This window comes from Podarcis melisellensis, assembly GCF_964234715.1.
Source record: "Podarcis melisellensis genome assembly, chromosome: Z".
Classification (NCBI taxonomy): Eukaryota; Metazoa; Chordata; class Lepidosauria; order Squamata; family Lacertidae; genus Podarcis; species Podarcis melisellensis.
The window spans coordinates 4,789,870-4,911,765 of NC_138547.1; the positions used below are offsets into that span (position 1 = coordinate 4,789,870).

General features: G+C 46.1%; 2 protein-coding genes and 1 long non-coding RNA gene across 3 annotated transcripts in view; 2 read left to right on the top strand and 1 right to left on the bottom strand.

Moving 5' to 3' along the window:
• Positions 1 to 17,192, top strand: part of COL27A1 (collagen type XXVII alpha 1 chain) — a 248,382-nt gene extending 231,190 nt beyond the window's left edge. Inside the window, exons 51-61 of the mRNA XM_081897734.1 lie at positions 575 to 637; positions 3,380 to 3,433; positions 4,890 to 4,964; positions 6,534 to 6,689; positions 6,798 to 6,833; positions 8,480 to 8,506; positions 9,409 to 9,474; positions 10,813 to 10,981; positions 11,435 to 11,544; positions 13,985 to 14,191; positions 16,505 to 17,192. Coding sequence (XP_081753860.1) covers positions 575 to 637; positions 3,380 to 3,433; positions 4,890 to 4,964; positions 6,534 to 6,689; positions 6,798 to 6,833; positions 8,480 to 8,506; positions 9,409 to 9,474; positions 10,813 to 10,981; positions 11,435 to 11,544; positions 13,985 to 14,191; positions 16,505 to 16,651 — 1,110 coding nt within the window. The 3' untranslated portion in view covers positions 16,652 to 17,192. The remainder of the gene's footprint in view (positions 1 to 574; positions 638 to 3,379; positions 3,434 to 4,889; positions 4,965 to 6,533; positions 6,690 to 6,797; positions 6,834 to 8,479; positions 8,507 to 9,408; positions 9,475 to 10,812; positions 10,982 to 11,434; positions 11,545 to 13,984; positions 14,192 to 16,504) is intronic.
• A 748-nt stretch (positions 17,193 to 17,940) lies between these two features.
• LOC309361591 lies at positions 17,941 to 20,740 on the bottom strand. The gene is made up of 2 exons (XR_014164541.1): positions 20,392 to 20,740; positions 17,941 to 18,235 (listed from the first exon to the last, which is right to left on the bottom strand). It is a non-coding gene; the product is annotated as an uncharacterized lncRNA (long non-coding RNA).
• Positions 20,741 to 32,385: 11,645 nt separating this feature from the next.
• Positions 32,386 to 115,330, top strand: MEGF9 (multiple EGF like domains 9). The gene is made up of 6 exons (XM_081896439.1): positions 32,386 to 33,563; positions 91,796 to 92,000; positions 105,388 to 105,527; positions 109,615 to 109,758; positions 111,575 to 111,847; positions 114,653 to 115,330. The coding sequence occupies exons 1-6, from the start codon at positions 32,804 to 32,806 to the stop codon at positions 115,102 to 115,104; spliced, it is 1,974 nt and encodes a 657-aa protein (XP_081752565.1). The 5' UTR covers positions 32,386 to 32,803; the 3' UTR covers positions 115,105 to 115,330.
• Positions 115,331 to 121,896: the final 6,566 nt, after the last annotated feature.

Here is a 121,896-nt window from a genome sequence, read left to right on the forward strand (position 1 = left end):
CCCTCACTTTTGCTCCTTTAAAAGCCCAGGGCAGCTAACTCTAAAAATGCAGCATTGAAAGCAAAAAGAGCAATAGTACAAAGTTCTCCTTCAATAATCAGCATTTTATATTATACAGATGGGTGTGCGCGTCTTTTGAGCTCCAAAGGTTGGCTGGAGCGAATAGGTCTTAAAGTAGAATAAACATAGCATGGGAGATGTATGCAGGAAGGAAGTTTCATAGCTGGGGTGTCACTACAGAGAAGGCCCTGTCTCCTGTGATGAAGAACGCTTCCCAAAGCCATATTCCCCAAGGGCACCACAGGTCAGGGTGTCTCCTGCAGACCATAACACTTGGTGATGCTTCAAGTGGTAGGGCACTAACCTGTTTTGAGCTTTATGCACGTACTGTGAGAAGAAGATGTTGAACTGGATGAACAATTGACCAGCAGGCTCTTCTTATGTACTTGAAATATGCAGATTTTATGCAAATCCATTTCTTCTTTTATATTATTGGGGGGGGTTGTTTTCAAACAACATATATGTGCCCACCCAAGTTCCTTCTGGAATCCACACCCATCTTTTATACCTACAGGGACCTCCTGGAGATACCGGGTTCAAAGGAATCCAGGGCCCCAAGGGTCCTCAGGGCTTCATGGTAAGTTGCAGAAATCTTATTCCCTTCATCAACCATTGCATCCTCATCTCTTCCTTAGGGGTATCTTCTAAGCAGCAGACAGCAACAGCTGGAATAGTAATTAAGCTGGATTAACTGGCATGTTGCAGAAGCTACAGCATGGAAGCTGTCCAAGTGAGGAGCTCCCTTCTGTAGCTGCTTTCTCTGTGAAGCTGTGTGTGTGCGTGCATATGTCTTCCTCTTTGCACATCCTGCTAATGCCATGCAGTTTAGAACAAACAAATGTTCTGTGATGACAAAGAAGGCAGCTCCCCCTGATGGGAGGAGACAAGAGCACCACCTGCCACCACTGGAAGTTCAGTGGAGATTTAAGTCTGAGTTGGCCAGATTTGTCCCACCATGGGATAAAGGCACCAACCCTATTCCAGGTACTTCCATCCAAGCAGGGGCTGCAGATGGAGGAACTAAGGACCCAGTTTTTACCCACAACTTGTTATACACAAGGCACTTTTGGCTATGAAGGCAAGTTTGTGATCACGTTTGTGGGTGGGACATCCTAGAACCCACCCACAGAGGCTGTGGTGAAGCAGCAGTTGACATCCTTCTCCAAGAGGACAATGGCGGGTAGGGGAAATGCTTTGAGTTGGATCTGTGCCGTGCCATGGATGTCAGTGGATCAAAGCACGACTTAGGGGGATCCAAACTAATTGACAGTGCAGTCCCATACATGCTACTCAGTAATAAGCCTCACTAAGTTCCATGGGGTTTACTTCCAGGTAGGGGCTGCACCTGGGGACGCGGTTGGCGCTGTGGGTTAAACCACAGAGCCTAGGACTTGCCGATCAGAAGCTTGGCGGTTTGAATCCCTGCGACGGGGTGAGCTCCCGTTGCTCGGTCCCTGCTCCTGCCAACCTAGCAGTACGAAAGCACATCAAAGTGCAAGTAGATAAATACGTACCGCTTTGGTGGGAAGGTAAACGGCGTTTCCGTGTGCTGCTCTGGTTCACCAGAAGTGGCTTAGTCATGCTGGCCACATGACCCGGAAGCTGTACGCCAGCTCCCTCGGCCAGTAAAGTGAGATGAGCGCGCAACCCCAGAGTCGGTCACAACTGGACCTAATGGTCAGGGGTCCCCTTTCCCTTTACCTAGGGGCTGTACCTACTTAACTGCAGTGGTTTGAGCCTGATCCTTTCCACTCCCTGCCATTTCCTGAGCTGTTTGACTGTCTCCCTTGGGAGTTGGCAGACTCTCCTTGGAGGTTTTTAAGCAGAAGCTGGATGGCTGTCTGTCATGTATGATCCAGTTGAGATTCCTGCATTGCAGGAAGTTGGACTAGATGACCTTCAGTGTGCCTCCCAGCTCTGCAGTTCTATGGTGCTATGATTCTATGGCTGTATTCTCCTATTCCGTAGAGGCTGGCCAATAGGGCACATGGGGAATTGCCCCACCAACCTCAGCTTGCCCTCAGGCAGCTTCCACCTGCCTGCCTTCATATTCCTATTCAGTCCAGAGAGTGGCACTGCCTGTCAGGTTCCTCCTCCTTAGTCTCTGTGTTGTCCTACTTGTAGAACTCAGCAGGAAGGACAATAGGGACAAAGCTAGAATGAGTTGGCTCCACCTGTCATTGGCTCTGGTTCTGCCTGCCATTGTCCTCCCTGCTCCCCACCCCCCTTACAGGTCCTAACGGACCCCAGGCACCTCTGCCTCCCCCCCCCCCACAGCATGACTGTACCAGATAATGTGGACCTGCACATTTTTATATCTGCAACCTTTTCTCTTTGGTCTGTGGCCAAGTTGCTCTGCCACCACTATCCATAACTAAACTGGGCACTCTACAAAACAGGGCAGTCCAGCCTGTCTCTGGTATATCGCTCCTTCTACTTGGCCTTGTCTTAACCTATCTATTAACATCACCATCGTCATCATCACCATCATCATTATTAAATTTCTATACCGCCTTTCATCCAAGGACCACAGAGCCATTTACAATATAAGAATACAAAAAGACATGGCATAGTATCAAACCAAACAATACCCCTCCCCCCCCCACCAAGTTTTAAAGGCCTTACATAGATTGTTTAATAGACAAAGGCCTGGTAGCAGAGGGATGTTACATAAATCTTTAAGTGCCAGGTGAGAATTCCTGGAGAGCCACTGCAGAGAAGGCCCTGTTCTCATGTTGCCACCCTCTGGACCTCTTCTGGAGGAGGCACACAAAGAAGGGCCTCGGAAGATGACCTCAGGGTCCGAGTAGGTTCATGTGGAAGGAGGCGGTTCTTGAGGTATTGCAGTCCTGAGCCATTTAAGGCTTTATAAGTCAAAACCAGCACTAAACTATTTGGCTTTATAGGTCAAAATCAGCACTTTGAGCAGGGCCCAGAAACTAATTGGCAGCCAGTGCAGTCAGGCCAGAATTTGTGTTATATGTTTAGACCATTCTGCCCTGGTGTGTGGCTTGGCTGCCAAATTCTACACCAACTGAAGTTTCTGAACTTTCTTCAGAGGCAGCCCCTTGTATAATGTTTTGCAGTAATCTAAACTAGAGGTGACTAGAGCACAGATGACAGAAGTCAGGCTATCCCTGTCCACGCAGGGGTGCAGCTGAGCCTCCAGCTGAACCTGATGGCATCACTCTTTAAAATGGAGGTGGGTTATGGTGTGAATGGGAAGCACAGAAAGGGAAAGAAAGGTCTGTTAGGACTGTTAGGACTTAGGAAGTACTGGTAGTTTAATAAATTTACCAACCTTTCTTGTTTTCTGTAGGGGAAAGAAGGCGTTATTGGCCCACTTGGGATAAGGGGTCCAACAGGAAGCCCTGTAAGTGTCTGTCTCCTGACTCATTCTGACTTGGATTGTAAATACGGGAATAAGTGTGGGGGTTCTCTACATCAGTCGCTCCCAACTTTCAGGGAATATGCATTGCTGGGTTCAGTTTTGGTGGCACAACACTACCTTGGTTCCCTTCCTGATTCCCATTGGGTAGCTTAACTCTGGAAATGTTGAGCTCCAAGGGACTCCATGAGACCCAGGTTTTAACACTGAGGGCTGGTCCATTAGGGTGAGTGAGACTGCCCTCCACCAATCCCCCTCACCACTTGTCCTTCTACTTGCAATCTGTCCAGGGGCAGCATTATCAGTCTTCTCCTTGTCCTCCTTAGCCTCAGTGTTGCCCTTGTACATCTCAGCAAGGAGGAGGGTGGGGCCAAAAGTAGAATGAGTTGATTCTGCCTCACATTGGCTCCAGCTCCACCTGCTCTTGGTCACCCTGCCTTCTGCCCTACTGGACCCATTGGCCACCAGTCACCACTGGATTTAAAGCCCTTTTGCTGCATGTCCAACTTCCTGGTCTGCTTATCCTCTGCTTTGCATGGGCCTGCTCCTCCTCCAGATCCAACCCCCTGGGGACTCTGTGCCTTCTCCACTTTCAGGGTGGCTTCCCTGAGAACCTTAAACTGATAGCACATTTGCAAAGCTAAGCAGGGTACAGTATGGATTCAAATTGGATGGGGGACCGCGTATTGAGATTTCTGCATTGCAGGGGGTTGGACTAGATGATCCTTGGGATCCCTTCTTATTCTACGATTCCAAGTGCCACCATTGCCAACACTTTCAACTGGCCGTGAGTTCCTGTCACTCAGGACCAAAGCAGATGTGGATACAGGAGATCCATGATTTAGATCTCCCTCACTATGGTTTTTTGGATTGGGATTGTGATGTTGGGGGAGCGATGGGAATCAACCTTCCATGCAATTCTGCCATCCCTCAGAGCTGTTATTTGCAGTACCTTGCAGGTGTAATACAGGGGGGAAGATTTGCAACCCCTGACACTGTAAGCTTTTGCTACTCAGATGAAATGTGGAGTGTGCCCACATGGCGCAAAATTTGTCTTTGACCCGCATGCTCTGATTTATTTATTTTTAAGCACCAGAATTCAGAACTGCAAATTTAAATGTATGCTCCTTTGCCTGTAGTAAACAATGTGCAGATTCTCCCTCTGTGCATAAAACCCACATGTAGAAAATGTCTTAAGGAGCAGAGAAAGCACTAATTTTCCCTATGCATGGAGCTTGACAAGTGGCACATTCATGTGTGAATCAGCCACAAAGCAGAGGCAAAGCAGCTGAATAGTCAAGCCACACTTGGCAGTCAGGCAACAGTTTACTGGGGAGTATAGCAGCGCAATAAATAAAATAAATAATATATCTGAACAAATGGATGTTTTGGATTTCAGTATGACATGCACATCTATGTGTTTTCCTCCATGTCCATATAGGGCCCAAAAGGAGACAAAGGCAGTCATGGTGAAATGGTGAGTCCTTTGCTCTATTATGGATACGTTCAGAACCAGGTAATTATAAACATTTGATGTGGCAGCTTCCAAGGTGGGGGACAAATGGTGCACCTCTCCCCTCCTACCTGCTGGTCCTCCACAGCAGATTTCTGCCTCCTCCATAAGCTTTTGGCTATAAAAAAATAAGCCAGAAGGGAAATCATGGCTGTGTCATGATAAATCTGTGAGGAGGAGCCTGAAGCTTTAACTACCTTATTTTGTTACCCTTGGCTTGTTTGTTGTTGTTGTTGTTTTCTTGTTACAAAGTTGTCCAGACATAAATCATAAAACATGACCTGACTAACAAAAAAAAGGGGGGATTATTAGGAAGTAAAATACTAAACATATCATTCTACAGTGCACAATAATGAGGCTATTATAGTAAACCAGTAAAATGAATTCTTGAATAAATCAACTTGGGAAACACAGATGAGTAGGAGTGAGCTAATGAATAGTGCCTGCTTATCCACATATGACAATGTTTGCTGCAGGTATTTCTCGTCCATGTGTTGTTTCATTTGTTTCATTAAATAAAATCACACCATACAGTGTAAAAAATATTTTGTTTTTTCTCCTCCATTGCCACCTTCAGTTTTTGCAACAGCTTTTCCATTATGTCTCTTTGCCAGACTATATTATACTAGTGATCAATATTTATTAATTGCAAGATTCTCTTAAGTTCTGGCTATTACCCTTCTAACTGCAGTTGATAAATATGTTATCAATTCCTTACTTCTTAATTGGTCCACATCTGAAGTATGTAAATGAAGTAAAGCTAAATGCTGGGGTTGCTGGGATTGTCTGAGATATGGAGATAAAACTTCATTCCAAAATTGTTCTGTTTGTGGACATTCCCACTACATATGTTGCTATGTACCAAAATTTGGTATCCTTTGTAACATAACTATGAATTCTTCAGTTGTCTGGACAGGCAAACTGGGATTTGTTTAACCTAACTATGGTTTGTCTGAAACAAGCCAGCTTCAACTGGATTGTGAAACTGTCTTATCGCAATGTAAAGATTAACTGCAGTTTAGGCAGTTTAGCACTAAACTATGGTTAAACTAAAACGGAAGCCACACTTAACAATGTGCTAATAGCTACTTCCTTTTGGTTCTTTCATATGAAAAGTTTGCAGTTTGGTGGCCATAAAGAAACTTAACAACATCCCTAATGAATACTGAAATAAACTGCAGAGGGTGAGGTAAAATTTCAGAGACTGAGGGGTGATAAAGGAGAGTTGCTTGCAGGCAGACTCAGTCAGTCTCTGTTAGTACACCTTAATGAGCTCCCAGAGATCGGAGGAGTTAGTATGACCAAATGGCTGGTGTCACTTTAAGCAAACTTAAAGCGCAAAGCCATTAAACCCCAAGTGACTTCACATTTGTGTCTACTTGCTAGAACATCAGATGCCCATCCAATTTTCAAAGTCTAGTAACTCGTTTTCCATAGAGAGGTATGGATACTGTGTGTAGTGCTAAATGTCAAAAAAATGGGGTGTGTTGACATTTACCAGCAATTCTTAAGATATCTGAAGGCCAGCAAAAACAAAACGCAAAACAGAAAAATACTAACAGTAAATCTTAACGTCAGACAGGTACTTTGGTGCATGATCAGATTTCAAACATACAACATCTTCTCACATTCGCAGTACATCTCAACCACCACCAAGCATCTTCCATGAATGACCCATATTCACACCCTCTTCCTTTTTTTGTGTTTCAGGGATTGCAGGGTGCTAAGGTGAGTATGGCAGAGCAATTCTAGCAAGATTGCTGCTTCCATCAAAACTATGCAAGCCTCTTTGAAGTAGAACAAGCAAACATGACATGTATCTACATTACTTCCTAGGGTTCCCAAGGACCTCAAGGACCCCCTGGACCTCCGGTATGTGTTTAGAAAATTGTCTATACTTCATTTTGTATTCCCCTATCACTGTGACCTTCTACTCACTAAGAAGGTCAAACTGTATCTGGGCTGTAAAGACTGCAGGCATGCAGGTTCACGTGATTGAAAGCTCCTCCATAACAAAGAGAAATCCCTCCACATTAAAAGAAAAGAAAAAATCTGGCATATCACGGACCCCGATTCTAGTCTTGCCTTCTCCCTGACATGCGTAGGGAATTTGCATTTGAGTAGTGGAGCATTCAGTCACCAACCTGCACCCGCACTTTCTTGGAACCCAAATACTGTACCTAAAGCCTATTTACCTCTCCCTATACTGCCAGTACCTTAAGAACTTCAGAAGACTCTGTTCTCAATATTCCATCACTAGGAGAAGAAGATCATCATCACCATCATTATTACTAGTATTAGTATTGTTTTATTTATACCCAGCCCATCTGGCTAAGTTTCCCTAGCCACTCTGGGTGGCTTTCAGCACAAAGAAATACAGTGGTACCTCAGGTTACATACACTTCAGGTTACATATCCTTCAGGTTACAGACTCCACTAACCCAGAAATAGTACCTCGCGTTAAGAACTTTGCTTCCGGATGAGAACAGAAATTGTGCCACGGCGGCGCAGCAGCAGCAGCGGGAGGCCCCATTAGCTAAAGTGGTGCTTCAGGTTAAGAACAGTTTCAGGTTAAGAATGGACCTCCAGAACGAATTAAATTCTTAACCCGAGATACCACTGTAGTAAAATGTTGGAGGAGCTCAGTGTTTGGGCTAAACAATGAGGGTGAAGACGCTCCTTCAGGTATACTGGGCCGAGGCTGTTTAGGACTTTAAAGGTCAGTACCGACACTTTGAATTGTGTTCGGAAGCATACTGGGAGCCAGTGAAGATCCTTTACATATGCTGTGGTGTAACTCTGTGGTGGTACCTCATCTGTAGAATGCCCTCCTCTCACAGGCATGGCTGGCACCAAGGCTATTTTGGAACCGGGCTAAAACTTATTGACCCAGTAATTTAAAGTTTTTGTTGAGTTAATTGTTGTTGCATTTACTATGTTGCTTTAAGATGCCTGAGCGATCCCACCCACCATTGAACCCAATGAGTTTTGACTATAGGCAATTTTGGCTTTAGGTGCAATCCCCGGAAAGCAACCTCCTCATAAATCGTGTGCTTACTGTATAACCTGTGGGGAAAATGGATGCATAAGGAGTTATATACTTGAAGCTAGAGAAAGAGCAAAGAGGACTGACATTTGGGGGCAGGGGGAATAGATGTCTCCCTTCTTGCATATACTTCTCCTGCCACAAAATGACATTAAAAATTCAAAATTATATGAAACCACAAATAAGGGGTGTAAACAACAGGTATGTTATTGGGTGGTTGGGTGGCTGTGGGTGTAGAAGAAAATTGGGTTGATTTGCAAAGCATACCTGAACTTCAAATCTGCAAATTCTTACTGTAGAAATTGGGGGTATTTTGGAAGTGGGTGTGTGCATATTGAATTGACCACAGAGAAAACAAAGAAGTAGGTCAACCAGTCCCCATTTTCAGTGCATTAAATTATTTACTAAAAATGGTAATTAAGGGCAATGTCTTGGTGCAAATGACACATCATTTTGTCTCTTGACTTTGCAGGGTCCCCCAGTAATGCTGGCTACATTGGTAAGTTCTGAAATTTCATTCTGCTTGTGATTTTGTGTGTTTTGGGGCACCACTGAAAGAAATTGTATCGGCTCTTGGAAAACTATACATATGACTAGGTCACCAGATTTTTATTTTGTTTTAAAGTGTGTCCTGTGTTGCAGGCACCACCATCCCTTAGAGCAGAGATTAGAGATATTTTTCAGCCAAAGGGCCACATTACCTTCTAGGTAAACCACTTGAGGGCCACATGCCAGTAGTAGGTGAGGCCAGAGGCAAAAATGGACAGAACAATGGATGTAAATTTTACCTTTGTACAGTAGGTCTTAAATTCAGTTCACAACATTTCCACAGCGATTTGTAAAAAGAAAATACTTAAAAATCTTCAGGAAAACTTGTCCGAATCTTAGTGCAAATTTATCCAATAAAGGCATTTTTGCAAGCTGTTTCCCCCTAACACAATGCATTTTTGCGTATTTTGATGAATATATTTGCTTTCATGTGTTGTAAACATTGTTTGAGGAACTGCATCAAAACATTTAGAGAAGTGTCAGTCTTGAAGGACAACGTTTTTTCGGTTTGTGTACCGGGTCAGAAAATGCAGACTGGGCAGCTACTTAATAAAACGCAAATAAAATCAAATTATCTCCCATCCCTAGCACCAGCTCGGTGTGTGAATGTGTGGGTTGTTATCAAGAGCGCAGCATGCTGGAAAGGCAGGTTTGAACTGTGCCTCCCCAGCTTTAATCTCTGAAATCCAACAGGCACAGCAATTGGCACTGAAAAACAGCAAGGGTTGCATGAATGGCCTGTACAGTTAGACCCTTAATCCCAATTCTGAGGCACCTCAGGAGGCAGAGCTAATTCCTGGTCCATCTTTCGCCTTCATCTCTACCATGTCTTCTTCCTGTGTTTCTCCCCAGCAGCAAGATGGGTTTGGTGCAGCTTTCCAAACAGTGATGAGTTCCAGCACTGTGTTCAAGTCTGAGGTATGTCATAGGCTGAGGGTCCACACTAAGTAGAACTTAGTTGGATGCAATCTTTACTTGTTTGTTTGTTTGTTTGTTTTAGAAAATATATAAACAGCTTGTAAAAAAATAAATAGATATCCTAGTGATGCACCAGTCCAACTATACGTAAAGTAACATAATCTCATTAAGATATAGTACAAACTTGCAGGTAGGTTATTCAACAACAATTCTCCTGACCTTATAGAAAATATGGGCTCTCCTGTTAACTGCTATAACTGAAAAACTCTGCCAGTCTGGGGGGTCATGTGAGCGGTTGTTGGCAAAGGCTGATGTAGCCAAAACAGCTCTTTTGGAACTGTTAAAACAGTCTACCTGCTTCTTGGCAGACCTGCCTCCTGAACCCTCATACATTGCAGCTCCTCTGGTATTAGGAGTTTAAAAGGACCAGGGTTCCTCCACTTCTTCCCTGTGTTCATCACACAGTTGACTGTTTTCATCCCAGATAATGTTTGTAGCATAACATAATTCCTTACATTCAATTTTTTCCTCACAAAAGGCCATTTTCTTTGTACAGCCCTTCAAACACCTCCCTGTAATAATCTCTTTCTAGGCTAAACCTTCTAGCAGCAACCCATCACTTGCTTAGGGGTCTTCCAGACTCGGTGGGGGCTTTTGTGGGTGTGTTCTGCAACATGTAATTTGCCCTGCTGGGTCTTCAACTGGTGGAACAGGATCTGCTAGTGGGTCAAGGTGGGTTGCAACAGGAGCACAACCACCATGCAAAAAGATTAAGAGATGGGCCCCCAAATGCATGTTTGGCTTAAAATTGGATCCTGGATCTGAAAAGGTTGAGGGTACCTAATTTACATAATAACAGAGCTTTAGTGGTAGATTTATACTGCTCTATCCACAAATCATTCCACTTCATTAGTTCTTCTGTGATGCTTCCCAAACATTGTTGCACTGTTGCCACGTGGAGAGGCACTCTTGCCCTAAAGCAGCCTTTCTCAACCTGTGGGTTCCCAGATGTTATTGAACTGCAACTCCCATCACCCCTAGCTAGCAAGGCCAGAGCTCAGGGATTCTGCGTGTTGTAGTCCAACAACATCTGGGGACCCACAGGTTGAGAACCGCTGCCCTAAAGCAGCCACCAAACCCGGGAATATCAGTGGAATGAAAAGCCACAGGATTTCAGCAGGAAGCTATGGGACACGCTCAGATTAGAAACAAAGCAAATAATCTGTCCTGGAGTCTTTGCAAAAGCATCATGAATCCAGTCATCATGAATGCACATCAAAGATGCCTGGAGAGGCCCTTACTTTCCCTTGCATTCCTCTTCCCCACCCTCCTCTCCAGAGCTATCAACATTCAGACCTTCCAGTGATGGACCAGGGAGGGGAGATCTTTAAGACTCTGCACTACCTCAGCACCCTCATCCAGAGCATCAAGAGACCCCTTGGAACCAAGGAGAACCCTGCGCGCATCTGTAGAGATCTCATGAACTGTGAACAGAAGATGCAGGATGGTAGGTGTTAATCCACATGGCCAGCATCCACCACAGTGCATCATGGTGTGTGTGGGTGTGTGGGTGTGTGTGTGGGTGTGTGTGTGTGAGAGAGAGAGAGAGAGAGAGAGAGAGAGAGAGAGAGAGAGAGCACCTGTGCTTTGCATTTTGCATTGAAGGTTTTGTGAATGAAGACCCCATTCCACCCTCCTTCTTACATCAGGAAGCAAAGGTGTCGCAGGTAAATGGCTTTCACCTGCTGCATCTCTGGATGGCAGGCCCTTTCATTTGTACTGTTTCCAATGCCTGCTTTTAAAACAAAACAAAGTATTTAGGCATGCAATTACCCATAGGTGTAATTTTATTACATACCTTTGTTTTTTAAAATCTGTTTTTATTGCTAGGTTTTTTGGATTAAGTGGTGCATAGGTCTTCCTAAAAAATAAATAATGCTAAGTCCCTTCTCTCCTTCAGGAACGTACTGGATCGACCCAAATCTGGGCTGTTCTTCAGATAGTATTCAAGTCACCTGTAACTTCACCCAAGGGGGACAGACTTGTCTCAGCCCCATCACTGCCTCAAAGGTATGCTTGAGGCATCTGTGGACCAAAAATAGGTCTGGATACACTGGTGGATTGCTGTGCGGTTTGCAGCAAATTCATGGGCTCTCTCTGGCTCTTAATTGTGTAGCAACAGGCAATATGCTTTTTTAGGTTAGACTTTATTGCTGTTTTATCTCTAATATTTTATAATATTTCGTGTAAGTAGTTTAGAGACATGTTTGATTAAGCAGTATGTAAGTATGTAAGTATTTTTGAAAAGAAATAAATAGGTAATGGTAGATACTAAACTCATAACTATTAGTACTACTATTACTATTGTTATTACTATATTATTACGTTGTTGTTGGATTATTAGTCATTTTTGTCACAAAAGTGTCCCAAAGCAACATAAGAACCAAGCTTAAAAGCCAGAATAAATTAATATGCATTGCAGGGTGGGGCACTCTTTAGATGGCAACGTGAATTACTTAAAAAGATTACAAGCTAGCCCTGCTGTGTTTGGGGACCTTTCTACCTATTGTGATGAGCAGAGTCCCTGGACATCTGCCCCCAAGTCCAACCATGATGGCATCACTAAAAAAAGGTAAAGGTAAAGGACCCCTGACAGTTAAGTCCAGTCGCGGACGACTCTGGGGTTGCAGCGCTCCTCTAGCTTTACAGGCCAAGGGAGCCAGCATTTGTTCGCAGACAGTTTTTCCGGGTCATGTGGCCAGCATGACTAAGCCACTTCTGGCAAAACCAGAGCAGCGCACGGAAACACCGTTTACCTTCCCGCCGGAGCGGTACCTATTTATCTACTTTCACTTTTTGGCATACTTTCAAACTGCTAGGTGGGCAGGAGCTGGGACGGAGCAACAGGAGCTCACCCCATTGCAGGGATTTGAACCGCCGACCTTCTGATCGGCAAGCCCAAGAGGCTCAGTGGTTTAGACCACAGCGCCACAAGGCGTGGAGTTGCATATGAAAGAGGTGCAAGCTCAGAAAGAGATGCAGGTACCAGAATTGAAAAGAAATTGCTGGACTGCACATGTGTTAGGATGCACCCTGCCCCTTGTTTTGAAACATATGAGCAACGGCTGCTGTTTCACACCTGGCTCAGGTTGGTAAACATTGGAGTTCTAATGAAAAACATAGGTAGATCCTGCAGTGGCTGAGGTCCTGTGCCATTACATGCATAGACCAAGTACCCCACCAGAAATGCAATACCAGTAGCTAATCCACCAGATATTTAAAGAGGGTGTTGTGGCAGGGCTATTGCATGTACAACCACGCCAGGTTTATATATCAATTACTTTCAGAATGTTATATCTGCTTTTCAAGGCGGATAACGACATCTGTGTTGACTCAGTCAGGATTCCCAAGCACATATGCACAGATTGCTTGTATGTGTCGTGTGATCACAGCTTATTCATTTGTGCTTTATGCCAGCTGCATGGCCAACTTCTCCCACGAGGCTTGGTGAGGCAGTCATCTCGGGCAGCAGGCTGGAGATAGCTGGAAGGGGTTACAGATCTAGGGGGCCCAGGAGCACACTGCTCACTGCCTCCTGCACTTGCTGCCTGCCACTGCCTCCACCATGATTGCAGTCATGGTATTTTTGTCTATCACATGACAGTATAGGTTTTGACTCCACAGAGTGAGAAGTGACGGAGACAGGATGTTTGTGTTACTGTGTTCCGTGAAGTGGGACTATTGTCGTTTGTTCTTTTTCTCTTTGCTATCTGATGCTTGAGAGAGAGGGAGCCATGCTGCAGTGCTTCGTGTGTGTTTATATGTAAATAAAGTAGATTAGCCAAAATGCTGAGTTGCTGAGGTCTGTTACGCAACTGTGCAAATTCTGCGGATCCCTAAGTGTGCCGGTGTCTGTTGGCATCGGTCGCTGTGATGTTCAGGCTGAAGAAAGCTTTTGAAGCTCCCGAACGAACGACCAGGAGGGAGAGAACATGCCAGTCGGGCATGTGTCTCTACCAGGGTCCTACTTGAGTGTAGGACGAGCTCCTGCCACCGCCCACCTGCCACTGCCTTCTCCTTTCCTGCTACCTTTTCCCCAGGCTGCCTCTGCTCATCTCAGGCAGTGGAGGAGGAGGAGGAGGAGGAGGAGGAGGAGGAGGAGGAGGAGGAAGCATCATTTTCTGTTTTGCTTCAAGTGGCAAAACATCTTGGGCTGGCCCTACTCAGCCGTCACCTACCAGGTGACCACCAGATGTTCTGGACTAGAATTCCTCTCAGCTGCAGCCAACACAGTTGGGAGTTGTTGTCCAGAACACCTTAGAAGGCAGCCAGCAAGCAGAGGCTGGTTTTATGTGTGTGCTTGAGGTTGCTGAGAATTCCAGCTCCTTCTTTGTTTCCTGGGGGATCAGGGCACCCATCATGCTGTCAGAGGTCTTGGACATGTTGGATGAATGAAACCAAGCTGGAGTCACCGTCTTCACCGCAACCTCCCATTCTCCCCTTGTTCCAGCTTGACTTTGACATCGGAAGAGTGCAGCTGAATTTCCTGCACCTCCTGAGCACCGAAGTAATTCAGAACATCACCATCCACTGCCTGAACACCTCCGTGTGGCAGGAAGGGCCATCAAGGAAAGCGGTGCATTTCAAGGCCTGGAATGGACAGATCTTTGAAGCTGGAGGGCAGTTCACACCGGATGTAGTGGTGAACGACTGCAAGGTATGCAAACCTTCCAAATTGCCAGCGAAGCACCACAGGAGGGCTAGAAAGGGGATCTGTAGCCAGAGGTGGGGAGTTGTTGATTTTGTCTCAACACTTTCCCCAGGAAAAACCACTTTTTACTGCTAAATTGGAACAACACGAGAATGGGCCTTTTCTGCAGTGGCTCCCCATTTGTCGAATGCTTTCCCCAGGGAGGTTCGGCTGGCACCTTCATTATTCAACTTTAAGTGCTAGGCAAAAACCTCTTCAACCTAGCCTTTGGCTGATTAACATCCTATACCCTTTTAAATGAGTTGGGGGGGGAGTATTGGTTTGTGCTTTTGTTTTTATTGTGCATTTTGTGTTTTCAATCTTATATTTTTATGCTGCAAACTGCCCTGAGATCTTCAGATGAAAAGTGGTATACAAATGTAATAAATAAAATAAACAAAATTCAGTTGGATTTTCTGTGGATTGACATTTGTTCTGAATCAGCAGTAATCAGTGGATTTTTCCAGGGAAAGCTGCAGGACAAAGTCAAAAGCAGCTAGAAATCACAGGAGAAATGGAAGTGTGTGGGGGCCCGCCTTTAACACTTTTTTGCTGCTTATTTTTAGGGGACCTTTCCTATTTTGCAGCTTTACAGTCTGGTACTACTTTGTCAGCCAGAGGGCTGGGTAGTTCTGCAAAGCAGCAGCGCCACCTGCTGCCATTTTGCATGAACTGAATGCTTCTCAAATGCGAATCTAAAGTAGGCTTGGGGGAACCTGTGACCCATCAGAGGTTAATTGGAATCCAACTGACTCCCAGAATCCCTAGGGCTTATGGGAGTTGTTGTCCAAGAGTATCTGAAGGGTCATAGGTGCTGCAAAGGCTAAAGTGGCCTTAGGCACATGGCTTAGAACTCTCACCCCACGTTATTTTTCATTAAAATATCTGGGTGGTGGGGATTCCAATCCTGATCAGATCAGTGGCATCAGGATTTGGGGAAAGAGTGTTCAACCCTTTCTTCCTGTGCTGTTTTCACTGTTTGCATAATTTCATTGAAGTACTTATTAGCCTTTGGTAATCCTCACAGAACTCTAGCCCAATGGTTGCCATTAATTTGATTTGAACTGATTTTATAATGAATTGATTTTAGAATGCTGTATTTTATTGTTGTTAGCCACTCTGAGCCCGGCTTCGGCTGGGGAGGGCGAGATATAAATATATTATTATTATTATTATTGCCTTGGTAGAGGAGGAATACAGTTCACTGTAGCAACATTCTCCTCCTTGAGACGCTAATAGCATTGTTATTGAAGGAAGGGTGATTTGGGTGGCACAGGAGAGGAGGGTTAAACCTGCCTTTCCCCAGTGCTGACACTGATCACAGTACCATGTCAAGAGAGAACCAATGTGATATAGTGGTTGCAGAGTTTTGTAAGGACAAGGGAGGATGCAGTTGAAATCCCTGCTCAGCCATAAAGCTTATTGGGCCAGCCACACACTCAGCCCAAACCTATTTCACAGGATTGTTGGGGGAGATAAAATGCAGGGAGGGTGGGTGAGCACAACCATGTACAGCTGTGACCTCCTTGGCAAAATATTGGCATAAAAATGTAGAGATTAGTGTTAGTGTTGTTTGGGTTGCATCCAGTGTTAGTCCTACTCGTTGAAAGTGATGGACATGATTTACATCGGTTCATTAATGTCAGTGGGTCTGAGTAGAACATAGTTAAAAAGGTAAAGGGACCCCTGACCATTAGGTCCAGTTGTGGCCGACTCTGGGGTTGCGGCGTTCATCTTGCTTTATTGGCTGAGGGAGCCTGGGTACAGCTTCCGGGTCATGTGGCCAGCATGACTAAGCTGCTTCTGGAGAACCAGAGCAGCACACGGAAATACCATTTACCTTCCCGCCGGAGTGGTACCTATTTATCTACTTGCACTTTGATGTGCTTTCGAACTGCTAGGTTGGCAGGAGCAGGGACCGAGCAGCGGGAGCTCACCCCGATTCAAACCTCTGACCTTCTGATTGGCAGGTCCTGGGCTCTGAGATTTCACCCACAGCGCCACCCGCGTCCCTTAGAACATAGTTGGATACACCCTATTATTACTATCCATTTTGGCCTTGGAGAAAGCCACCAAGACTGCTAATAATCAATAATCTGTTCATTTGTATGCTACTTTTCTGGCTTGCGTGGGAAGGAAGACACTTTTCACATGTACTGATGATGTGCTATTGCTTGGAAAGGAAATGCAAGGGACTGTTGCACCAAAGAGACCTGGCATTTTTGTGAAAAGTTATCCTTTCTCTCTCTCTTCCCTCCCTGCCTCCTTCTTTGCATTTAGATTCAAGATGGACACTGGCACAGGACACTCTTCACCTTCCGGACACAAGACCTGCAACAGCTGCCAATTACCAACATCTACAACCTCCCGCCATCCGAGCCAGGGAAGCAGCACCTCCTCGAGGTTGGCCCCATGTGCTTCCTCTAAAAGGCAGCCTCTGTGGCACTTCAAGCTCATTCATTTTGGAGATGCTGTCTCTTTGAGCAGGGCCTCTTGGCCGCCCCTGTACCTCTCTACCAGCCTTGAGAGCTAGGCCTTTAGCGTTTGGACTCTGCCAAGTCATAAGGAACCCTTGGCCCGTCAGACCGCTGCTCTCCAGGATGGGGAGAGGAGGAGAGTGCTGTGGCTTCAGCAAAGACACAACTTAATTAGTGGAGCTTCAGGCGGTGAAGCAGGAGGCCAGTTGACCTAAGCAGTTCCACGCCCAAAGATTCCCCACCTCCCTCGCCACACCTTCAGCCAAAGAAACTGTATGCAATATCTCACAGAGAAACCCAGATCATCCCGACGAGCCACCATACTACCCAACGTGGCTGTCCAGAGACGTGATGCTAGCAGGCAGGGCTTTTTGAAAGGAGACAGGAAGGAGTCTGGGGGAGACAGCTTTGCAAACTTGTATTTGTCTGCTTGTTGTTCCGGAACAGGAAGCATTCTTACGTGCAATATTAGAGAGAGAGAGAGAGAAAGAAAGAAGAAGAAAATGATATATCTAGATATATATTTTATTTAAGGCAAAAATAAAAATAAAAGCAAGATCCTTCTTCCCTTTGGGAAAGAAAACAGCCCTTTTTAAGTGACTTGAGAAGGGAAGGCAGGAAGGAGAAGAGATTGGTGCTAAACAGGAAAAAGAGAAAGAGAGAGGGATGGGTTTGTTAAATTTGATTCTACCTCTCACTGTGAAATACCTGGTGCTCTTTAATTTTTTAAAAAAGAAGTGTGTTTTATATATATGACTAAAACTATTTAAGGTTCTAAGAGGTGCTACTACAGTGTCTCCTCACAGGCCCCTCCAGACCCTCAGCATTGGAGCATTCCCTTGGGAATGGGGAGCAGGGGCAACACAGGGCAGGGAAGAGGGGGGTCTTTGTGACCATCAGCACAACAATGGCAAATAATCTTTTTTAACTTAAAGGTGCATTAAATATTCTACAGGGGTTTTGTATGTTCTTTGAAATCCAGGATTCGTTAACCAGTCATTTGTCATGGATGTGTTTTAAAATGAAAGTGTAACTTTAGAGGGTGGTTTTTCAGAGCAAGAACTGAGCTCATGAAAAACACATTTCTCTGCTTATAGATATATGTATGAGTGTGTGCCTGTGCGTGTGTGCATACATGAGTGTGTGTGTGTGTGTGTGTGTGTGTGTGTGTTCCTGTACAACTCTTACTCACCAAAGCATTAGGCTGCAAGATAGCCAAGATGAGAGTGAGAGGAAAAATGAGAGTGAAACAGTTTGACTTTATTTCTGTGCTGAATCTGGGTCTGTTGTCCGTTCCAGTCCTTCTGTCTATGGTGAGTCCTAGATTTGAACACCTAAGTCTCTTGTTTAAACAGCGGGAATACAGGAACCTCTTGTTTAGGTCCAAAGACCGTTGTCAGGGGTACTTCATCGCTTCTCCACCGGCTCAGTCTTGGATGGGTTTTGTTTTGGGGTGTGTTTCTTTTTGTTGTATTTGTTGTTGTCGTTGTTGTTGTCATTGTTGTTGTTGTTCTGTTTTGTAGAAACCTAGACTCTATATGTAAATTTGGAGTTTAAAAAAGAAGAGGAGGATTAATATTATGGTAATCGTTTTATTCTATATAAGGAATGTAATATTAATGTAGTTGGGGCCGTACTGTAATGAACATTTTGGTGCCTGTTTTTTTATTTTTATTTTCCATGTTTCGTAAAATATATGTGAGTCTTAATCAGTTTGTATTCTCTTTTTTTGTGGGGAGTGGGCAAAACACAACAGGATTCCTTCCCCCTACCACCTCCTTCCTCAAATACCTCCATCCAGTGGCATAGTGTGGGGGGTGCAGGGGGGGGCCGGCCGCACCGGGCACAACATCGGGGGGGGGGGCGCTCGCACTTGCAGCTCTCTGCTCCTACCTGGTTCACTCGGGTTAGGGGGCGCAAATTACTTGCCTTGCCCCGGGTGCTGACAACCCACGCTACGCCACTGCCTCCACTGGGTGGGGCCAGAAGCAAATTTTACCTTTGTACCAGGGTTACCATAATCAGGACACAAAGCTGTTGACCTTTTTTTTTTTTTTTTGCCCAAACCTGTTGAGCAAATGAAGTTTTTAGCTATTTTAAATGAAACTCGCCAAAAACAAATTTCAGCTTTCAGCTATTTCCACCCGGACACTGTTTCCAACTGCCATATTCTGGCTATGTCTGGGAAATTCTGGGCATATGGCAATCTTATTTGTACAGTAGGTTAGTTTCCTCACACAGCCAGACCCTCTCAGTATCTTCCATCCAGGAAGCAGGAGGCATTATTCAGTTACTTTATTTCTTTGTTAAATTAATACATGACGTAAAAACAAACAAAACAATAACCCCACAGTTTAAAAGGCCATATATTGTTTAATCAGTCAAATGCCTGGTTATAAAGGGAAATTTTTGCCTGGCATCTGAAGGTATGTAATGAAGGCGCCAGGCGAACTTCACTGGGGAGAGCATTTCACAGACACAGAACCATTGCAGAAAAGGCCCCTTCTTGTGTTGCCACCCTCTGAACCTCTCATGGAGGAGGCACATGAAGAAGGGCTTCAAAGGATGATCTCAGGGTCTGGATAGGTTCCTACAGAGAGAGGCGGTCCTTGAGGTAATTGTGACCCTGAGCCATTTAATTCTTTATAGGTCAATACCAGCACTTTGAATTGGGCCTGGGAACTAAGTGGCAGTGAGTGCAGTTGGGCCAGGATTGGCATTATACACCCAAAACATCTTGTCCTGGTGGACAACTTGTCTGCTGAAGTTTCTGAACCATCTTCATATGCAGCCCTACATACAACACATTGCAGTCATCTAGCCTAGAGGTTACCAGAGCATACGCAACAAGAGTTAGGCTATCCCTGTCCAGATGGGGGCGTAGCTGAGCCACCAGCCAAAGCTGATGGGAGGCACTCTGCACCCTGAGGCCACCTGACAGCGAAGGATCTAGGATTACCCATTCCTTCAGAGAGAGAGTAACCCCATCAAGAGCAGGCGCTCTCCCAGCCATCCGGTCTAGGGAACCACACACCAACAGTGCCTCAAGTCTTATCTGAATTGTGTGTCAGTCTGTTGACTTTCATCCATTCCATTACCAATAAGGCACGTCGGTTAGTGGGGACTGAGGGATCTTCAGCCCCCCAGTTTTCAAGGAGGGGGCCACCCCCACAAAAAAATCCTGTGGTCCCGCTCCACCTCCTCCCTGCCAATGCTACGTGGGGAGAAGAAACCAAGAGCCCAGATTTGTGCTCCCCATTCCCCACCTGGCATGCAAACACCGGCATTGTGGCAGCAAGGGTGGGACGCCTCTGTGTCACAGTCTGGCGCATGAGCGTTCTCACACTTGGTGGGGGCATGTGGTGTGCCCTGATACCAAGGCAAGATAATGTTTCAGCATATTCAGTGTCTCACCTACAGATATAAAGGAGAAGTAGAGCTGTGTATCATTGCATATTATTGACAACGTACTCCAAAACATGGAGAGTCCCGGGACACCTTCCAGGTGGGCAAGGCCAGTGAGGCTGGGGAGAGTTTTCAGGGCCAGATGGAAATGCCTTTATTTGTACCCCCCACTGAGCCTGAGGCTTCCCCTCTGCTTTTTATCTCAAACCATCTCTCAACCCCAAATGGGCCTTCTTCCTGAAATGATCATAGACTCTTCTCCATCCCAGTTCCCTTTTGTCATACTCATCCTTATCCAACACTCATTTCCTCCCTGTTAGGGGACTTGTACACCTTCACAAGATCAACACTTCCTCTCTCTTTTGAATAAACATTTAAAGCTGGGGCAGCTTTTTGTGTGGTTCTTTTCCTTATAATGAGAAGGTGAGAGAAAGGAACCTAAGGAGCGAATGCATGGGTCCTTCATCATCAGCCTGGCCAGCTCAGAACTGGTTTAATTCCAGCTCTCAACCCTGGAAATGTGGAGCACAGTACCATAGGTGGAGACTACACAGATCTGTTGAATGCTTTTCTTTGCCACTGAGCAGCATAATTAATCCATTTTTTTGTGGATTAACCATATTTTATGGCTTAACCATCCATTAAACCAGGACTGGGGAAGCTGTGGCCTTCCTGATGTCCTTGGACTCCAGCTTCCATCACACCAGCCCAAGTTGCCAGTGAACAGGGATGGTGAGAATTGAAGTTCATCAGCATCAGGAGGACCACATGTTCCCCAGCCTAAGGTTTCCAGATTTTTTTCCAATGAATCTGGGGGACACTTTTCAATTTCAATGGATTTTATATGGGGACTGATTTGTAAATCCGGGAACTGTCCCTGGGAAACGGGGATGTCTGGTACCCTCACCCTAGCCCTACATTAACCCAATGTGTACAAAACACAAACACAAAGTCACTGCCTCAATAGAACCAGTTACTAAACATGACAAGAGCTAACAACTCTAAGCAATGCACAACATCTGGGTTTTGCCACCTGCATGGTAATAGATTTATTAGACCTCTCAAGAAAGGTATTCAAAAGGGTCTCTGAAGGATCAGCATGAAGCCACTTCAGAAAGGGATTGATGACATATTCTGCAACCCAGAGTGCTGTGTGGAGCCAGAAGCAAAGTCGGGCAGAGCAACGGGTGCAAATGCTACCTTTAAGCTGTAAGCTACCGTATTTTTCGCTCCATAAGACGCACCTGACCATAAGATGCAGCTAGTTTTTAGAGGAGGAAAGGGTGAAAGCCCCATTTTGGGGTTCAGCTCACAGTTGTGCAGCTTCTTTTGCAAATGGGAAAAGCCCCTTTTTTTGAGGATCAGCTCAAAGTTGTTGAGCTTACTTTGCAAAGGAGAAAAAAAATCCTGTTTTTATGGGGTTCAACTCACAGTGCTGCAGCTTCTGGGCTGCATCAATCAGAGTACAGCATCTAGATCAAGGGAAGTAATAGTGCCACTGTATTCTGCTCTGGTCAGACCTCACCTGGAGTACTGTGTCCAGTTCTGGGCACCAGAGTTCAAGAAGGACACTGACAAACTGGAACATGTCCAGAGGAGGGCAACCAAAATGGTCAAAGGCCTGGAAACGATGCCTTATGAGGAACGGCTAAGGGAGCTGGGCATGTTTAGCCTGGAGAAGAGGAGGTTAAGGGGTGATATGATAGCCATGTTCAAATATATAAAAGGATGTCACATAGAGGAGGGAGAAAGGTTGTTTTCTTGTGCTCCAGAGAAGCGGACACGGAGCAATGGATCCAAACTACAAGAAAGAAGATTCCCCCTAAACATTAGGAAGAACTTCCTGACAGTAAGAGCTGTTTGACAGTGGAATTTGCTGCCAAGGAGTGTGGTGGAGTCTCCTTCTTTGGAGGTCTTTAAGCAGAGGCTTGACAACCATATGTCAGGAGTGCTCTGATGGGGTTTCCTGCTTGGCAGGGGGTTGGACTCGATGGCCCTTGTGGTCTCTTCCAACTCTATGATTCTATGATTCTTTAGGAAAGGAAAGGGAGCCGTTTCTACAGTTTCCAAACAGATAATCTAATCAGCCAGTCACATGTCACTGGGGAAACAAACAGCCTCTGTCTGCAGAACATTCAACAATGGAGGCCTGGTCAAGGGGCCGGGGCCAGAAAGGGAGCCAGCGATCGACCACACATTCACTCCATAAGGCGCACAGACATTCCCCTTCTTTTTAGGAGGAAAAAAGTACGTCTTATGGAGCGAAAAATACGGTAGCTTCCACATACAACCATCTCTGCCCATCATCCAGGCAGGCAAGAGGCATGATCAGTGCTCAGGGACACATTCCAGCACAGGTGCTTGGGCCCACACAATAATATAATACAAAGCCCATGAAAAATGGCGGCAGGCGGCAGTGGCGCTGCTTCCGAGAGAGCGAAGCAGTTCAGCTCAGCCCTCCTCGGCCAGCCTGTATGAGCCCCTCCCCGCAGAAAAGGGTGCCTCGCTGGCTGCGGATAGGAGGCGCTGCCGCCACCGGCCACCACAACACGGATGTGTGACGTCACACACCTGCACCAGGGAATTTACTGGGGGGTTAATGCTATTGTATTTGTTATATTTCTTTGTCTTTAATAAAAACAAAACAAAAAAATCTGGTGGAGAATTTCTCCCAACAGATTCAATTTTGGATGCAATTTTGCCAATAATAATAATAATAATAATAATAATAATAATAATAATAATAATACCCTGCCCTCCCCGGGCTTAGGGCAGCTAAGACCAATAAAATCACAGTAAAAAAACATAATAGGGGGGAAAGAAAAAGAAAAAAAATCAATTTAAAATGCAGGTTAAAATGCAATAAAATATACACAATCTTGAAATAACTTCTCACTAATTTTGTATGTTATTTTCACTAATATGTTGGTTTTTATGTGGTTTTTCTTTCCTTTAATGCAATTTAATTCAACTCAAAAGTATAATAATCCTTAGATATATAGAAAGGACCTCTCCTTCCAAATTATAGTATTACCGGGCTCACTTTACATTCCTCTGCATTCACAACAATTTATATCTGAACCAGCCATTAACCCAGACATTTAAAATTCCGGAGTGGTGAAATAACAACTCCATCTTCACTACCTGTACTTCAAGGATTTCTAGATCATGTAACATCTGCAGAAGCAGCCCCTCCAGGAAAGCACAAGGAGCCTGACCACCCACCAGGGGGCAGCATATCGCTAGAAAATCCAGCCATGTATTTCAGGACACTTTGTCTCACCAAATCTCTTAGTAACCTTCTAGAGCAGTGTTTCCCAACCTTTTTTGGGCAAAGGCACACTTGTTTCATGAAAAAAATCTCGAGGCACACCACCATTACAGCCCCGTGACGTCAGCGCGCAGCGTCACGCCGGGAGGGACGCACGAAAGTGTAAGTTTCAATTTTTTCCCCTCCCCCTTGCCTTCCTTCTGTGCCAACCGCCAAAAAGCCAAGAAAAAAGCCAAGACTTTAGGGCAGCAGGTCAACACGGAAGAAGCTCCTACCTAAGGACAGGTGCGACGGCCGTGTCCTCTTCTGCCACACTTGGCAGCCCTGCCTCACGGTCGTGACTCCCACCCTGATTTCTCCCCGCAGGTCGAGCGGCACAGGCAGCCCAATGTGTCCAGCCCAGACACAAGCCCCGCTTCCCCACTCTAGATCCTGAATGCGACCAAGTGCTCTGGACTCCCGAGCAGGGTGGGAAAGAGGACTCGCATCTGGTAGCCTCCGGGCTCCTTGCCTGCTCGAGGGATGGCATTGCAGGCAAGCTGCCGGCCGTCGCCATCGCCGCCCCCTCATGCGAGTGGACCTGCCCGGAGTGGTGGGCCGGGGGAGGCTCGCTCTCTGTGGGGATGTGGCCCGCACGCGCGGCCCCGCTTCCTCCTGCCCAGGACTGAGCTCCTTACCCGCGATCTCGGTCTCGCGCACGCGGATCCCACTTATTCCGAAGCTCGCGCCACTAGCCGGGGCTCTCACACCATGCCAGGGCGAGGCGGCGCGGCCCACTGACGTCATCGCGGTTCGCCGCCGCCCTCGACTTCCCTGTTCCCTCCCCTCCCTCGGGTCGCCGTGGTTACCAAGGACTGCAAGCTGCTCGGGCGAGCGTGGGGCATTAAGTGGGAGAAGGAAAATTAAAATTAAAACTCGCCTGAAGGCCGCCTCTCCGGATATCTTTCGAATTTTTTGATTTTTCCCGCGGCACACCAGGCAACGTCTCGCGGCACACTAGTGTGCCGCGGAACACCGGTTGGGAAACACTGTTCTAGAGGTCCATAAAAAAATATGGATGGTGTCGGGAAAGCAGGCAGAGAAGCTGAACATGGGGGACATATACAGAGCTTATTGAATTTAAAAGTGATGCTATAAGACTCAAAAAGAGAGAAGAAGCGGCAGGACTAGTCATAGATTGGTTCCAATATCTGCAAGTAAATGAGATTTTTGAGATTTATGGAAAGTGGATCGGAATTTGAAAAAAATATATATTAGGAAATAGCAAACAATTAACATCAAATATATAAAAAACCCTATTAGAATGGGAAGCGAAAGATGAATTAGTGGAGGCTGCAATGATACACGGGGCGTCAGATATTGGACATAATACTGAATTTTCAGCTTGGGAAAAGTTGTGGAATAGTACAATATCTATTTCAGCTTGTTATACAATCAAAGAGAATCTTCAAAAAATGATATACAGATGGTATCTGATGCAGGGTAAATTGGTTAAAATGTTCAAGAGAGGTTCCAATCTGTGCTGGAAATGTTCAGAGACGGAAGGCTCCTTAATACATATGTGGTGTCACTGTATGTATGCCAAAAAAAAGTTGGGAGATGGTATATGAATAATTTAAAAAAATGTTCAAGCACACATTTCCAAAAAAACCAGAAGACTTCTTGCAAGCGATAGTAGGGGAGGAAATTCCAAACGAAGTAAAAAACTTATTCCTATATGCAACAGTGGCTGCAAGAACAGTCTATGCAAAGAACTGGAAAGAAAAGATTACTCCAACAAAGGAACAGTGGTTGCACAAATTAATAGAATTTGTGGAACTAATGAGTATGATGGCAAAAATAAGAAACCGGGATGAAAATACTGTGACAAAAAAGTGGGTGGGATTCCTTTCGATAATATTTAAAAAGAGATGGTATTAAGGCAAACTTTCAAGTGGGAATAAGCTTGTGATCAGCAGGGGGGGGATAAAATAAATAAATGAGGTGGAATAATAAATAAAATGTGGAAAAATAAAGGAGATGTAGTTAATCAAAGAAAATGTCTTAGGAGGTCAGTGAGGGATAGGTTGGGAAGTCTAAGCAGTATTAAGATAAGATGAAGAATGTGTGTACAGCAAACTATAAACTGAAAAATGCATTAAAAAGTTTATTTTTAAAAATGGATGGTTTGGGGAAATCAGGAAGAGAGATGTTTTTGTCCTTCTCCCATATAATACCAGAACCAAGCTGAACACCAGGAGACTTCAGGAAAGAGAAATCACTTTCCTCAGTTCATAGTTGCTTCCAACTCTGCTTAATGAACATTCATCCTGACTTCAAAGACACTGATAACATATAGACAGGGAACTGTGGGAATTGTTTATTTGTAAAGAGTCTCCTAGTGATTCTCACACCCTTAGCAAACTATAGTTCCCAACCAGTTTTCTACCCAATCAGACTCTGCACAGAAACCTTTGGCTGAGCTTCACTCTTGACATCACTTCTTCTAGCCAATCAGTACTGTGCACGAAGATCTTTTTGATGAGCTTGACTCCAGGAGAAAAACAGAGATTTGTTTGAACAGCAAATTATAAATACACTTCCAAAGCAGTCCCCTCACTCGAATAATCCTGTTTGTGCAGTCTTAATTATATCCTCCTGACCCAGAGAAATCACTCTAAAGTATTTCACTGGACTCTCAAGTGATAGTCAAAAGTGGAGCTGGGAAGACTCAACTCTTCCTCATTTCCGCTTTATTTGGGTTTTTCTTCTCTTTGTGGTGACTAGTAACTGGTTACCACAGAACTCTATATTTAGGTCTTGCTGGCCTCAGCTTCTACAAAACTGTAAAGAGACATAGTGTATCATACTTGATTCTTTCATTCAAACATATTTTGGAACATTTAGAGATTGCAGCAGCAGCAGCAGCGGAAACTTTCTGCTCTGGTACAGAAGGGCGATCCTGTACTTCGCCTTTGCAGGAAACTACCTTGGTATTATGCCCAGAGATTTGCACAGTGATGTTGCAAACATGAAACAGCATGAACAGTCTGCTGGAAACGCAGGTTAGATAATGGTCCAAATGGACACTGTTGGCAGAGTCAGACAGCAATAAGGTGACCTTATGTAGACTACATGGGCAGAGTAGACAGTTCTTTGACAGCATGGATGTGGGTTAGAAGTGTCATTCAGAACACCACTTGACTGCTCTTTTGTCCCACATTGTTGCACATGTATTTATTTACATCAGGGGTGGAGAACTTTCTTGACCCAAGAGCCACATTCCACCCTGGACAACCTTCTAGAGGCTGCATTCCAGAGGTGGGGGGGGCAGAGGGAAAAGCATTCAGAGCAACAAACATATCCTCCCCCTTTGTACACCTCCTACTCTCACACACACCACTCACTGTCTTCCAGACAGGTGAGCAAGAGAGGTGATCAGAGTTCAAGGTCATATCCCAGCCTGCTCTTCGGCAAGATCCTTGGGGCGGGTACCTTGGCAGCTGACCACGCCTCGCAGTTTATCCGGAAGGCTTGCCCTCGCAAGTTGTGGAGGGCACACCTCTCTCCCTTGAAACAGGTCCAGGTTTTGCATATTTAAGCAGCAGGAAAATCACCCAGGCACACCCTGGAATCCTGACCATGGTCCACGTGCCCTGGGGCTGTTTTCCTCAACAGTGACAAAGGCCAACAAAGCTGTGGGTGTCTGTCTGGATGTTTGCTGCTGACCTCATACTTTGCCATACTTTGACTTAAGAACTCCCACGTGAGATTTCTGAGCTACAGTTTATCAGCAAGTTTGAGTCTATTCCATTTGGCCTCAGTCCAGATTATGGGTTTCTTGCCACACTACCAGTGTTAAATTAGTGTGACACAGTTCAAGTGGTAAATATCGCCTCTGATGACTTCTGTTGCGAAAGGATCCAAAAAGCAATATTAGGACCAAGCTGATCAAGGCAACAGAATGGCCAAATGTCTGAGTTCCGACTAGATGTTTATGTGTGCAGTGGGAGAAGAGTAAATATGCCATCATTGGGGGGGGGGGGGAATGCTGTATGTCTACACAGAAGTAAATCTTGTTACATTCAGTGGGACTTATTCCTAGATAGGAATTTGCAAGGTGGAGAAGCAGAGCAGTTACACAGGAACATAGAAACACAGGGAGCTATTCAAATGAGTCTTACTCAGAACAGAGCTATTGAAAACAATGGATATAACTCAGCCATGTTCATTAATTTCAATGGGACTCCACTGAGTAAAACTTAGTTGAATATCACCCACTTCCTTCTACTGAGAACAGAGTATTGGTTGATACAGCTCACTACTGCCTACCCCAGGGTTCAGCAACCTTTTTCAGCTGTGGGCCGGTCCAACGTCCCTCAGACCATGTGGTGGGCCAGACTAGATATTTGCGGGGGAAATGAACAAATTCCTATGTCCCACAAATAAACCAGAGATGCATTTTAAATAAAAACACACATTCTACTCATGTAAAAACACACTGATTCCCGGACCATCCGTGGGCCATATTGAGAAGGCAATTGGGCCGCATCTGGCCCCCGGACCTTAGGTTGCCTTCCCCTGGTCTACACTGACAGGCAGTGACTTGTTCCAGGGTTCCAGAAGGGGTTTCTCTCAGCCCTGCTGCCTGCCATCTTCCTCCTCCTTGGCGTAAGGGGTGTACTGTAGAACCCAGTAGGGAGGAGGATGGGGACAAGATTAGTTCGCTCTGATTGTCTTGCTGCATCCTCTGCTGGCCTCCCTGTCTTCTGGCCTCCCAGTCCCAATGGCACCAGCCACCACTGCTGGATTGGCAGGGGGGCACTCACAGGCTCCTGCCCTGTACTACCTTGCCCTGCCCCATCCAGGCAAGTGGGGAGGAGGGTGGGGCACAACTGGACTATGTTGGCTCCACCTGTCATTGGCCCTTGCTCTGACTGCTTCTGGCCCTACCTGTGGGCATGACTTAGTTTGGGAAAGTTTCCTTCCTCAAGCCTGATGTTTCCCTGGCATTCCTGTAATGCTGGAAACTTCTAAAATTGAAATTCCAGAACTAGCGTGTGTGCAACTTCCCACAACTTCCATTTTGTTCTGTTTGGTTCTCATGCTTTTTTTTCCTTTTCTTTTTTAAAAAATCATTATCTGAAGAGTTCCTCCAGATGGGCCTGCTAATTGAACAATCAACCCGATTTGCTAACACAAGGCTTAAGCAAAGTTTATGCCCCACTGTTTATTGAACTTTCGCTCTGATTTGTTTGTGGGGAGGTTATATGTCATCCTGCTAATCATTTGTTCACACAACACTTTTTAGTGCATTTCCCTGTAACTTTCCTAACTGCCAAAAGTTGCTGGTTTTCTGTTGTTGTTTTTTTAAAGTGGATTTGTTGCACCAGAGCCCTTTGATCACCTGCAGGACTTCTCAGGGCACACATCTACTTGTCCACATTGACAAAGATATAATAATGATGGTGCTCTTTATTTCATAGAAATAATTATATAATTGTAGAGATGGAAGGGATCCCAAGGGTCATCTAGTCCAACCCCCTGCAATACAGGAATCTAAACTGAGGCATCCATGACATATGGCCATCCAGCCTCCAGGGAAGCAGAGGCCACAACCTCCTGAGGGCAACTGTTCCACTGTCAAACACCTCTTACTATCAGAAAGTTCTTCCTGGTGTTTAGTTAACCCATCTCTTCCTACGAAGTCCTAGAGCCATATAAAAATAGCCCTGCTGGTTGAGGCCAATCTAGTCCAGCATCTCGTCCTCACATCAGAAGGACCTGAGTGCAACAGTACAGAACTATCTCCCACCAGCTGGTGTTCATAGGCCTAGTAATACAATTCATAACCAATGCATGACTTGAAAACAGTAATAGCACCTCCAAAAAGTGTTCAGTCTCAATAGCCAAATAAGAGCCTTTGAACAAATAAGGATTTAAAGTGAGTCAACATGCTGTGCTTAAACATACTAATTAGCAGTGCCTTTCAGACAGGATTCTCTGCCAGGATGTTGGTGGGAATCAAACCTGAGACCTTCTGCACGCAAAGCAGTTGCTCTGCCACTCAGCTATGGCCCTCCCCAGAGAACGTTTCTTCACCTAGGCATTGCTTCTCTGCTTCTTCCTCAAGCAACAGAATCTGAAGACTTCTTGGGCAGGCACTAGAGTGCTTATCTTTTGAAGCCTCTGCTCACACTCCCTTGCAGAATTAGAGCTAATAATAACACATTTCTGGCACCACACACCCTGGAATACTTGATAATTGGTCCACGTAATTACTGCATCTTCCCACTCCCACCCTGTTTCTGATTCAGATACCTTCTCTGCCCAAAATTGTGCGCATGGACTACCAGCACTCTGCAGGAATTACCTCTTTATCCTTTTCTTCTTTTACCAGAGTCCCTATATCAACGACTGGCACATCTTCACTCTCTCTGACCAGGCTCTGTTTGCTCTGGTTTTCATCATGCTTGATAGGACTTTTCTGAACACCTTTGTGAACACTGACAATGTTCACTGGTCAGCCAGCCACCCATCTAGTAAATCTGAGCAATCAATATCTTGAGCACATCTCACTTGGGGTAGCTCTGTCAGAAAAGCATGAGACTCTTAGGACTTAGCTACACTCATCAATTACATCGTTATAACTGAGCTATGTGACAACAGATGGTGCTGCAGGGCAGTGATCCATTGCCAATGTGATTTTGCCTTGAGAGCTTTTATAGTGTTTTGGCTTTTTAAAAATCAGTGTAGATCCAACTTTACTCTCAGGGTTGTGGGTTTGAGCCCCGTGCTGAGTGAAAGATTCCAATTCTACAAGTCTATGAATCTATTACAGTAGTACCTTGGGTTAAGAACTTAACTCGTTCGGGAGGTCTGTTCTTAACCTGAAACTGTTCTTAACCTGAAGCACCACTTTAGCTAATGGGGCCTCCTGCTGCCGCCGCGCCGCTGCTGCACGATTTCTGTTCTCATCCTGAAGCAAAGTTCTTAACCTGAGGTACTATTTCTGGGTTAGAGGAGTCTGTAACCTGAAGTGTCTGTAACCTGAAGTGTCTGTAACCCGAGGTACCACTGTAATCTAATGGGTCATTAGGTAAGCCAAATTAAAATGGGTACCTGCTTGCCCTAGTTGTACCACTGAACATAACCCAACTTAAAATACCCCAGCGAATTACTATCCATCCAGTATGTGGATGCAACGCTCCATCACTCTACCCATGGGGAGGTGGGCACTGGGACCCTGTGTGGATATGCCCTACTCTAACCCCTCTCTTCCAATGCAGATGCCCCCAACTCCAGAGGTGGATTTAGGGGAGTGTGACTGGTTTCTCTGCAATGGGTGAGCCAAAAGGGCACCACAGGAGGTGCCACAAGAAGGCTGAACACCGGAAGGTGAGATGCAGAGGAGGAGCGATGAGTTTTGCCGTTGCACAGGGTGCCGCTGAAATTTTAAAGCCCAAAGTCCTCATTGCAATGACCTGGCAGGACAATAGATACAGTCGTGTCTCCAGGAATGATGCATGTGGAAGCCATCCTGACACAGCTGTTGCTTCTCTGAATATGGTGGTGTGGATGTGAGGCCAAGGACAGCCCAGCTTCCCTAGAAGGATTGCTCCCACGAATCCAGCATCCCTGGCATTACAGGTGTGCAGCCCCATTCTCTATGCCTTCCCATCCCTTCCAGGTAAGCAACAGTGTCGCCCATATCAGGAGGGTGACTTCACTCTCTTGCCACAAAGGCCACTATTGTGTGGCTTGGTCAGCGGATCTGCTTCCCATGTCCCATCCCCCCAGCCCCATTTAGTGACCCCTGAGTTATATTAAATAGGAACTTAACACAACCCTTATGATTAGTCTTTCCTTTCTCTGGCCCATTCTGTGAGGAGCCTGCCCTGTGTGTTCCTGAATGAGTCACTGTTCTGCATTTGCTGTCCGTTTGGTAGGAGCACTCTGAATACTTTTGGGCACACTGGCAATGTTCACTGGCCAGCTGGCCAGTCAACTCCTAAATTCTTCTTACATCAGCACCAAAGATTTCATGAATGTATTGGCACAGACCTAAATCTGCACCAGAGACCCTCGTCGCAGGTGCTTACACCTGCTGAACCTCAACATTCTTTAAAGAAAACAGAATTACAATTAGAATGGCTGTCTGTCCCCTAACAGTGCAACTCTGAGCTTCAAGGGCTTACAGAAAGCAAGAGGATTGCGAAATAGGTGCCTTCTCCACAGTGGGCAGGAATCAAAGCTTGATGGATGCTTGCCTTCACAACATTGAAAGTCTTAGGTTCATAGCTGTCAGCTTTTCTTGCGAGGAATCCTATTCGGAATAAGGGAATTTCCCTTAAAAAAGGGGAAACGTTGACAAGCTATGCTTAGGTTGTCTTCCACCTTAGCCCTGCTCAGAGTATTTGGTTAGGCCATGTGCAGGTGCAATCTAATAAAATGACATTATTAAATATTCTGAGACAGGGCAACCGCTCTCCATATGGGTTTTCTCTGGCGAGCTCTACCCGAAATAAACGCGTTGAAATTGATTTCAGTAGGCCTGCTCCGAGGATGCTTTGTGCCAGGACACTTGCTTCTCCTCACTCCAGAATCTCTCCTCCCCGCGAGACCACCCTTTAAAGTGCTTAATGCAACAATGAGCGAGGATGGAGGTGGGTTTGAGGTAAGTAGCTCTGAGGCTTAATCCTTTGTTTGCTGCTGCTGCTGCTGCTGCAGGTTCCCCCTTTACTTGTCACTCTGGACGCACAATGCAGGCAACTCCGCCGCCTCTATATAAGCATGTTGGAGAATATACATAGAGCGAGAGAGGCGCGGAGGGTGGAGAGACGAGAGCTTGCGCACCCGAGCTTTCCCCGATTGGCTGGGCGATGCACAAAGACTCGGAGAGTCGCCATGGTCACGTGGCCCTGATGGCTTCTCATTGGATCCCGCGCACGCCTGTTCCCTCTCTCTCTCTCTCCTTCCCCCCCCCCCGCCTCTCTCTTTCCACTTTGTGCGGTTGCTGATTTGAAAGGAGGAGGAGGGAGAAGGAGCGGATCCGGCCGCGGGAGAAAAAGCAAAGGGGTGGGGGACAAAAATATATATATATACAAAAAAGGGAGGGAGGGGAGAAGGAGCTCGGCGTGAGGCTGCTTGACAACGCGGGGAGGAGGAGGAGGTGCGGGGGGGGGGACAATGCCATGGTGCCTCCTCCCGCCCAGCTGCTCTCTGCAAGCCGGTTCTGTGCCACCGCCAGTCCGGGCGTAGGAGCGCAAAGAGACACCCGGCAGCCGCAGGCGCCGCCTCCTGGGAAGCGAGAGTCTCTGCAGGGGGGCTCTTGGTTGTCAATGGCTGGCTGACCCCCCGATCCCCGTTGTCAGCGCGGGCGAGCGGCTCCTGGCGCGGCTGAATGGGCGCGCGGGTGGATGGCTAGCCGGCCAGGCGCATGGAGGGATGCGGGAGACCCTGCGCGGCAACATCACCATGAGGACCTCGCCGCGCCGCCACCGCGACCTCGGCCGGCTCTCCCGGCTGCTGCTGCTCCTGCCGCTCTGCTTCACGTGCGCGCTGGCCCTTGACTCGGGGCCGCGGAGCGCCACCGCCGGGCCAGCAGCAGCCGCAGGAGGCGGCGGCGGCGGCGGGTCCGGCTCCGACGGAGGGTCCACAGCAGCGGCATCGCCTGCGGGAGAGGTGCGCTCCGGTGCGGGAGCCGAAGCGCCGTCTCTGCTCTCACCTTCGCCGGCTCCTACTCCTCTTCCCCGATCCCCTCTTCTGCTTCCCCCGCCGCCTCCTCTTTCTCCCTCGCCCACCACCCCGCAGCAAAAGGGGGGCGAGGAGGAGGAGGAGGAAGAAGGGAACGATCTTGGTTCCTGGGCGGCGGCAGCGGCAGAAGCAGGCAACGCAACTGGGATCCAGCCCACCTTGGCGCCCCCCGATGACCCCCCAACCAAGCCTGCCGCTACTGCGGGAGCGCAAGGGGGCAGCCCCTCAGGCTCCGAGGGGCCCGGCTCCGAGGCGCCCAGCCCCGGCAACGCCGCCTCGGCGGTAGACGCGGCGTCCTCCGTGGTTCCGCCGGCTCCTTCTCCAGGCTCGGCGTCCGCGGCTCCCCAAGAACCGACCCTCAGCGTCTGGTCCAGCAGCGTCCCCACCGCCGAGCCCTCGTCGCCTTCCGAGGAGGAAGAGAAAGAAGATCTGGTGGCCCATAGTGGGATAGGTGAGTGGACGTAGATCGTTTGTGGGTGACACATGCGCATGCTAAAAAAACAAAACAAAAGCGTTTTGTATGCGGGGAACTTACACTCACAGAAGACACGTCGGGATGAATGGACACGACTAAGAATGGACACGACTAACTTAGGCCAATTCATGTCCATGGGTCTGTTGGGAATAGTACGTCCTTGAACACAGTCAGTGCCATTCATAAGTCAGTTTTATCTTGAAGTCCAAGGGTCCAATGTAGATGTGGTTCCCAGGTAACCTTACCCATTCAGCTTCGCCAAATGCACCCAGTGGCACCTAGTCTGATATTGCAGAGTTGGAAACGGTGCAGTAAAATAGGAAGCGAAAATCATTAAGGAGCTCCAGCAGCCCCATGTGTAGCAAGGTTGCAAGGTTTGGGGTTTGTTTTTAACTAAGGGTGAGAGGTGGGGGGTAGGAGATTATTGCTGGTGTGGCGAAAGTGGCCGGAGAGAAAACGTTCTCATAATGCTAGAACCCAACAAGAAGCTAAATGTTGGGAGATTCAGTACAGACAGAAACAATGACTTATTCTCAACAGTTAAACCATGGAATTGGCTCCCACAAGAAGTAGTGATGGCCCACGGGCAGCTTCAGAAGAGGGGACAGGGCATGGAGGGATAAAACTATCCTAGGAGCCTCATAAGATGCCTTTTATTGAGTCAAGCCATTGGACAATCCAGCTCTGTAATGTCAGTACTGAACGGCAGCAGCTGTCCAGGATTTCAGGCAGGGGGACATTCCTAGTTTTAAGAGGAGGTGCTAGGGATTGAACCTGAGCAGGTAAAGCAGATGTTGGCTTGCTGAGCTGCAGCTGTTCGCTCAGTGGCTACTCACTGTGGGGGCTGTGTCTTACCTCCACTGTCCGAGGCAGGCAGGGTGCCTCTGACTACCAGACAAGAGCAGCAGAGGTCTCCTGCTCTCCTGTCCTCTTGGGGAAGCAGGATGCTGGGTTAGGAAGGCCTTCGGCCTGATCCAGCAGGGTTCTGCCTATGTTGTGTTGCCTGTGACTGCTTTGTGGATGCTCGTTTAGAGATCGTGCTGTTACTTGTCCTGAGCCTCAAGGCTAGGGCAGGATAGAGGCACCAAAAGGAGGGGAGATGGCTTGATTTGTTTCCAAAGGCCCCAAGACCTTCATTGAAAGACATTCCTATGTGTGGACTAACATTTCAGGAAGAGGGAGGGTCACGCACCCGACTAATGAGTCAAGATTTAACGTTTGTGATGCCATCACAGTTGGCACCATATTATTAATGCCTCCAATATTAATACAAGTAGCATTTGTATTAATGCTACTATTATTACTTATTTGTCATTATTACTGTACTTCAACAATTTGGGTTCAATGTATCTTTCTACTAATAGGCTTGGGATAGACCACTGTCCTCTGTTATTAATATTTATTAATAGTTGTAGAGACTAGGGAATAAATTGTTGTCACCTCCTATTAATATGTACTACAATGTGTTTCTTACTATTGTTTCTACCATTGGTTGTCAGTACTTTTTTGGGAGGGGGTATAATCTCTCTTGCTCCTCCTTGTCCTAAGCTGGGGATAAATGTTGGTCCCCTATTATGGGAGGCAGTTGCTTTCTGGGTTTTTTGGACTAGTTCCTCAGATAATCATTTTGTGGAATGATTTTTTAAGGATGCTCAAAATGGCACAGACAAGCAGAAGTTGTAGCAGCTGAAAGCAAAGAAGGAGAGTAAAATGAGAAGTGGTTAAAAGAGGCATGGAGAGAAATGTCTTCTTTGTGGGTAATATATTGATGGTGTTTGCTTGATGTTGGCCTTTGTCCTTGTCTATATTTTGAGGATTCGCACCATTTGCAGCATATTCTGGCTACTTCTAATGCCTGGTGGTCTCCAGATGTTTTGGAGAGCTGCTCCCATCTGCCCCAGCCACCATTGGAGCTCCCTCCCAAAACATCTGTAGGATACCAGGTTAGTATAAAGGTTGCACTAAAGCAGTTCTCCCTGTTCTGTTGCATTCCATGGCCTGAGGTAGGTACAACTCATAAACACAAGTGCAAATATTGTGGGGTGTTTTTAAATGAATTGTTAACTTGAGACATAAGGATGGCCTGAACTTTAAATAAACTAAAACATTTAGCAAACCCACAAGAGCTCCAGCATCCTAGTCAATCTTAATCAGCTAGATCAACCTCTTAAAAACCATTTTAGTGACTTAAAAGTTGGCCCTGATTAATCAAAACAGTGTTCGTGTAATAGGTGGTATTCAACATTTTTAAGGGGAGTGGCCATAGCTAAGTGGTAGTGCATCTGCTTTGCATATGAAAGTTTCCAGGTTCAGTCTGTTGCACCTCCAGATACAACTGGGGAAGACCCTCACCCGAAACCCTGGACAGCTGCTGCCTGTCTGTGTAGACGGTACTGAGCTAGGTGCACCATGGATCTAGCTCTGTATAAGACAGTTCCCAATGGGTGATAGTCAACTAAGCTTTACTCAGAGTACACCCACTGACATTAATGAACATGGCTAAGTTAGGTCCATTAATTGCAATGGGTCTGCTCTGGGTAGTATTCAGCTGCGTTTTACTTTGCAGAAATAGGATGCTTCTTTCTGCCTGCTGCCCAAATTTTGTGTGTGTGTCATACAGCAGGGAACACCTCTTCTGAGACATGTAACCGGGGACAAGTGCATTAGTCATAATGATGGTGACATTTTACCCCCCCACTGTCGGAGACAGTGTGCCTCTTATACCAGTTTCTGGGAGTCACAGGTAGGAAGAGTTGCTGTTGCACTCATGTCTTGCTTGCATGAGTTGGCTCTGTGTGAACAGAGTAATGGACTAGGTGGACCCTTGGACTGATCCAGCAGGGCTCTGCTTATGTTCTTATAAAAATGCATGGCCTTCCCTGCAGTAATGGAGCAATCCTAACTTTCCTTGTTGGGGAAGGGCTGGAGCTCAGGGGTAGGGCTTCTGCCTGGCATTCAGAAGGTCCCAGGTCAAACCTTTGTCATTTGCAGGTAGGACTGGGAATGCTTCTTGTCTAAAACCCTAGAAAGCTGCTGCCAGAGATTGTAGCCAATCCTGAGCAACATGGATCAATGCACCTTTTGTGAGGCCAAAATTCGGCACCCTCTGCTTCTCACCTGTTCTGCTCAATTCACTCATTGCCCAGTGTGGGGGAACCGGTTGTGCTGCCCTAAATCTGCCTCTGGCACAATCCTGAATGTGCCTACTCAGAAGCAAGCGGTGCTGAGTTCATAGGGACTTGATGCTTCCAGGTCAATGGGTGAAGGATTGCAACCAAAACCTTGTTTTGCCAGGAGTCAGCTCTAGTTCAAATTGCCCAATTCTGTAGCAACACACTAGAAATGCTTCCTCAGGTGGATTCCAGGACCAGAGAAATGTGTTTGTGTTTTAGGCTACAAGGACTTGCACAATGGGTTGTATGAAAATGAAGCAGCTGGAGAACTGTATAATTTCTCTCTCTCTCTGTGTGTGTGTGTTTAAAAAAATGTTCTGCCATTCTCTGATTTTGTTATGATAATGATATTGATAACAGTATCATATCTTTTCATTAGTAATGCTTGACATAATAAAAGACCCTCTGACATGTGCATGGCTGGATGTGGCTTAACTGTACACAAGAAAGGGTCACGTCCATTGCTCCACCCACGTTCTGCCTCTGGCCCTGCTCACTGCTGCCATGTGGCCTCTGGAAGTTTGCCCAAGAGGGAATGTGGCCCTCAGGCTGAAAATATCTCCCCACCCCCAAATGAAATGCTTCCAATACCTATTAGTTCATACCGGGTTGAGAGAAGATCCTGCATCTCCCCTTCCCACGGAAAAGAAAGCCTTGGACCTTGACTGTCCTACCTGCCCACAAACTGTCTCGCCAGAGTGGTGCATGCTCTGGTTATCTCCTGCTTGGACTACTGCAGTGCACTCAACATGGGGCTACCTTTGAAGGTGACCTGGAAACTACAAGTAATCCAGAATGCAGCAGCTAGACTGGTGACTGGGAGCAGCCGCTGAGACTATATAACACCTGTCCTGAAAGACCTACAGTGGGTCTTGTCTATGGAATGTTCTCCCCAGGGAAGTTCATCTGGAACCTTCATTATACACCTTTAGGCGCCAGGCAAAAACGTTCCTTTTTAACCAGGCCTTTGGTTGATTTGATTTACATCCTATGCCCTTTTAAAATGTGGTGTGTTTTTTTTTGGGGGGGGGGAGGTAATTGGGTTGTTGTTTTTATTTTGATTATGTATTTCGTGGTTTTATATTTTGATTTCATTCTGTGAACCGCCCTGAGACCTCTGGGTATAGGGCAGTATTATAATAATAATAATAATAATAATAATAATAATAATAATAATAATAATAAAAAAAAACAACTTTGTGAGCTTGCTATCACTAGATGTGGGGGCAGCCCCTAGCTTAGGTGTCTTTACAGGGGAGTTAGGCAACTTTACATATGATGTGTCTATCAAGCGCTGATGGTTCTTAAACGGCAAAGCCAAGCCTCCAGATTTGGACGCAGTCTATCTCCAAGTGCCAGCTGTTGGAGGTGAAGAGCAAGCGAGAGCTGTGCCCTTCTTGTTCTGCTTGTGGGCTTTCTCAGAGACAGCTGGCTGTTGATTGATGGTAATAGGATGATGGAATAGATGGACCAGACTTTGCTGACTTGGTGCCCACCAGATATTTTGGGTGGCAATTCCCATTGGCTGATAGGAGTTGCAGTCCAAAACATCTGGAGGGCATCAGGTTGGTGAAGGCTCAGATAGACCCTTAGTCTGATCCTGGAGACTCTTCCTGTGCCTCGCATCCCATACCCATTTGCCTTGCCTGTGTTCTATAGCCTTCTAAATGTATGCGTAAAAGAGGGGAAAGGGAATTACCGTAGTAACTGGCTGTGGCTAAGCCATTTGCCCTTAAATTCAAGGAACCCAGCAGGTGCTTTGATACTGACTCATGTCCGCAAGCTACTGATTCCCCCTCTTCCCCATACAGGCTCAGCTTATGTTCATGGAGACTGCTGGGCAAATAATTGCAAATCTTGTATTGAGACGTTATTGGTTTAAGTGTGGCGGAGAAAGGAAGAGGTATATTTATTAAATTTGAATCCTGTTCTTATGTGGGCCTCGGAAGTGGTCTGCATTTCCAGGGGCTGACCAGGTGCATACCTGCTTAGTTTCCGCGATGCTACAACAGCACCAGGTGTGCCTGGATTACTACTGCACCCAAGGTTACGTTGCCAAGGAACCTTTGCAGATGGATTCTGAGCCACTGAGTCAGTTCCAAAAATAGCCTCCACATGTCCTTAGCACCGGCAAGGCTGCAGCAGTGTCAACTGCTCCCAAGTGAAAATTAAAAACCCCACGTGAAGCAATGGGGACACCCTGTTCAATAGTTGAGGCCCTTCTCTGGATGCTGTCTCTGAGTAGGGGCAGAAGTTGGTGGCACAAGGGGGGGCCTTTTCAGTGTTGGCTCCCTGTTTGTATAATACTCTCCACAGAGAAACATGCCTGTCATCTTTGTCTATCGGTGGGCACCACACAAAGAATATTTTTGTTTGCCCAGGCTTTGGCTCTTAATTTGGAAGGTAGTTAGTTATATTTGCAGTGGCGTGAGCAGGATTTTCCATTTACATATTTATGGGTGATCATTTTTAGGTTTTTCTTCAAAATTAGATTTTGACTGTTTCATGTTACCTATCTTGTCATATTTTTTAAGGTGCTTTGAGACTCTTCAGTGAAAAAGTGATGACTAAATACAATAGAATACACACACATAAACAAACACACAAACAACAATATTTATTGCACCTTTCCTCCGGGACAACAGATGTGGGCTGCCCCATTCCTTTTTATCCTAGCCTTTGAGGTAGGTTAGCCAGAAAACATAAAAAGAGCCTTCTGGATCAGGCTGAAGGGCCATACAGTGGTACCTCGGGTTACAGACGCTTCAGGTTACAGACGCTTCAGGTTACAGACTCCACTAACCCAGAAATAGTACCTCAGGTTAAGAATTTTACCTCAGGATGAGAACAGAAATCGCACAATGGTGGCGCTGCGGCAGCAGGAGGCCCCATTAGCTAAAGTGGTGCCTCAGGTTAAGAACAGTTTCAGGTTAAGAACGGACCTCCAGAACGAATCAAGTTCTTAACCTGAGGTACCACTGTATAGTTCAGCATCCCATTCTCACCATGACTGACCAAATTCCTCTGTGAAGCCTGCAAGCTGGGCATGAGCAAAGCAGCTCTCTTCTGGCAACTAGCATTCAGAGACATCCTGCCTCCAACCTTGGAGGCAGAGAGAGACGGACTGGCCTGTGGTTATCCAGTGAGTGCCTGGTTATCCCTAGTTCCTGACTGATACAATACCAGCTTTTCCCAACCTGCAGCCCTCCAGGTGTTTCTGGCCTACAGCTCTCATTGTCCCTGACCATTGGCTATCCTGGCTGATAGGAACTGGAGTCCCACAAGTGCCCCCATAAATCCTGCCTCTACTCAGTCAGCCCCAACCTGCCTGCCCTCTTCCTTACACCCAGTGCCCCGGAGGTGGCACTGCTTATCTTCTCCTCCTCCTCAGTCTCAGTGTTAGCTTCCTAGAAATCAACAGGGAGGAGCATGGCTGCAAACTTCCCACCTGCCATTGGCTCTGACTCTGCCTACCACTGGTGATCACTGTTTAATAGAGATAAAAACATGTTACAGGGTGGAGGGTTTGGGCAGCCAAAGAGGAACATTGGATCTTGGAAGCTGCTTTCCTCAATACGTGATGCAAGATAGAAATGAAATGCATTTCAAGCATTTTGTGCAATAACGAATTCAATGTAGGCTTCTCAAACTTTTAAAGCTTCTCATTGCGGCTTCTCAAACTTTTAAAGCCATCCATGATAAAGAAGACAGTCTAATTCAACTATGGGGTGCAGCGCTCATCTCAATTTTCAGGCCAAGGGAGCTGGCGTTTGTCCACAGACAGCTTTCTGGGTCATGTGGCCAGCCTGACTACACCGTGCCAGAAACCAGAGCGCACAAAAGCGTGTTTACTTTCCCGCCACAGTGGTACCTATTTATCTACTTGCACTGGTGTGCTTTTAAACTGCTACATTGGCAGAAACTGGAACAGAGCAATGGGAGCTCACCCCGTCGTGTGGATTCAAACTGTCGACCTTCCAATCAGCAAGCCCAAGAGGCTCAGTGGTTTAGACCGCAGTGCCACCCACTCCCCTATATATATATCCCACACACATGCTGTATAATATTTGAAGGGATATATTCTCCACCTGCCCTGAGCCTCTTTTGGAAGACCTGGACCTCTTACATAAGGTGGTATGGGTAGAGAAACATCTTACTTTTTATCAGAAGCCTAGGAAATGACAGGTTATATATAGGATCTTAAGCAGATTGCAGTTCTCCACAAAAAGGGGAGAACAATGTGGATTTCAGCTTATTTTGAAGCCTCAAGGGACCAATGATCAAGCGTGGGCCTTCAGGAATTTATCTCAATTTTAGATTTGTCCAGAATTGGGGGTGGGGAGCTGTCTTATGCATCATACTGGTTTGTGGATGCCAGTGGCCAAGGGCTGGGAGGAGCTCTCTGGGATAGCTAATAAGAACATCAGAAGAGCCCTGCTGGATCAGGCCAAAGTCCCATCTAGTCCAGCAGCCCATTCTCACAGTGGCCAGCTAGATGCACTAGCAGGACTTAGGAACAAGAACCCTCTTCCCTCCTTTGGTTTCCTGCCAGTGGTATCCAAAAGCATTAGTGCCTCAGAATGCAGAGCTGCCTTGTGGAATAAGGGTTTAGCTTAGAACAAGTCTGGACTTTCTTTTGGGGCAATAAAGGGCTCACCAGAATAAATAGGGTCTCTGGTAGCAAAGTTAGGACCTGAGACCCTGCCAGAGGTGAAGAGTATGTTGCTAGAAGGACCAATGGTCGTGACTCCATGTATGAGGCAGCTCCTCATACAACGTCAGTCAGCTTTCTCCAACCTGATGCCCTCCAAATGATTTTTATTCCCATTATCCCTGACTTTTGGACATGCCATGACTGATGGGAGTTGGAATCCGATAAAATCCGGAGAGGCATCATATTGTGGAAGTCTGCCCTAGGTCAAAAGGCATTCCTTTGCCATGCAAAGCAATAACAATTAAGGCTTGTTCACATGTTACACTGTTCACGGGTGCAAGGTGTACAAGTGTTTGCATTGTCTGTACATAATAGTTGAGCTGTGCAACAATTTCCCACGCTCACTGAACATTACAGGAGAAGTATTTCAGTATGCAGCTTAACGATTCATGTATACAGATAGTATACTTGTTGAATGTAATATGGGAACAGCCACACACACACACACACACACACACTTTGTCATATATAACACACGCCTGTGCATTCACACTTGATATTGTGGTTCGATAAGCCACTTGACCGACCTTGCAGTTCCCAGAAAACATAAATAGAGAATGGGGAAAAACACAAAATGCGCATATATGTACACCTTGCAGTGAGCTGCACTTATGTCGGTATTTTTCACCACCTGATTTCCATTGCAAAATCATTTTGTAACATATTTAAGGAAATAACTTTGTAATGTGTCAGGAAGCTCCCTGCTACACTTTAAAATTGTCTCTGCTGCCACCAGTGAGGATATCTCAGCAGCAGAAGCATTTTCTTTCATTGATCTTGGTTGTTCCTGAGATTTATAGCCTGCCTTTCATCAAAACGGCAACTGAAACCCACAAAGGGTTTCAGATAGCATTAAGACCATGAGAAAACACATCACCTGTTACTTAAACGATAGCAAAAAAGAGAGGCTAGGTGAAGGCATCAGGGAGGAGCGTTCCATAAGCTGGCAAAGAGCAGGAATCTACCAAAATGTTAAGCAGTAGCTAGGTAAAAGGTGTATCTTTTGCTCTGGCCAAAACACAGAATCAAGAAGTCTCCTCCATCCTTAGGAACATAGGAAGTTGCCCTATGCCATCCACCCGTCCATCCATCTAGGGGTCAATCTGTGGGATTTCATACTGGCAACATTCCTAGCTGCATCTGGAGATGCTGGGGACTGAGCTGTAGAGTTTGAAGGGGACCCCCAGGGCCACCGAGTACAACCCCTTGCAATGCAGGAATCTCAACAAAAGCATCCATGACAGATGGCCAGCCAGCCTCTCAGGTGCTCTACCACGGAGCCTGGAGAAATGCAAAGACTCTCTGAGTTTCTAGGGTGACTGCAGAAGCACAGGGAAATGGCAAGGACACTCTCCGACAGCCTTTTCCAGCTTGCTTCCAACTTGGGCTCCTGGTTGCTCCAGGCACAGGCCCAGACTGGGGGGGGGGGGCGGCATATGGGCCACTTGGCCTGGGCTTCCGATTCCAAAGGGGGCCTCGGTCAACATATTCACAATCGCAGGGGATGCACTGGGGCGAACGCAAGAATTCAAGAATTCATAAAAAAAGAAAGCCAGGAAAGCATTTTCAAATGTAAATACTTAAAATAACCCCTTTCCCTATGTATTTTTAGAAAGCACTATTGTATATCTATATTTTCCATTTTTGTCTTTATATGCAGATACGGTTCAAGCCGTGAAATAAAATTATTTGTCGGCATAACTTTTGTGAAAATTATACATATACTTATTTATAAGACTTCAGTTATCCCCAGGGTAAAAAAAGGGGGGGCACATTATCTACCTGGCCTGGGCCTCTGCTGGCTCTACAAGGCCAGGCAACATGACCAATGGTCAGGAATTAAATTAAAACCACGGGATGTGGAAGGTCCTTCTATGATCCTCATCAGTACTAATTGCGTCTTCGTATGAGGCATACTGCAGGGGGTGGGGCGGAAACAAGGGTGTAGCTATGATTTTTTGGGGGGGCAGAATGAACATGATTGGCCAGTTAGTTAAGTATTTCTATTGTTTTACTTGATGGCAGGGGGGCAGTTGCCCCCTGCCCCCCCCCGCTATGCCCATGGGTGGAAGCTCCCACCCCTGTCTTCAGCTGGGGAGGAGGGCACAGGTTTCTTTCCCGCATTATTGCGGGGCAATGAGTTCAGTTTAAAGTTGGAAGACCACAAGTCCTCATTAAATACTGATTCAATTGTATTTTTATTGCTTCCTTTTATTTCTCTTTTCGCATGTTATTCTCTTGTCATTCGCATTTTGTGAGATGTTGAATTGTAATATGGCAGAACACGATAAAGGAAGCTGTAGAAAAACAATTTAAAACCATACAGCTTCTTCTAGCGCATAACATTGTGATTGCTGCAACAAGTAGAAAAATCATGACGTAATCCACCAAGTTCATCAAGTTGGGGGGTGGGTGGGATTGGGGGTGGACATAATTTGGGAACCACTGTGAAGTGGTACCGTTCCAGCAGGTCTTTGCCTTGTGACAGATCAGGTCTCTGTGTTTGTGCCAACAGTAGCCAGACAGATTATTCATCCAATGCAGAGGTTGGTGGAAGAGGCATCTTCCAGCCTTGCATTGGCCCACGAGACGCAAGGGAGGGAGGAATTGAAATCGAAATGTCACAGTCACATAAGCAGGAGCTGTTGACAGAGGCTAACACAGGACTCAGCGCCTGTGGCAATGCTAGATCAAGGCAAAAGAGGGAAACTGGATCTCTTAGCCTCCTTGTAACACATTGCTACTGTCTCTGAGCTTCAAAGTGTTGTTGCTGACCTTTAAAGCCCTAAACGGCCTCGGTCCTAAAGGAGCGTCTCCGCCCCCATCGTCCAGACACTGAGGTCCAGTGCCGAGGGCCTTCTGGCGGTTCCCTCGCTGCAAGAAGTGAGGTTACAGGGAACCAGGCAGAGGGCCTTCTCAGTAGTGGTGCCTGCCCTGTGGAACGCCCTACCTCCAGATGTCAAGGCAATAAACAACTATTTTACTTTTAAAAGACAAATGAAGGCGGCCCTGTTTAGGGAAGTTTTTAATGTCTGATGCTGTACAGTGGTACCTCGGGTTAAGTACTTAATTCATTCTGAAGGTCCATTCTTAACCTGAAACTGTTCTTAACCTGAAGCACCACTTTAGCTAATGGGGTCTCCCTCTGTCACTGCGCCGCCGGAGCACGATTTCTGTTCTCATCCTGAGGTAAAATTCTTAACCCGAGGTACTATTTCTGGGTTAGCGGAGTCTGTAACCTGAAGCGTATGTAACCTGAAGCGTCTGTAACCTGAGGTACCACTGTATTGTTTTTAGTATTCAGTTGGAAGCTGCCCAGAGTGGCTGGGGAAACCCAGCCAGATGGGCGGGGTATAAATAATAAATTATTATTATTATATTATTACCATATTTTTCGCTCTATAAGACACACTTTACCCCTCCTAAAATGTAAGGGGAAATGTGTGTGCGTCCTATGGAGTGAATGCAGGCAGGGGGCTCTGCTCAGTGCTCCCTTTAAAGAGCCGCGTGGAGCGTGTGTGCGGCTCTTGGGGGCTTTTCCCAAGAAGGGCTGCCCTTCTCCCTCCCCGGGGAAAAGCCTCCAAGAGCTGCACACACACTCTGCGCGCTCTTCAAAGGGAGCGCGACTCTTGGGGGAGCCTTAGCCGCGCGCAGCCTCTCCCGGACAGGGGATGAAGACTCCCCTTCCCTGGGAGAGGCTGCGCGCGGCTAAAGAAGAATCCAGGACAGCGAGTGGGATGCATCCCACTGGCTGTTCTAGCTTCTGGCTTAGCCACACGAAGCCTCCGCAGGGGAGTGGGGAGCCTTCATCCCGCTCCCCTGCAGAAGCTTCGTGCAGCTATCCCTGGCTTTTGCAGAAGATGGGGGAAGGAACAGAGCACACCCTTTAAAGAGCGTGTGGCTCTTGCAGGAGGAAAGCCAGTAGGCTTGCTTTCACTGAAGCCAGAAGGGCAAGAGGGATCAGTGCGCACCGATCCCGCTTGCTCTCCTGGCTTCAGGGATAGCCCCGCAAAGCCTCCTGAGCGAAGAGGGAGGAGCACTCCCTCTTAGCTCAGGATGCTTTGCGTTCCTTTCTTATTTCTTGTTTTCCTCCCCTGAAAACTAGGTGCGTCCAATCGTCCGGTTGCGTCTAATAGAGCGAAAAATACGGTTTTATTTTTACAAATGGCTCAAGCATGCTAGTGTAAATCAAGGGGAACCTCAGGGCCCCTCTGTCTGACCCTCAGTCATGTCTTTCTCCAGCCCACTGATGCTCTCTTTACTACCCCTGCTTTCCTCCTTCCGCTTGTGTTTTGGCCTGGCTGGGATGTGTCCTTGAACTCAGTTACTCTTTGTCGGGGGGCAGGGGGATGTGGGATTGTGCACTGCGCAAAAGTAAAATGTGGGGGCCTTGCCTATGGCCCTGACGACCGCTGGGAGGATTGGGGCCCTTGGCTGAGGAAAGGTTTCCCAGCCTTTATGCAAACCCAAACAAGGTTGACATGATCCTGATAGTCTGCTTTGAAGCTGCATGCAGTTTCTATGCAAGATATTGCCTCTTTGAAACCTTAGAAATGTTTCCCTTTCCATGACGCCACTGACTGTCTCCTTGGCTTTGGCCAAGGTACTTTTCTTCCTGTTTCATTTGCCACATCACCTCATCCTCACAACTCCCACCTGATTAAGAGGATTTCCTGTCAAAGCTTGTGAAGCTCTTTGAAGTTTAGAAATGCAAATTATAATGATTAATGCTGGGTGATCTCTCTTAGCTCTGCTGCCTCCCCAAGGCACCAGTGATGACTTGAGGATGTGAGGAGAACACTTCTTAAATGGTCCAGGTGGTCAGCTTCTGAAATTTCAGCCCAGCCCCAAGTCACCACTACTGAGATTAGGGGTGATTTTGCAGTTCTCTGAATTTCTCCCCAGATTTTTGAATTTCAAATTATTTTATTTTGTTTCAAATTATTTTATTTTGTTTCAAATTATTTTATTTTATTTTATTATGTGATATGTCTAATGTTCTCCATTCTTCCATTAAATACACAGAGACGCACAGGGCTCTTCACTTGCTTTGCCACCTTTCCCACCTTCCCACCTCAGCCAAAACCCACACAGTTCCTTCTGGCCTGGGCAACCCCCCCCCCCCAAGCTCCTGACATCCCTCCAGACACCCTCCTGCCATTGCTTCCACACACAGCCTTGGCAGCATGTTTCACCCCCCCCACACACACACTGACACCCCACTTCTTTCTACCCTTCCACAATTTTAATTTAATGGGGGCAGGTGCTTTGCCTAGCAAACTGCTGACCTAGTGTGCAAAGGGTCTTCCTGCCCACCCATTAAACTTCACTGCCAGCACATTTAATGGAGGAGGATAGGCACTTTGGACATCCTTCCCCCCACCCATCTGCCATGGATGCTTTCTGGGTTGGACTGGATGACCCCTAGGGTCCCTTCACACACACACACTTCATACAAGGTGCTGTGCATGCAGCTTAATCTGCAAGGATTGTTGGGGTCCAGCCACATTGTTAGGAAGGGTGAGTTGTTGCACATCAGACAACAAATTAAAGGGCAGTGAATTGGCGGCTTGTTTGTTTGCTTTTTACCACCACTGTGAGTCAGGTTGCTAGTTCTCACCAGCCTCAGGCACTAGGCTTGGTGTCTTAAGAGATCAGCAGGTGGTGGGGTAGAGGACTTGCCTTGCAAGCCGACCAGCCTCTGTCAGAATCCCTGGAGAGCCGCTGCTGTCAATGTAGACAGCCTTGAGTTGGACGGACCAATGGCCTGGCTCAGTCTAAGGCACCTTCCTTTGGGTCACATTGAGAACCCAGCCAAGTTGGCAGGTGAATCTTACTTCCACTCGGAAGATGAGACAGTGTCCTTCACCGCAACGGCAGCAGGATAGCTTAGTGCAGGGGTCCCCAAACTAAGGCCCATGGGCTGTCGTCCACTCTTACCGGTGCTGCGCTGCGTGGCTGCCCACCTCCGGGTTGGAGGAGCACCAGAAATAGCTTGTGCTCATGCACAAGCGTTGTGCACATGCACAAGAGTTATTTCCGGTGCACATCCTGGTCGGAGGAGGCCTGTGCACATGCACACAAGCTATTTCCAGTGCTCCTTCGACCTGGAAGTGCGCCAGAAATAGTGTGTGTGTGCACGCATATGGGCACACGCTCCCCTGCCTTCTGCACAATCAGTGCTGGAGACACCGGCCCGAGATGCAGTAAGTTTGCTGACCCCTGTCTTAGCAGATAACGAGCAGCTAGCAGGGCAGATACAGCTCTGTCCTCTGACATCTTGACGTTGCTCTAACACTCCCTTGCCGCTGCCCCCTGCCCCCCCCCCAAAGCTGCTGCCTGAGGCTTCATTCTTCCTCGTGGTAAGGCCTGCTCTGTCCCAAACCTGACCGTCAAGGATTTTGACCCATGACACGTTTAGTCCTTCTCTCACTTGCCTTTTGGGCAGACCTGGAGGGTTTTTTCTACATGGAGTCATCTACCTTCAATGAATGCCAACTGTCCTGTTTCCTCTTGTGAAAGCTGCCTGGTGTGGAATGCAACCAGTTTGGCTTTGATATAAAAGGTGGGGCTCTGGATGTCTCCGCACAGGGGTTGGTCAGAATCGCAGGCCTCTCGCCAAGAGTCCCAAGTTCCAGTGTTCAAAATTATCCAGGTGCCAGGCACATTTTGCACCTGGCGCAGGTACGATTATGACCACGTGGAGGTCTCTTGGTGCCAGGCTAGCGACTGGGGAAAGCAGAATGGCACCTAAGACTCAGCTGTATAGCTGCAAATAAAACTTTTAAAGTGTGTGTAAAGTGCAATATACAAATGTGACAGTAGATGGTGATGGTGAGCTATGGCAAATTCAATATATATTTTCAGAACTTTTTTTAAAAAGGATTTTCACAGCGTCTTTTATATGTATGTAGATTCCACCCTAGAGAAGGATCTGAAATATTTTCCTTGAGGCTTGAATTCATTTTCTGGATTGTTTTATTGAACGTTTTAATGTAAACCGCCTCGAGATTTGGTCTGTAAAATCTAAAGTGGTATAGCATTGGAAATATGAATGAGAATCCCACAGGGAGCGGGGACATCATTCATCTTGTTTTTATTATTGCTTGTAAGCTGCTCTGAGCCCGGCCTTGGCCGGGGAGGGCGGGGTATAAATAAAAAATTATTATTATTATTATTATTATTATTATTATTATTATTATTATTATTATTATTTTCTACACACACACACCATCCTTCACCCAGGCAAGGAAGAGGTAGGATCAGAGTTCAGACACAAACACTCAGGGAGGGTATTACGGGAAGATGGGAGAGTCCTGAGGGCTAGGTAGACTTGGTACCCATCCCCCCACTTTTTGCCCCTGGGCTTGAGGCTTCCCACTCCTGATTTATGCCCTGTTGTTTAGAGAAAATGGAGCTGGCTTCCCCCACCCCCCAAAAATCATTTCTTTTTATTTGTTTAAAGTGTTTATATACGGTGCTTCAAGGCAGCTTGCAGCAAATCACAATCTAGAACACACACACACACACACACACACACACACACATAAAATCCAGTATTTTGCAAGTGAAGTATTTATTTATTAGATAATTAATCTCTCCCACCTTCATTATTTCTGTTTCCAGGGCTGCTGGCAACATATCTATTAATTTAATTAGGGCATGTATAAGGAGAACCAGTTTTATCCTCACAGCAACAGTTAAAAATGTGAGAAACTGAGAGAGCTGCTGCGAGTCAGAGTGTACAGTATTAAACAAGATGGACTAATGTTTACAAACATGCATACATGCACTGAGGTGAAATGTTTGTTAAAATGTATATATTTGCGAAAATAACATATAAAAATGCATCGTTTTATGATAAATTTATCCCCACTCCCTCGCACTAAGTCCAAAGCATATTTGGATGGTGGGAATCTCTCAAGTGTGCCCCAAGTAGCCAAGACTTCGTACTGCTGACCACATTATTCAGAATGACAACTTTCCTGCAAAACACCTGTAGCAGGTGATACTCAGGTATTAATACTAGCTTGAGGGAAAAAATTACATCTTTCCTAGAAAACACATACCAATTTATCTTAAAAACCATTGTGAACTGCTGAAATCATTAGTAGGGTTGGAATAACACTTGCAGTTTAATGCTGAATTTTGGATATAATGGAGATGTGAAAGATTTGGATGCAAGAGGAAACTGTTAACGAAAAGAAAGTTCAGGAGAGTCTTTGGAATTTTGTTTTTATGTTGGATACTTGATTGTAAAACTTTAAACTGAAAAACTAAATATTTTTTTTGTAAAAAGACCTCCAGCAGCTGTTAAAATGCAAAAAATGAAAAAAATAAAAATTACCTCTTTCCTGGGAAAGGGAAATTCTTTTCATGGTTTGAAATAGCTATGCCTGATACTTCAGAAACTTCAGATAGCAGTTTCTTTTCCTTATGATAAAGCAGAAAAGTCCTCTTGGGCCCAACCTATCTCAAGAGAGAGAGAGAGAGAGAGAGAGAGAGAGAGAGAGAGAGAGAGAGAGAATGTAGCAGAAGCAACATCAAGATAGGTAAAAACAATTTACATAAGTGGAGCACAGCCTCATCTGTGGGGATAATATATCTAAGGCATGGGTAGGCAAACTAAGGCCTGGGGGCTGGATCCGGCCCAATTGCCTCCTCAGTCCGGCTCACAGATGGTCCAGGAATCAGCGTGTTTTTACATGAGTAGAATGCTTTTATTTAAAACGCATCTCTGGGTTATTTGTGGGGCATAGGAATTCGTTCACTCTCCACTGAAAAAAAATATAGTCCAGCCCTCACAAAGTCTGAGGGACAGTGGACCAGCCCCCTGCTGAAAAAGTTTGCTGGCCCCTGAATTCTAGGGCATAAAATAATGTCTAGTTAAGACTCCTAAAACACATTTGTGCCTTTGGTAGCCAAAGGAACTTCAATATTTGGCATTTAGCAGGGACAGGTCCTGTTTTCAAGCAGGGATATTGACAGAAATACAAGGGGGGAAACCCAACCTGCAAAAGCGGAGCATAAAGCAAGGGCCCAGTAGAACTGCCAGTGTGTATTTATTCTCTTGGTGGTGAGAGGAACTTCAGCTTGTGGTATTTACCAGGGGCAGGTAAATCTTTTGCAGGTTAAATACTGCTTGGGATATTATTATTATTATTATTATTATTATTATTATTATTAGGGACTAAAGTATTTAGTTAAATTGCGCAAGGAACCGTTCCACTGCCATCCCATTACTGCTTTCCAAACAGTAAATGTTGATGAATGTCATTTGAATTTCAGCAGCTAGTCCCTAAGAAGTACAAGATCCACGGTGAGATTACAAACATTCTGCTGTGCCACCTGGGCTTCCTTTTCTCTCAGACTGTTGGAAGTTCTGGTCTGTAGGAACTCAGATGTAGGTCTGTGCATGTGTGCATGTCCTGATCAACCCAGATTATGAGACATGGAGTCTAGCAAGAATCAGTGCTGTGCCTGGAGCCACTGTTTTGCACCTGGTTCTGGTTGGTGGATCCCAGGGCTCCAGTGAAAAACAAATAAGAGCCTTTTGCCCACACCTGGACGTACAGGTGTCCAACATCTGCCAGATTATCTACTTTATAACCATCCTGACCAGACATAGGGTCAAGGCAGGTCAGTGGTTGCAGCACCATGGATAGCTCCAAGCAGGCAACTGGTTTCAACAAAGGGTCATGATAGTGAACTGAGACCTTATTCATCTCTTCCACAGCCTCCCAAGGGCCTGAATATTCTGGTTCCTAAAGGGCCAGCCCCATTGCCTGGAATATGGTTGCTTCTTTGCCCTTTTGAGAGCTCTGCCTGGCATCCTTACTGTGCTGTTGGGTGGGACTCAATTCCTCGGATGAGCCAAGCTCAAGTGTAGGCATCTGTGATGGTCCTGACTGAGGATTCTGGCCACCAGTCTCAGGTCCTGTGGGTTTCGAACCACCAGCATCAGGGGGGAGGCTGGACTCAGGGGGTGCATGTCAAAGTGCCTTCTGGAGAACCCCTGTTACAGGGGTGAGGAACCTTGCTCAGTCTAGAGGCCACATTCCCTTCTGGGCAACCTCCTGTGGGTTACATGCCAGGGGTAAAGGTAGGTGGAGCAATGAATGTAAACTGTACCTTGTATAGTAGGCTAGTTTCTACACACAGCCCTTTCTATCTTCTATCCAAGCAAGCAAGGAAGCAGGAGGCACTATCAGTATTCAAGACATATTCCAGCCGGGCAAAATGTGTGCTCTGGAGAGAATTCTAAGGGTCAGACAGAGAGGCCCTGAGGTTCCCTATCCCTGCCTTGTTATAAGAGCTGGCCAGCTCATCTATTTATGATCCACCAGATCAGCCAGACCAGGCCTTGCCAGGTGTGCTGAGGTCCTGCCACCTGCCCAAGGTGGCCATGCACAGAAGCCCCATTCCCCTTCCCAGTTTTGGAACTGAAGTCCCACCCCTCTTTTCCATTTTCCTGACTGTGGCTGGGGTCGAATGAGATTTGCCCAGAGGGCAGACATACGCACATACACAGAGGACACAATTTCTGCCCCCCACCCATTAAAAACAAACACTTTCAGCTGTGGGGTGGTCTGTCTGCCACTGGTGGGCAGGGCCAGAGATGAAAGTGAGTGGAACGTTGGCAGAAGTATGCAAGGCAGCAGAGGGCACATTTGTAAAGGAGCCATACTTCTCTCATATACCTCCTTCCAGACATACAACATGCATTATCACAGTCAAGGCACATATCCCAGCCAGTTAAACCCACTCAAGGAGGGTGCAGCATAGAGCAGTGAGGGCACGATCTGGGAAGAGTCCTGAGGGCTAGGTAGAGAGGAATGGAGGGTTGCATTTGAACCTAGGCGCTGAAGTTCCCCATTCCTTGTTGTCAGCTTCCAAATCTCAGGGGGACTTTATAGCCAGCCTCCAGTCCCGTGCAAGGAATTGGGATTGTGTCCCATGTGTGCCTGTGTGTGTGTGGGGTTAGGAGAGAAAAGAAATGAATCACTCACATCACGTTTAACAGCATAGAAATCTCTACGGCATTGAGCAGAAAAGGAATGTAGCCCTGAAACAATCAACCAGATTTGGAAAGATCGAAACAGCCCTGGGTGCATTCATGCGCTGTCAGTGTGTTTGCATGGGACATTGTTTGCAGACAGCAACATGCAATGTTAGCAGAAAGTCTGATCAGCCAGCCTTCCCCCACCCCCAAATCAGGCAGAATGTGACTGTTTTGCTTTTGGGTGCTGTCCAATCCAATATTACCCCAGTCCCTTAAGATCATTCCGCATGCTACCAAATTCCCATTTGCAAGGTAGGTTTAACCAACAGATATGACAGGCCTCCTTGCTTATCCATCATATTGTTACATGCAAGATGATTCTCTGCCTTAGGATTCAGGAATGGCTTTTAGCTCAGTGACAGAGTGCATGCTTTGCATGCAGAAGGTTCTAGGTCCATTCCTTGGCATCTCCAGGTAATTCTAGAAAAGCACTCTGGTGGCGCTGTGGGTTAAAGCCTCAGCGCCTAGGACTTGCTGATCGAAAGGTCGGCGGTTCGAATCCCTGCTGCGGGGTGCGCTCCCGCTGCTCGGTCCCAGCGCCTGCCAACCTAGCAGTTCGAAAGCACCTCCGGGTGCAAGTAGATAAATAGGGACCGCTTACCAGCGGGAAGGTAAACGGCGTTTCCGTGTGCGGCTCTGGCTCGCCAGATGCAGCTTTGTCACGCTGGCCACGTGACCCGGAAGTGTCTTCGGACAGCGCTGGCCCCTGGCCTCTTAAGTGAGATGGGCGCACAACCCCAGAGTCTGTCAAGACTGGCCCGTACGGGCAGGGGTACCTTACTCTGCCTAAAACCCTTTGGTTCAAGGGTGGTTTAACAGTCAGTTCTTCCTCCCAGGGAATTCTGGGGATTGTAGTTCTGTGAGCACTTTTAGCACCTTAACCCAACCCTGGTTCCCAGGACGGGCTTTGTGGGGGTGGGGTGGGGGAAGCCATGATATGATACTGCTTTAAATTTATGGTGCAGATGGTGCCAACATTAGGTTCCTCCTTCCTGACCATTGGCTAGGCTGACTACTGCTGATGGGAGTTGGAATCCATCAACATCTGGAGGGCCGCAGGTTCCCTTGCCCCTGTCTTAATATGCACAGTAAAAGTTTGTCAATATAACAACAATTAATAAAAAGCAGATTGAAAGAAGTATGTCTTAAGAGGGTTGAGCAAACAACCAGGGATAGGACTTGTGGCAATAACAAGGAACTGCCAAATGTCAGTGGGTTGCTAACACTACATTGGGATAGGAATTGCAAAAATTGTCTTTCCTGAATTGCTTCAGTTTTAAACCAGCAATCTTCTTTTGCCTCTGCTAACCAAAAGAGTTAGGAGTGGGTTGGGGTTACTTAGGTTGAGATCCAGAGCTGAGGATGTGTCAATGGCCTTAGACTCAGTCCTCCTCCCATATGGAGTTTGTGGTCATTGGCCTGTTTTACAGGGCTGTTCAGAAGGGTTACTGAGGTAATAAAGCAGCTTTTGCACATGTTGGGAAAGCAGGGAAGATATTTCGGAATCTGATGCTTTTCTTGGTTAAAAAAATTCCCCATTGTTTTTTAACTTCTGGTATGTCAACACTGACTTAAACGGTTCTCATCTGCTTGGAAACTTATCTACTTCTTCTATTCTCTCTAATCTAGGGTGAGAACTTGATGAAGGTTCTAAGTGACATGCTTTTTGAGGCATGTTTTGTTTGCATGGGAATTAGACAGCATTGGCTGTTTTATGGGAATTCATCCTGATTTGTTTTTGGAGAGATTAGATGACATTCTGTCAAAGCAAGTGTTATCATGAACTTCCAGTGCACCCCCCATCACTTTCCTTATGGCAAAAAGTACAGGCCAGTGTGGCGTAGTAATTGGAGTGCTGGACAGGCACCTGGGAGAATAGGGTTCAAATCCCTGCCCCCCTGCTCAGCCATGAAACTCACTGAGTGGCCTTGGGCCAGTCACTGTTTCTCGGCTTAGCCTGCCTCACAAGGCAGGATTGTGAGGATAAAGCAGGGTGTGTGGCAAAATGTCCATGCCGCCTTGAGCTCCTTAAAGGAAAGGTGAGATATTATAAATGCAATAAAATGAATAAAAACAAAGACCTCCCAACCCACTGTAATGGTGCACGCCAAATTTGCCAATACGTGCCTGAACCCCGCGTGAAAAGAGAAACGGCGTGAAAGTGTTCTTAGTCCAGGGAATGGCCAGGAATATTGAAAATCTGCCATTCAACCAACAGTTGCAGACTTAGGTAAATCAAAAAAGCAGTTAGCAGTGATGCTTGCTCCCAGGATTGTGAGTGACAGCCTCTGCTAAAGGTTCTGAGACTAGTGAGTGTGTGCAGTGGCTTAGGAGCAAAATTTCCAGCCCCAGATTCTCATAGCTCTCTCCCTTTCTTCCCCAAAATATTGCAATCCCGGCTATTCTGCAAACCACCCTCCATCTCACCTGCTCTGCTCTGTGCTGCTGGACAGAGCTGCACTGGGCAGTGTTGGCCATTGTCTGAGTCAGCCTTGCTGCTAATATTGGATGTTCCAAATGCGGAGAAGGGGTAGATTTCCCCTGTTGTCCTCTTACGCCCTCTGAAGCTCTGTGTGGCTGTGAGAAACAGGTGGTCCCTGACCCCTTTCCTCACCTCTGGCTCAGTGTGGTGCAATGGACTGGACTAAGACCCGGGAGATACCAGGGTTTACATCTCCAATTAGCCACGAAGGTTTCTGGGTGACTTTAGACCAGTCACAGCCTCTCAGCTTAGCCTACCTCACAAGACTGTTGTGAGGATAAAATGGAGTGGGGGCGGGGAGAAAGCCATATTGAGCTCCTTGGAGGGATAGTGGAATATAAATCTAATAATAATAATAATAATAATAATAATAATAATAATAATAATAATTTATTATTTATACCCCGCCCATCTGGCTGGGCCCCCCCAGCCACTCTGGGCGGCTTCCATAGAAACCAGGAAACACTAAAATATCATACATTAAAAACTTCCCTGAACAGGGCTGCCTTAAGATGTTTTCTGAATGTCAAGTAGTTGTTTATCGTTTTGACATCTGCTGGGAGGGCGTTCCACAGGGCGGGCGCCACTACCGAAAAGGCCCTCTGCCTGGTTCCCTGTAGCTTTGCTTCTCGCAATGAGGGAACCGCCAGAAGGCCCTCGGCACTGGACCTCAGCGTCCGGGCAGAACGATGGGGGTGGAGACGCTCCTTCAGGTATACTGGGCCGAGGCCGTTTAGGGCTTTAAAGGTCAACACCAACACTTTGAATTGTGCTCGGAAACGTACTGGGAGCCAATGTAGGTCTTTCAAGACCGGTGTTATGTGGTCTCGGCGGCCGCCTCCAGTCACCAGTCTAGCTGCCGCATTCTGGATTAGCTGTAGTTTCCGAGTCACCTTCAAAGGTAGCCCCACGTAGAGCGCATTGCAGTAGTCCAAGCGGGAGATAACTAGAGCCTGCACTACTCTGGCGAGACAGTCTGCGGGCAGGTAGGGTCTCAGCCTGCGTACCAGGTGGAGTTGGTAGACAGCTGCCCTGGATACAGAATTGACCTGTGCCTCCATGGACAGCTGTGAGTCCAAAATGACTCCCAGGCTACGCACCTGGTCCTTCAGGGGCACAGTTACCCTATTCAGGACCAGGGAGTCCTCCACACCAGCCCGCCCCCTGTCCCCCAAAAACAGTACTTCTGTCTTGTCAGGATTCACCCTCAATCCATTAGCCGCCATCCATCCTCCAACCGCCTCCAGGCACTCACACAGGACCTTCACCGCCTTCACTGGTTCTGATTTGAAAGAGAGGTAGAGCTGGGTATCATCTGCATATTGATGGACACCCAGTCCAAACCCCCTGATGATCTCTCCCAGCGGCTTCATATAGATGTTAAAAAGCATGGGGGAGAGGACGGAACCCTGAGGTACCCCACAAGTGAGGGCCCAAGGGTCTGAGCACTCATCCCCCACCACCACTTTCTGAACACGGCCCAGGAGGAAGGAGCGAAACCACTGTATAACAGTGCCCCCAGCTCCCAGCCCCTCTAGACGGTCCAGAAGGATGTTATGGTCGATTGTATCAAAGGCCGCTGAGAGATCCAGCAGAACTAGGAAACAACTCTCACCTTTGTCCCTAGCTCGCCGGAGATCATCAACCAGTGCGACCAAGGCAGTTTCGGTCCCATGATGAGGCCTGAACCCCGATTGGAAGGGATCCAAATGGTCCGCATCCTCCAGGCGTGCCTGGAGTTGTTCAGCAACCACACGCTCAATCACCTTGCCCAAGAATGGAAGATTTGAGACTGGGCGATAGTTGGCCATACTGGCTGGGTCTAAAGATGGTTTTTTAAGAAGCGGTTTAACGACCGCCTCTTTCAGCGGATCTGGGAATGTTCCCTCACAGAGGGAAGCATTCACCACCCCGCAGAGCCCATCGCCCAGCCCTTCCCGGCTTGCTTTTATTAGCCAGGATGGGCAAGGATCAAGGAGACAGGTGGTTGGTTTCACGCGTCCAAGCAGCCTGTCCACATCCTCGGGGGTAACGGATTGAAACTGATTCCATGCAACTTGACCAGACAGGGCTCTAGCACTCTCCCGCCCCAGCCCTGCTCCCACGGTGGTGTCTAGCTCCTTCCGAATATGAGTGATTTTATCTGCAAAAAACTTTGCAAAATCGTTGCAGGAGATCTTGGGGTCTTTACAAGGCCCCGGTGGTAAAGGTGGTTCCATTAAATTGCGGACCACCTGAAAGAGTCTCCTGCTACTATTTTCTGCAGATGCAATAGAGGCGGTGAAGAAAGTCTTCTTCGCCGTCGCTATCGCCACTTGGTAGGCTCGACGTTGAGCTCTAACCTGTGTCCGGTCAGATTCGGAGTGAGTTTTCTGCCACCGACGCTCTAGCCGTCTCAGCGATTGTTTCATCGCCCTCAGCTCCGAAGAAAACCACGGGGCTGTCCGGGCTCCATGCAATCGGAGAGGGCGCTTCGGAGCCAGACAGTCAATAGCCCTGGTTAACTCCGCATTCCAGCGGGCCACCAGGGAATCAGCTGAAAGGCCATCAACATGGGATAAAGCATCCCCTAGCACTCTCTGGAAACCATTAAATAAATGTATACAATTGGATTGCTGTCAGCACTGGCCACAGATTCTGCTGCCTTGAGTCAGTATATTTTCCAGCCTCTATGTCAGAATATGCCCTAGAATAATTTTCCTTCCACTTCTGTTGGCACCTAGACATCCCTTTCAGCCATTTCAAACAAAACACCTTTAGCGCTGCAGTCAGTGTCCTCAAGGCATTTTCCACCTGCTGGCCTCACAAGAAGACTATCCATGTATCAGGAAAGGTGGTATAAATGTAATAATCAAAAATGAATTCCAGGATGTCACCCTCACCAAAGGGCAATGGAATACAGTGGTACCTCGGGTTACATACACTTCAGGTCACATACGCTTCAGGTTACAGACTCCACTAACCCAGAAATAGTACCTCGGGTTAAGAACTTTGCTTCAGGATGAGAACAGAAATTGGGCTCTGGGGGCGCAGCAGCAGCAGGAGGCCCCATTAGCTAAAGTGGTACCTCAGGTTAAGAACAGTTTCAGGTTAAGAATGGACCTCCAGAACGAATTAAGTACTTAACCCAAGGTACCACTGTACTAGCCAAGGCAAGGGTGGTGACGAGAATTATGTGAGAGATTTTATCATATATGCTAATAGTTAAGTTTCCCACATGTGGATCCTTATGTGGACAAAATGGCACCTGCCACACACATACCACACATACCATACAAACAACTTTTTTTTTAAGCACTAAGCATAGGGGACTCCCTTCTCAAACAGCCAATGAGGGTTGGGCATGCTCGATAGAATGCTGACTGGTGGGTTTTTTTGGCAGGTTGTGATGGAGGAGGAAAAATAAAGCTACAAGTGGAATAGAGTATCCTGGAAAAGAGTATGGCTGGCTGGCTGGAACCCTGACCAGGAGTACTCTGCACAGCAACAGTTTGTTGCAGCTCCCACATGTATGTTCAGATGTCCTTTTTTCACTGCAGAAGGCTCCTCCATTACAGCCATAGGAAGATTTTGGGTGCCCTGGTGGTATTTGAAAAATGTCCTTGAAAACATTCCCTCCTCCTCCTCCTCTTCTTCCTGCATTATCAGTCAGCTATGGGCCAATCAGTCAGTCTTCCTTCACCAACTCCTTTCCCCTGTTTAACGCTGTTGCATCTAGTCCATGCATATTTTTATTGACATCTGTGCTTTGACTACTGCCTGCCTGATATTAATTAATAACATCACTGAGACTCTGTGTTTTCGTACTGTATTATTTATGGAAGCGGCACCATGTAACGCTGCACAGCTGATTAATGCCACATGCATTTTTAATATACTCTTCTTTTTTTAAGTTGTGTGATCTCTGCTAAGTGTGTGTGCTGTGTGTTTTGTCATCATTGATGTTCCTGGTTTGTTCCACAACTTAAACCTTTAGTTCAACAGCTCCCTTTAATCAGTTCTCCCTCCCTTCTCTGAGCAAACTTTAATCCATTTTTCAGTATTCAGGCCTCTCTCATTGTTTTTGTCACTTTGGACAGTCACCCTCTGCTTCTCCAGACGACCTGTTTGTTAAAGATTCTTCCTGATATATTTATTCATTTATTTTTGCATAATTTTTGTGGGAATGTTAGTTGATGCCAGATATTTATGGAGTACGTATTCAATCTGATTTCTTTGTGGCGAGGTGAGACGGTGTTATGCTGAGCATGAGCTGTGCCAAACTTTCCAGTACATTTCCCCCATCGATTTCTTTATTGTGAAAAGGCCAAGGGGTTATTTTGGTTCAAGGAAAAATAATAGGTGTAAAAGGAGAATCCCCTGGATGCCAAGATCCAGGTTTGGGGGCAAGTACTCTTTGGCGAGAGTATTCTTTCTGCAGAGATTTAAAATCACAAAACAAGCAGCAAAGTAAAGCGTGGGAATATAAGAGCCATGTGGTCTAAGCTTGGAGCAACCAGCCCACACCTCACACATTGAGCTATTCAGGTAGACTGGAAGAGAACAAAAAAGCTTGATTATCTATTTTATGCAGGACAGGGGGAAGGAGTCGCCTCACTGCACAAGAGTGCCAAGTCAACTTTCATTGCATGACCTAAATTTGCCAGTATGTGACCAGGTCTCATCAGACACTAGCAACAGCAGGGGTAGTCAACATGGTGTTCTCTGGGTGTTGTGATCTGGAATTCCTGTTGTATGCTGGCTGGGGTTGACTGAAGTTGTAATCTAAAATACCTGCAGGGTGCCACACCGGCTACCCCACATTTGGAACTCCCTCCCTGGAGAAGCCAGACTGTCTCTCTCCTTGCTGTCTTTCCGCTGGCAGGTGAAGACCTTGTTCCAACAGGTTTTTGGAAACTGATTACTTTCAATGTTTTCATTGTAATTATTTGTATCCTGTTTTAGGTAGGTAGGTAAATAGGTAGGTAGGTAATTAGATAGATGATGATAGATAGATAGATGATAGATGATAGATAGATGATAGATAGATGATAGATAGATAGATAGATTAGATAGATAGATTAGATAGATAGATAGATAGATAGATAGATAGATAGATAGATGATAGATAGATAGATAGATGATAGAGATGATAGATGATAGATAGATAGATAGATAGATAGATAGATAGATAGATAGATAGATGATAGATAGAGATGATAGATGATAGATGATAGATGATAGATAGATATAGATAGATAGATAGATAGATAGATAGATAGATAGATGATAGATAGATAGATAGATAGATAGATGATAGATAGATAGATAGATAGATAGATAGATAGATAGATGATAGATAGATGATAGATAGATAGATGATAGATAGATAGTAGATCAATGGCTAGATCAGATCTCATTTCAATATACTGAAGGCAGTGCTCTTAAAGTCAATAGCTGATGAGGTTTAAAGGGTAACAGCCTGGGTTTCCTAGGGGTTCCCCCCTTTCTTTCTGAGCTTATCTGATTTGGGGGAGTATGACAGAACCACTTTTTAAAAAATTATTTGAGAAAATAATTTTGCTTCATACTTTAATTCACTGTCTCATTGGTTTGCCTATCTCCATAGTAAGCACCCAACAGATTAAAACTGGTTTTGGCTTTGCAGAAAGGTAGTAAATTAACAAGAAAGTTTATGCTGAAGACTAAGACTTAAAACTTCTGTATGCAACTATGCCTCTCCCTGCAGAGTAGATTTAAAAACTGTCACTTGTGGATTCATGTGAGCTATTTAGATCACCTGGCGTGACTTCTCACGCACATCCCAGCCTTTTAAAGGTTTACAACCTGGGTGAAATTAACTTGTTTCATAAACAATAACTAAAGACCATTATGTTTTCTCTAGCAACACACATTACAGAACTGTTCTTCGAAAGCTCTGCTATGGGTTTGTTCTAAAAGCTTCATCCAATGTAGCTGAATGTGGGAAGATTTCAGGACAGACGAAAGAGAGAATTCACACAGCACATACTTAAGCTGGGGAATTTTGCTCCTGAAGGAATGGCCCCTGGCCCCTGACTGGGATGGCTTTGAAAGAGGGCTGGAAAATTCATGGAGGTTGAGGCTGCCAGTGGCTGCTAGAAGCAGCGGTTGCATTCTAACTTCAGCACTGGAGGCAGTTATGCTGGGAATCACAAATGGGAAGAGCACTGTTGTACAGTGGTACCTCAGGTTAAGAACTTAATTCGTTCTAGAGGTCCATTCTTAACCTGAAACTGTTCTTAACCTGAGGTACCAGTTTAGCTAATGGGGCCTCCCGCTGCCGCCACGCGATTTCTGTTCTCATCCTGAAGCAAAGTTCTTAACCTGAGGTACTATTTCTGGGTTAGCAGAGTCTGTTACCTGAAGCGTCTGTAACCCGAGGTACAGTGGTACCTCGGGTTACAGACCCTTCAGGTTACATATGCTTCAGGTTACACACTCCACTAAGCCAGAAGTAGTGCTTCAGGTTAAGAACTTTGCTTCAGGATAAGAAGAGAAATCGGGCTCTGGCGGTGCGGCGGCGGCAGCAGGAGGCCCCATTAGCTAAAGTGGTGCTTCAGGTTAAGAACAGTTTCAGGTTAAGAACGGACCTCCGGAACGAATAAAGTACTTAACCTGAGGTACCACTGTACTTGAGTCTTGCTTGCAAGCTTCCCGTGGGAATCTTCTTGGCCACCATGAGAATAGGAGTTTGGACCAGATGGCCTCCTTTGGCCTAATCTAGCAGGGTCCTCCTGGTATTCTTCTTAGGTGACGTTGGGTACTTTGGCTTCTTTCCCCCATCATTTGTAACCGTCCTCAATCATTCTTATTGTCCTCCATTTTGAATATCATTTTCTGGGTCTCCGTAATGCACAATCAGGGGCACTGACTGTGTCTCCCACTCATATGCACCTTTGTTGTGTAGCTCTTCCTACCTATTTTGTATGTGAGAGAAGTATTTATTTCTTTCATTTCCAGCAGAACCCTATATTCACTGACTCAGAAGTAAGTCCTATTGAGCTCAGTGGGCCTTATTTCCAGGTTAACGTGCATAGGACTGCTGCCATAGAATGCTTTTAATGGTTTTCTAGGAGTATGCCAGCACAAATAAGAACATGGCAAAAGTCTTTTGTCCCTTTGCATAAAAAATGTGTGTTCTGCCACTGAGCTGTGGGATTTCCCCCATCAGCAATGCATTCAGGGCTGCAGCCCCGGGTCTTTTGTTGCAGGCTCTTGCTCTCCATCTAGTGAGTACACTGCAAAATCCGGTGCTGGATTTTGCACCACCTTAATTGCCCAGAGGCACTTATATACCTATCGATCAGCATATGTCAGTCTTGTGCAAATCTGTGTCAGGGCCTGTGCCCTGGAGTCTGAGCACCTAGCATGTCAGGGGTGGAGAACATCAGACTTGGGGTGAGTCCCACGGGGTGGGGGGCAAACCACTTCCCTCTGGCTCTGAGAAATCTCCCGAGGCCACACCTGAAGTCTGCATCCCTGCCAGAGTGCTTTTGCCTGGCTTGAATGTGCCCCTTGAACTCTGTTCATGCCTCTTTCTTGCCTGGAGGAAGGACAGGGCAAAGGGTGTGTTCCTACTATACAAAAGGCAATGTTTACATTTCGCGATTTGCTCACTTACACCTCTGGCCCCGCCCACCCATGGCACGTGGCCCTTGGAACATTGCCCAGGAGAGAATGTAGCCCTGAAAAAGATTCCTGTGTCAACCAACACAAACCATCTCTCTTGACACACGGAACATCTACCCAACTTCCCTTGGACTTCTAGTTCGCCCACTGTACATAGTTCCTGTTGACACCCATTTGGGGAAATGCCACCCTCCCCGCCCGACTGTACAAAAGCCATGGCCCAGAGTATTTTCCTGGGACCCTCCCTAATGGTGATAAAAAAACAGAGCTATCAACGCATCACTGCAGCCATGGAAAAAAACCCAAGGAAGAGTTTGACAGAGCTCCTGTGGGCAGGGGCGGGGGCAGAGGAGGAGAGTTGCTATAAATAGGAGAAGAGACTCCAGGGAAGAAACAGGAGATATTAGAAGAAAGAGGGGAAGAAAACCAGAACTGACAAGAGCCAACAGGTCTGTTCTTGTTGATTAATTTGGGAAGCTTTGTTTACAAAAGCACTGGAACAAGAATCAGATCTCTTTCCTTTAGCCCACAGTCAAAAGATTAAATCACATGGCTTTTTCTTTTTCTTTTATACAAAAACAGCAGCAGCAACACATTGGCAAGGTAGCTAACAGGGTGCCTTGTGGGTGTTGTTTCACTCCAATTCCCATCAACCCCAGCTGAGGTAGCTAAAGCTGAGGGATGATGGGAGTTGTAGTATAGCATCAGAACAAGCAGCAGCAGTTGAGGTTCCTGCATTGCAGGGGGTTGGGCTAGATGCCCTTTGGGGTCTCTTCTAACTCTCTGAATCTACCTGGAGAACACCACACTAGCTACCTCTAAGCATTTTGGGAATAAATCTAGGGGCCAAATGAGATGTTGGCGGTTGTGGTGCTGGAAGATAGCAAAAGAAGGTTTTGCAATTACTTACCATCTTCACCTGACCTCATAGGAACATAAAGAAATTGCATTGTATTGAGCCAGACTATTAGTTCATCCAATTCAGGATTGTCTACACTGGCTGGCAACAGCTCGCCAGGATGTCAGGCAACCAACCCAACCCAACCCAACCGGGAGATTTGAGAGATTGAATCTGGAACCTTCTGCATACAAAGCAGTTGTTCCACCACTGAACTGCTGCCTCCTGTGTTGTGCAACACACAATGGTTCATTTCCTAAACTGGGAGGGGGAATGGGACAATGAGACATGGACAGGGGAGGGGGAACTAAGGTGGAGTTGGAGGGAGACATCCTATGAGTCGATTACTCGTTCTGTTGCTATGCAGCCCACTAAAAGAATCCTCCTAAATATCCAGCAAGTGCTGTGCATGTACTTAGAAATAAAATAAAAAGCATTGGTGTATATACTGTGCTTCATTTATAAAATGGGAAGAATCTGGATGAGAGCAACACTTCAAAATCCCTCATTCGGTCCCGGATTTGTAGCAAATACCTCCCGAGTGAAAAGCTGTAGGAGGGTGGGAAGAACACTCTGCATAGATTTTGGCTGCGCTCAGTATTGGCACTCATGCCTTGACACTGGAAATTGAAGGAAATGTACGCAGCCCAACTTTAGGAAATTGTCTGGCTTGTTGGAGTTCAGGTAGCAACTGGCTCCACTTTCTAAGCCAACATGTTGCACCTTGCTCTGCTTGCTGGACTTCATGATTCCAGTGAAGAAAAAACCCCAAAGTAGATCCCCAGGTCTGGAGTGGAATAGAGTATAGGGACATAGGAGGCTTCCTTATGCTGAGTTAGACACCTGAGTCCACATAGTATTGTCCACACTGTCAGTGGCTCTCCAGGCAGCGGTTTCTCCCACCTGCACCTGGAAATACCAGGAGATTGAACCTGGAAGCTTCTGCACGCAACGTAAGGGCTCTGCTGTTGAGCTATGACTATTTTCTTACATCTGTACATCTACTTGCTATATGTAACTCCGTCCATATGCCACTGGTTTCCTTTCTCCTTGTTACAAGCAGTGCTATTTTTCTAGAAAAAGAGGTGCTGGAACTCACCATGAACATCTTCATTCTCTTAGAATGGCAATGGTGCCCACCTGAGTGGTGACGGAACTGAATTCTGGTGAGTTCCAGCTGAAAAAAGACCCTGGTTACAAGTGTGGACTTTCTGCTGCTCTATGAATCCATTTCCTTAAGCTGTACTCTGTTACTACATCCTGCTTTTCTTCTCTTTCTGAAGAGGGTAGGGAAAGCAGCAACACTTGGAGAAGGGACCTAGCAAGGACAAAGATGACTCTTAGTCTAGCAAGTGGGAGGAGCTGTGAATGGAATATCCCATTCCATGCATTCTGTGGCCAAATGTGTGGTGTCTGCATCTGAACTTTTCCACAGTGCCTTCAAGAGGACCTCAGTTCTCACTCTGCTGACCTGAAATGGTAGGACAGTGATAATAACCCCTCTCATAAATACTTTAAAACATGTGCTGCAGGCAGTGAACAGGATGGACAAGGTAACCCAGCCTACTCCCTGGAGACTTTGTGACAGCAGAGAGTTTGTAGCTGGAACATGACGAAATGAAGTAAAATCCTAGTAACTTGAAAAACGGACCTGCCTCCTGACCTTGTAGAATAGGGGAACCTGCTACCTTCCAGAAGTTGATGGACTCCAACTCCCATTATTCCTGATTGTTGGATGGGGCTGATGGAAGCTGGAGATCAACAAATCTGGTGGACCACAGGTACCTCTGCCCTTCCTTAAACTATAACAACAACAACTCAAAGTTTACCCATGGTTCAGATGACACATCAAACTGTGGTTAAGCAAAAACAGCAAGAAAAACTTCTGATCTCCTCAGGACTATGCTAGCGGGGACAGGGCTGTTCAAGCTGAGGCTTCCTGAGGTTCGTTCTTCTCATGCTTTAATGATGTATAGAGCATTAGCCAATATGGTTCCCCCCAGATGTTGCTGGACTCCACTCCCATCAACATAAGTCATTGCCCATGCTGGTTGGGGCTGATGGGAGTTGAGAGTCCAGCAGTTCCTGGAAGGCCACAAGTTCCACATCCCTTGTTAGAGGGTTGAGTTAAAAACTGGTGTAAGTCTGTCAGCCTGAGAAGGCTCATTGTCTCCATTAGGGTTGCCACAACTTGCTTTTGAATGTAGTGTCCCCTAGCAAAGCCCTTATCTCTATTTCCCCTTTATCTTATCCAGCAGATCAGTACCATACCAGCATATGCTGCAAATCTCCATAATTACTGGGCAGTTAATTTTTCTGGGGCTTGCTGCTTCTGTCCCAGGTTTTTAATTTTTTTGCCTTTTCAGGATGCCTCCTTGAAATTCCACTAGGGTCAGAGTTCTTGGGGAGGTGGACATAGCTCAGTGGTAGAGCAAATACTTTGCATGCAGAGGGTTGCAGGTCCAGCGCTTCACATCTCTTGTAGGGTGGAGGAGGAAACCCTAGGCAGATATTGCTAGTTTGTATAGAGCCAGGTAGGGAAGCTAAGGCTCAGCGGCTAAATGCATCCCCTGGGACCTCATATCTGGCCCTTGGGAATCTTCTCACAACAAACATTCCTCCACAGTCATATCTGCTCTTCCCAGCAGATACCCTGCTTCACACCCTCCTTGAGTGTTTTTGCCTAGCTGGGAAGTGTCCTTGGATTCTGATCATGCCTTCTGTTTGTCTGGATGGAGGATGAAGAGGGGTGTGTGAGTATATAGAAAGGGTATTGTACCAAGGTAGCATTCACATTCATTGCCCCACCCACTTTTGTATCTTACCTCACCCACCCCATTGAAAGATTGCCTAGCAATAAATGCAGTCCTTGGGCTGAAATCTTCCTCACCTGTAAGAGGTGAGTCAGCAGTAAATCACACTGTGCAAGTTGGAGTTAACTCTTCTTTATTAGCAAAAACCAGATCTGCACAGGAGGGTCAGGCATAATGAGCAAAGGTCTTGCCCCCATGAAGCAGTTGTGGAGACTGAAGGTCCCTCCTCCCTGGGAGACCAGGGTGGAGGAGAGCTTGTCGCAACTGGAGGGAGGGACACTTGTGCCTCTTCACCAGCCAGACTCATCTCTGCCTCTTGGCCTCTCTCCTCTCCTGCTTCAGCTTCTGCCTCTGATTCTGCACTGCTCTCTGCTGCACACTCTCCCTTCTCACTAAACCCTGTTACCTCTTCTGCTTCCAGCACCTCCTCTTTCTAGTCTTCTCCCTCTGACCACTGATCATCATCCCACCACCAATCCCTGGGCCCTGACATTTCTTCCCATGGGAGTTCCCCAGCTTGTTCCTGCCACCATTCCTCTGTGTCCAACCAGTCTTTGTCATCACCCCTAATGTAGACAATACCAGGTTAGATTGACAAACAGACTTGCTGGCATATAACAGTTCCCTATATGACGAGAAGAAGCACCATAGCTCTGTGGCAGAGCATGAGCTTTCTGGTCACATGATCCCAGGCTCAATTCCCAGAGCTGCCAGTCATTGTAGACAGCACTAAGCCAAGTTTCCTGTGATCTCCAGGGTTCAGCCTCCCTCTCCCAGTCCTGAGCAGTTGACTATCTGGAGGGGGAAGGGCACATGTTTTTTGTAGCGCATGCATATTAAATATTGGAATGCCATGTAGAGCACTTAAAACAGTTGATATGATAAAAGGGTAGGGTTGGGTATTCTGGAGGAAATAAGCAAGTAACGGGTGGGGCCAGAGGCAAAAGTGGGTGAAAAACAGATGTGAATCTTACCTTGGTGCAGTAGGCTACATTCCAGCCATGCAAAAACAAAAGTTGTCTCTATGCACACCCATACACCTTATCATTCAGAGAAGCAAAAACCATTACTGGTGTTCAAGGACACATTCCACGTAGGCAAGAATTCTCATGAGAAGTGCATAGCAGGGCTGGTGAGATTCTCAAGAGCCAGAGAGAGGGCCTGGGTCTCTCCCCCACCCCACTCATTTCATTCCAGAAGGGCTGTGACTGTTAGCAGGGTCAGCATCTGTTGCATACAGGAGCACCAGCAGGATTTTCTGGGCCCAGTACACACTTGGGCTCTTCAGTCCATTCGCAAAAGAGGGCACAAGCCTTTGCTAAATTTGCACACGCTTTGTGCATTATGCAAAGCAATGCCCTCTTGCTGAAGGGTTGGAAGTAGAGTTTGGAAATGGTTGCCCCCTCTTAAACCACACATCCTTCTCCACAGGACACCCCCCTCACTGGCACAGCTTTTTATTGCCCTTGTATGGTTTTCCTGGCTGCAATCTGCCCTTGAATTCTGAAAATGACTCCTGCTCTCCTGGATGTATGGTAGGGAGGGGTGCGCAAGTGCATGTAGAACTAGTTTGCTGTAGAAAGGTAAAATTTGTATTGGTTGCTCTGCCAGCTTTTGCTCACCACTGCCTCCCACCAGAAGGTTACTCAGGAGGCAGCATGGTCCTTGGGGTGAAAAAGGTTCCCCATCACATCCCTGGTCAATGTTAAAGGTAAAAGTAAAGGTACCCCTGCCCGTACGGGCCAGTCGTGTCCGACTCTGGGGTTGTGCGCTCATCTCACTCTAGAGGCCGGGAGCCAGCGCTGTCCACAGACACTTCCGGGTCACGTGGCCAGCGTGACAAGCTGCATCTGGCGAGCCAGCGCAGCACACAGAACGCCATTTACCTTCCCGCTAGTAAGCGGTCCCTATTTATCTACTTGCACCTGGGGGTGCTTTCGAACTGCTAGGTGGGCAGGCGCTGGGACCGAACGATGGGAGCGCACCCCGCCGCAGGGATTCGAACTGCCGACCATGCGATCGGCAAGTCCTAGGCGCTGAGGTTTTACCCACAGCGCCACCTGTGTCCCCTGGTCAATGTTACTAACATTTCAAACCAAACCAAAGCCTGTGTGCTGGATGCAAATAGATATTCACCCTCACATCTGCTTCACCCCCTAGTTTACACAAAAGCACCAATTCACAGTACTCACAGGGCTTGACTCTGTAGCATCACTTAGGGCAGGGCTTGCCAATGTGGTCCTCCTCAGGTTGGAGGACTGCAAACCCCATCATCCTGACTATTGGCCTTGCTGGCTGAGGTTGATGGGAGATGGAGTCTTACGGCCACCGAAGGGCATCACGTTGGCTGCCCCTGACTTAGAGGACCAGTTCTGTGCAGCTTCTTCAGCACAGCCCTGAATCACTCAGCTGCTCCCACCTGCCTTTCAACAGCAAGACAAACTGGAAAACTGGAACCAGTCTAGAAGGCACCTTCTGCATCCATCAGTAGAAGCTGCTATCACAGTGCTGGCAACCAGATCTGGTAGGCTGGCAAGTGAGAGCATCTGGGCTCCTTCAGAGGCAGCCCCACATCACCCTAGCAGATGCTGATGATGATCTCTCTATGAGCAAAACCCATCCTTCGCAAGATGGGAGTATGGGAAGCTGCCTCATACTGAGTCCATGCAGCTCAGTATTGTCCACACTGACCGGCAGAGTAGAGCGTGTTGAATATTTCAATTTTCAAATTCCCCAAATGAGGGGTGCTAAAACATTGTAATATGAATTTGAAGGATATTTTGGTTCAATTAATATAATTCAGTTTTGCTTGGTAAGTAAAATGTGTGTAAAGTTGCACAGATATCAATAAAAATGATTGCCAAGTACTTGTGGTACTATTATTATTTAGCATTACCTGACAATTTCAGAAGATAAAATTAAAATTCTTTGTTTTCAGAAGGCAGTTGATGTGCTTTTTCATCAAACATAGGTTTATCAAGTTAAATGTTGTCCAATCACAAGAGAATAATAGATTGGAATTCCTCATACCCAGAAGAAATTTGCAAAAATTAAGCCCCACCCCCTAAAAGGACATGCCCTACTGGCAAAGGCTCTTCAGGGTTTCAGACAGGACACCACTAGCCCTCACCTGGAGATGCCATTGAGGGTGGACCCTGGAGCCTTCTGTTTGCAGAGCAGGTGCCAAAAGTAGCTGGAGGCTGGCACCAGGCAGCTAATCCAGAAGCATGTAAACAAAGGCGGTCTGCACTGGGCAGAAACACCATATCTTCAAGGTCAGCTTGGACACCCAAAGTGCTGGCTAAATGCTGGGTTATTCCCAAGCCAGTTCTGGCTCACAGTCTCTGTCAATAAACCCAAGGCTGGCTCCAGATACACACTGGGGGGTGGGGGTGGGGAGTGAGTTAAGTAAGTTCTTTGTGTGATGTCTCTCTCCCACCCCCGCCTGCAAACATCTCAAAACCTCCGACTTCTTGGAAGTTTACTAGTACTTGAAGGCCTTTTGACATTTTTTAAAATTATCTTTTGTGTCTGCCCGATTGTTTGCCTCTCCCCCTCACCTCCCAGCTGTTCTCTTTTCAAGAGGCTTGTTTGTGCCAAGAGAAAATAAATTCCAAAAATTAACTTAGGGATAAATAAAGAGGCAGCCAAACTATTCTAAAGAGATCAGGCTAGTGGCTGTTGTGCCTCAAGAGAAGATGTCGTCTGTAAGTCAGAGGGTATCATCTTCCCCATGGACCTGTCAATTTAAGTCTCACTTCTGTGGTCCTTTCATGTTTTCCCTCCTTCTAAAGTTTGGGTTCATGACTGATACCTGTACAGTGGTACGTCAGGTTAAGAAATTAATTCGTTCTGAAGATGTGTTCTTAACCTGAAACTGTTCTTAACCTGAGGTACCACTTTAGCTAATGGGGCCTCCTGCTGCCACCAACCGCTGGCACGCAATTTCTGTTCTTATCCTGAGGTATAGTTCTTAACATGAGGTACTATTTCTTGGTTACCAGAGTCTGTAACCTGAACCATCTGTAACCCGAGGTACCACTCTACTGGTATAGATCTGTAATGATGTGGGTTTCTTGTTTGTTTGTTTAAGGAAGGGGCCTTTTTAATGAGACCCAGGTGTCTGGATCAGGGAGCTGCTTTTTAAAATTACAGTGGTACCTCAGGTTACATACGCTTCAGGTTACATACGCTTTAGGTTACAGACTCCGCTAACCCAGAAATAGTACCTTGGGTTAAGAACTTCAGGATTAGAACAGAAATCGTGCAGCGGCGGCACGGCGGCAGCGGGAGGCCCCATTAGCTAAAGTGGTGCTTCAGGTTAAGAACAGTTTCTGGTTAAGAACGGACCTCCGGAATGAATTAAGTACTTAACCCGAGGTACCACTGTACTACAATACCCCCAGCATAGTGTCACCCACTGTAGAGCATTGTGAGAGATTAAAATGCTGGCATCACCCAGATACCTGGCGCTAATGCCCTGCGTGTGGGCTTTCATAGGAAGATGCTTTACACTGAGTCAGACCATTCGTCTGTCTAGCTCAGTATAGTAACTTTGACATTATAGTAACAGTATAGTAACTGGCAGCAGCTCTCTGTGGTTTCCATGACCTACCTGGTGATGCCAGAAATTGAATCCAGGGCTTTCTGCATGCAAAGCTAATTCTCTACCTCTGAGCTACGGCTCATGTGTTTTACCAGAGCTGGGTCAGAGGCATAATCCTGGAGGCATATGGGAAACGTCTGTCAACCTTTGGTGTGGCCAAATAGGGTCTTGCAATAGATGGCCCTCGTGGTCCTTTCCAACTCTGCAATTCTATTATTTATTCATTCATTCATTTAACAATTTGTTTATTCAGTTACAGCAGATTCAATAAACCAACCACTGTCAGGTTGGAAAGAACAGCATACCATAACGATTATTAAGCAATATAATTCACCATCATCAATCTCAGGACAGATGTTTTTAACTTTTCTTAGGTTCATATGCCTTGCCCAGCACCTGTTGTGGAGGCCACAGCCCGGAAGATGTAGTTTTTGGTCTTTCCCTTCCTCTCAAGTTAGGCTCCCAAATATCCACTCTTCCAGCAACTCTGAGCTTCTGTTGTCTCCTGTGGCCTAGGGGATGCGGTGGGTGGGGGAAGAATCAGGAATCAAGGCAGGGCTTGTGATGGGATCTTTGGGAAGCCTGGGTGACTCTCATCCCTGAAGAGGGGCTCTTCCGACTGCTTTTCATCTACTTCAGGTTCCTCCAGAGCTTTTATGGGACGAGAGATCTCTGCCAAGGTTCTTCTTCCAAAGAAGCCTCTCCAGAGACTGGGTCAGGTGGGATCTTGATGCCCCCAACGGTGACTGTCCAGCCAGTGTTTTCCCAAAACTGAAGGACCCTGAACAGGGCTGTATCTATGGAGGCAGATGTAGATATCTGAATGATGGCCTCCTTCCCTACATACCTTCTTGGCTGTTAAGGTTGGGACTTGAGAGTGTAGTTCCATTGCTCTCAGGAGTGGTAGTGGCCCAGGAAAAGACCTTATCTGTGGGAGTCCCTGAGTTGTGGAATTTCCTCCCCAAAGAGGTATAACTGGCACCTTCAACATACAGCTTTTGCTTACACTGGTCTTTGCCACTATAGATTGATTGATTGATTGATCAATCATTCAGTAGATAGAACATAGATAGAGCATGGAGACAACCCTCCCTGCTCTTCTTTTGGTGAATTGTTTTAACCGATTTTAACATTGTATTTTGTACAGCTGTAACCTACCCTAGGGCCTTATGGTGAAGGGCAGGTAAGAACAACAAATATTACTAGTTAGTAACAATAATCATGTCTTGTGAAGGAAGTCGAGGATTTCTTATTAATTTCGGAGGCTTCTTATTAAGCCTCTATTTTCCTCTTTCTTTTGTTTTTAAAGCTGAACTGAAACAAACCAAGCTGCATAATTGATGCAAGCTGCCAAAATTCTGCTTCCGCTTCTGCACAATTTGGGTTAGTGGTGCAGAAAATGATTGGTTTCTGGAATAAAAAATAAAAAAGTACTAGATCCTTACCATCCTAGATATGTAGGATCCTGGCCGTTTAGGGCTTTATTTTAGTGTGCATGCACACACACACACGCACACAGATCACAACTTAAATTGTACCCTAATGTTTTAAAGAGGCAGCTGCTGCAATTTCCATTTTTTCCCCTGCTTTGCTTTTTCTACAAGCTTTGCAGCTCCAGGAGGTGGAGGGTAGATGCCTGGTCTCCAGAGTCCCTCTCTGCCCTCTTTCCGAGTGCTCAGTTTACTGCGTAAAATAGTCCTGGCATTTTTTTGGCACAGGTTCCTGCTCAAGCAGTGACACAGCAAAAAGAAAGAAAAGGGGATGAACGCATTGCAGCAGCTGGCGCTGCTTCTGTCACTGGGCCAGTGGCTGACGTTGAAAGAGCAATGCCAAGTGCATAATTACACAGTGGATGCCCAATACATCTCCATGCCAGCTCCCTGCACGTGTGAGTTGATTGGTGTGAGCTTCCGTCAACGGATGGAGAATCAAAGGAGCTTGTTCGGCATCACATGGCTGGGCAGTATGAAACTGGCATGGCTGGTTTTTCTGGCACTTGGCTGTGTTTCCAAATTTGTTTGGGTAAACATATTGGAAATAGTGTGATCTGCATGGGATTCATTGTTAGGTGAGCAATGCTGTAGAAGGGGACCCCAGGCAAACAGAAGGGCTTTTTGATGGGCCAATCAGCTGAGAGCACCCAGGAAATACCACTCCTGCCTTACCTGAGGCTGAATGCCTTTCCATCTCCCTTATGATACTGCTTTACTCCCTCAGTTTTCAAAGGACTTTTGGAAGGAGGGCATGGGAAAATCTCAGCAGGATTTGTGGTCTGGGTTTTCTGTGTGTGTCTTAGATGGAGGGAAGGGGTAAAATGTAACCAGGCTTTCGTTCTCCTCCCCAGCTTAGCTCTTAGGGATAACAGACCCTCCAAGCTAATGGGGCCTCCCACTGCCGCTGCGCGATTTCTGTTCTCATCCTGAAGCAAAGTTCTTGACCCAAGGTACTATTTCTGGGTTAGCAGAGTCTGTAACCTAAAGTGTCTGTTACTTGAAGCGTCTGTATCCAATGCTTTGGATTGAATCTAATCCTATGCTACTCAGAGTATACCCACTGAGGTTACTGGGTATGAATCGCTCTTTTTAAAATGCAGTAAAATGGCTACACACAAATTCAATAAAACACAGAATACAGCACAAAACAACACATAGTGCAACAACAGCAATTCTAACACATTGTGGCTGGTTTTTGGAGTTGCTTTGGGCATGACTTTTTTAGGTTCATTAATTTCTGTGGGTGTACTCTGAGTAGAACTTAGTTGCCTACAACTCCGTAAAGACAGATATAATAACATACCATCAGTGTTGTTCAAATGCCTTTGCCTAGCTCTGAAATGGTGACAATGCTGGCATCAGACAGGCCCCTCTAGGGAGAGCATTTCATGCCTTCATTGCAATTCAAGGCAAGCTAGATTTATTTTGGTTGCTCAAAATTCTTTTTATTTGCGTGCACCACACTTGAGGTTTAGAAAGAAAAGGAACACCCAGTTTAGCAATATGTTGGAACCAACGGGGTCTCGGTTTTGCTGGAACCAGTTTAGATGACTCATGTTCCTTGTCTCCTTTTGCTTTGGAAAGTCTTCTTGTTGAGCAACAAAGCAAGGGGACTGGTGAGACTGGGACTGAAAGCCCTCTCGAACAAGTATTACTATAGTGGCAGCAGATCAGATAAAAGCTTTCCTTTTCATTTCTCCACACAAGATGATCTCACAAGAGTGCCAGCAGGCTGCTTTAAAAAAGAAAAGAAAAGCTAAAACTGGACTGTTTTCTTTTTCTTTTTAAACCTAGTTTAAAAAAACTCCCTGGGCTAGAAACTTCTGTGAATCTTTTCTACATGGAATTGTAAAGTTGGAGGTAAGAACAAGGGTCATCTAGTCCAGCGTTTCCCAACCGGTGTTCCGCGGCACACTAGTGTGCCGCGACACGTTGCCTGGTGTGCCGTGGGAGGGAGGCGGGCGAGTCGGGCGGCGAGAGGCGGGGCGGCGGCGGCGAGGAGAGGCCGCCCAGCGCGGGGCTCTCGCCGTCTGCCTGCCTGGCTGCCTGCGTGGCGCTGACGTCACGGGGCTGTAACGTGCCCCACATAGGCACGCTTAGACCCTGGCTAGGAAGCGCCTTTGCCCTTGCCTTTTGCTCTCCTTACTTCCAGAAAGCTGGGCTGGTCGCCCGCTCCTCTCGGCGGCGGGAAGTGGTGCTGCTGGGAGCTCCGGGAGGCGGCGGAGGGGGCGCCGTGGGCCGGGAAGCCCCTCTCCGTCGGGGCCGGCAGGTGGCTGCCGCTGCTGCTGGCGATGCCTTCGGAGCCGCCGCCGCCTCCGCTGCTGCGCGGGAACTCCTTGAGCGAGCGGCTCAGCTGCTTGCCTTTGCTGCGGAAAACCTCGCGCTTGTAGGTGCCGCTGGCTTGCGGCGTCGGCGCCGCGCTCTTGGGCAGCGGCTGCAGCGTGTGCTCCGTCCTGCCGGGCTCGTTGGTGAAGTGGACGGGCCTCAGGAAGCAGATGTCGATGCTGGACTCGGACGAGGCCGGCGAGCACGCTTCGAAGGCGGGCAGGTTCCGCAGCGGCTCCACCTCCTCGTAAGGGTCGCCCCGGTACTCGAAGCCCTCGTAGTCTGGCGTGAAGCCGGAGCTGTCCTGCAGGAGGTCCGCCGCCGAGGCCCGCCGACGGGGCCGCTCGCGGTTGCCGTCGGGGCCAGTCGAAGGAGGCGCGCTGCTGCCGCCGTACTCCAGGTCCGGGAGGGCGTGCAGGGAGGCGGCCAGAGCTTTCAGGTCGTGCTCACTGAGCTGAGAGGGCGCCAGGTCGTGCTCGGGCCGCCGCCCGTCCGTTTCCCACTCGCAAGGGGAAGCGCCTTGCAGGCCGTCGAGGCCTTGCTGGGGGCTCGCTTTCATGTGGGACCTGGAGTGCCTTGGAAGGGAGACCAATCAGTGTCGGATTTAGGTATAAGCTAAACAAGCTATAGCTTACCATTACCTTCTATGCTGTTACTTTTTTTTTTTTTTTTTTTTTACATAGGTAAAAAGTGACCTTTCCCCATCTGGCATGGTGGTGTGCCTCGATATTTTTTTCATGAAACAAGTGTGCCTTTGCCCAAAAAAGGTTGGGAAACACTGATCTAGTCCAACCCCCTGCAATGCAGGAATCTAGAATCTAGAAAAATGGCCAAGACTGAAGTCTGATGAAGGGAACAGGCTGTGGTCAGAAGAACGTCAAGCTGTTCCAGTGCTAGTCCTACTTAGGACCCATTGAAATATATTACTCTGACTAATTTTGGCCTAGTCATTTCAACAGGTCATCTCTGAGTCTGTCTTAGTTAGATACAACCCTTTACTTCATGATTACATTTATATCCAGCTGTTCCTCCATAGCTGTGCACTAACCAACCGCTTTATGCAGGTTTGCATGGGCAGATGTCTTGCCTTGTCTAAGCTCTTGGCTTGCAAGGGGCAGTATGTCATGCCAGGCATACTGCAAGGTCAATCGCAGCCCACCCAGCTAAAAGCAACCTGAGTTCTTTGTCCCTGCTCATCACGACAAGTAGATCACTTTTATAGAAGGCCTGGTGCTTCTTTATTGGCTGGGATGGTTCAAGTCTTAGGGTCAGATGACGGTTTGAAGGCGCGGAGTGAACCTAGAAGGTTCCATGAGGAATCCATGAGCCACAAAGCCTAAATGTACATGTTTTGCTGAGACATCAAACAAGTAGTGGTGCAGAAAACACAGTGCTGAAGAATGGCTGCTGGCGGGGTGTGTGTCTGGTTTGAGACTCCCTCCACATACCCTATGCACTTTAGAACCAGCGGTGGTGTAGTAGTTAGGGTGTTGGACTAGGACCTAGGAGACCAGAGTTCAAATCCTCACTTAGCCATGAAACTCATTGGGTGACCTTGGGCTCGTCACTGTCTTCTCTCAGCCTAACCTATCTCACCTGGTTTTTGTGAGAATAAGATGGGGAGATGGAGAACTATGTTTGCCACCTTGAGCTCCTTGGAGGAAAGGTGGCAGGATATAAATGCAAAAAATAAATAAAAATAGTATTTACCACATAGCCTCAGCACTCTGACCATAGCACTTGACCATAGCATTGTTGCCCTAAAACAATGATGTGTGACAGAAGGTAGGTGAATGTGCCCATTTCCCAGCCCCCCTGAAAAGAGATGTTTCAGGGCATTCATCCGCAGGGAGATGTATGAACTCCAGGTGCAAGAGAAAGCTTCTGCATCTCAAGCCTGTAGGGATTCCACTGCCATCCAATAGCAGATGTTCCTTCAGACTATGGCAGATGGGAGAGAAGGGAAGCAGAGCCACTTCCTTGGCTTGGCTGAGGCACCTGCTCTGTGAACTCCTTTCCATTCCATCTGATTGTTAGGAGAACTCTGCAACTAAGGACTGTTGCCTGACGGTTGTGTGTGCACAGTTCTACTCAGAGCAGACCCACTGAAATTAATGACCCTGTGTTAGGAATTTCCATTAATTTCAATGGGTCTGCTCTGAATAGGACTAGAATTGCAAACAACCTCCCTCTCCTCTATCCCAGCATTTTCCCCCTTTTGTGTTATGTCTTGGATTCTAAGCATGAGATCAGACACGGTCTTATTATTGATATTTGTAAGCTGCTCTGGAAACCTGGTTTTTGCCAGGGGGACGGGGCTGAGAAGTGAGCTAAAAATGTTTTAAATAAAGTAAGTGTGTGTGTGTGTGTGTGTGTGTGTGTGTATGTATGTTATAGCTTGCTTCAGAACAGCTCTATCTGCATTCTGCAGTGCTTTGCTGCATTTGGTTGAGTACAAAAACAGCTGAGATCCTGCTGAATTCTGCCTGCTCTGTTGGCAAGGGACTGTTCCTCTAATTATTTTGCTCAACATGCTTACTTATCGGATTGCCTTATCCCCTTATCGTGTTTGCTGGACTCTCCATTTTCAGTGCTGCTTTTGCATTAATTATATCTGCAACAGAACAACGGGACTTAAAAGCCCACAGTTAATTTATTTAAATGACATCCAGTAGATTAACCTCCTAGGTTTTCGTCGGCAACTTTAAGACTCTGCCTCGGGTAGAGTCAGACTGTCTACCCACACAGTTCAATGTCATCTGCTCTGACTGGCAGCAGCACTCCAAGATGTCAATTGGATGTCTCTCTTATCCCCTTCTGCTTTCTTTCCAGCAGCAGAGGTCAGGACTTGAACTTGGGACCTTTTGTACGCGTTCTGTCAGCCACAACCCTGCTGGCGAAGGTTCATTTTGAATGCGCCCTTTCAAGAGGGAGTTTGGTAGCTCTGAGATTCTGCATGGATTGACTGTGCAGAAGACAACCAATTGTGTTTGGGGGAGGGCCATAGCTCAGTGTGAGAGCACCTGCCTTCCGTGCAGAAGGTCCCAGGTTCAATCCCTGGCATCTCCAGGTGGGGCTAGGAATCCCTGGAGAGCCACCAACTGCCTGTGCAGACAATACTGAACTAGATGGACCTGACTCTGTATAAAGGCAGCTTCCTATGTTTCTAGAGCTCCTATGAGCACTTCCATTCATGCAGAAGGTTACGGGTTCAATTTCTGAGGTCTCTGAATAGGGTCAGGTATTACCGTATTTTCCCATGTATAAGTCCCCTATTTTTGGGGACTCCAAATTAAGAAAACACCTCTTAGCACTGCCCATGTATAAGATGAACCCCAATTTTAAACCAATTTTTTTGGGGTAAATAAACCCCTTAGTCTTGTACATGGAAAAATACGGTAATCCCCGCCTGGAACCCTGGAGAACCAATCAGTGTAGACAATTGTTGGCATCTGTCTGTCTTGAGACAATGGAGTGCACCTCCAGGGATGAAGTCTAACCACTGTGTTAGCAGTATGGAAGTGACCCCTCTGGGGTGCAAGCCTGACAAGGTCCTGGACTGCCCAGATGACCAGACCTTCCTCTCGGCCTTGCTGCTGGGGTGCAAAGGAAAGCAGAGCAAGACGTTTGGCCCCAGCTTGACTGCAGGAGTTGCCAGAAGGAGGCGTTCAATGCTCCATCCAACCATTTTCGGAACTCTACTTAATACTGGTGTTTACTCCTTAGCCTTTTCATCTCTCAAATATATCCTGCAAGGCAGTGGAGGTTTAGGATCAGAGTTTTCCTCCTTCTCCCAGATGAGCTACCTTCCCAGGTTGACGAGCCCCATCTGCCCCTCACTTCCCTCTACAGCACCTGCAGAAACCGCCATCTTGACTGTTGGACTCAAAATTAGTCTTGTCTGCTCAATCTGCCAGAGCCTGTCTTTGCATGCAGAGGAAGCCCCTAACTCAAAGAAGGTTTGAGACCCATCGACTACTCTCACCTGGTCTGGCTGGCCAGTTGAAACTGTTTCCTGGGGTCACTGTTGCATGGTGAGAGCTTCTAGAAGCCACAGGGGAGAGCTGAGTGCAGGGTGGGGACCAAAGGTGGACAAACTACCCCAGAAGGAGCATGATGTGTTCTCCACCAGAGGTATTACCCTTCCCCTAACAGGTTAAAGCCTCAGCGCCTAGGACTTGCCGATCAAAAGGTCGGCGGTTCGAATCCCTGCGGCGGGGTGCGCTCCCGCTGCTCGGTCCCAGCGCCTGCCAACCTAGCAGTTCGAAAGCACCTCCGGGTGCAAGTAGATAAATAGGGATCGCTTACCAGCGGGAAGGTAAACGGCGTTTCCGTGTGCAGCTCTGGCTCGCCAGAGCAGCGATGTCACGCTGGCCATGTGACCCGGAAGTGTCTGCGGACAGCGCTGGCCCCTGGCCTCTTAAGTGAGATGGGCGCACAACCCCAGAGTCTGTGAAGACTGGCCCGTACGGGCAGGGGTACCTTTACCTTTACCTTTAACAGCACACATAGACAGTCCTGAGCTATTTTAACTTGGTATAAGGCAGTGTTCCATGCTGACTCTTCAGCCCCAAACAATTGCCGTGTTCCTCAGGCATTGTTGGGCAAATCCATTTTTGACAGAGTGACATGAGGCGTCTCCTGATGCATGTCCACCTTCAACAGCTTGGATAATCTTTTTGCAGAGCCAGCAGGTGAAAAGTGCCTTGAGGCTGACAGTTTTCTCCTTCTTTCAACACCTGGTCCTGAGTCAGCCTGAAACTGCCACCTGGGTGCTCACAGAAGTGGGAGCAAAGTTTTGTGAGGGCATATGAGCTGGGTCTGTGTCTGCGTGGGTCATACGGAGGCTGAAAAAAATATTGTTATTGTGCTACGCAACTCGAGACCGCTGGTAATCTGATTGCATTGATAGTGATGCAATTTTATCCATGTATTTATTATTAGATCTATATCCCACCATTCTTCCAATGAGCTCAAGGTGATGTACAGTATATGGCTCTCCTCACCTCCATTTTATCCTCACAACAACCCTGTGAGGTAGGTTAGGCTGAAAGACCGGGAGTGGTCTAAAAGCCACCCAGCAGCCTTCATGGCTGAATGGAGGTTTAAACCCTGGTCTCTCTGAGGTCTTATTCCAGCAATTTAACCACTGCGCCCCACTTGCTTGCTATACGACTCTACTCCGATAGAACTGGGAGCCCACCAGCATGACTAAGCCGCTTCTGGTGAACCAGAGCAGCACACGGAAATGCCATTTACCTTCCCACCAGATTTATCTACTTGCACTTTGACGTGCTTTTGAACTGCTAGGTGGGCAGGAGCTGGGACCGAATAACGGGAACTCACCCTGTTGTGGGGATTCGAACCACCGATCTTCTGATCGGCAAGCCCTAGGCAGACCACAGCGCCACCTGTGTCCCTTAAAAAAAGTCATAGCTTCCCCCCAAAGTATTCTGGGAACTATAATTTATTAAGGGTGCTGAGAGTCATCAGGAGGCCCCCTATTACCATCACAGATCTACAGTTCCTAGAGTGGTTGAACAATCAATCCTTCTTTCCCTCATTGTCCTGTATGGGCCCTCAGTCACCTGTAGGCAATATGGGGATAATAATTCTGCCATGTTGTACAGGTTTAGTTAGTGTTGCCCTATGTCCAGAATTTTCTGGACATACCTGGAAAACTGCAGTTGGAAGTCTGGGGGAAAATTGTCACAATGTCTGGGTTGGTAGTGTCGTTTTTGCCAGTTTTCCTTTGTTGTTGATGCTTAGTCGTTTAGTCATGTCTGACTCTTCGTGACCCCATGGACCAGAGCACGCCAGGCACTCCTGTCTTCCACTGCCTCCCACAGTTTGGTCAAACTCATGCTGGTAGCTTCAAGATCTCCAACCATCTCGTTCTCTGTCATCCCCTTCTCCTTGTGCCCTCCATCTTTCCCAACATCAGGGTCGTTTCCAGGGAGTCTTCTCTTCTCATGAGGTGGCCAAAGTATTGGAGCCTCAGCTTCAGGATCTGTCCTTCCAGTGAGCACTCAGGGCTGATTTCCTTCAGAATGGATAGGTTTGATCTTCTTGCAGTCAATGAGACTCTCAAGAGTCTCCTCCAGCACCATAATTCAAAAGCATCAATTCTTTGGCGATCAGCCTTCTAGCTTAAAAAATTCATTTTTTTGTGATTTTGCCAAAAAAGCTCAAAAACATTTGTGTCTGGATTTTCACTTTTTGAAATATGGAAACCCTAGAAGATAATACTTGTCAAGCACTTTGAGCACTTGAAAATGTGGCCTGGGAATCTAGGGTCCAAAACCCCTCCCCCCACATCCATGAAACTCACTAGGTGACCTTCAGGTAGTCTCTCAGCCTGCTTTACATTACAGGGCTGCTGTGAGGATAAACCGGCGAAGGGGAGAACCTTGAGCTGTTTGGAGGAAAAGTGGGGTATAAACAGTGCTTTTTTTCTTTAAAAACAAACAACATGTTTAGGGGTACTCTCATTTTCCTGCTCATATTGAGATACTGCCCCTCAACGACACCAAACTTAGATTCACAAAATGTTTAGGGTATGCGTACCCCTGCGTACCCCCAGAAAAAAAGGACTGGATATATATATATATATATTTGCTTTCGTAGATTTTCACGGGTACAGGAATGCAGGTTTTGGTGTCCTCGGGTGTCTTCCCGTGTAAAAGTTGGGGTGTCTAGGCGACGTTTCGACGAGGTCTCACTCGTCATCTTCAGGCTGGTGCTTTCGGCTTCTTGTTACTGGAACAGAGCAGGATCTCAGTGTTTGAGTTCCTATAACACCACACCCCCTCAACAGTATTTATAGGAACTCAAACACTGAGATCCTGCTCTGTTCCAGTAACAAGAAGCCGAAAGCACCAGCCTGAAGATGACGAGTGAGACCTCGTCGAAACGTCGCCTAGACACCCCAACTTTTACACGGGAAGACACCCGAGGACACCAAAACCTGCATATATATATATATATATATATCATAAGTCAATCAAATTAAAGTAAAATAAATCTGTTGACTGCAATATGAAATGTTGCCTTTTGCAAAGTGTGGGTGGGGCTAGAGCCAAAAAGGGGTAGTTCACCCACTTTTTAAACTTGCACCACCATCCCTAGATCGTCCCGCCATCATTGCCATCTACAGTGGTACCTCTGGTTAAGCACTTAATTTGTTCTGAAGATCCGTTCTTAACCTGAAACTGTTCTTAACCTGAGGTACCACTTTAGCTAATGCGGCCTCCCGCTGCCACCACACAATTTCTGTTCTCATCCTGAAGCAAAGTTCTTACCCTGAAGTACTATTTCTGGGTTAGCAGAGGCTGTAACCTGAAGCATCTGTAACCTGAAGCGTCTGTAACCCGAGGTACCACTGTACTTGAAAACAGACTGAGGGCAACATAAATTTCAGCAACTAATTCACTAAGGGTTTGCTGCAGGTTCCCCACTTTTTGCCTTTAGAGATGAGCATTATTATATGCCTATTTTTTATTTTATCTATCCATCTATCATCTATCAAAGAGGAATCAGCCTCAGCGTGACACTGGGAAGGTTTGCCTTTTCATGCTGCACTCTAGATTAAACTAGGCAGCTGCTCAATATGTTTTGTACAAATCTGCTTGCTTTGCATAGGCAACCGGCAATTTGCATGCTTTTATGCTGAACTTGCAGCTCGTGCTGAATTTTTAGATTATTATTTTATTTCTGTATTCCCACCACCCACTTCAAAAAAAAGAAAGAAAGAAAGAAAAAAGGAGCAGGTTATAGATTTGTGGTGCAGTACTGTACATGGAGATCAGAAGATAGAGATGGAGAGAACACCAGATGATTAAGCTTATGGTTACACATGATAGGATCTGTGAGAATTTAACCCTCTGCCCACCCCACCGTTGGTAGTTCAGCTTTTCCAAACTCGGTTGTGACAAACCAATCCTCTGCTTTGTGGGAAATAAATGATTGCTTAAATTAGGCCGCGGTGGAGAACCTATTTCAACCTTGAGAACCACATCAGTGGAGCTCAGACCTGTGTATTTTCTATTTACCAAAGATAAAGAGCATAAAGGAATACTGCCATAGCAAACTGAAAGCAGCAGAAGAATGGAAATTATCAGTGAACTTGTTTTTCCAAGACATTACTAAAAAAACCACATTTCCCCCCTGTAAACCTCTTTTGCATTTTTTACGTATTGAGGTTAGATAGATTACACATTGCATCTTCCTCCCAATGAACCCAAGCTGGTGGAAATATCAGTACTAATACAATTAAAACTTCTATAAACAGACAGTGAGGTAGGGTAGGTTCCCACAGGAATCTGATTGGCACTGGTAGAGCACTACTGACAATCGGCCTCGGTCCAGTATATCTGAAGGAGCGTCTCCACCCCCATCGTTCTACCTGGACACTGAGGTCCAGCACCGAGGGCCTTCTGGCGGTTCCCTTACTGCGAGAAACCAAGTTACAGGGAACCAGGCAGAGGGCCTTCTTGGTAGTGGCACCCGCCCTGTGGAACACCCTCCCACCAGATGTCAAAGAGAACAACAACTACCAGACTTTTAGAAGACATCTGAAGGCAGCCCTGTTTAGGGAAGCTTTTAATGTTTGATGTATTAGAGTATTATAATATTTTTTTGGAACCTGCCCAGAGTTGCTGGGGAAGCCCAGCCAGATGGGCGGGGTATAAATAATAATAATAATAATAATAATAATAATAATAATAATAATAATAATAATAATAATATCTCTTCCCCAGCCTCTTAGTGTATTCACTTCCCCCGATCGTTTTGCTTGCCCTTTTCTGCACTTTCCCCTCTTGGCAATGTCTTTTTGCATACATTGGCCTAGAAGCAAGAGAGGTTGCCACTTTGCCAAAAGTAGGCAGGTTTAGGTCTGTTCAAAGCCTTGCAGGGGTGCCAACTTGAATTAAATGGGGGGAACAGGTAAGACCCACCCCGCATAATAAATCACATGACACAGTGCACACACCCCATTTGAATGGCAGTGTCCATCAACTTGGGAGGGGGGCTGACCCCCTCAAATATTTTATTGGGGGAGCCGAATACCCCTCAGCCCCTAGGACAGTGATGGCCAAACTTGGCCCTCTAGCTGTTTTGGGACTACAACTCCCATCATCCCTAGCTAACAGGACCAGTGGTCAGGGATGATGGGAATTGTAGTCCCAAAACAGCTGGAGGGCCAAGTTTGGCCATCACTGTCCTAGGAGTTGGTTCTCATGAGGCCTTGGGTGGGTGAAGACCCACATGCACAATGTCTTCAGTTTTTTGACAGAAGAGAGGCGGGTTATAAATAAAAATAGCCTCCATAGATTCTATACACATTGCCTTGAGCTCCTTGGGGCTTAACCGGATGCAGTTGTGCCTAGGAGAAAGCCACTGAAGGAGATAAGAGCTGATGATGATCTCATTGACTTTGTGAATTTAGGGAATGGTTTGTTTCTGTCTTCAGTTTCTTAAGATGCCTTGTCAGCAGTTGGAAGGTTTTCCCTGTGATCATCATTTATTGAGGAGCTTATGCACTGCTGGCAAGACAAGTCGATGACATGTAATGTTTAAAGCGGGGAGCCAGGGTGGGGGGCAGCAGCTTGCTTTTGTGAATTGCTGCTAGATTGTAGGGGCAGCTCTTGAATTGCTGGGAAGAATGTCCTGGAAGGAGCTGAAAGAGCTCAAAGACACTGCCCAGTTACGTAAAGCTTTTTACCATCATCATTGTTTGTTGTTTAAATGTATTATCTGGTAGAAAATGAAAAGCATAATGGATTATCAAGAAGAGGTACAAAAATCATAAAAGTTCAAAATGAAAAGAGGGGTCAGGTTTTTCCTTTTAAAAAGAACAGTGAGTATTGTTGGTAAAGCATATTGATTAATATTGTATGGAAAGTCTTACCTTCAAGTGAAAAAAGCTATTTGTTTCCTCCAATGCACTATTACTACTAAACACAATGATAATATAGTGCTACTACTAAAAATTCACACACACACACACACACACACACATACATATATATATATATAGGTAAATATACCCCTGACCTTTAGGTCCAGTCGCGGACGACTCTGGGGTTGCGGCGCTCATCTCACTTTACTGGCCAAGGGATCTGGAGTACAGCTTCCAGGTCATTTGGCGAGCATGACTAATCCGCTTCTGGCAAAACAGAGCATTGCACGGAAACGCCGTTTACCTTCCCGCTGGAGCGGTACCTATTTATCTACTTCACTTTGATGTGCTTTTGAACTGCTAGGTTGGGAGGAGCTGGGACTGAACAACGGGAGCTCACCCCGTTGCAGGGATTCGAACCGCTGACCTTCTGATCGGCAAGCCCTAGGTGCTGTGGTTTAGACCACAGTGCCACCCCTGTCCCTACACACACACACACACACACACACACACCAAAAAGGAATAAAAGGAATAAAATATGTCATTTATACGTTTACACATGAAATATAAATATAAATATGGCATTTTAGCTAATGCTAGTTCTGCTCAGAGAAGATCCATTGAAATTAATGGGCATTACTAACTTAAACCCATCAATTTACGTGGTTCTGTTCTAGAACTTAGATGGATATACAATGCCATTGTATACAAAAAAATCAGTTGTGGTTTAAGAAGTGCTATTGCTTTTTTCCAACAGCGTCCAGATTCCATGAGTGGATGGGTGGGGGGCAGGGCGGGACGTTCATAAACTTTGATGTCTTTTTCACAATGTTAGCTTTGTCAAGAATGCTTTATCCCATACACTTTTATATATGAGTATTACATGCAGCAAATCTTCCCTCGCCTTCTAATGAAGGAAGGATTTGTTTCCTACAATGTTTTTCCCATATTGATGCAAACAGATATTAAGAAATTACCAATTAATGCTTGTTTAACTCTGTACGTAGTTTTAATATGCCTCCAAAGTAATATGAGCAAATCTAATGGCAGAACACAGGCATTATGATTTTATGACTGTAATGGCTTTCGGGTGAAATTCTTTACATCTCTGCATGTCCACTGGATTCGTCATAGATCTACGTCACACCAGCACTTTGCAATGGAAACTCCACGTCTGAGCAACAAGATTGAACTTGCTCATATCCCTTAAGGTGCTCTCCTGAATTAAAACTGCTGTTTAGTGAATAAAGCAAGAGTTGCCAGGGGGCTTTTTGGGGGGCCAGGGGGCACATTTGAAATTTTGAGAAAAGTATCGTGGGTGCCAGTCACAAAATGGCTGCAAAGGGGCGGGGCGGTTGCATGACATCATGCAAAATGGCTCCTATATCTAAGAGTAGCCAAAGAGGCAGGAACACAGATTGATGCAGGCCTGCCAACCGCATGAACTGCCACCCAATCGTTTCAGGGAAAAGACACATTAGCACACACACTGCCCCTCTGCCTTGGGCCATGCCCTTATCTGCTCCGAAGGGTTGTGGGGTGGCAGGGACTTATGGAGCCCCCAGAACAGATTTAGTGGGGGGTGGGGGCTTGCAGGGGGGAGGAGAGGAGGAAAAAACCTTGTGCAAATAGGTCGTTTTTGCTCACCCAATGTACTACTCAGAGATACACTGAACACAGCCTTGTCACTTTGTAAATATAGTGGTACCTCTGGATGCAAACGGGATCCGTTCCGGAGCCCTGTTTGCATCCTGAGTAGAACGTAACACACAACTGCAAGCCTGTGTGTGCACAGGTCACATTTTGCCACTTCCGCACATGCATGTGATGTCATTTTGAGCGTCTGTGCATGCGCGAGCGGCAAAACCCGGAAGTAACACGTTCCGGAGCGTAACCTGAAAACGCTCAACCTGAAGCATATTTAACCTGAGGTATGACTGTATACTGTACTTCTTTTTCAGTCAGGGCACTGTTAGAGCACAAGATTGGATCCTGCTAGTGGGCTGCATCCTTCTCCCCCTACATCTGTGGGCTGACTTTTGACTGCTGGGAAGGGACTGTAATATTCCTGATGGGGAACTCCCTAGTGCAGCCCATTATGGTAGGCCCAGTGTCAAGCAGCTGATCGGTGCTGCCAGTGAGCCCTGCTTGCAAAAGGGAGCAGCCAGGAGCTCACTTCAAGCTATCAATGGTTTCTTTGTCTCTCTCCACACCACCCCATTACTGTGTGTGTCTGCAGCCACCAAATTGCAAATCTTTTCCTGATCTTAAAAAAAGCAATGTAGTTCATTCAACAGCTGAAAGCTTCCAGGCGGTATATGAATCAATAAGGCCCGGCAGGGGGGCCCAAACTGGTCAAGTTGCTTTGCAATGAGGTGTTATATACAAGGTGCTAAACTGGAGCAAGGCGTTCTTTCAGGCACTCGTTGTCTCACTGAATGGTGGTTTTTAAAAATCATGGAAGAGAAGTGAGAGGAGGAAGAAGAAAATAACATTTTCTTGGAAGTTTTTAAGAAGAGATCGGTTAGCTGTCTGTCACAGATGACCCCTGGGGGGTCATAGAACCAATTCTATGGTTCTGTGACTCACTGGCAGTTATTAACCAAAGACCTAATGGGCATCTGTCATGGATGCTTGAGTTAAGATTCCTGTGTTTGAGCTGGTTAGATTAGATGATTCTATCTGGGCTGGCCAACCAGGAGGCTTCAAACAGCCAATCACAGCAGCAGATTCCACACCTCTCTTTGCTCTAGTTGCTCAGTGCACAGTCCCATGGGATGCTGTGTTGCTGAAAGCCAGAGGCCCCACGATAGGATTATTCCTGCAGTGCAGGCAGGTTGGACTAGATGACCCTCATAGTCCCTTCAAATTCTCTCTTTCATAATTCCTAGCTTACATGGGTTTGAAAGAGGATTAGACAAATTCACGGAGGAGGCATCCATCAATAGCTGCTTATCATAATCACTAGATAGAACCTCTATGTTCAGAGGTAGTACAGTGGTACCTCGGATTACAGATGCTTCAGGTTACAGACTCCGCTAACCCAGAAATTGTACCTCGGGTTAAGAACTTTGCTTCAGGATGAGAACAGAAATCGTGCTCTGGCAGCGCGGCCCCATTAGCTAAAGTGGTACCTCAGGTTAAGAACAGTTTCAGGTTAAAACGGACCTCTGGAACGAATTAAGTTCTTAACCTGAGGTACCACTGTATACCTCTTAAAGTTAGCTGCTGAGGAGCAACAACACAGTGGCATAGCATGGGTTGCCAGTGCCCAGGGCTGTGTGGAGGTGGGAGGGAGGGAAACTGGTGGAGTACGCATGCAGATTCAGCTGCTTAGCAGCAGTCACCCAGGAGATTGCAGCCGCAGAGATAAGAAAAGAAGAGTTGTTCTGTTGTTTGGTGAGGTCACTTTCTGGTTCGCACGGAGAAGCCGTTTTCGACAGAGCCCAGCTATAGAAGCATGCAGCTAATTCAGTTGCATTGTAGATAACTCACTTCTTCCCCCCTAACATAAAGCCTGCCCTGTCCCCCCAAAATAAATCCTGGCTATGACTGGGTGTTGGGATTTTTCACCCCTAAGAATCTTGTGCCTTGGGCAACCGCCCCAGTGCCTTCTGAAGGAGGAAATTGGACAAATGAAACTCTTTCAGTTCTGGGTTTTCAAGGCTCCAGTTAATTCTACTGGTTCTGACTTTCACTCAGGAGTCAGATCCTTCGGAAAGTAAATTTTCCGTGGGTTGTGATTTCGGGTGTGTGTTTGTGTGATCTGGAGGTTGAGGAAGAGAAGGGACCGTAGATGATGGTGCCCTTGGCAGTCGCTTAAAAATCCAATGTGTCCACATGCCTAAAATGCTTGGCAACCCTGTTGCCTTTTGCAGCATGAGCAAACTACTGTATTGAAATCAGGTGTGCTTACTTCAGTTCCTATGGGTTAATCCTGCAAAACAAACATTGAGCTTTAGCAAAAGATCTTCAGCCAGCTGAATAGCAACCTTTAAAAAAACAAACAAACAAACAAATGTATACCGTATTTTTTGCTCTATAAAACTCACTTTTTCCCTCTAAAAAGTAAGGGGAAATGTGTGTGCGTCTTATGGAGTGAATGCAGGCTATGCAGCTATGCCAAAAGTCAGAACAGTAAGAGGGATCACTGTGTAGCAATCCCCCTTGCTGTTCTGGCTTCTGAGATTCAGACTATTTTTTTCCTTGTTTTCCTCCTCCAAAAACTAGGTGCGTCTTGTGGTCTGGTGCGTCTTATAGAGCGAAAAATACGGTATCTAAAATCTCCAAGGCAGATTATACATAAAACGGTATAAAATATCTATTAAAAATAGCAGCAGGAACAAACTTTAAATATGGTAAACAAATTAAATTGATCAAAACACAAGTAAAATTAATAGATTTTTTGGGGAAATAATAATGATATAATTATATGTTGGGGTAGGCTTGACTAAACAAAAAAAGTCTTAACAGGCATTAAAAGCGGTTCAAAAAGGATACCTGTCTAATAGGTTTGGAATGGCAGCTAGTAGGTGGCACCACAATGAAAGACCCTAAACTTTAAGTTAGAAATGTAAATAATATTTACATTTCAACTGCTAGTGTAGGAACCCCATCAAAATGGAGGGAAGAAGTATCTAGTTGCTGCATAATTATTTTTTGCTTTTTCTGGCATCTGTGCCAGGGATAGCCAACATGGTACCCCTCCAGATTTTAGAATTGTAGAATTGGAAAGGACTGCAAAGGTCATCTAGACCAACCCGCTTCAGTACAGGAATCTTTGCTCAATGTGGGACTCAAACCCACAGTCTTGAGATTAAGTGTCTCATGTTGTACCGGCTGAGCTATTCACAGTTGTTGGAGTATAGCTTGCATCGTCCATGACCATTGGACTTGCTCACTGGGGCAGATGGGAGTGGAAAGCCAACTGAAAGTAAGAGCTGTTTGACAGGGGAACGGTCTCCCTTGGGAGGTTGTAGACTCTCCTTCCTTGGGGGGGGGGGGTTTAAGCAGAGGTTGGAGGGTCATCTGCCATGGATGCTTTAGCTGAGATTCCTGCATTTCAGGGGGTTGGACTGGATGACCCTCGGGGTCCCTTCCAACACTACAATTCTGTGATTTCTGTTGTTACAGAAATTACCAGGGCGGGCCCACATCTTTAAAGTTCTTAAATGTTACAAATATTATGCCTGAATGTATCCTTTCAGCTTGACAGCTCAGGGAAGTTACCCAGCTTTAAAAATCATATAAAATCCAGTTTCCTCCATTCCAAAGCTATTTTGCCCTTGAAAAAGGGACTCCAGGAAGTGGCCAGAGGTGACAATTGCTGAGCTGATTTTTGGCCAAGAAAAGTCTAATCCCATCACCAGACTTGCCTAGGGGTCCAGACATGCAAAGGAAGTTCTACAGTGGTACCTCGGGTTACAGACGCTTCAGGTTACATACGCTTCAGGTTACATACTCCGCTAACCCAGAAATAGTACCTCGGGTTAAGAACTTTGCTTCAGGATGAGAACAGAAATCGTGCCCCGGCGGCGCGGCGGCAGCAGGAGGCCCCATTAGCTAAAGTGGTGCTTCAGGTTAAGAACAGTTTCAGGTTAAGAATGGACCTCCGGACCGAATTAAGTACTTAACCTGAGGTACCACTGTATTGTATTTTGGGTGGTGGGACTTCAGAGGTGTTTGCCTATGCTAATCTTATACCTGAGTCTTGCCCCCACATGTTTTGCCTATGCTAATCTTGGACCAAGGACTCGTCTGGACATGTTTGCCAAGGTTGAACCAGTGTAACCCCTGTCTACCCCTCCCCTTTGGTCAGTGATGTAAAGATGATGTACCAATGATGCTGTATGAACTGTATTCTGGGATGTGGTGGGAAGTTTTAAAAGTCAATGTTGCCCCATGCTCTGGGTACACTCGCTGCTGTTGAGCCTGTTGCGCAACAATAAAGGATCTAAGTTTACCGACTGCTGTTTTGCTCCAAATTGCTTGGCTGGAATTTCCTTCTTTTACTGACCGCATGGACATGTGGGGGACTGGTACCCCGACGAGCTGAACTGTTGACTAGTCTCTCATCCCAGAATTTTCCTTAACACTGTGATAACCTGGGTGGGGGGTGGGGCAGCCTTCCCTGGCTTTATACTTTATGTCACAAAAGAACATGAAATACTTGTTATCACCCCAATTTGTCAGAGCAACGAGGTTTTATCAATTACAAAGGAGCTCTTTGATTGCTCCTGCAGTGAAAATAGTCCTGGGGTTGTGTTTCCTCTATTACATCTCTGGTCTTCCAAGTATGGTGGCTTTTTAAAAGGGTGGTGGTGGGGCAGTATTTTTCCAGTTTTTATGATTACAGTTATACATCATGAGAGGCCCATGAGCCACTTAATGGTTTCTACCAAGCCCATGACAAAGGAACAGCTGTAAAATCAATATTTTCTGCATGTCTTGGATGTGTGTATTGCTTTTCCTTAAAAAAAAATAAAAAATTAGCTGCCATGGTTATGGAAAGAAAAATTTTAAAAAACAGCTAAGGGTTTGGAACATCAAAAAATAAATTTGAAACCAAAGTGGCAAAATTAAATAATACAGTGGAGGTGAGGGAGCAGGAGACATCCAAGCCTCTATCTGCACACCGTACATATTTTTTGCTAATTTCCCATAGCAAGCCTATGGACCAAAGCCTTTGAGTGCCCCCTCTCCTACCACTGATGCTCACTGCCCCATTGATCAGTGGGTGGTGAGGGTGATGGTCTCCCCACCCCTGCTAATGAAGGAGGAACTTAGAGGAGTGTGGTTCTGTTTTCTACTTCCCCTTTCAGCTCAAGGTGCTTTTCACGGGCCTAAAGGAAATGACACAGGTTTAATAAAACCTTTGAAAACAAAAACAAACAAACAAAAATACCTGCAGGCCAAAAAAAAAAAAAAAAAAAAAGGTTGCTGAACTCTGTCCCAGGAGATATAGTTAATTTACTCTATGGGCGGCCTGCACAACCAATAAATGATTAATGTGAACCTGTTTCCATGTGTGGGTGTGAGCGAGATCTCCATTTTAATTCCTTTCTCTTTCCTTTTTTCAATCCCTCTTGCAGACTTCATCATCTGTAACTGCAGTTCTGTTGGGAGCACTGGCCCAAGCGACTGCAACACCACGACAGGGCAGTGCGAATGCCGGACGGGATACGTGGGTCTGCACTGCGAAGGGTGTGGGGAAGGCTATTACCCAGACCCCACAAGTGGGCAGTGCCTTTGGTGCGGCTGCTATTCCGAGGGCTCCGAATCCCTGTCCTGCGACAAGTAAGGAATGGGTTCCTTTGTTGGGAGGGGAAATCTTAATTATTAATAATTTATTTGTAGGTATTCTGTTGATTTTTTTTCCAATGTAAGCATATGACTTACAAAAAGAACAATAAAGCCCTGATGATAATATCAAAACTCAGTAGACAATAAGTAGAGTATATACAGCTGTACCTTTGTTCTCGAACAGAATCCGTTAGAAAACCAAGGTGTGGCTTCCAATTGGCTGCAGCAGCTTCCTGCAGCCAATCGAAAGCCGCATCAGACGTTCGAGTTCCAAAGAACATTTGTAAACCGGACCACTCACTTCCGGGTTTGCGGCGTTCAGGAGCCAAAACTTTTGAGTCGCAAGGCATTCGACAACCAAGATACGACTGTATATCTTTTCACCTGCGTAGGAAAGCCACTGTTGGGAGAGAAAATCTTACAAAGCCACTGTTGGGAGAGAAAATCTTGACAAAGTTGGTAATGACAATATTACCTTCAAGATTTTTATTTTTATTTATTTTTAATGCAGAAGTTGCAAAGATTTGAGGCGGAACCAATAAAAAGTGACAAAGAAAATGGATTTGTACCATACAAGGTGATTTGTACCTTACAAATAAATTGTCACTCTGGACTCCTGTTGGAAAGACACAATGGCCTGAACACAGATTACAATAAGTCTGTTGAGCTAAAACAGGCATAGGCAAACTCGGTCCTCCAGATGTTTTGGAACTATAGCTCCCATCATCCCTAGATAACAAGACCAGTTGTCAGGGATGATGGGAGTTGTAGGCCCAAAACATCTGGAGGGCCGAGTTTGCCCATGCCTGTTGTAACTCTTCGTTGATATGGCTGTGATCAAAATCTGGGAACAGGAGCTGCACTCTGAGCACCAGCAGGATCCATGTATTGCCACTCTCTTTTCCTGGCCATGCATCCTTGACCAAAAGAGTCTTATCACTCGCACCACCCTGATAAGCTAATTATTAACAGAGTCCAGTGTGGTAGAGAATGCGGTTTGTGAGAGGGAAACTCAATCCTTTCCCTGAGGATTGGGTTGAGGCGTGAAATGAACATTGACCTGACAAGCTGCTGTGATGTATGGCCACTGCTGCTGCTACAATCAAACGCCGCCTTGAACCAACTAATTATGGGGAGAGTGAGAGGCTGCATGTCTGTTTATAGCGGAATCTCCTTTGTATTGTACACTGTCCGGGTTTCATTTCAACATATTTTGACACCTCTTGCCTATATTCTTCTTTTTATGGTTAGGAGATGTTTGTTTCAGGTTGTGTGTGTGTGTGTGTGTTTGTGGGTTTTTTTGGAGTTAGACAAGCCACATTTTCTACTAATTCTTTCAGAATAAGATAATTAGATAAGCATTCTCTCCCCTTGAGGGTGTGTCTGGCACCTTCATTGTATAGCTTTCATTGTATGCTGGGGGTACCCTTCTTTACTCTGGCCTTTTCACACCTGATGCATATGTATTCATGCATGTATGTCTTCTATTCTACATCCCATTAGTCTAAGTTATTATTATGATGCAAAGGTTTGGGGAAAGGTTTCAGATTCCATCGTTATTCCCCATCCTTCTGACTGTAAGCAGTTTCAACTGATTTTGATACTGGATTTTTATGCGGTATTTTTGTAATTCTCCCACCCCACACATTATGGTGAGAGGTTGGTAAGAAATCTACTTGTTGATCATGCTGCCTGTGTGACTTTCGTTTATTTTGAACTGCAGTGTAGTTGTAAATCTTGATGTGCAGGAGATAATGTCATGCCCTATACCCACATTTCCAAGAAGAGTCCACAGGAAGTAGTGGTTGATCCATTATTATCTTTCCCCCAAAGATCCGTAACCTGAAGCAGAATGAGGTCATATAATATCCAGTTTATTAGGATTAGCAAACTGCAGTCGTGTGCCAAACTTCCTGGTGGGGTTCACTTCTAACTGCATAGGACAGGGGTAGGCAATCTAAGGTCAGTGAGCCATCTAGATCGTGGACAGTCCGGGAATCAGCGTGTTTTTACATGAGTAGAATTTGTGCTTTTATTTAAAATGCATCTCTGGGTTATTTATGGGGTATAGGAATTTGTTCATATTTCCCCAAAAAATATAGTCCGGCCCACCACATGGTCTGAGAGATTGTCGACCGGCCCATGGCTGAAAAAGGTTGCTGACCCCTGGCATAGGCTCATCTTGGAAAGCACAATGAGTTTTACAAAACCTGAAATATCCAGCTTTTAATTAGAAGCACAAACTATCTTGCCAGAAAGTGCTGTTTATTCTGCTGGCATGAAATAGGAAACTCGTCAAAGGAAAGAGGTATCCAGATGCTGCTTGAATATTTTTCTCATTCTCTGACTTTATGCGAATTTGTCATAAAGAAACTTGAAAGCCTCATTATCACTTTATACATTTCCCAGAGCAAGGAGAGCCTAGTTGTTCCCTGGTGCTCCGGTGCATCATATTCATTGCTCCTGGTACTGCATTTGTCTTTGTTCTCGCTCCACTATATCACCGCTTTAGAGACTTATACCCTGCCCTTCCTAATGCCCATGTGCTACTCAAAGTGGCTTAGATTAGAACAATTAAAATACAGCGTTGCCATGCTAAAACAACAATCAAAACTCCTCCTGGTGGTGGAGCATTAAAACTGTTAGTAAAGCTAAGTAGGGTCCGGTATGATTTTAGAATTGGATGGTGGATTTTGTTTTGAGATTCCTGCATTAGATGTCGCTCGGGATCCATTCCAACTCTATAAATTCTTTGATTCTGTGAAAGCAAACAATGACGGGAAGGTGGGTGGGATTCTGACCTTGCAGCTATACATATTCTGAAAGGCTTTACAGTGGTACCTCGGGTTAAGTACTTAATTCGTTCCGGAGCTCCGTTCTTAACCTGAAACTGTTCTTAACCTGAAGCACCACTTTAGCTAATGGGGCCTCCTGCTGCTGCCGCGTTGCTGGAGCACGATTTCTGTTCTCATCCTGAAGCAAAGTTCTTAACCTGAGGTACTGGGTTAGCTGAGTCTGTAACCTGAAGCATCCGTAACTGAAGTGTATGTAACCCGAGGTACCACTGTATTACAGTTGGGAAGAATGAGGGCATGTATCAAGTGTGGGGAACTGTTTTCAGCCTGAGGGCTACATCTCCTTCTGTGCAACTTTCTGAGGGCCACATGCTGGTGATCAAAGGTGAACATGTAAATTTTGCCTTTGTGCAGTCAGATAGTTTCTACACTCATTTTGGATACTCACTGAGGCAAGAGGCCCCACTGGGGACATGCTCCAGTCCAGAGGCCCCGACATGGGCCCCAGACTGTGGGTGCCCAATGGCACATGCGGCATGACATGACGTCATGTTGCACACATATGTGCTACTCAGCCTCCACCCGTTACCGTTCTCCAGTGCCGTGGCAGCGACGAGGCAGGGCCTCCACCTCCACAGAGCCTCTTTCGGGGCCTGCTGTGGCTGCAGATGCACCCCGGAATCACATCCGCAGCTGCAGCACACCCCAACAGAAGCTCTGCGGTGGCGGCAGAGATGTATCCTGAGGAGAGTTCGAAGGGCCACACTGAGGGGCCCAGAGGGTCTGCATTTGGCCCTCAGGCCCAAAGTATTTACCCTGCCCTCTGATTTAACGCTTGATTACCGTTGATGGAGGAGAGGATGTATGCAAAGACATCAGGAAGAACTTTCTGGCAGTAAGAGCTGTTTGACAGTGGAACAGTCTCCCTCGGGGGCATTGTGGACTCTCCTTCCCTGGAGGTTTTTAAGCAGAGGTTGGGTGGCCATGTCAGGGATGCTTTGCTGAGATTCCTGCATTGCAGGGGGTTGGAATGGATGACCCTTGGGGTCCCTTCCAACCCTACAATTCTGTGATTCTATACCTGCTTGAAACTTGGTTTTGGTTAGGAAGGAAGACGAGAGGTGTAAGCTGGTAAGGAGAAGCGTTCATAAGCTCACCTTCCTTCAGCCCCCGGCCTCAAGTGCTTTGTCCGCTTGGTGTCAGGCTGCCAGAAAAGCCCTTCCTCCGCCTGTTGTCCAATGCTGTGAGCAGAACCAGGCACAGTGCTTGCGGTAATTAACTTTATTGCTCAGTAACCAAGGAGTCGGCACACGGCACATCCATCAGATAAGCACGTCAGTTGCAGAAGCTAAAGTTCCTGTCTCTTTCTTCCTCTTGTTTATACCTCCCTCCTCGCTGTGACTCCGCTTTTCTCAATTGTTCCAGCCTTTTCTCGACTCTTGGTTCCTGTGCTGAGAGGGAGGGAGGGGAAGGAGCCAAATCAGGACTGTACAGTGGTACCTTGGGTTACAGACGCTTCAGTTTACAGACGCTTCAGGTTACAGACTCCGCTAACCCAGAAATAGTACCTCGGGTTAAGAACTTTGCTTCAGGATGAAGTGGCAGCGGCAGGCCCCATTAGTTAAAGTGGTACCTCAGGTTAAGAACAATTTCAGGTTAAGAACGGACCTCTGGAACGAATTAACGTATTTTTCGCTCTATAAGATGCACCAGACCACAAGACACACCTAGTTTTTGGAGGAGGAAAATAAGGGGGGGGGGGGAAAATCTGAATCTCAGAAGCCAGAACAGCAAGAGGGATCGCTGCGCAGTGAAAGCAGCCATCGCTCTTGCTGTTCTGGCTTCTGGGATAGCTGCGCAGCCTGCATTCGCTCCATAAGACACATACACATTTCCCCTTACTTTTTAGGAGGGAAAAAGTGAGTCTTATAGGGGAAAAAATAATGTAAGTTCTTAACCCGAGGTACCACTGTTTTGCAGAGCAGGAGACAGAGCCCCTGCTCTTTCAGCATCTGTGGCTACCTTAAGCCTCTCCCCATCACCCTCACTCTCTGCTGCTGATTCCTCCCTGTTCCACCAAAGTCCCCACAGGTGCCCCCTGGACCACGGGCTGCTACCACTCTTCCTCATCCATCCAGTCTCTGACACTTTGCTCCAAGGATTCTGGTTCCTCAGCAAACAGGGCCCCACCCACTCCCCAAGTAAATGGCGTCTTTGCACAGCGCAATTAAATTTGCTCAGCTGCAAGAAAGGCAGTTGTGGAAAATGAATGGTTTTCTATTTGCTTCTGTTTGTGCGCAAGTGCCCTTGAGACCAAGACCCAGACAGGAAGGGGGTGGGGGAGAGTCCAGCTCCATCAACCCTCCAGCCTGCCTCTTCCATGGGAAGGGACAGATTGCACCCTGAGTTGTTGTTGCTTTTTTAAAAAAGAGATTGCTTTGTGCAAATGAATGAAATTTTAATTTGTGTGTGAGTAAAGCTTCTTATTCTTCTTTTTAGAATAGCTTTGATGCGCAGTTATGGTTCCTCTTCCATCTCCCCTTGGCCAAATAAATAATTTCTCTCTCTGACCCCTATGTCTCTACATGCACATATAGGTCACCCTCTATGCCAGCTGCAAACTCCTTTGCCGTGCCTGGATCCTTGCACAGATGGAACAGATCCATCCACTTGCATGGAATCTGTCACTGTGTTCCATTTCCATGAGGATAGCTTCCCTGCTGTCAGGAAGAATGAGGGTCTCACGGAAGCAGTGCATTTGTTAGATGCGGGATGAACAACTATTACAACTATTGCACCATCTTGAAAGATCTTACAAGCAAGAGTGAAGCACCACCTGAGTGCATGACTTCAGAAGAACTAAATGATACTTCTTTATTCAGAAATGTTATCCAACTTTAATTGACAGAGCCAAGGGGAACAGCAGCAACATCCTGAGCAAAGCTAAGCAGGGTCCAGTATAGTTTCAAATTGGACAGGGGATCATTCATTGAAGGGGATTGGAATACCGTTGGGATCCCTTCAGCTAATAATAATAATAATAATAATAATAATTTATAATTTGTACCCCGCCCATCTGGCTGGGTTTCCCCAGCCACTCTGGGCGGCTTCCAACAAAGATTAAAAATACATCAAAATGTCTCACCTTAAAAACTTCCCTGAACAAGGCTGCCTTCAGATGTTTTCTAAATGTCAGGTAGTTGTTTATCTCTTTGACATCTGATGCGTGGGTGTTCCACAGGGTGGGCGCCACCACCGAGAAGGCCATACAGTTCTATGGTTCTATTAATCACCCTAGTAATAGTTAGGGCCAGAATGAACTAAATAGTTGTGTCAGCAGAAGCTAGGGCAGCAAATCCTGCTAGCATAATGGGGCTTTTTCACCTCTCCCCCCACCACCACACACACTCCAAATCAGCTCTAAGGGTGGAAGCCTAGGAGAACCTCTAGAACAGCCCTGGGGTGGGGAATAGAGAGGGGATCCTTCCAAGTGGCAAGCGGAAAGGCTTGCACTAATAGAATGAGTGCAATATTGAATTTCACCCGTAGGACTGTCTCCAGTTACGGTCCGCTCAGAGTAAGCCTGCTGAAGTTAAAAGACCTAAGTCTGCAGTGCCTATTATTTCCAGTGAGTCTACTCTGAGTAGGTCTAGCGTTGGATATAACCCACATATTTTGAAATTACTCAGCTTTTCCTGAAGGCCTACTGCTGTGCAGGCTATGCAAAGCTTTTCTCCTCTTCTGATCTGGCTTGATGATGGCAAAAAAAAAATAAAAAATGAATGTCTTTGTTTCTTCCCTGTCCACTGAAAATCCGCATGGTGGAATTCACATGGACAACGAACTGGTCCAGGAGCCTGTGCCCAGAATGGCAGAACGTGATGGTGTGGGCATCATAATCTTGACCAGACACGCTTGGTGCTTTGACATTTCACAAAATGCCTTTTCAGAGTTCTTGAGGATTTGGGCTCCTCAGATAGATTTCAGGCAGACGGATTCCATTCAGTGGCATAAAGCGGGGGATGTTGTGTGTACAATGCCCCAGTGTTTTCTGGGAATAAAGCTGCCCTTTTTCCTGCCCTTCCCCTCCCCGGCCCACCCCCAACACCACAAAGGGGGCTTTGCTGAGATTGCATAATGTTGGGGGTGGCAGGAGCAGGGACTTGGGGAGGGGAGCACTTCCTCAGAACACAGAAGGTGTTATTAAATTCAGATGGTTTCAAATAGCCAAGACGGGGCCAGGGAGGAGCAATGGGAAACTGAAACCCGCCCCCTCACCCTTTCTTGCTAATAGGCATTTCTGCCCTCTTGATTTTCCCATCTCACATCCAGATTAATTGACCTGAAAATCAACAACATATAGGTTGTGATGTTTCCATTAAAGCTCAGTTTAAAGGTTGGTGAATATAGATGGTTCCCTGTGGAACCCTCTTGTACAGTTCCCCTTTCTGTGGATTTGCTGAACTGTTTTGTAAGACTTGGAAGGCAGATTATGTTTCAGTCATTAAATCTCATTGAATGGGTTGTTTGAGATCCTTCTAAGAGAAGAGACGGAGGGGAAAAAAGACATCCTTCCTCCCTCCCTCGCTTCCTTCCATGGTATACTCAAGCAATAGGTGTGCATTTCTTAACATCACACCTGGTCCGCTTCCCCATCTTGCGGGTTCCATGACTGATTTATTTACTGTCCCCTATTCTTGCAGCACTGAAGTGTCTGTGAAGCAGAAAGAAAACAGTTGGCTTCCCCAGTCACCTGGGTCCTTGAACCTGAGAGAAGCCTCCTTTGGTCATTACTCACAGGCATACACACCAGCTCTCTCTTTACTAGGGCCAGCCCCTATTTTGCAGAATTTGTCTTCTGTAAAGCCACATTCAGTATTCCAGTATACTTGAAGGAACGTCTCCACCCCCATCGTTCTGCCCGGACCCTGAGGTCCAGTCCGAGGGCCTTCTGATGGTTCCCTCGCTGCAAGAAGCCAAGTTACAGGGAACCAGGCAGAGGGCCTTCTCGGTGGTGGCACCCACCCTGTGGAACGCCCTCCCACCAGATGTCAAAGAGAAGAACAACTACCAAACTTTTAGAAGACATTTAAAGGCAACCCTGTTTAGAGAAGCTGTTAACGTTTAATAGGTTATTGTATTTTAGTGTTTTGTTGGAAGCCGCCTAGAGTGGCTGGGGTATAAATAATAAATTATTATTATTATTATTATTATTATTATTATTATTGGAGACACAGTGATGGATGAGTGAGACACACTCTCCCATCTGGATTGCATGGAGGCTGGACATGCTCTCAACCTGCCGCATTCCAGATCAGACCAATTGTCCTTGCAGCCCTGTATTTACAACTCTTCCCGGGCCTAGCTCCTCAGGTTCTCAATGTTGGAGAATTCTGACAAAAACTTCAAAGGAAGCAGAACTTGCTGCAGTTTGTGCACTTGTCTGTGGTCAGAAAGGGAAATCAGTCAAATAAAAAAGACTGACTCACAACTTTGTCCACAAAATATACACTATTAATGTTTTTGAAAAACATTGGTTTGATGTTTCCCTTAAATTGGAATGAATGTAAGTTATGTAAGTCAGAGCTTTCCAAACTGTGTGTTGCGTCATGTTCGTGTGTCAGCTGCAGTGTGTTGGTGTGTTGCGCAAATGCTCCCTGCATTCTTAAAAGGGGTTAGTTTAACCTCTGGTTTGCTACTAAAACGGAATTACTGTGTCATGAAATAATGCATGTCTAAAAAGTGTGTCACCAACATGAAAAGTTTGGAAAGCTCTGACGTAAGTTGTGTGAATTGTTATGTAAGAGCTTTACAAAAAAAATATGTGCGGTTTAGAAATGATTTCAAATTTTAAAAATCAATCAGTTGATTGAGCAAGGTGAATAATGTGGTATTTGGTGGAAACTGAAGTGCAGCAGAATGGAAACAGTGTTGATTATGATGGTCATACGCTGGAAGGGAAATAGCTGCCTTCTTGCATTCCTAGCAAGTGATTTGTTATGCACAGACAGTGAGACTGTGCTTTGTAGGTAGATAGTGTTGGAATCTTCATGCAATCTGAAATAAAGTAGCCATATCTTTATTTATTTTACCGATAAAGAAATTTCAGTCTAGCTCCTCTGCACCACTCAGCACAGCTTAGAGCAATTTTAAAACCACAATATTGTATAAGGTAATAAAAATACATTAAAATGGCAATGGTAAAAAATGCAACAATAGATGCACATTAAAATGACAGATATATGTGGGTAAACAATAAAATATGCAGTCAGAAAAATGCAACAGAATGGAAAAAACAGCAAGAAACAATAAGAAAAAAGCAACAGTACATGAAAATGCAAGAAGAAAAAGAAAAGGAATTAAAAAGAAATAAGAAAAAAGTTTGGCTTGGAAAGTGAATTCAATTTGTTGTCTTAAGGTGGGGGAAATGCCCAGATTTCTCCTTCTCCTCCTCTTTGACACCATAATCAGCTTCTTAACAGCAGGGTCTGTGTGTGTGTGTGGTTTGGGCATATTTAAATTGTTTACCTTTTCTTGGAAAAGCCTTCTAGAACCTTTCCAATATGAGAGCTATGAAAGAGGATGTTTTCATGAAGCTTTATTGACCAGAGGCAAAACCTCTTGCCTTGCTTGAAAGCTTTAATTATTGCACACACCCGGCCCATCTGTATCGAGTTGAACATCCTGCCAGAGGGGCTTTAAATCCAGCACTCGATCCCCTTTTAAAAAGTTTAATAACTTCCTATTCTGCCTTGCATCAGCCAAGAGGCATAAAATCGGGGGTGGGGGTTGTACAAAGACCCTGGGCTGGCCTGAGAGTGGGAAAAGAGATTTAAATATGCAGACTTCTGGAACCCAGTGGGAATGTACACATAGATGACTATTTAACTTGCAATCTTATGCTCACCTGGAAATCAGTCCCACTGACCTCAATAGGATTTATTTTTGAGTATTATCATTATTTATTAGAAATTTTATATGCCAGCCTTCAAAGACCACAGGGCGATTTACAGCATAAAAATATAAAATGTAAAATACAGTGGTACCTCGGGTTAAGTACTTAATTCGTTCCAGAGGTCCGTTCTTAACCTGAAACTGTTCTTAACCTGAAGCACCACTTTAGCTAATGGGGCCTCCTGCTGCCGCCGCATTGCTGGAGCACAGTTTCTGTTCTCATCCTGAAGCGAAGTTCTTAACCCGAGGTACTATTTCTGGGTTAGCGGAGTCTGTAACCTGAAGCGTATGTAACCTGAAGTGTATGTAACCTGAGGTACCACTGTACATATAATAATAGCAACAGCAACTACCAATAACCCCCCTCCCACAAACACATTTTAAAGGCCATAGATTCTTCGGTCAGCCAAAGGCCTGGTGGAAGGGGAACATTTTCACCTGGCACTAAAGGTGTATAATGAAGACACCTGAGAAACCTTCCTGGGAGAGCTTTCCACAAGTGGGGAGCCACCACAGAAAAGGCTCATTCTCACGTTGCTGCCCTCTGGACCCCTCACAAAGGGGGCAAAATAAGAAGGGCCTCAGCTGATGCTCGCAGGGTCTGGGCCGATTCATATGGGGAGAGGCGGTCCTTGAGGTATTGCATTCCTGAGGCATTCTAGGCTTTATAGGCCCAAACCAGCACTTTGAATCGGGCTCAGAAACTAATTAGCAACCAATGTGGTCGGTCCAGGATTGATGTAATATGCTCAAACCATATTGTCCCGGTGAACAACCTGGTCACTGAGTAGGTATGCGTAAGAGATTGGGCTGCACTTATGTAGCTTATTTCTTAACTACACCCAAATAGTGTTGTACCCAAAACCTGAACTTTATGCAAAAGGGCCCCTCCAGGCATCCTTTATTATAATATCAGGGTAATTGTGTGGGATCCCACTTTCAGTACCTTTTACACTTTCATATGTTTCAGTGTAGACTAACTGCTTCATTTCCAATAAGTACCGGTACGTGCCGCTTAAATTCTTGCTTAAATTCTGTAACTTTACACCACAAATGTTCCAGGGTGGTTCCCTCCCCCCCCCCGCTTTTGTTGCAGTATAGCAGAAGACAGGGCCTTCTGGGTGTCTGCACCCCAACTTTGAGGCTCTTTCCCTTCAAAAGTGCCGACAAATTCCCTTGTTTTCCCAGGCTTTTGGAATACTTTTTTAGCCTAGCCTATTCTGTTTATAGTTTAGTTTAGTTTTTATTTTACATCGCCTCTGCTTTTAATCTCTCTCTCTCTCTAGATTATTGTTGGGAGCTGCTCAGAGACCTTTGGTGAAAAGTGCTTTAAAAATATTATGAATAAAAAATAATACAATTGAAAACAACCCATGGTTTGTTTGGAGAGGGAGACAAACAGTGAGCCCTCATTTGGCTGTAGTACTAAGGCAAACCATGGCTTAACTCCTGTTAGAACAGCATTCGCAAGAGAAAAAGCAGGGGAGTTGCTGTGATTTTCTCACTGTACACTAGCTTGTTTGCTCATTCATTCACTCATTCTAAGCTATAGTTTGGCTTAGTGCTTTGTGCCAACCGGACCAATATTTGCAAACACACACACACACACACACAAACTGTTGGGGGAAACTTAGATTTGCTTAACAAGAGCAGCAACAACAGCCTCCCTTCAGTCTGTTCTAAATCTGGCTGCTGAAGCTTGAGAGAAATCCAGGGCTAGATCTTGTGTGTGGCTGGGGTTCTGTGACCTCAGTCCGGGTTCTGCACCTCATGTAAAACCCCCTCCTCTGTTGCAGTGCAGATGCACAGTTGTTCTTTTATGTGCAAGTTACTGCAGTCAATGGCACATGGGATGGAATAGCTGACTGGCTCTGTCTACTGGCCTGCCGTTTTGCATCCAACTTTACCCAGCTGTTGCTGGTTAGGCAGCCACTTGTTGGAGAAACTCTAGCACTGGCTTTCCTGCAGCAAGCAGGGGGTTGGATTCGATCTTGGCACTAACCCATGAGCCTAACTTTCCCCATAACTTTTTTTTTTAATATAATTTTTATTAACAGGCCAATCAAATCACATTAATTCCAAATCACATTAGTTCCAAATTATACAGCCAAATTTTTAAAATTTTTGTTGGGGGTACCCATACTTCAAGCTCCGAAAGGGATCCAAACTTCGCTCTTGCTGCTGCTGCTTTAATTAAACAGTTCTATCCAGTTCTGTCTAGATAGTCTCTTTGTTTTTTTCCTCATCTTCTTGTTGTTATCATATATTCCTTTCTTTGTGATCTCTGATAATCTTCACAAGCGGGTTACAAACAAACATATTCTGTGTGGGTTTTGCACTCTCCAATAGTCATATCACATAAAGGACAGACGCCATTTCCACATCTCCGTAAAAAAACATTCCCACAGTCTGTCCGTTGATTTCTACAGGCTTGCCAATCTATGTCTCAGGGGGACCTACCAGGTCAAGATCATATTCCGATAACCATACATTCACATTCCGATGACCCTGGTCCTCCTCCCCCTCGCCCTCAAGCAAGCCTGTCTTAACGAAAGTCCATTTTTAACTGCGTCATAGAACTTTCTTTCCATTCCCCATTGTTTCCACCAGTCCTCTCTTTGATCAGTAATTCATTTCTATACAGTTCTTAGCTCTTGCTTGTGATTAGTAATTAGCAACGATTCTTCTCTCTGGAGGGGAAGGTTATTGGTACTCACATAAGACAAAATAAGAAAGGTTTTTTTCCTCCCCCCCCTTTCCGTTTCACTCCAACATACCAGTCTTTTAATGATGATTTTTCACTTGATTTATTTGTCCAACCCGTCACTCCGCACGCAGAGATCCCATTAATCAGCAGTCTTTACTCCCGATCTTCACTTGATGTATGTGCATTAGCTTCTTTCCAATTATATATTTCCAATTATATGTTTCATGCTAATGCGAACCAGTGCACGATTAGAGACAGCGTCAGGGAGAGCTCCGACGTCACCTGAGGGCTTTGTGCCAAGTGTCTTCACCCCCTTCTTTTGAATCCGGGGGTGAATTATGGACACAGCTGGCAAGGGAGTCCCCCCCATTCCCTGGGGGGGGGCAGGGAGGCTGCATACTCCCATCACAGCCTCTTAATTACCTCGTGTGGGTTGAAGAGATGTTATTGTCGGCCATCTTCCAAAGCGCCCCCTGGTGGCCCCTAACTTTTCCCATAACTACATCCATCTGCCCCATACCTGACATCTTATGTGATGTCAGGTGTTTGTCAGGTGAGGATGCTGCTAGCAAAAGAACAGTTGGCAGCTGAAGGTGTCACCTGATGTCATAACAGCACTTGCCCAACAGTCAAAAGTTTTCTGTGGAGGATGTGCCAGTTCTTCCTATGGCCCTTGGGCTGAAAAGAGTTCCATGCCCATGGACTAGCTGACCCCAAGGAGACTGGCAGCTGTATGGTTCTCTGACCTGGTTGTTGTTGGAGTTAGGGCTTCTAGCAAAAAAACAAAAGGACAAGTATCTCTATGGTGAATTGGCTCTCCTCCCATGCTACCTTCACTCACTGAAATAGTCTTGTGCCGAAGAGGTTCCCATCATTCCTCCTTCCCTGACTCACATCGCCTTTGTTCTTGCTTGTTTTTAAACAGCTCTGGAAGATGTCGCTGCAAAGCTGGTTCAGATGGCCCCAAATGCACCCAGTGCCAGGAAGGCTACTCCCTGTTCAACGGGACCACGTGCGAACCTTGTCGGTGTAACAACCATTCTGCGAGTTGCGATCGGTTGACAGGTGAAAAGCAAGGGGGGACTCGGGCTTTTGGTGGCCCTGGTTAAGGTTGGTGGGGTTTTGTTGAGGCTGATCAAGAATAACAAGACAGCATCACAATCCAGTTGTGTATCCTCCAGTATTTCAGAGAGGAAGAGAGGAGCACTCTTGTCTACTTGTAATACCCACATTTTCAGCATGGAAGGGCTGTAGCTAAGGGATAGAGCAGCTGCTTTGCCTGCAGATTATAGGTGCAGAAATATATGTGCCAGTATGAACCATGCCCCCACCATCCCCATCGATGCTTGCTCTCCCTCTTGCTCTCTTCCTCCCCACCCCATGCCTCTTCCTCCTCCACTTCCTGAGGCTGCAAGCATGGCCTTTCATAGATGTTTTGGCATGACCTTTTTACGATTGGCAAAGCACCTTCCAGGTCGTGTCGAAGCACCTCTGGGAGATTGTGCCTGCAGCCTCGGGAAGCAGTGACAGGGAAGAAAGTGGCAAAGGTGCAGGGGTGAGGGAGTAAGCAGGTGGGCAAGCAAGTGACGGTGGTGAGATGGTGGTAGAGGAAAAAGAGGTGGTGTACCTCCTCGAAAAGGGACGCGGGTGGCGCTGTGGGTTAAACCACAGAACCTAGGACTTGCCGATCAGAAGGTCAGCGGTTCGAATCCCCGCGATGGGGTGAGCTCCCGTTGCTCGGTCCCTGCTCCTGCCAACCTAGCAGTTCGAAAGCACATCAAAGTGCAAGTAGATAAATAGGTACCGCTCCGGCGGGAAGGTAAACGGCGTTTCCATGTGCTGCTCTGGTTCGCCAGAAGCGACTTAGTCATGCTGGCCACATGACCCAGAAGCTGTACGCCAGCTCCCTCAGCCAATAAAGCGAGATGAGCGACGCAACCCCAGAGTCGGCCACAACTGGAGCTAATGGTCAGGGGTCCCTTTACCTTTACCTCCTTGAAAAAAAGCACTGGGAATGTCCTCCATCTGAAACCCTGCAGAGCTGCTGCCACTCAGTTTAGACCTATGGTTCTTAACCTTTTTTGGGGGGGGGTAACGGACCCCCTTGAGAATCTGATGAAAGTTATGGATCCCCTTCCCAGAAAAATGTACATAAACATGTGGGCACACAATTCTGCATACAATTTGTGCCTGGTTCATGGACCCCCTGAAACCCACCCATGGACTCCTGGTATAGATAGCTTGACCTAGATGCACCAATGCTCAATATGAAGCAGTTTCCTTTGTTCCTGTGCTCACTCCAAGGATCTCTGGTGATATTCTCCCAGCCTATGAGAACCAGTGTGGTGTTGTGGTTAGAGTGTTGGAGTAATGACCTGGGATGCCAGGGTTCAATTGCACATTAAGCCATGAAACTCACCGGGTGGTGAACTTGGGCCAGACACCAACCATCTCTCGGTCTCACCTACATCACAGGGTTGTTGGGAGGATAAATTGGAAACAGACAGTAAATAAGCTAAACGTCTTGAAAGTTTAGGCATGCCAATAATGGTGTTTCAAAGACTGTTTCTCACTCAAAAGCAAAACTAAACCTCAAACGTTATGTAGTGATCTGAGCATTATGGGATTAAAGAACCTCTTATTAGGCACCTGAGCAGGACTACACCCTTAGACTCTCAATGCATTTCTGTTTCTGTCTAGGATAGTTGGGTACTAAACAGTCTGTTTTCTTAGTCTGCAATAAAGTGAGCCTGAGTTCTAGCTAAAGCCTGCTTATATCAATGCAAACAGGTAAAGGAAATATATATTTTTAAAATACCTTTTCAAAAAATATAAAATCTTAAAACCAGCAACACTCATGGCTGAACATCAAAACAATTTCACTCAACACTATGTTTTGGGATAGACTGCCTTCCATAGCTGTCAACATTTCCCTTTTTTAAAGGGAAATTCCCTTATTCCGAATAGGATTCCTCGCAAGAAAAGGGGGAAGTTGCCAGCTATGCTGCCTTATGGCACCCTTTTGTATGTATGCTCAGTGCTAATATAAATCAAGAACTTTAGAGATGTGGGTTGTCTGCCCTCTTGTGGCAGCTGTTGAGACACCATGGAGGCACTTTTCGTTATTAGAAATAAGTGACAGTCAAAGGCTCAAAGCGGACATGTCTGCCTTCCTGCATGCTAGTCTGAAACCTCACACCGATGCAAAGCTTCCCTGTGTTGACAAGCATTTTTGGGGAGGAAAGCAGAACTTGGGTGCCCCTTGTCATAAAGCTGTTTCCCAGTGGGAGGAACATCCTTACACAACAGAAACCCCATAAGGGTATTATGGTCTGAAATACAATAGTAGATGGAACATAACTTCCCGTTTTCAGTGGAGAATGGCTGTAGCTCAGTGGCAGAACATCTGCTTTGCCTGCAGAAGGTCCGTGGTTCAATCCCTGGCATTTCCAAGCAAGGCCAGGAAATAAAACTGTCTTGAGACCCTGGAGAGCCATGTGCAGATCAGGGATGGGGAACCCCAGGCCCAGGGGCCGTAGGTGGTCTTCCAGGCCTCTCTGTCTGGCCCTTGGGCTCCCCCAGTCCACACCTCCTCCTACCAGGTCACACTGCTCACTGGCCCTGCTTTGCCTCCTTGAGGGCTTTGGTCTGCCTCTGATGTGCCCTTGAATTCTGACTACGCCTCTTGCTTATCAGGGTGGAGGATGGAGAAGGGTGTGTGAGTGTGCATGTGGAAGTTAGCCTATGGTACAAGATTTGCTAGCCTATGGGGCAATATTTACATGCGTCTCTCCACTTACTGCTGGCCTACTCTCCACTCCAAAGGCTGCCCAGAAGGGAATGTGCATTTCATTACCTGACCTGGAGATGCAGGAGATTGAACATGGTACCTTTTGCATGCAAGCCATGAGTTCCACCACTGAGCTGCGACTCTGGTTCAATACAAGGTATCGCCAGCATCTGCTCCAATAGTGATTTAAATTCTCTGGGTACTGCCAACAGTAAATAGAGCCAGAACCAATGGAGCCAGCTCTACATTTGTCCTTTTCCCTGGTGAGTTCTACAGGAGGCAACACTGAGACTAAGGAGGAGATGAAGCTCCCTAGGCAGGGATACCCCCTGGGCTGTTAGTGGGACAGTTCCCTATTAGTCCTAATGGACCAGCCTCCATTGCTTTCAGCCGTCAAGATAGTTGACGGCCACTCTCAAGTCTCTCTGTTTATTTTCCTTTTCAGTGGGCTAAGCATACCCAGCTCTCAACTGTTCCTCATTAAACTTGGGGTTGCGTCCAAGCCTGTTCTACTTGAAGTAGAGCCACTGAAATTAATGAACCTACATGAGCGGTGTCCATGAATTGCAATGTATTTATGCTCAGTAGGACTAATATTGGCTACAATATATGACCCCTTGCCATCCTGGTCACCTTGCTCTAGACCAGGCTTCCTTGGCCCTCCAGATGTTTTAAGACTACAATTCCCATCATCTCTGACCACTGGTCCTGCTAGCTAGGGATCATGGGAGTTGTAGGCCAAAAACATCTGGAGGGCTGAGGTTGAGGAAGCCTGCTCTAGATGCAATCCACATTCTGTAGTCCACACAGCCCAAAGCTAGGGCTGGGTGGCGGAATCATAGAACTGGCTACCTGCCTTCCTTCAATATACCTTTTGTACTCTTCTATCTGCTGGACCTTGAATATTCCCCCACTGAAAGCCCCAACACAACACCACCAAAAGCCTCACATGGTCTTGGCAACAGTGCTGGTGAGCAACTGGCTAAATCCTCATGATTGGGTCCACTGTTTCTTATGTACCCAAAGTGTCACCATCTGTGTACAAGAGGGGGAAGTAGCAGTAGGTTTAGGGGAAATCTATGGTTTGGAGCAGCACAAAATCCTGGATGGGGGGAACCTACATGGGAGAACATCCCTCCCCAAAATCCCAGCCCAATGAAAGATGAGAATTCTGTCTTTTCAGGGGTGTGGAATGGAATAGGGTATCCAGAACAGGAGTGTGCCTTGCTGCAACATTTTGTTGCAGGTCCTACTTGTATTTTTGTGGTTCCCAGCAAGGTACTGTGTCATTTTGAGTTCCTGCCCACTGCTTCGGACAGCTGTTGTCTTTGTCTTTATTTCTGCATTTATCTTGTTTTCTAGGCACTTGCTTGGACTGTCAAGGGAACACAGAAGGCGCTTCCTGCGAGAAATGCAAGGGGCAGTTTTACCGAAGTGGTTCGCGACACCACGAGTGTCTTCTTTGTCCTTGCTCCCCTGTAGTGTCCTCTGGCAGCTGTCATATAAGTAAGATGGTTTTCTAAAATTGTGGAATTTCACTATGGTACATCAACATAAGGACACCAGATGATCCCTAGTCCAAAATCCTGTCTCCACAGTGGTGAACTGTGGAGTGTCTGTGGGAACCTTGAAAGTACGACAGCTTGTGTTTCCCAGCAACAGATATTCAGATACATGCTACCAGTGGTGTAGCATGGGTGGCAGGCGCCTGGGGCCACACAGAAAGGGGCTGGGAGGGAGGGAAACAGATGGAGTATGCATGCACATTCAACTGCCTAGCAGCTCCTGACTCACCTAGGAGACTGCAGCCGCAGAGGTAAGAAAGGAAGAGTCATTCCATTTTCTGGAGAGGTCACTTCCTAGTTCGCATGGGGAAGCGCACAGTTCTATTAAGGCAGCATCAGGTGTTGAAATTTTGGACCCCGAAACAACTTTGCACCTGGGGAAACTGCCCTTGTGTCCCCCTGCTACGCCACTTCATTCTACTGCCAGCAGTGGAGGCAGAACATAGCCATTGTGGCTAATAGCCACTGGCAGCATGGAATTGGTAATTCATGGGTGGACTGCTCTTGAGGCCGGAGGCCTCCCTGGAACTACCCAGGGAGAAAGTGTCAGCCCTGCATGCATTTTGTCAAGGCACTTTCGAAAGCTGGTTCTTCCAGCCCCCTTCAGAACTAGCTATTGTTCAGAGGCAATGGTGAAACCAGGAGAATTCTGCTAGGGTTCACTAACATGCCACAGCAATGTAAATGCATCTCACCTTGCTAGGTGTAGATGTGACCTGGGCAGTTAAAACAGTTATGGGATTGCAGAGCTGCAAAATGCAATGATGACATGGGGCATGCTAGAGGTAGACGTATCATTCCCACATTTACAAAACACCTTTCCTCCAAGGATCTCAAGGTGACATGCATGCTTCTCTTTCCATCGTGCCCTCATTTTGCCCTCACAACAGCCCTGTGAGGTATGTTAGGCCGAGGGATAGTAACTGGTCCAAGGTCAGCACACAGGGCTAAGTGGGGATTTGAAGTCCCTGGTCCTAGTCCAGTCCATGACCATTTGACTTCTTCTAACATCTGCATAATGCGAAGAAGATCAGCTGTGGATTGAAAGCTGGCTTTAACAATCCATCAAGAGCAGGGTGAGAAAACAGGAAATGGAAGCAGGTGACAGCTACAGTGTGGTTGTAACTTGGTGCTTACCAAAGGGATCAATTACTCATGCTGAAGAAGAGAAGCAAGCTTTGGAGGTTTGTATGATGAGGTGCTGTGACAGACATCTGAGTAAGAAAGGCTGAGGCTGGCTTGCTATGTCTGCAGTTCCCACTTTTGGTTGCACTGTTTCCTGAACAGTTGCCTTGATGGGCACCTGTGGCTCCCTCCTCTGAGTACAGTAGCTGGCTCAGCTGCTCAGGGAGTAAAGATCTGGAGCCAAGCTTCAGAGTCCCCCAGTTCCAAAGCTTTCACACTACCACTTGCTGGGAATCACAAGAGTTGCCCTCAAGGTCTGGTTGTTGGCTTCTCGTGTATGTTTGGTCACTGAAAACAGGATATTGGATTAGTTCCAAAGTGTTGACATTGCCACACTAAATGGCCGAGTTCTTGCAGATACAGTTATGTTAGGAGGCCCACTGAAATAAAAGTGGACCCCTCCTCAAAACCAAGGTAAAAATAATCCTCAACCACCGCCACAACAACAACAACAAAAACTTAATTGGTGGGTTGAATGCATAAGAAGACAAAACAGGACTAGGCTTGTATTCTTAGGGTGGCCATGTGGCAAGTTTCATCAGTGGAAGTAACTAGTGTTCTTTCTTCTGTAGAACCCGGTCACCGCACGCCAACCTGTGACCAGTGCCGCCCTGGCTACAGCGGTGCTCACTGCAACCAGTGTGACATTGGCTACTACAGCTCTGACAGCCTCTGTATCAAATGCCAGTGCAATGGGAATGTCGACCCAGCGCGGTCACCCAGAGTCTGCAGGCTGGACACAGGGGAATGCCTTGGCTGCCTTTACCACACGACAGGATTTCACTGTGAAAAGTGCCAGGAGGGTTACGCCAAACGTTCGGAAGGCGCGAATTGCACCAGGAAAGGTAAAACTTGTTTATTCCACTTGACATTAGCTTAAAGACCCTCTCCTATTCTCAGGGCTTTTGGCTGCAACTAGCAGTGGAGGAAGAAGTCAGTTTTGTGTGTGCAGCAATTAGAAACTCCTTAATTTGCACTTCTTGAACCAATACATGAACAAAAGCAACTATCTTTCAAAATTCGCACTTATCTGAATGTTGTATTTCAGTTCTCCAAACAGTATGTGTAAAGATGCACATTTTAGGGTGGAATGCACCTACGTATGTAGGAGTGAAAGTAATATACAAAAATGCATTATGTTAGGGAAGATGGCTTGAAAAAAATGCATGTAGCATTCAAAAATATATAAAATATGAGTTTCTTGGGAGAGATTCACATTAAAATGCTGACAAATATTCATGGTGATTTTCGGGGGGGGGGGGTTGAGCAGGATCTCAGGAGAACTGAGTTCCCTTACCTTTTAAAATATTAGATAGATAGAATCAGTGTTTCCCAACCTTGTGCCTCCAGCTGTTTTTGAACTACAACTCCCATCATCCCTGACTAGCAAGACCAGTGGCAAGGGATGATGGGAACTGTAGTCCAAAAACAGCTGGAGGCACAAGGTTGGGAAACACTCAGATAGATAGATAGATAGATAGATAGATAGATAGATAGATAGCCTGGGAGTGCTGGAATGGATATATACCCAATACAACTCCCACCATTCCTAGCTAACAAGTGGTCAGGGATGATGGGAGTTGTAGGCCCAAAACATCTGGAGTGCTGAGTTTGCCTATGCCTGGTCTATTATCTTTGAGGAATCTTGGAGAACAGGTGAGGTCCCTACAGACTGGAGGCAGGCAAATGTTGTCCCCATCTTCAGAAAGGGGGAAAAGGAAGACTCAGGTAACTACCAACCACTGAGCTTGGCTTCAATACCAGGGAAGGTCCTGGAACAGATAATTCAACAGTTGGTCTGTGAGCACTTAGAAAAGGATGCTGTGATTATGAAGACCCAGCATGGGTTTCTCAAAAATAAGTCATGTCAGACCTATCTTTTTCTTTTTTTTGCTGGAATTACAAGCTTGATGAATCAGAGGAATGCTGCAGACATAGTATATTTTGACTTCAGTAAGGCTTTAGACAAAGTTTCCCATGATATTCTCATGAGGGAGCTGGTAAAATGTGGGTTGGACGAGGTGTATTTGTAGCTGGCTGCTCCTCAAATTTGCAGATAACACCAAACTGGGAAGGGTAGCTAATGCCACAGAAAACAGAATCAGAATTCAAAATGACCGTAACAGATTGGAGAACTGGGCGCAAGCTAACAAAATGTATTTCAATAGGGACAAATGTCAGGTTCTGCACTTAGGCAGGAAGAACCAGATGCACCAATGTAGGATGGGGGACATCTGGCTTACTAGCAGTACATGTGAAAGGATCTAGAGGTCTTTGTGGAACACAAGCTTAACGTATGTCAACAGTGTGATGCCCCAGCAAAAAAGAGCTAATGCTATTCTAGGCTGCATCAACAGAAGTATAGTGTCCAGAAGGGAAGTAATAGTCCCACTCTATTCTGCCTTGATCAGACCACACCTAGAATACTGTGCCCCGTTCTGGGCACCACAATTTAAGAAAGATATTGACAAACTGGAACATGTGCAGAGGAGGGCAACCAAGATGATCAAGGGTCTGGAAACCAAGCCTTATGAGGGACAGTTGATGGAATTGGGTATGTTTAGCCTGGTAAAGAGGAGATATGATACCATTTTTAAATACTTGAAGGCCTATCACATGGTAAATAGAGCAAGCTTGTTTTCTGCAGCTCAGAATGGCAGGTCCCAAACCAATTCTTTCAACTTTTAAGAAAGGAGACTAAACATCAGGAATAACTTTTTGATGGTAGGAGCAGTCCAGCAGTGGAATGGTTTCCTTCAGAAAGTGGTGGGCTCTCCTTCCTTGGAGGTTTCTAAGAAGAGGTTGGATGGCCATCTGCCATGGATGCTTTAGCTGAGGTTCCTTCTTTGCACGGGTTGGACTAATGACCTTTGGGGTACCTTCCAACTCTATGATTCTATGTTCTTACATTTAGCCACTGTCCGGGATTAGAGCATAGGGTGGCAGCACTGTGACTGGGCCCACAATAAACTAACTAACTAGCTTTGTGGTGAGTTCACCTACCTTTCCCCCCAGAAAAAATACAGTGATGATATTCTTACAAACAAACAATCAAACACATCAGAAATGTGAACTGAATTTAAGAGCTAAAATTTAAAGCTGGTGTGGGTACCCTTGGAAATCCATGCCTTATGTAGATTAGAATGCTATTTTGAAGTTTGTAGGTTTCCATTGTCACTTGATCTCTTGAGGTTTATTTCATTTCAGAATCTATTTCATTAGCAAAACATGAAAGTGATGTACCAAAAAATTATGACAAATCTCAGAAACACACCCTTTTAAAAAGGATTATTATTAAATGTCAACTTGTATGCTGCTTTTCAAAATCAATATTCTTCCCAAAGTAGCTCTAAATTGAAAGGTTATAAATTGGGTGGCAGGTGTGGGAGGGATATATTTTACTAGAATTTGTGATAGTGAAATAAGTTTTTATAAGGTTTGATAAGTTTTATTAAATTAAAAGATGGGAAACCATCCTGTATTTGTTTTGTCCTTTCTGAATTGGTAAGTATTTATTAATTACTGTAAAATGGCCCGGGAAATGCTGTTGACCTCCTGTGATGTGGGTTAATGGATGTGTTTGATGCTTAATAATAAGAATAAGAATACACTCACTTTGCCATATTTGCCTTTTTAAAAAAATTCTCTAGAATATGTTCCTGGTCCTGAAGGCAGAGGGTTGACTCCTCCAACTATAAACATCAGTGTATCAACATCATACTCAGCCACCAACAGCACGTTACCCCAGCCTCCGATGGTACAGACAGTTTCCCCCATCAGTTCCTCTGACAATAGTACTTCTACTTTAGCTGATGTATCATGGACCCAGTTCAATATCATCATCCTTACTGTCATTATTATCCTCGTGGTTCTGCTGATGGGATTTGTGGGTGCTGTCTACACGTACCGCGAATATCAGAACAGGAAGCTGAATGCCCCCTTTTGGACCATTGAGCTCAAGGAGGACAACATCAGTTTCAGCAGCTACCATGATAGCATCCCCAATGCTGATGTCTCAGGCCTGTTGGAGGACGATGGTAACGAGGTGGCACCCAATGGCCAGCTGGCGTTGGCTACTCCCATGCATAACTACAAGGCTTAATGAAACCACGGTTGAGAGTTTACTTCGAAATCTTGTAAGTGGAGCAAACAAGTGCAGTGCCTGTTGAGAGGGACACCAGTCAATGACACCAGCGTTCTGAGAAAGAGGACTAGATAACTTTCCCAGCATTGGCCGTGGCCAGGTTTTGGGGTCCGCGCGCACATACACACACACACACACACAGTGTTGGACACTGGAGATAATAAAGGAGTTTCAGGTAAATTTACAGATTGTATTCAATTCATTGTTTCCCATCAAAATCCATCCTTGCCACTATGGATATAAACTTGTATTTTAAAAAATGGAGTTGCTTTGAAATATATTTTTGTATGAAATGATGAAGGCATATACCAAGACATCATCTCATCGCCAATCAAAAGCTATGTTGAAACACTGGACGCCTGATTTTAAAACTCTTGTTTTGAAATGTAGCCATTGTCGTATAAATTATGGGAAATGGCTTTTATGGTTTGGAGAGCCGGGGGGGCTGGGGGTGGATTCCCAGAACTTTGTTTTGTGCTCTTAAAAGAGTTTTGCTTCTTCTTCTTCTTTTTAAAAAAGAAAAGTCACTGGTGAAAAGATGCGCTGATAGAAACCAAGAGCTTTGACCTTAGGAGTACGGAAAAGAAATGGGTGAGAGTGTTGTACTTTTTCTGCAACCTTCCTTTGAACGTGATGATGATGCTATTTAAAATGCAAGAATCTGTTTATTTTCTTAGCTTTGTTGAACTCTGATTCTCCCAAGAGATGCTAGTGAGGACACTGCACGGGCATTGTTCCCCGAGTCTCCAATCTGGTGTGGAAACGGCCTGTATACAGAATGTAACAAAGCTTCCTCTGCAATGTATTTGTAAACTATTTGTACAAAAATGACATATTTTATCACGTAGATTTTATCTGTACAGCCACTCACAGCGTTGTAAAAACAAAAACAAACAAAAACACAGAACTCAAAGCAACAACAAATAAGCAAGTATTGTATTAAAGTGCTGTAAATTTCAATGGCAATATTGTTGGAGCTGGGCCTCCGGCAAAGGTTTGTTGCTAACTTCTGATAATATGACTAACTTTCTGATCTTAAATTGATCGTTCCTCCCTCTCTTTTTTGTTTTTTTGTTTGAACGTCTACAGCAGGGGTGAGGAGGAACCTGTGGCTTGGGGGCCAAATGTGACCCTCCAGGCCTCTTTGTCTGACCTTCAAGGCTCTCCTCAGGCAGGGCCGCCCTGCCCATGAGTCAGACTGAGGCAGCTGCCTTGGGTGGTAGAATCCTGTGGGGGATCTGCACAACCCCAGTAAGCAAGGCTTTGGTGGGGGAAGGGGCCGGTTCCTTCCCAATTTGTCTCAGGCAATATAACAGAACAGGCTGCCTCTGTCCCCAGGCCATGGCCTTACCTCATACCCTGCTTGAGTGTTTTTGGTTGGCTGGAATGTGTATTTTGAAGAATGATAAAGCCTTTTGGCTTGTCTGGACGAAGAGGAATAGGTATGTGTAGAGAGCAGCCCAGTGTACAAAAGGGGGAAATAGTATTTGTTTCCCCATCCACTACCTTGGCTGATGTGATATGACCCCCTCCCGAAAATCTGAAGGCTCACCAGGTCCCAGGTCCTCCTGTTACTTCCCCTCTTGCTCTGGCTGCCTGGTCTCCTGTTCCCAACCCTCTTCTTCCTCCTGTTGTCTCACAGGTGGCACAGAACCCCCCCCCCAATTAATGCCCCCCATTTGATCGTGCTCCCTCTCTGTCTCTTCTGCCCGCATACCTCCCCACTCCTTGATCTTCGGCCAGTCCCTGGAACCCTCTTTCATTCAGAGTTCTCTACGTCTGCATCCACAGCACAAGAAGCAATCAAACTGTTTAAAATTACACCTCTTTGCTTTGGTATAGCTTTCCAGTCAGCACCATTTTTACAAGTATGTTTATATTGTTCATCTTTTTGCTGACATTAGCAAAAACTGTTTTAGTGCAAATTTGTGTGCGTGGGGGAAGGATTGAACTTTTGAAATATGTTCCCCAAAAGGCATGCTAAGGTATGTTGTCCTTCTTTTGCCCACACAACTGTGACACACCCACTTGTATTGATGGAGGATAGGGGGACATACATTCAAAAATGGGTTACATCTGTTGAAGTGTGGAGAGTCAGTTTCGGTTCTGTGTGGGCTTTACAGATTCTGCATTGCAGACACTCTCTGGAATCTCCCTGGGCTGTCAATGACAACCTGTCTGGGGCTCCTGGTTTTGTACAAGAGCAGGATCAGGCTCTCAGAGTGCTTCCCACTCTCCAGTGGTGGGAAAATGACATGTTATGTACTGAGTTGAATAGGATCCAAAATGCAGCAGTCTGATTGGTCCTAGAATAATAGGATTCAGAATGCAGCAGTCTAATTGGTCCTAGAACAATTGGATTCAGAATGCAACAGTCTGATTGGTCCTAGAACAATAGGGTTCAGAATGCAGCAGTCTGATTGGTCCACAGGAGCCACCCAATCCAGCTCCAGGTGGAAGTGAATCTGCAACCTGATTGGCCTACAGGTGATTCCTGGAATTAGCCAATTATGTGGGGCCCATTGTGTAAATAATGTATATAAGATAGACATTCTGGGGGAACTTCCATTTTTCTCCTCACCACTATGAGCTGAATAAAGAGCATGCAATCCACTCTCGAATCTGAGTATATTTCACTGCCAATGTGGATGGGATCCCGCTGAGCTGACTGCCACACACAGCACCACAACACTGCCACCTCAAACTGCTGCATTCTGAATCCTATTGTTCTAGGACCAATCAGACTGCTGCCTTTTGGATCCTATTCAACTCAGTACATAACGTGACATATAGCTCTCTCCTCTATCCAATGATCCTTCTAAATTGATGTCAACTTTTTGCCACATTGAAATTCTCAGCACCAAGTGGGAACATGGATAATCAAGGCTGGGTGTTCTAGTAGGCACAGTGAGGCAGCACGTGCAAGGTGGGAAGCAGTAGTGAAGTGCTAAAGGGCAGAAGTCAGGCTGCTGCTGTCAGGTGCGATGGCAGATACTGCCCTGTCATCGGTGTTGAAATCGGTGTTGAGACCTGTGGGTATAGGGCGATATACAAATTTAATTAATAATAATAATATAAATAAATATAAAATCAGATTCAGCTCCAGTACAGTTGGCTTCTCTAGGTGGAACAGGGAGGGAGGTGCTTTCTAACCATTTGCCTCAGGCAGCACAATGTCTTGGGTCAGCTGGGTCAGCTCTGCTATTAGGCAGAGGGAGCCAGCCACCTCAGGTACAGTGCTGGATTTAAGGTGGTGCGGGCAGTTCCCCTGCACAGGGTGCCAAGCCGAGAGGGTGTAAAATTGAGAAGATCTATGATTAAGAAGTTCCATTTGGGGGTGCCAAATTTTGGTGTCACACGGTGCCATGTTACAAAAGATTACCAAAGCGTGCCCCTGTCAGGTGGCGGATACTGAGGACTGGGGAGAATTGTATGTGCCACGTGGACAGTCCATCCTAAGGCAGCCTGTGCAGTTGAGGACAGAGTGCTTGAATCCACTTTAATTCCACAAATCTAAATTTCCGAGCAGGCACTTCAATCCTTCCTGCAATAACAATATTGAGGCGGCCATTGACAGAATGTGCATGCTTGCTTCCTGCAAGTGGTGTTGGTGGGTGGGTGCGTGCAGGAAGCAAAGCTGAATCAGTCCTCAAAAGAACAAGTGTGGGAGTTTGCAGGAGAGAACACTATGTATTTAAGTGTTCCACTGGAAAAAGTGTGTGTCAATTTTTATCACCTTCTCTACTTGAAACCAACTGTTATCTCTCAAATGTTCCACCCTATATCAACCTTCCATATTTGTTTTGTTTTTAAAGCTGCCTTTCCTTTCCTTTCCTTGATGGCTTTGCAAAGTCTTATCTGCTCCTTTCAACCCTTCCCAGTCTCCTAGAGCTAGCGTGGATCCCAACAAGGAACTGACCATATTGCAAGTGTAAATGGGTTTAGCTGTCCTGGTTTCACTGCAAAGGATTCTGGAGGGAAAATAATAAGGTACCACCCTTCCAATTTACACTAGTGGCACTCTTACATTAAATAGTGTAATAAAAAATTATTTTCTGCATATGTCTGTGGGAAAATTCACTTCATATGCACTGTAAACTTTCATTAGACTCCCCCAACCTGGTGCTTCCAGGTGTTTCATAGTACAACTCCTATTAGTCCCAGCCAGCATGGCCAATGCTCCCAGGCAGTGGGAACCGGAGTCCAAAGACATCTAGAGGGCACTAGCTGGCCTGCATCATAAGGGGGTTGTTCTTGTTTCTTAGCTAGTCCTAACAAGGATATGGTGCTACTATGGATTCTGTCCTCTTTAGGCAGGGATGTAGAACCTGTGGCACTCCAGATGCTGCTGAATTACAATTCATGATTGATAGCTCAGTCAGTAGAGCATGAGACTCATCATCTCAGGGTTATGGGTTTGAGCCCTATGTTAGGCAAAAGATTCCTGTACTGCAGGGGGCTGGACTAGACCCTTGCCCGTTCCTGCTCTACAATTTTATGAACTCACAGTCCTAACTTTGGTCATACTGGCTGGGGCAGGTGGGAGTTGGAATCCAGCAACATCTGGAGAATCTCAGGCTCGCCCCATTTCTTGCATAGAAAAAACCTTTGAAAGTCCAGAAGGTCAAATATCTTCTACTGCAGCCTACATATAAGGAGACCTTCAACTTCTAGCAGGCAAAAGGTCCCAGATTCAATCTCTGGCATCACTGGGTAGTGCTAGGAAGGACTTTGGTCCAAGAATCTGAACACCAGTTGCCAATGGGTGGAAACTAGGGACATGGAACCTGGTGCCCTCCAGCGGTTGCTGGACTACAACTCCCATCATACCTGTCCATTGGTGATTCTGGCTAGGGCTGGTGGGAGTTGGAGTCCAACCACATCCAGAGGGCCACAGGTTTCCACATCCCTGCCTTAACGGACCAGCATTGGGGAGGAATCTTCCAAAGAATCCCTGGCTTCAGCTCTTAAAACATATGGCGGATGAGTGCATGTTTTGAGCATTTGGGCGCATTTCATGGATGTGAAACCCAGCTCACCTTAAATGAGTTCCACATACAAATGTCCACCATGGCGAGAGTATGCCAACCTATCAAACCTGTGACATGTAACAATGGAACCACCGAACAGTGGGTGGTGTTTCAGCCTTGTGTAAGATTTTAGAAGCAACAGTTTGAGAGTATATATCGGGGATGGGGAACCTGTAGCCCTCCAGATGCAGTTGGATTACAACTCCCATTGTCCTTCACTATTCGCCATGTTGGCTGGGGCTCATGAGCGCGGAAGTAAACTACTTCTGGGAGGTTCCCCATCCATAGAAGGCCTATTGCTGTACTCTGGATATATTTTGGCATTTCTAAAGGAGAATTCAGTGCACTCTCCCCAGGCTGCCAGAGTTCCTTAGGGGAATCCATTAGAAGTTAAACCATTTTTTGTGGGGGGATTGTAGTATAGTATGTATGTGATGCTACTCAGATTCAAGGAAGTGATACTGTTGCCTGGTGTGAATAGAGAAGACTGAAGGAACTGTAAGTTACCCATGGTGGCCAAAGGCTTACGGTCCTTTCATCTTGCTCTGGCTAAAGTCTTAAACTAATGACTTTGAGCCATGCCAATCTATGCCATAGCTGGTTTGGGTGAAGGCAAATGTAATCTCAATGACCTACCCAGTGACAAGGTTTGCCTCTTCTCCATATGCTGCTCCATAATCACACTTGGATGCACTTGTGTCCAAACAGAAACAGCAGGCCAGTGTTTGTTCGGTTTTTTTTAAAATTAGAATCTAATGAACTACCATAGCTAGAAATAACTGCATGAAATTTAACTGTAGAGAGGCAGCATGAATTGTGTAGTGAAATAGGCACTGCATTAGATCAGGCCAAAAAATATGCTAAATTTATGAAACAGGTATGATGATCTCAGAAGCATGGTTGGCCAAGACCTTTTTGCCCTGAAATTTTATTCCAACTCATTGGTCACATCCATACCATACATTTAAAGTACATTCAGAGCATATGGCTTTCCCCCAAAGAATCCTGGGAACTGTAGTTTGTTGAGGGTGCTGGGAATTGTAGTTTAGTGAAGTTCTTGGTTCCCAAGATTCTTTTTGGGAAGCCATATGCTTTAAATGTACACCAAATGAAAGAGATATAATAAGCCACAGCAATAATTTAACACAGAGAACCTAAGAAAAAAAATTCCTGAAATAAAATATCTGTACTGCAGCAACCTAAACTTTAAATGCATTCAAAACGTCTGAAAACTCAACTGCTTATATCTCCAAATCATATAACAAAGTTTGGGCTACTGAATTGAATATAAGTTGAACTCACTGTCCCCAAGGACAATCCACCAGCCATAATTTATGCCCCTGATTTTTGAGCATATGTTGAGCTTTATTTGACAAATGGCTGGGGGGGGTGTGCGCGCGATGGGAGGCATCAAATGTATGATCAGAATATATGTTGGAATTTATACTGAAAAGTGTTATTTAAAATGAATTAAAATAAAATGTATATAATTTGTATCTATTCCAGTTTGGCTTTTGCCTTTGTTTTGTTTTTTAAATAAAACCTGTGAATGGGTCATATACAGCTTCTACAGACATTTTAAATCAGGGGTGGTGAATCTCAGGCTCAGGGGGATAATTTGCCCCTCCAGACCTCTAGCTGACCACTGGGGCTCTCCCTAGACTACAATTCCTCCTCGGCCACACCTTTCACCAGCCCTGCTTCAGACCCTCCTTGAGTA

Bases quoted from the DNA above. Each gene is read 5' to 3' on its own strand.
- MEGF9 (XM_081896439.1), top strand. From the start codon at position 32,804: ATGCGGGAGACCCTGCGCGGCAACATCACCATGAGGACCTCGCCGCGC. The intron at 105,528-109,614 runs GTGAAAAGCAAG...CTTGTTTTCTAG, and splicing joins GAGTTGCGATCGGTTGACAG to GCACTTGCTTGGACTGTCAA. The intron at 109,759-111,574 runs GTAAGATGGTTT...TTTCTTCTGTAG, and splicing joins CTCTGGCAGCTGTCATATAA to AACCCGGTCACCGCACGCCA.